The following is a 103,793-nucleotide window of genomic DNA, read 5'->3' as shown; positions in this document are numbered from 1 at the left end:
CCCCGTCGTTAACTGCCCATTCATTCTCGAGCAATGGGGGAATGAATACAGAGAGTCTCAAGTTTGTGTGAAAAAAGGTGCATTTTCCATAGAACTTCTGCCAAAAAGCAATGCGTAAGGGAAAGATTAGCCCCAAAACACGAATAGATGAGTTAATCAAATGGAATGAATCATGAAAATCAGTGAAATATACTTTCTCCTGTACTCATTACTGAATACCCTGACTTGATACGATTAATTTTTCCCCCTCTCCATCAACTTTTAAGAAAAAGGGTGCATATTTTCATAAAAATATCATGTGTTATATCGACGGACGCCCGTGCGTACGAGCAGGAGGAAGCCAAATGTCTCGTATTTTTCATAATGATGAAAGTTACATGTGGGACTACATGTTTTAATCCCATATGTGTTGTTGATATCATCTAACGACGTTTATAAAAATAAAAGTAATCATTCAAGCCTAAATAATTGACATCTGTATAAAAATCGCAATCATTATCCTTTCCCAAAAAAATATTGCTTGTTTTGTGATACTTGACTTGCATGACATACCCTAACAAACCTTAGTGTGACTCGCGTTGCAGCACATTAGGGTGTTTTTTTTTTCATAATGAAGGGGTCTGCAGCTGGCAATCTTCTTTGCTGGTTTGATTTAGGACTATATGCTCCCTACTTTTTATCAACTACAAAATATACTGCCTCTAAGTACTTTTTATACTTTTTAAGCAAACTAAACTACGGATGTATTTTGTGACTCGCGTGACATATTTTTTGAGGGTGTTTTTAACTTGATATTGTCAAGCTCGGTTTGAAAAAAGGGGCACAAAACAAAGGGATAAGCTAAAATGGCTATACGATGTGACAGAATACAAAAATCGTGAATTACAGACAACAAAACATGTTTTATAAGACTTGTTGTGTCATTTAAAAAGTTACAAAAAGATATACCTTTCCAAGCAAATTTGACATAATCTTATTAGGATCGTGTATCTCAGTCATTTGTAGGTGAAAAGCAGCGAGAAATCAGATTTACGCCTTTTGGACATGTACCTAGCAAAACAAATATATGTATTATTCATTGATTGGTTCAATTAACTTGAAATTTGAAGCATGGAATGGCTGTTTGTGTGATGACATTTAACAGCCTATCACAATTTTTCCCTCATGGCTATTGCAATTGATTTTTTTCTTCTCAATTATAGTAACTATTGTTTGCTTGCGTGTTTTATTTCCGTATATAAAATAACAAATACAAAGTACAAACAAATACATATAACATGAGATAATGAGGTCAATGTTAAGATACAATAATAAAAGGTAAGGAATAAAGTAAATTATACGGCTGGTAGTTCACATTCAGCTGCAATAATGCATTGCTGCTAGTCTGTCATGGATCCAGATTACTTGAAAAAAAGGCTATGATTACCACTATCTGCGAGCGAGCGAGCGAAGTGAACGAGCAAATTTTCAGTAGATGGACGACAGAAGACAGTGTGCAAAAACGATTTTCAAGGGGTTTGTAATGGGAGATTGCGGCGAGCGAGCCTTGAAAAAGTAGCTTCAGTCGTTTAGAATAGTGCTGTGTGTAGGGTAGCTTATATCAACGAACATTTTCAAAAGAAATTTGGAAAATTGAACTATAAAATTTTATCAAAATGGCAAACAAGGATTAAGCATTCGAGGTTATTGAAAACTCATAAACTCAGTGGTTAGAGGTGATATGAATGAAGAAAAATTATGGGGTAATAATTATCGGGAATAAGGACCCCTCATAAAAGCTAGATTATATGATATAACAGACCACAATATACTTCCAAAACGCGAAAATGAAGAGGAAAATATTGCAGAAAGGAAATATTTTGAATATTGTTTAAATTCATATTTAGAGCCAATGATTGCAACATTCAAAATTTCGAGCAAAATTGTAACTTTTTGTTATTGACGGCCTCGATTGTTTTACTCATCGTACACTAATTCGAAGTATATGGGTTCGGCCTATAGGCCTACTTTTGTACAAATTAAAGTTATCCCCTGCTTCAGATATGTCATGATATGATCCCCCCCCCTCAAATTCACGCCAGAGTATACAATAAAAATGGTTGTGATTGGTATGTTTTCAAAGTTATAAACCATTTTTAAAGTCATTGGGATCATACTATTTATATAAATGGAGTCATACATGATGCAGCGGGTTTAACGTTTGCAATAAAGCCAATCATAAGGATTTGTCATGGCCAAATTTAAGATTGCATGGGCGTGGGAGCGGAACAAAGAGCGACAGCGCGATTTATAATTTTTGCGTTTTAAGAATGTAAAATTTGGCAAAGCGAAACATTTTAGTGCAATTAAAACTTAAGATGAATCCACTAGTTGATTAATCAGAATTCCTTTCTTGAAAAGTTGGGGAGATGATTGTACATGCCATCCGCTAACTCTCCGAACGTGGGAGGTGTATGATTAGGCCTAGCCCCACCCCGGTGGATCGCCAAGAAACAAGGGTAGGGGGAGGCGGGGTAAGTTGAGCATAGGGGCAAGTTGTGCCACCACCTCCAGGCCAATAATGAATGAGTCGGACATTGTGGTGGTGTCATGTATTGATGACCCATTACATAACCCTTTACCCAACCATATTGTTTTCGACTTTGAAACAAAAAGTACTTTTTTTAGACGGAAAAATACAAATTTCAGCAAAAAAGTAAAAAGGGGTGTAAAATAGTGGAGTGCTGTTTCCCCACACACGTCTTTAAATATGATAAAGAAATAATAACAATATTGTTAGACCAGGTATGGATCTTCATTCTTTTCATAGTCTTTTAAATGATGGATGCATAAGAAATGAGTTCGGACTGGGGTACTTTGAGCCAGCCAACATGGGGCAAGTTGAGCCATGGTAATTCTTATGGTAATAAGAGTGAAAAATTAAAAAAAAACTTGAAAAGCCATTGATATGCAGGCAGAAAGGTGTAAATTCACATGACAGTTCTTTTACTTTTAGCGGATGTTAGTATTTATAGAGAATTAGCAAGCATGGCAAGTGAAAAGACTTGAAATAAAAATCGTCATGCTGCTTCTTCCCGCATACATTTTGTACATAGTTTTTGTGGCCCAATACCCCATGCAGAAGGTGACACAACTTACCCCACATATGGGGCAAGTTGAGCCATTTGACATCGTTTTTTTCAAAGGTCACAATGAATTTCAGTGTGGGGGTAGAAAGTTATATATAGGTGAAAAATGTTTCCCAAGAATCAAATTTAAAGGCAAGGTACTTATTTCTACAATAGTAGTCATATAACATGCAAAATGCAAAAAGTGTCACAACTTACCCCGCCTTCCCCTAATATTAACACTTGCTTAGAGGTAATCTATTTATCATCTACCTACCTACCTACCTATCTATCTATCTATCTATCTGTCTGTCTGTCTGTCTGTCTGTCTGTCTCTGTGTCTGTCTGGCTGTCTGTCTGTCTATCATAAATCTATGATCTATACGCAACAAAAAAAGTAAGTCCCCCTTAAACAAACATCAATAATTTCCAAACCAATGCGAGTTTTTAATATATTTTACATGAGCGTGTAGGTAATTTTATAAGCTACCCTCTGAGTAAATGTTATGGACGTATTTTACGTCATGCTTCAGTGAGCACCGTCAGAAGGCAAAAATGTCACTTTTCAAAAGTCACAAGCCAAATATCATGACTTTGATTCCATTTTATTGGAACTTATTCCACATTCTCATCATGAAAAATAGTCAGAAGGCTTATAAAAGGTACTTTCTAAAAGACGATACAACTTTTTTGGCTAAATTTCACGGTTGAATAAACACCAGTCCGAATTTGCTATAATTGGATATTTTACAGGTTTCTATCAATAAAAATGATAGAATATGATGACAGTTATTTTGGGAAGAGTTTCTTCAACAGTATTCATCGTTTCACGGTTCAATGAACATTTATTGAAAACAAAAAATACGATTTTCAAATATCATAGGCAAGTATTGTTTCATTTTGGTAACTGAAAATGATATTTTCTCAACTTTTTCGTTGTGTTCATGACCAATTAACATGCTTCAATGATTCAAAGGCGTTTAATTAAACATTCACGCTTGAATGAACATGTGGAATGTGATTAGCTCTTTTTTTACGTTATTGGAAAAAATGCAATTTGTAACTATGGATATCTGTCACAAACCTCCTTGCATAGTTCATTTGATTTGATTTTTGTGAAAATCCCAATGTTTAATGCATCAGTGAGCACACAGTACTCAAAATTTATGCAAATGAGAAGAAAGTTCAAGGCCTTGGCCCCACTTTGTGCCGCATCGAATGGTTATTTTGGTGTGTGCACCTTACCTTTTGGGTGTTACTCTGAAGCCATGTGCGAAGTTTCATGAAATAACTGTTGGCAGAAGTAACAAAAATCGTCCATGAAATAAACCCTCATTTCAAAATTTTGACTTCCTCTCTCATAGACTTGTGTACATTATGGGTGCATATGTTTACGAATAAGTAACCCCTTATTCAATATGGTGGAAATTTTTTTCAAGGCTGTCTTTAGCAATGTCGTTCAGCGGTAATGTCTATCAACCTATGGGCAAAATTCTGTGCAAAAATGAAATCGATTCGTTTATTTATGGTTAAGTGAGCACGCATCAAAGTGGAAAAATTGGTATTTTCAATGTCAAAGACGCATTTTAAAGGATAATAAAGTGATTATTGGGGGCAAATTCGGTTTCAAATGTGACTTTAATTGCTGTTGTTTTTATCATCCATTATTTCTATCACCACATACTTTCCGAATTTTAAACGTTTTCATGGTTGAGCGAGCACAATCGAAAACTTGGGAATTAATACTCTTTATACTGCATAACAATAGGATCAGTCGAATGTATGGACAAATCAGTGCATGGTAGATCCAGAATTTCAAAATAGGGGAAGGGGCCTATAATCGGGGGAGTCACCAACATTTTCAAATTTTAACATGATCTAACAAGTTGAAGAGGACACTACCATAAACCCCCATGATGATAAAGTCACAATTCAGGGGCCTCTGAACGGTATTCAGTGGGGGGGGAGACTGGGCCAAAAGTGAGGGGGGGGGCTGATCGATCATGCAAAAAATCAAAATCATATGGCCATTTTCACATTTTTGTACATGCTTTTGGAAAAAAGTTGGGGCTGAAGCCCACCCCCCCCCCCCCGCTTCCACAGCCCCTGCAATACATTGTGCTCACTCAACCATGAACATACGATATCAAAATCTGGTCTGAAGTGGTTGAATGATGGATAGTTGAACAGCATAACACCATAAATTTCACCTGAAAACAACTTTTGCCCACCAACTTTGTCTTTGTATTTGAACAAACTGAAAAACGACTCTTGTGACTTTTAAAAATGGTCATTTTTAATTCAATCTTTAATTACTCATGCATGACTCAACCGATCGATCTCATTTTCCCCCAGGAGTTGCTTAATGAGTGCAGAAAACCACCTATGAAATATCATATCTCAAACTAATTCGGTTCAAAAGTTAAAGCAATTTGATTTAGGGGGACTTACTTTTTTTGTTGTGTATAGAATAATCTGAACATGAAAACAAACGTTAAGGGCGCAGTACAGGCACTGCAATTATTTTTGAACTCGCTGTTTTCGCCTCTCAACTGATTTTCGGATTTACTTTTGCATTTTGGCGAGGAAAAAGAAACAATGGACACTACAGGCACAGCGTCATCAGGTCAGAATTTTCAGGAATTTATTTTATTCAACGGATGATCAAATTCACTGGAAGCTTAAAAAAAAATGGTGTCCATTCACAACGCAGGTACCTCTGGCCATTGCCTTCGGCGGCGCGTGCAATTCTGATGCACACAATTCTAATGCAGATATCACACTTTTGTGATATTGTCATTGGAATTGCATTGGAGCGAAATCTCCGGTTAGGATATTGGTTGTAGCTCAGTCATATTTGGCTTGCTTCTTCTTCTTCCTTTGAGTACAATCCTCATTTTAGAGTAACAATAGTCATACTTGAGTCGTGCTTGGGTGATGCCAGATGGGCAATCCTGTATTTTAGGGGTCTAAATTATTTTAGGTTGCTAACTTCAGTTCACGGTTCAGGCAACAGCTCCATACTCCACGACCATGTCCATGACGACCGCTGTTAACGGTAGTTCAGTAGTGCGTACGTACGTGCCGGGTATGGCAGGTTGTTATTATTTCTTCATTCTATACCCCCCCCCCCCCGCCATGACAAGTAACGCTGATTACCGTTGGTTTGATATACCATTATACTCTTCATCCTTCACCCATATAAGTGCTCACATATATAGTGAGTGATTGTATTACCGACCGGCCTTGTATTACCGAACGCGCGCATCATATGCGTCAGAAAATAATCAAATACGCTCAAACCTTTGCAACTTCCTTCCAAAGGGAACTTAAATAGAAAAATGATGAAAAATTATCAAAAACACAATTTAGAAGTCTTTATATCCTCAAAACAATAAAATATGGTCAAAATAGCTCATCAGTGACTTTGTTGTTTTCCCAACTTTTCCCATAGAAAACACACGTTCGGTAATACGATACCTTTTCAAGTGACCAAAATATTTCACTTGCGAAGAGGGGTCCGATTGGAAGCTGATGTCGTAAAAATGAAAAACAATTTCGGCAAAATTTCTGCATATTTATATTTTGTAGGTATTTGTGTATTTATGGTGAAAGTTTGGTGAATTTTATTGGAATAATGTGTTTGATATGATCAAATTCATGAAAAGTGTTCGGTAATACGATCCACTACCATACCCTCTATTACATGTATTATGCCCCAAATAATAATTAAAACACCCTAAAACCAAGGTGTGCTGCATGGCATTATATCTTCATTGCATACCCCCCCTCCCCGGCCCGGCCATGACTAGTCCTGGATCACGTGACACCCCGACGGCTTTAGGTATACTGTTATTTCTATACTAACTGAAGTTAGCAACCTAAAATAATTTAGACCCCTAAAATACAGGATTGCCGCCAGATGTGTGTGGTGGCGTGACCTTATTTTGCGCTGTTTTTAACCTAATTTTGTGCACAACGCAATGATATGATCGAAAATCTCATTCTCAATCAAATTCAAAATTTTGAAAAACTAATATCACCAACAGAAAAAGCGACTCGAAATTACTCAGAATATATCTAGACCCTACAGGGTACTATTTTCTTAAGGACTAAAATTAAGGTCTCAATTTGTGAAAATATTGGCTAAACATCGGCAAATTTTGTAACCTTTTGCGTCCACTCCAAGAAAATCTGAACTTCTTGACAAGCATCAAGAAATTGCCTTTCGACATCTGAACTAGCAGAGGTCTCCAAATAAATGTGATATCAACCGAATTAATGGCATTTAACCTCCATCTGATAGTGATAGGCCTACAATGATCTTACCTTTGCCTGATTTCTTCTCTAAAGTTTTCCAGACTGTTGTTGGGTAAAAGGTTTCGTCTCAAGTAAATATAGTCTAGAAAAATATAAAAGTGCCAGCTGAATCAAGTTAATGTGCTCATTGTGAAATCTCTTGTGAAGAGTTGGGTATCCAAATCAGCTCAGTTTGGGAGACCAATTTCCTCATGAAACACTACCCCTTTTCACCGTCTCCTTTAGTTTTGATATAAAGATAAGAATTTTGGTTGTTGTCCACACACAAAACAAATGGGCTACTGACCTCAACGGGACAAAATTTTGCGTGGAAAAATTTATGTTCTCGTTGGTGTTGTTTCTTTTGTCCTTTTGCAAAGTAAGTCTCCGATAAGGGAGGTTGTTTCCCATATTGGAGAGAGACTCCCATATTGGCCGTGTTCCTCAACTGGTAATGTAAATTTGAAAAAGAAAATCATTGGATGGATTAAGAGAATGATTGAATGATTGTGGGTTTGATTGTAACAAAGATAATTACAAATTGGATGAAATTCCTGCATTTCAAAAGTGACAAATGTTTTAGATTGATTTTTCAGGAAATTTCAACAAATCAGGAGTATGGAAGAGCACGTTGACATCAATACTAATAGAATTATTAGAAAGCATGCTATATGTTTTTAGTTTATCCTTATAGCTACATGTATGTAGAAAATTTTTGTTTTCAGTTTTCATTCTTATTCTGAGCATGAAATCTTTGTCAGTGAATTTAAACTGCAAAATATAAGTGAGGAACTATGCTGGAGGATATATGTTAGGTTTGTCCAATGGGGATATTCAAGACATGTGAAAATGAGACTTCACTGTGAATGCGAAATATAGTTTCTTAAATCATAATTTTCTACTACTCTGTCTCACTTTGCCTATGATAAAGGTGACATGAAGAGAAACATGGCTGCCGTAAACCAGATGGCGGTAGACATGATTGTCAATCAGCGTGCCCTTCCATACTCCCGAGGAAACCGCTCCATCAGGCCCAACGGCCGCAAGTACAACTCCTACACCCCCGAAATGCGCACCCGCATCGCCAAGTACGCGATGGTGGCGGGAGACCTGGAGACGGCGCAGCACTTTAGCCGTGAATTGGGGCATAAGGTGGCGGTCACCAGCGTGTGGCGATTCCGAAAGGCCTACACCAGGGAGTTGAAACGGATCCACCAGGAAGGGGCCATGTACCAACCTAATTTGTACATTTCGGGGGAGAGGCGGCAGGGAGGGCATCGGAGGTTTGTCGGAAGGAGTCGAGATGTGGAAATCGATGTTGCCCCTGTTGAACAAGGTGCATCATTCAGAATTGATTGAGGATTAGGATGCCTTATTGCAGCAGAAGGGGGTAGGGGAGGCTAGGGCTGTTGGCAATTCTCCCTTTAGAACTTTGAATAATTGTGCTCTGAAATCAGGTTAGATTGGACATCAAATTCTCAACTTGCATGTCCTGTCTCTCAACTTAAATTTGAATTGATCACAGTTATTTTTTTTATGTTCTCTGTAAATACTGGAGTGGAATACATGCTGTTCCCTTTCAGGCATCTCATTTTCATGAAGAAACTCTTACATAGTGTACTTTGATGTCCCTACAACTCTAAAATACAAATACTTTTTTGTACTCGTACCTGGTTCTGTGTACCTTATTTGGTACAAGTGAATCTTTATGGATTGCAAGATGATATGATGTCACGAAATTTGACATGTTAAAGTTTGAAAGGATGTTGAAGTTTAAAAAGCTACATTTGTAAAATAATTTGATGAGGATTGAAAACTCTTAAAAGTAAATCTTTGAAATGTGCAGATCTTCCCAGAGAAGAATTTCTTGGTCATTCAGATATCTTCTATTTTCAATGGATATTTGATTTTCATGTTCAAGTTAACTTCTTTCAACTCTTTTTTCTGTTATTCAATTTCACACTTTTTTTCTATTGTTGTCACTACTTTTTATTTCTTGCATTGAAATTCTTACCTGTTTTCTTTGCTTGCCTATTTTCTCCTATTTATTTGCATTCTTGTAAAATGCTCTTCTGCCTTCCCATTTCCTTATCATTATTTTGTATCTTCCTTGGTCTATATTGATCAATGCTTATCTAACTGTCTCTGTTATGTTTTCTGTTTGTCTGTCTGTGTGAACAGGCCTAGGCGATCAGATGGATCTTGGGGCAGACTGCGACTGGACCCCTCCCACGGAGGCCGAGATGAAAGTAATCCAAGCCAAGAAAGAGAGATCAGATAAGATCAGTAAGCTGATGGGAGATTACCTCCTGAAGGGATACCGCATGCTAGCCACCACCTGCTCCCTTTGCGGGGTGAGTGCACTTTTTATACCAAATGAATAGAATGAAATGATCGCTATGTAATACATATATGTTTATTGCATGTAGTTGTTACAGTGTGATATTGACATCTATTAGCTTTATGTTACCCTGTATCTTGTTCATAAAAACATCATCCTGGTTTTATATTTTTATTGAATATTACATTTGTTTTATATGATATATCAATAAAGAGACTTGAGTTGTGATTTATAAATATTTAAATGGCAGCCAATGGGTTGAATTTTTTTCATTGTATGAAAGAGCGTGCAATATAAAACATGAAGAAATTGAACAAACAAAGGCCCTTTTAGAAAAAATGATTCTAAGATAAAGCTGAATGAGAGAAAATAAGATATTTGCTGAAAATCTAGGAGTTATTTCATGTTAAGTACTTTATTTAGTATTCCTGATTTCAGTGGATGCACAAGTTTAGAATAAATAAATTATTAAATGTAATGAATAAGTTGGCCAATTAATTGTAAATTTGCACTCGGTCCCTGGTCTGATTCTGCAGAAAGAAGTAAAAATATATTTGCCACAGTTGCAATTGATATATATATAAACTGACTTTGCAACTTAATTATAAATCAATTGCAAATATTTTCAGATAGTCGGATAGCTAGAACGCATCTACTATTGAGTACTGTAATATTCATCCTTTAATTTGTATCCATTCTGTCACCACATACAGACAATCCTACTAAGAGACAAGCAACAGAAGGATTATTGCGTGGCTTGCAATGAACTGGCTACAGAACATGCCAAGGATGACCCAGGTCAGTTTGTCACTTTCTCATTTTTAATGACCAGGGAGCCGTTTCATAAAGCGGTTCGTAAGTTAAGAGCGACTTTAAGAACGACTGGTGAACTTTTCTTACGCACATAACCATAGCCAATGAATATACCATTTTCCACAAGAAAGGATCACCAGTCATTCTTGAAGTCGCTCTTAACTTACGAACAGCTTTATGAAACACCCACCTGGGCCCCATTTCATAAACATTACCGTTATGGTAACTCTGCCATTTAATAGTAATTCCCATAGAATCCTTGATTTTGATTGGTTATAAAGCAATGTTTCCTTGGTAGCTACCATTGGATGGCAAAGCTACCATGATGGTAACTTTTGGTTAAGGATGGTTCTGGGTGAGTGGTGTGTGTGGGGGGGTTCACTGAAAAAAAAATTACAAGGAAGAAATACTTATGTACTGCACTGTCATAAAGAAAAGTTTTGTTTATGTTGAGGGCGTCTGTAACAAAACAATGCTGTAATGCATACATTTGCTTTTACATTACCAATCACTTTGAAAAACTGAATGATCTTTATATTAGCACTTTGACAAGGCTGGAAGATATGGAAGTCCCTTGATACACATTGCACTGGGAAGAGAAAATGCAAAGCTCATATGACAATATGTGCTGGGACTATGGAGCATATTAAACAATGCAGTATCTCATTCACTACCTAAAGATTGAAGTTCAGTGTGGCCATGATGATTTGATTACTGCAAATGAAAAAGCTCTGGGTTTGTATCTGATCGATCTGAAAAAAATAAGTGTTTTACAGATTCTGAAAAGCTAAGAACTGCAGATACTGTCTTTGAATACCACATACAGTTGGTTGAACCCTGACAAATTGTCATTGGAAATAATAAATTAGGTCTGTCTGGAGTATGTTTTGTCAGTGTGACTGGCATCATCATAAAATGTATGTTTTGGCATTCTCTTGACAGCTCTGAGTGCAGAAGCAGCAAGATCTCAGGTCAGGGAGCATGAACTGGTAAGGGCCTCCCCGTCATCCTCATGCTCGTCATCAGGTACCGGCGGTGCTGCTTTGTCTAACACCGATGACCGGTCCATCACCATCACCAATGTTTGTTCAGTTCCTGAGACCCTCCGCACCCTCCAGCTCCAAGGAACCACTTCCACAACTGCTCAGAGAGTCCAGCAGCAGCAGGCGTCCCACACCCCGTCACCACCACCACCGCCTCCTCCGAATCCCCAAGCCACCGTCCTCCCCCAGACGGCCGGCTCGTTGTTGAACAATGCTGTCGCCAGTACCAGCACGATAGGTGCACCAGGGGTCCGGCCTTGTGGGAATCGGAACACAAGGGTAAGCCTTGTGATTGGGCAGTCAGTGGACACGGTCTTGGACAAGCTCACATGGGCAAGTGCGGAGCTCAGGAAGAGCACGAATGTTGAGTCCTGCACTCAGTTGTGCAGACTCATCCAGGCCTGTGCTGATGCTTTGGACAGTTTGAAGGAGACAAATTAAAAACTGAAGAAAAATATACATTGAAAGACTTTGTATCTTCCTGGTAACCATTGTATGGGGGGGATCAAACGATTTTGCTGTCAGTGTAAAGTATCTTTGTGTCTAGATGTTTTATTAATCGGACAATATAAGACGTAAATTCAACCTTTTCATCTTGTTGACTTTAGATGTCACTATTTCTGCTGTACCGTTGGTGTCACAACTGCTATGCTAAAAGAATTTTAACTTTCTATGTGCATGTATTTCAGGCAGAATCAGCAGATTCATATTATAGGTACTGTAACTGTATGTTGCACTCTTGCACGATTATATATACATGTAAAGCTACACGTCAAGGTCCAAAACCGACCTAGTTCAGATGTCGAAGGGTCGATTAATCTTTCTTTATTAATAACTGTTGTGCAATAACTTTCTTCAAATTTGAGGCAAAAATCACAAAACATTCAACAGGTGCATCCTCTGGAGGCATATATCATCAATTTTGAAAATTGAATTGAAAATGGGCACCGTCGTTGAAAGGTGGGCACCATCCTCATACACAAAAGCTAGTAAAAATGGTTTTCCTTCACAGATGGGTCATGTACATGCAAGTACATATCATAGATCACACACTTTAAACTTTGATCATGTGTATGCAATATAATGTCCCAAGTCTGGACAGTGCCCCCATGATTGTCTGTGCATACATGTATATGTGCAATTTTAATTAAAGACGACATACAACTACAAACTCTACATTTGCAATACAGAGCCAATTATGCATGAAACTATCCACTACAAATTTCGAGAATTTCCTGCCAATGCCTCAAAATGCAGTTCTCCTCACCAAACCACAGTGTACATAGAAAAGAATGGGCACGCAGCCATGGAGCACCATTTTTTTTAAAATCTTAATATGAGACTTGTTTTTCATAAATAGGAAAAAGAAATATATAATTTTGATATTTTTGGCACACTTTTCTGAACATAATTACATAATATTGACTTGCCTTGTGGGGAACATCAAATATGTCGCCCGCAACAGAATCATATTGGCACTGAGTCTTTAGACGAGGGTAATATGGTTCTTTTAAGGGAATCATATTTAATGTTTCCCGGAAGAAAAGCCAATCAATATTATTATTATTACCTAAGGCTTTACAATGTGTAATTCAAGCTATTATTTGGAATGATTTAAGCCTGTTTGCTTATCATGACTTCTGATTTCAGGTTATTTATGAACTTAGCGAAGTAACCCTTAATAAGCAATTGTAGTAATTTTTTTTTCAAATACTGAAATTAGTGATCAAAATCAACTCCTACTGCATGCGCAAGTGCATTAGCAGAAATATGGCCAATATGCCCTCTGTTTTGTACAGGATTCCTGTAGACAAAGCCTGGGGAGGGCAACATGGCAAATGTTTACCTTGTTGGTCTCGGATTGGAAGTAGCGATTTATTCACTAAAATGCCTTCCATAATTTATTGAATATGTTTTGAATTCACCTGAATATGAAGAGGCAACTTTTTATCGATACTCAACTTGCACCTCTAATACCACCCATGACTCAACATTACAGTTGAAAAGAAGTTTTCTTTGATGCCTCGGCTGAGTGATTTTTTCTTTGTCAATGGACATGATCATTTTGAATTACCCTTTTGTTTTTTATGTAACTGAATGCATGGCTAATAAGCTTGCTATTTCTAACAGTAAAGATATTGAGGGATTCTTGTCAAAGATACCAGTCTTTTCTTTTAAATGAGAAAGAACCATGTTGTTGCATGTTTGTTTGTATTAACCCTAAATAGACAAATTTCAACAACACATTTATTTTTTTAATTATTTGTTTTTTACTTTTTGTTTTTGTTTTGTTTAATTGAAATTTTCTGGTACTTTATTTTGACCACAAACAAGACAAAATTAATTTATTTTAATCAGTAAAAGAAAAAAAAATGATACATTTATAAATTTTGGCTGAAAACACCATTTGCATTGGATTTTTACACAAATTTTATGTTTTTGAGCAATTTTGGGTCTGCATACACTTACGAAATGTTGCGTATTTTCGGAACTGCGTACCCGGGGATCGCAAGTTTGGTGTAAAAGGTTGTGGGAGACTTGTTGGAAGTTAAAAATTCTGCAAGTGACGCGGTCAAAAAATTTTGCGCAGTGGATTAATTGCGAAAAATATTGAGTCACCCCATTCTTATTAGGGTTCATGAGAAAGTAAACTTATTTATTTCAAGATCATCATACTGAATCAGCCCCCGCCCCCATCTTTTTAGGATTAATGAGAAAGTAAACTTATTTATTTCAAGATCATCATCCTGAATCAGCCCCCCCCCCGCCCCTGTCTTTTTAGGATTAATGAGAAAGTAAACTTATCTATTTCAAGATCATCATACTGAGTCAGCCCCCCCCCCCCCCCCCGTCTTTTTAGGATTAATGAAAAAGTGAACTTATTTCAAGATCATCATCCTGAATCAGCCCCCTGCCCCCATCTTTTTAGGATTATTGAGAAAGTAAACTTATTTATTTCAAGATCATCATGGATTGCTTTTGTCAAATAAAGTGTCTGTTCTTGTATAAGTGAGACTCTTAGTATTCTGTAATGTAATGTTCAAATTTTGGGGTAATATTGATGATTGGGTAGTACGTACTTCCATTGTGTCACCCAATTTGAAATGGTAAATGCTGATTGGTCTTCTCCCGCTCCTCTACCTCTCATTTGGTTTCACCCAATATGGTCCAATGCTACAAGATACAATCAGTGAATTAATGCATTTTAAAGTGTTTACCTACTAGTATAAGGTAAATTACCAATTTGTCTTTTGCCAACTCACCCACTCATCACATGGTTTATGTTTATTTAGAATAGTGCCATTCTGTCTATTAACATTTCATCTAATCACCAGTTCGTCTGTGACTACTTCGTCACATAACCAGTTGGTCTTATACCTGTTTTCTTTTGATTCATTTTGCAAAATCAACAGTCCAATTAGACAAAATTGTATATGGACTAAATGGCTATTGGACCAACCGATTATTAGACGGAATGGTAAGTGGGCGTAATGGCGTTGAGATCAAGTGGATAGTGGACGAACTGATGGTAGACCAAATGATAGAAGATGAGTTAGTAATTGGATGAACTGGTATTAGACCAATTGAAAATAAACCCTCTATAATACAGACAAATAAATAAACTCACCAGTCTTCAGTGTTTGATGCAGAAATAGTTGACAAGTCCTCCAAATGAGAAAGAGATTCAAGCGATTCAACCAATTTACATGTTTGAATTATCCAGAGCCTGATGGCACGATGTCAGAAGTGCAAAGTACAAATGAAGGGTATGGAGGTCATGATGCAATGACCACCACTCTTGCGCAGCCCCGACAGAAAGCATGGGGATAGCAATACGAGTGAGTGAAGTGTTCTCCATGGAAATATTGCACAACTCAAACTTGGATAACACAAGCGATAGATATTTAATAATGAAAACCAAAAGGACGTTAGTAAAAACTGGTTCTCCTCATCATGGAAAAAAATAACTAGATAATCCAATATGTAATAATCCACAGAGGAAAGCCTCTTGCTGAATTGAGAGAAAATGAGGTTGACCAGTGGAAACTGTATAAGTCCTCTCTGGGTGAAAACTTCCTACTGAATGCAGTGAAGCAGTGTTCTTGATATTGAGGTCTCTATCTCTAATGCTTAATTTTAACTGGCTGGTTGTGACCGAGTGAGTAAAACATCTAGTAACGATAGTAGAAGAAACAGAAGTTGAGCATTCCTTGGCTTTATGAAAGTACATGATAAATTCTTTGCTCCTACTTGACAATGAAATCTAGACCAATGGTTGGGACAAAAGAGTCAAGTTGAATAGGACAAAAGCATTGAAAAATGTGGATCACCTTTCTTAGCATGATCAAAATAAATAAAGTAGTGATCAAGCTCTGATTGAAGGTGTTTGATCATTAACCTCATAAATCTTTCCTATTCATCTACACTTTGTCCATCTTTTCCGTGAAACAAAGGGTCCAAAGAATACACAGGTAATAAATCCTTCCCAATGTCCAGTACGCTTGTTCATAGAGTAGAATCTGCATTAGTCTAATCTCATGGGACCAAATGAATCTGTTAGACATGGGTGAAATTTGACTTAGAATATGAAAATAACGTGTTTGCACATTTTGGCCTGAAAAATGGTTTGACTTGAGCATTATCCAAATTATGGATGGCCGACCATTACAGGTGAAGGCCTACTGTAGATGTCATTTACGCAAAAGCAGATAAAGGCATCCCTACCAAAAGTTGTAAAATCAAATGATTTTGATTCTCATCAGTATATGCCTTGCAATTTAGTCTTGGTACTCTTGTTGGAGTGCTCCCCAGGGAGTGGAGAAGGTGCATACATTGTATGCGGGCATGCAAGTAATGGAAAACCGGGGTAATAATATATCTATAAAGCGCTTAGAGACGTTCTAATGTGTGAAGCGCTGTATAAATTCGGATTATTATTATATACATTCTCAGGATTGTGCACAGGAGTCACACTCCCGATTACAGACGGTCAAGCTGCTCAAAACGATGAGACACTTATTTACACTCTGCTCCTGTACATTTCTCCTGCTTCAAGCCATAATATTACATCTTCTCTGGTTTACAGTCCTCAGGACTTCACCATATCTTACAAAAGATTACTTTTTTTCTCTCTCATCTTGTATCTTCTTGCCTTTCCATTCTCCTATTTCTTTTCTCGTCAATCTCTCTGAGCTCGACCTTTCCAACAATCTGTTTCAGAACTTCACTTTGTGAACCGTCAACCTCCACCAAGACCTTGATGTAATACCAGTGCAGTCTTTCAAGGAATCATTCTCAATAATCAAATTTTCTTCTTGAATCTCTCTTGGCTATAAGATTGTCTTTGAGTTTATACACATGTAATATACTCCAGTTTACATCATCAATTCAGATCACCACTTTGGTAGTGACAAAATACAAATAAACACAGATTTTTTTTAAGAAAGCAAGGCATTGGGTAGCAGTGCCTGTTTATTACCTCAAATTTGAATGAGTTGGTGAATTGCACAAAGATATCCTACAGATATACCATGGAGCTATCATGGTTATACATTTTTGACATAAATGTACACTGCTCACAAGAATGACAACATTAAATGAAGGGTCGGGACTGTTTCTTCTATCAAAAAATGTTTAGAAAGTATGCAGTATAGAGCCAAAGATGACTACACATAGTCTGAAGCCTTCTGACTAGTTTCTGCTTGTGCTACGTCAGACGCAGTCGACAGTTGTTCTTGTCAATTTAGGGTATCTGGGTGCCCGCCTGAAATTTACAAGGGTACCTGGGTGCAGAAATACCTGAAATTAATAGCCCTACTTATAAGATAATGTGATTAAAAACACGTTTGCTTTAGAAACTGGTTTGCTACATTTTATTAATTTGTCAAGTTCTTTGTGTTTTTATGAACAGGTTTATGAGATACCCCCCTATTAACATTAATGTCACAATAAGATCTTTAGCACCAAAAATAAATTAATCTTTCTATAATACAAAAGGTACAAAAAGAATGGCTTTACATTTGCTTTAAGCTTGAAATTAGGATAAAATCTATACATATTTTGTCTCTTTGACAAATGAAATGAACAAATTTAAGAGCTGTAAACCATAAAGAAGAATACAACACTTGATCACCCACCTAAATCTCAATATAAAATAACATACATGCCGTGGCTGGAAGACTGAATTGTACATTTACTGATATAACAAAGTGACTAAGTACTTGATACATAAGACATTATTAGCCTTGATTTAAAAAAAAGGGGAAAGGTGTGAACAATAAAATGAAATCTCATGATTGTCAGTAATAATGATCTTTCCTTAGTGCATAGGAACACCCCTACTTGATGGACATTTGTGTCAGTTTTTATGATTCTATAATATACAGTGAAATCTATCTATAGTGACCAAGGTAAAAACAAATTGTGATCACTATAGACAGGTGACTGCTATAGACAGGTTCTTATACAAATAACATGCCTCCATGGGAAGCAGTTTTAGTGGTCACTATAGACAGGTGGCTGCTATATACAGGTTCTTATACACATAACATGCCTCCATGGGAATCAGTTTTAGTGGTCACTATAGACAGGTGGCTGCTATATACAGGTTCTTATACACATAACATGCCTCCATGGGAATCAGTTTTAGTGGTCACTATAGGCAAGTGGCTGCTACAGAGAGGTGACCACTATCACAGGGTTTGACTTTATACTCTCCTTTGGGACACAATGTTGCTCATGAACATCAAGTGGATAATTAACCCCCAAATAAGGGGATGCATGAAAAGATTTTCCTTAAGTTTGTGTGTTTTTATAAACTCCTAGGCCCGTATTCTGAAGTCAGGTTTAACTTACACCATGGTCTAACTCTGTGCTAAAATTATGGCAAGCTAAAAGTGTCAAATTTTTTATTAAGTTGCAAGTTGTATGTTTCTTATGTTTACTGTGCTCTTTCCTGATTCATCGACGGTGAAGACAATCATCTATTTACACTTCCAAGACAATTATGAATGATTTGAGAGCCAAATTAGCTGATATATGATATCTCTACTGTTAGTAATTTATGTAACGATTGGCTATCCATACTTAAACCACAACTTTAAACCTGAGTTTAAGTTAAACCCGACTTCAGAATACGGGCCCTAGTGACAAAGTTTGATACATACGGGATGAAGGTGATCTGAAATTGCATCTGATCTTGCAAGCTTTTTTGAGAATGACATGGGCAAACTCATGAACATTAAGAGGTCAATCTTAATCGTCTAGTGGTTTGAACAACTTGGGGTAGTTGCCTGTACTATAAACCAAACATACACATACACTTTTATCTATCTCTCCTGCTAGTATATGGAATGTAAAATGAGCCAAGATGAGCCAAGATGTAAACTGAGACCTTGAGTTTTATTACTCAGCATTGTGTACAACAGACCTGGAGGGTGTTTCATAAAGCTGTTCGTAAGTTATGAGCGACTTTAAGAACAAATGGTGAAACTTTCTTACACAATAAATAACCACCAATGAGCATTTAATGGTGAATATCATTTACTCCAAGAAAGGATCACCAGTCACTTTTAACTTATGAACAGCTTTATGAAACAGCTCCCTGAATACATTAACTTAAACGATTACATTTTCAATCTTTAGTTGCAAATAAAGAGCTTGTTCAAGGGTATGTATGAAGTCAGGTAGATACAGATTTCTGTGAACCATGTCCCTTGGTAAGAAAGGAATTTACCAAATGAATTGAACATCGCTGACAGGTTGCCTTTATAAACAGGTTTTTAAACATTCCTAGATTCAGACGAAGTAGAACATCATAGCTGACCCCTACTGACAGATGGAATTCTGTAAAGGTCACACACCTCATATTTCTTCCTTAAGAAGTATAGTACAGATGGTTCACTAAACACAGGTTGTATTTATAAACAGACGGCCATTCAGACAAGGTGAGGAGGTAAAATGTATCCTTTTCTCTTGGTCACAGATCAGGGGAGCATGTCATAAAAGAATTGATTTTTACTGACTATTGTTATAAGCTACTCAAATCCTTGCATCTGATTGGCTCAGAGCAACATTGTCAGTGAAAAATCAGCAACGCTCCCATGTACATGAGGTACTGAAAGATGAGAAGCAATAGGAGAATGATGACTTTATTTCAGTTAAGATACATGATTGTGAAGAGATACCGGTCATAGTACCACTTTGAAACCATCTTCTCTGTATGTGTATAACACCAACGGAACGTTGCCACTGCAGGGTGGGAAGAAGAACAACAAAAGAAATGCAGAAATATGTGAATAAACAAACAACATATTTATGCAAAAGCTATTTCATGGTATACAACAGAGTACACTATGTCTACAGCATTCAGGTTAAGATGAAAACAGTTTGATTGTAACTTATATGTACCCAAGCAAAATGGCATTGATCATCCCTTTCATTCATAATTTAATAAGATATAAAATAAAAAATACCATAATGATAGAAAGACATTATTTATAGAAAGAGAAATGACAAAGAAAATGAATTTATCAATTATGGATTTTACTCTTGTATTTATATTTACATTACCGTAAGTAGTGGACTATAAACCGCACCCTGGACATTGCCCTTGGTGGATACGTCTGGCCACTCGATGTGTTGTGAACTGGCAGATGTCTACGGTACATGTTCGGAAGGGGTTACGACGGGCTGCTAAAATTATTTTCTTGAGTCTTTCTCTAGCCTTGTCTTCATAACAGACATCAAATATCATATAAAATAAACCAAAACCGATTTCCCTGTGAAGTACCTCTGTTCAGGGGGAAATGGACTTGTTTTGTTTTTTCAGGCCGAGTCTGGCTCAGACCTATCACCGTGGATAAATCGCACCCCTGACTTTTGCTTCTATCCCGCCGAGAAAAAGGTGTGGTTAGTAGACCATTACTTATGATATGTTTTAAAGATTTGGTAAATAAAATTCTTTTGAACTGAATTGAAATAAAATAAATTAAACAGAAAAAAAAAAGAAAGAAATAAATTGTCTACAGAAACAGAGAGTGGCTTAACCCTTTGAACCCTGAATTATTTGGGGCGGTCGTGACATACACCCTGAATTATTTGCACATAAACATGATAAATGACTTCTCGACCACATTCATACAATCCCCCATGATTCGAGACCCAACGGCACCTTCCCCCCACTAGTACCCGGCCCGAGCGGCTGAAGTTGTTGTTTGGCTTCTCGTAGACCTAGTCTACAATCAGAAATATCAAATTTAGTGTATGTTTTGGGCTCAAAATCACTGTTTTCACCAAAGTGAGATATACCAATTGCTTCTCCATAGTAAGCACGTGACTCGCCACGTATTACCGCACCTACGACACGAACAATCACAAAAAAGTGGCATATTTTGGCCATTTTTGAAGCTAAATCCTTCCGAAATCATTGCCGACATTGACTGAAATTATCGACTAAATATTCCTACACGTACGAGAAAGATGACGTCATTTTAGAAGATCACCTGACATTTAGAATCCATGCTTTTGAAATCACATGGCTGGAGGCCGGTATTCCGGCCTATCGGGTATTTGCATGTTTTCTGGCAGGCCGGTATTCCGGCCTATCGGGTTCAAAAATGAAATAAAACCAATAACAGAACGAACAAAAAAAAAGTTTTGATAAAAATTCTCTTACTCTTCTTCTTGTTTGAGTTCGAACATCTCATCAGCAATCTTGTTGATATATTTCCTGTATTTGTTGTATTTCTCTGTTACTGATGAAACACTAGCCTGGAATGAGTTTCCATCACTATCAAACTAAATGACAAAGGGGGGATAACATGATGATGATAATAATTATAATAATAATAACTATGATGTTCATAATAATAATTATTAATGATAGTACTAATGATAATAATAATAAGAATAATTAGGAAGAAGAAGAAGAAGAAAAAGAAGAAGAATGAGGAGGAGAAGAAGAAAAAGAAGAAGAGGAGGAGGAAGAAGGATGATGATAATTCTTCAATAATTTAGAAGTTTAAGGTGCAGATTATCTGATTGTCTATTTGATAATGCACTATGTATTACCTATATATAATATTTTTGCTAGGTGTCTATGTCTCTTTCTCTTTTCAAATTGAATACAATTTGAACATATAAAATATTCTTATTTTACATCCAATTTAGATGAAATTTTCAGTGTTAGGCTCTTTTAATTTATTTTTTTTTTATTCAAATCAATCCTTTATTGTTGTGGGCTTCTCTTAGCCCATCTTAAGTAGCTGTCAGTTGTTGTGAGATTGTCAGATATTTGCTTTTCTTTGCATTTATTGATCCATATCTTATTACATCATCTTCTCTATTCACATCTACTCTAGATTGTGCAATGTAGAAAACATATTATCATCACATTTCTAACAAATTGGATTGAATACCATATTCTACATGTAGCTGTCGGCACAGAGTACACATGGGAAAATTCACGTATAAACAGATATATTTATATGTATTTAATATTGATCATGAAAATGAATCCTATAAGTTACTAAACCATGTAACTATGTTTCACCCTCCTCATATTAAATTAAATGAAAGATATACAGCTAATAGCTTACATCTAACATGACAGCCATGTTCTTCAACACACACAGAGGAAGATCAACCTGTACAAAAAAGAAAACAGGACAGTTAAAGATGTAACGTTTTATAGCTTGTACTGAGACAGCTACATTTCAGCATTAAAATAATGAGGGAATTTAGAGTGAGATAAAGATTCTGATAAGTTTTACATCACATAAAATGAATTTCAGTGAGAATGATTGCATAACCAATATAAGATCAAGGAATGATCCAAGAATGTTAATTAATACATATATAAATTTGAGACACAAAGTCATGAAAATTTGTCTCTTGTACTCAAATTTTCCCCTCTCTTCACCACTACCACTTTTCCATAACCAGAATTCTTCCACAGACTTAATACACTAACTCCATTATATACTTTTAATAATTATTCACTTCTCTTTATGTCTTGATTTGTAATTTTTTTATATTCATTCATTCATTCATTTAACTGATCATTCACTCATTCACTCACTCACTCAATCAATCAATCAATCACTCACTCATTCACTTACTGATTCATTAATTTATTTATTTATTTATATTGCATTCAACTATAAAAATATGTCAATATTTATTACAAACATCATCATCAACATCATCATCATTATCATCATCATCATCATCATATAAAAATATGTCATCATCATCATATAAAAATATGTCAAGATTTATTACAAACATCATCATCAACATCATCATCATTTTCATCATCATCATCATCATCACCATCATCATTATAATTTCTTAAATAATACTTACAGCAATGACCACCACTATACAGCGTGAAGAAAACATCTCCAGTACAGACTCTATCCTCACTTGGATCTATAAAACAAAAATAGCAATGGTAAGAATAAACTATGAAAAAAATATAATGTAATTTGTGTGATTATTAGTATCTCCTATGACATTATAATTGATGTAGTAACCCAGAATTCAATGTCAGTAAATTGGAAAGTTATTACTTTAAAAACAAGTGGAATGCCTCTGGCCGTCTCACCTGCATCACACAGTTCAATATAGCAGCAGTGCTGACTTTGAATACTACTCTAACTCGCACAAGATGTTCAGTGATACATGGTTACTCTTATGTCCACTTTTTATGAACTAGACCAATAAACTAACAGAGATATGATGGTTATTCAACAGATACACCCAATTCGGCCAAAGTTCATTGACCTTTGACCTTGGTCATGTGACCTGAAACGCGCACAGGATGTTCAGTGATACTTGATTACTCTAATGTCCAAGTTTAACGAACTAGACCAATAAACTTTCAAAGTTATGATGGTAATTCAACAGATACCCCCGATTCGGCCAAAGTTCATTGACCCTAAATGACCTTTGACCTTGATCATGTGACCTGAAACTCGAACAGGATGTTCAGTGATACTTGATTACTCTTATGTACAAGTTTCATGAATCAGATCCATAAACTTTCAAAGTTATGATGGTAATTCAACAGATACACCCAATTCGGCCAAAGTTCATTGACCTTGGTCATGTGACCTGAAACGCGCACAGGATGTTCAGTGATACTTGATTACTCTAATGTCCAAGTTTAACGAACTAGACCAATAAACTTTCAAAGTTATGATGGTAATTCAACAGATACCCCCGATTCGGCCAAAGTTCATTGACCCTAAATGACCTTTGACCTTGATCATGTGACCTGAAACTCGAACAGGATGTTCAGTGATACTTGATTACTCTTATGTACAAGTTTCATGAATCAGATCCATAAACTTTCAAAGTTATGATGGTAATTCAACAGATACACCCAATTCGGCCAAAGTTCATTGACCTTGGTCATGTGACCTGAAACGCGCACAGGATGTTCAGTGATACTTGATTACTCTAATGTCCAAGTTTAACGAACTAGACCAATAAACTTTCAAAGTTATGATGGTAATTCAACAGATACCCCCGATTCGGCCAAAGTTCATTGACCCTAAATGACCTTTGACCTTAATCATGAGACCTGAAACTTGCACAAAATTTTCAGTGATGCTTGATTACTATTATGTCTAAGTTTCATGAATCAGATCCATAAACTTTCAAAGTTATGATGGGAATTCAACAGATATCCCCAATTCGGCCAAAGTTCATTGACCCTAAATGACCTTTGACCTTGGTCATGTGACGTGAATCTCATGCAGGATGTTCAGTGATACTTGATTAACCTTACGTCCAAGTTTCATGAACTAGGACCACATATTTTCTAAGTTATGATGACGTTTCAAAAACTTAACCTCAGGTTAAGATTTCGATGTTGAATCCTCCAACATGGTCTAAGTTCATTGACCCTAAATGACCTTTGACCTTGGTCATGTGACATGAAACTCTAATAGGATGTTCAGTAATACTTGATTAACCTTATGGCCAAGTTTTATTAACTAGGTCCATATACTTTTTAAGTTATGACGTCATTTCAAAAACTTAACCTCAGGTTAAGATTTGATGTTGACGCCGCCGCCGTCGCCGTCGGAAAAGCGGCGCCTTTAGTCTCACTTTGCTTCGCAGGTGAGACAAAAATGAATAACGATTTAGAGTCATTTCATCCATTTTCAATCAATGACAAAACCCAACTTTGGATACATTCATCAATTGGTATAATATTTTGTTTTCTTTCAATCTTTATTGATCAAATTATATATTACAATACAAATCAACAAGCTTTTTATATGATTAAACAGAGCAGCACTTCAATATGTATAAAAGTTTGTAGAGACAGATAAGACAAATCAAATATCAAATCTCCATTCTTTAAAATGTACATGTAATTTACCATTTCTCTTCGCCCCAAAATATTCAATATCCTTAAAGGACAAATCCACCCCAACAAAAACTTGCTTTGAATACAAAGAGAAAAATTCAACAATCATAACACTAAAAATTTCATCAAAATCGGATATAAAATAAGAAAGTTATGACAATTTAAAGTTTCGCTTATTTTTAACAAAACAGTTATATGAACGAGCCAGTTACATCCAACTGAGAGAGTCAATGATGTCACTCACACACTATTTCTTTTGTTTTTATTGTTTGAAATATGATATATTTTGATTTCCTCGTCATTGTCATGTGAAATGAAGATTCATTCCTCCCTGAACACATGGAATTCCATTATTCTAACATTTTGTGCTTCAGACAAGGAGGTCCTAATCATCAAATTCGTAAAAATTGAAATATTGTATAATTCAAACAATAAAAAACAAAAGAAATAGTGAGTGAGTGACATCATCGACTCTCTCATTTGGATGTAACTGGCTCGTTCATATAACTATTTTGTTAAAAATAAGCGAAACTTTGAAATGTCATAACTTTCTTATTTTACATCGATTTTGATGAAAACTTCAGCATTGTGCTTGTCTGATTTTTCTCTATTGATTCAATCAACATTTTTCTGAGGTGGATTTGACCTTTAATGCCTTTGAAGCTTTGAATTCCACAATATTGGGGGTTTTGGTACTAGATTTACAAAAGTGAACATAGTGTTTGAAAGCAAGGATAATGAATGTAGAAAAAATTATCACCTTGAATACCAAATATCTTTACATAACTTGGTATAATATCAACTGACGCTAACTATTACCATCTCTAATGACTAAACGTTCTACTTGCCACTTAAACAAGATTCCCTTTTTTTCATATAAAGGTCATTTAGTCTATAACAATTCTTGTTTGTACATCAAGTGGTGTTAAACCAAGAAGAAAATGACAATCAGAAACTGGAAGATATGGTCAATAGGCTATGTTGCAAATAAACTGATTATTATTTAAGCTGTTCATGCACAATTGGTTCAAAATCACAATGTATACAGAGACAGATTTATGCATATAACTAGATTTTGAAATTCAAGAAAAATACAACCACATACAGAGCATCAATATGAAATATGACCTCTGACATGTAACCTTTGACCTTAATACCTGTCGTTCATATCTCTTCCTTGCGTTGTTATCCAGCTTGTCCATGGTGATGAAGTCGACCCTATACTGAGGAAGACCACTGCCTTGGTTGACATCGTATATACTCTTACTCTTAGAGGTCACCTGAGGACTCTGCTCTGTCAACTCACTATGTAAAAATATAAAATTTAATTAAGCCAAATCTTACTTCATTACTTAAATCATATATTAACCCTATCTAGGCCGGGGTATTTTGGGAGTTCCTATGGCCGGGGGGGGGGGGCCCTCTAAGATCTCGGCCGTCGACCGTGCGATCGCGCCGAAAATTGGCACGCGGGTTGTCTGGGACAGAATCTACAAGATTGTAGAGTAATTTATTTCATGCGAATCGCTATTAAGTGATTATGCTAATTTATGCGTAATTAGTATGCGAAATCATACTTTTCCTCTAACTCCCTAAATAAAGCTCCAAATGTACTAATTTTTGGTATAGAAACTCTTTGTGGTGTCCTTAGCAAGAGTACATGAAAAAAATTGTGATATCAAATCATTTTCTTATGTATTATATTGATTTTTGCAATTTCTTATGTATTTCTCTGTTTTTTGACCTTTTGTTTTTCATTGTTTTTTCAATGAAATTTGTTGGGGACTCTTCTGTGATCATAAAAATCATAAAATGAATACATTTAGACTGGCAAAACTAAAAATAATCATACATTTATGAATTTTGGTTGAAAACACAATTTGCATTGACTTTGTACACGAAATCACGTTTTTGAGCAATTTTCGGTCTGACATGCACTTACATAATGTTGCGTAATTTCGGAACCACATACCCGGGTGACGCAAAATTGGTCTCAAAAGTTGCGCAAGACTTGAAAGTAAAAACTCAGCGAGCGGCGTGGTCAAAAAATTTTGCACGGTGAAAATATCACGCGATTCGTTGGGGGGGGCCTCCGAGGCCAACCCCCGGCCTAGATAGGATTAACATATCATTTTGTGATCTCCCCCTTTTTAATATGGTGGTATTTATTTGTGTTTGTGAATATGGAGATTGCTCTTTTCAATATCATGGAGCAATCATGAAGTGATTATCACTGAATAATTTGTTCTGAGCCAATGAGATGCAAAGATTTTAGTAGCTTATAACAGCTGTCAGTGAGAATCACGAACAATTGCTCGTATTTTGAAGTCAGGTTTAACTCTGTGCTAAAATTATGGGAAGCCAAAAGTGTCAAGATTTTTATTAAGTTGTATGTTTCTAATGTTTACTGTGCTCTTTCCTGATTCATCGATGGTGAAGACAATCATCTTTTTATACTTCCTAGACAATTATGAATGATTTGAGAGCCGAATGAGCTGAAATATGATATCTCTACTCTTAGTGATTTATGCAACAATTGGCTATCCATACTTAAACCACAACTTTAAACCCTAGTTAAGAAGCATCCCTGTATAAGAGTCTTGTGGGCCCTGACAATAATTAATGCAAAAATTACTAGTTTTGTAAGAATTATAAAGGAAAGAGTAAAGTCTCCTATCCGAGAAGGAAGGACATATTCTGCGAACTTACACTTTACTGAATTTCATTTGAAGATGCTCAACAAGGTTATAGAAATTGACCGATGACTCGACAATGACCTTCTCTTTGTCAAAGGAACGAACCTAAAATAGTAATCAAAGGAAGAATTTCTTGTTGAAAGATTTAGGCAAAGAATTAACAACATATCAAAAGTAACATTGTATCTTACTCCCAATATGGTAAAATACCACAAAACCAATCACGCTGCCCTGCCATGATACATGAAGCAAATTATTACTTTTTTCTGTATGTTCTACATGATGCTAAAGGAATTGGAGTCACATAGCCCCTAATTTCTGAAATATAGACATTTCAAAAGCAAGTGTCTTGATGTATTCTACATAAAACAATGACACATTTTTCTCATTAACTATGGAACTCATTCCAGAGAGTTGCTTCCTTTTGTCCTTGGATGGCAGAAATGGCAGAACTCATACACATATTATACATGTATTTAATAACACAAAATCAAAGGAGTGTGCTATAGATTTTGAACTTGCTCTGTATTTTCATTGCGATTAAAAAACAAACGACCTAAAAATACTCTAAAAATACCACCATCAAAACCAGATTTATTACCATAGCATACAACAAAATACAAATAATGAATAGGTATAAGGGATATGGTACAAGATTTCAAATCAGGTGAAAGAAAGATGCTCTATTAAACGAGGCACAGCCAAGTTGAAAAGAGTGATTCTTTCATCAAATGCCAAATGTCATACCACTACAAGAATAAGCATATTTGCTATTTTTGTTGTACAACGCCTAAAGGCCACCGCACACCTTACGATTGTTCGCAATTCGATTTTGGAATAAATCGCACTTTGCTCATTTTCTGAAAATCTGAATGGAAGATATCATTTTATTTGAGGTTAAAATTAATTGAAAGAATACTAATATAACCATTTCGAAAGATTGCAACCCTTTATTTTGGAGTAAAAGCAAAATTAGTTTACATTCGTAGCCAATTGCACGACTGCAATGACGTCACTATGACTAGATATCGAATTCGCTTTTATTCTAAGAAAGATGATAGCATAGTCACTGATTTGAACATAGGTATTCGTACGATGATTTCCAACATTACACAGTAAGATATTCCAAGTCTCAATATTAGCATCAAATTCTACATTTTATTCTGAAATCGGGTCGCAGACCAATCGTAAGGTGTGCGGTCGCATTAAGAGGCAAGAAGCAAAAATATGAACTATATTTGATTTTTTGTCTGAGGAAAGGACTACTGAAAGCTAAAAGCAAAATCCCTCAAGCGCATATAGCAAGTAGGCCCTGAGCAGATTGGCCTTGTGTTTATTTACTAAGCGCAGTGAATTGTATCGTATTGTGAGGTCACCTCCCTAAGCTGTGCAACGGTACATTTTGGATGGTAAGAGTGCAACGGTATGAATGTTGCACAATCAGACTCCCATTTGCATGCATGCAACAAGCTACATTAAGTAGGCATTGCTGCATGTTATCATATTCCTCATTTACTTAGATTAGGCATCTATGCTTTCTAATAATCAGGCAAAATAAACCAATGCATCAACATTTGTCACAGCAAAACAATTAAATTACTTTTTCACGGCTTTTGCTGGTATATAGGATAACTAACCTTTATCAATGTTTCTGAATCCTTTAGGATTACCAGATGAGAGATTCCCATTGCTCTACAATAGTCCTGGGCTTCTTCTAGACTCTAAATAAAGAAGTTAATATTTATAATTCATAAACTCATAATTTCATCTCACAGAGAACATCCAGCAAATAACATACAGTGACATAATCAAGGAACTAAAAGTACAGATACATGTATCTATTTCAGATTTATATACACATAACACTAACATTGTTACCACACTTTATAAAAACAAATTATTCTATTTCCTTAATACTTTAAAAATTTCAGTTGGACTCAATACTAGCCCATGTCATAACCAAGTCCTACTGCTCTTCAAGGTATGGCTCTTACAGGTATACTGGCTTGGTTCTAAAAGTTACATTGACTTCAAGGGGCTAATTACATATTCATGAGGTTATATCACAGGCCCCCATGGACCGATTCTCACCAAAGTTAGGTTATGGGAGTTTTTCATCATGCTCTACCAGAATATGGTATAAAAAATGCTGAAATGAAAAAAGTTTCTTGTGACGTCATCACTTCGGTACTCTATTAGGACAAGTTATATGACTCAGAAAATTTTAATGGTCAGGATATTACGACTTCTATTATCATCTCACCAGTGAGTCATCATAGAGTATATCAGCATGAAATCCTGCTGCCCATAGGTTACAAACCAATTTTATTCGGTCTCTTATCAGGGTACTACTGCCTAGTACTACTACTACAACTATGACTACACTACTACGACTAATATCACAGCTACTATTACTACTACTACTGCTATAATTAGCTTTATACCAGCGAGTCATCGTAGAGTATATCAGCATGAAATCCTGCCGCCCATAGGTTACGGACCACCTTTATTCGGTCTCTTATCAGGGTACTACTGCCTACCGAGACAACCAGGATGTCACACACACTCATCGTCTACAAACACAAAAGAATAAAAGAAAAATATTTAAAGCTAAGATAATGCACATGTAGCTGCAGCATGAGAGAGTCTTAAAATCAGGATTAATATCACTATCATCTTAGATCTATATATGGTACATTACATCGGTAAATTGCCAACTCGTCTACTTGCCACATGGTCTACTTTTGCTTCGTCTAATTCCATTCCGTCCATCAACATTTCGTCTAACAACCATTTAGTCCAATCATCACTTTGTCTAATAACCAGTTCGTTTATGACCATTTCGACTCATAACCAGTTGGTGTAATATCCATTACATTTTCATTCATTCTGCACAATTAACACTTAGTCCGATTAGACCAAATAGTATATGGACTTAATGGCAATTGGACCAACTGGTTATTAGATGAAATGTGGAGTGGACGAATCAGCAATTCGACCATGTGGATAGTGGACGAACTGATAGTAGATAAAATGATAGGAGGCGAGTTGGCAGTTGGACGAATTGGAAATAAATCTGACTTTCTGAAATCAGATAAACAATCACACTAAGAATCACCAACACAGATAAGGACATGTGGGACAGTCTATTACTATTGGAAAAAGACCCAACACATGGTAGGGATGCCATGCATTTTGTAACAGAATCATTGGGCACATATTTTTTTTTATCTATACACATTGACACATGGGTGGTTTATTGAATTGTGTTCACACACATTTTTCAATCGCGACCATAACTGGAATTTTGGTTTGATAAGAATATAAATCTAGAAGTATAAATTGGATTGGATTGTGGTTTATTGGATTGTGTTCAAATGAATTTTGGCACTGTTACGACAACAGAAATTTTGGTTTCACAGGTACAGTATATACATCCATATGTATAATACTACATTATCACAGCAACACGAGCCATTTTTTTAGCAGAAAATATTAGACTTTATTAAATAGGATAAATCCAGGAATTTGGCTAAAAATGAATTTATCTCAAGATTGAGATTTTGTGAATGGCAATTAAGGCTGATGTTGTATGGTTTTGGTTGTGAAGTTTAATAATGAAGGAAACTGTCTTAATGTGATTGTGAAAGGATATATATATCTAGAACTGGCAAAATTTATTAACCTAATGAATATAACTGATAACGAAGTGACTTAATTCATCTGAGCGTCACAAGCACTGCAGACAAGCATGTGTACACTCAATGATTTGAAGAGCAATCATTTGTAATGATTTTTTTTCATATTCTTCCTTAATATCATGAATAGAATATGATAGGTGACGATGATAAGATTTATCTTTCCAACAACTTTGGCTCAACTTTCATTCCCTACTTTTTCCAAAAATTTTAGCCACAAGGCACCATAATGCATTGTGTTAGAGAAGGCATTACGCCAAGCAAACACATGTTAATCTCACAAATCATAGCTCCAAGGAAAACACAGTCTGATCTGCATGAGATAGTAACATTAGATCATGCACACTGTAATTCACATCCCTGAACTGTGTTTTACATTTGAAAGATGGGAGATGGGAGACTCAGATTTTAAGGCATAATTTATGAAAATGAGATAGAATGGGATTGCAGCCTTTAATATCAAATATGCATGGTCACTTCTTTGTTGTAAATTGTGATTAAAATAAATCTTGTTCATTTTGTGTTGTAGTATGCTTGATGCTTTTTTTGTCTGTAATCCTCCAATTATCTTGTTATGAATGTTGTGGGAACTACATTTGTACAAGGCCTTTCAGCATTATTTATGCAGTTCCCTATTTCATTTTTACTTTTACCTTGGCTTATAAGAAAATTCTCATGTGTTTTATTATGTACTGTTGAGATAAAGAATGAAATAAATGCACATTGATGGATGATGGATAGACCAATGAAACCAGAATGCAATGTCAATGCTTGTAAGTAACGTATGCAGTGCTTCATGGTGAATCTAAAGACCCTCTAAGAACCCCAGAATATAGTCATGTGTTAGTATGGCACACTTGGGCACCTTGCCATCAAAGGGCTGTACTACATGTCTATGGTCGATGCCAACAACATCACTAAAGGTTCGCCTGACGAAGGAGCTCACTATGTCACTCTGCGATTCCTGAAGGACCGCGCTGATGATCTTCTCGAAGGACACGCTGATTCCGACCGCCAGGGGACCTGGGACATTCTGCTGCGTGGAGTGGGGCTTCTTGAACTCTGGGACCTGTAGGTTGGGAATAGGTGGAGTAGATAAAACAGTTGTATTCGATTTGTTAATGAGAATGAGTCAACATCGGTTATTTCCATTTTCATATACACTTTTGTCTTTCCTTTCATGTCCAAAATCTGGGGCCCATTGCAGAAAGAGTTGTAGTAAAACGCAACTCAAAAAATCTTGCGCAACTTGATTTTCAGCCAATGAAGCACCCGTATTCGGGGCTTGCGCTTGTTTAAACGCAACTCTTTCTGCAACAGGCCCCAGATCACATTGTTGATAATTAGAGCAATTAAAGATTGACTCGACCTTCTGAAGATTTTTGCCAGGAGTGGCGGGTGTAATATACCGGGTGAACATGGTACTTTTTTGACGAATAGTATTTTACTTTTACATGAGACGAATATGTCCTATAAAGATAAACAGAGTACTTTCAAGCTGCTTTCACACCTGTACTGAATACAGAAGTGTGGCATACTTTCACATAATGCAATAGCATCATTCTTAGGTGACTTTTTGCACGCGCGAGGTCGAGGTAGTACGTTTATGTAATACTAATACTGACAAATTTTCCAGCTATGCAGTGCAGCACAATACAAGCCTAGAAATGCTAAAGAAATTACCATCATGATATAAAAAGAGTTATTACAGCTGGTATTTTAAAAATTTGTGCACAACTTTCCTAGGATATGCTATTATGATACATCTCACCTAAACAACTGTGCAAATGATTACAGGAATATTTCCTCTACAATTTCCCACAATGCCTGCACGGCTCCACATAAAAGAATTACTAGAAGGTGCTTGGAATTTTTCCCTATTATACTCAATGATACAATTTTAATTCAGTTCTATTACAAAGTATGAGTAATTGAAAATACTTAGTATATTCATTCTAAATGGAATATTTTTCATATTTCTGATCATTCCAATCAATATTTTGTATGCATGATGTCCAAAAACAATTTACAAGAGTACCTTTGATATTTTTAGTGGCTACCTTTGTTATTACCTTTATCTGCATAATATATTCTTTTTATACTGGCAGAAACAAACTTTCTTAACCATTTTACCATTTATGTTTGCTTTTACTACACCAATCACTGGTAAGGAATATTTTCTTACCAGTTTGTCATATCTACCACCCGCTGCTAATACATCCAGGGTGGGCCTCTTCTTTGGACGACCGATGCTGGCAACAAACTGGAAGATTACTCCTGAAAAGATCTGGATGTTGTACACTAAACCCACGTTAATCAGCATCTGAAAATACATAAATCGAGAATGACTTAATGACCAGTAACACCAATATCATAGAGTATCTTTAAATGACTTTAAACCTGCAGGCCCACATTCTTGAAGTAAGGTTTAACTTAAACTCAGGTTTAAAGTTGTGGTTTAAGTATGGGAAGCCAAAAGTATCAAAATTTTTATGAAGTTGTAAGTTTCCTATGTTTACTGTGCTCTTTCCTGATTCATCGATGGTGAAGACAATAATATATTTATACTTCCTTGACAATTATGAATGATTTGAGAGCCAAATGAGCTGAAGTATATCTCTACTGTTAGTGATTTATGTAACAATTGGCTATCCATACTTAAACCACAACTTTAAACCTGAGTTAAAGTTAAACCTGCTATCAGAATACAGGCCATGGAGTGTAGCAAAGTGCAGCAAAATCCATCATAGGGAATCTACTACCCTTTCATTAATTCACCCTCAAATAGTCTAGATTGAATGCGGAACAGAATAATGTGACTCAGCAGTAAAAAACTGCATGAATTCAGAAATGTTCCACATTATATTTTATGAGTGCAGCATGAAAATGTTGTAGCTTCTTGTCATTGGAAGTCAGTGCTGTGTCCGCCAATGGAAAACAAGACCTCCATCATTCACAGAATAAATTACATCGGGCCCGTTACATTCAATTGCAACTCTAACAAGGCAAAAGCGATTTTGTGTCTCGCCCACTTATGAAAATAACCAGAAATATCGTGATTTGCTAGGGCACGTGACAAAATTGTATCAAAACTTCATTGTGAAATGACTGGGAAAGAATAACGCTGGTCATAAAAGCCTTGCACGTAAACTTTAATGTTGACCTGAAGATGACCTTTGACCTTACCATGTGACCTCCGACAGAAGCACATGATGCACGTCCCCAAGTCCATCTACCATCCAAGTTTTGTTGAAAAGTAACTTCCGGTTGCGGAGTCAGGTGTCATACGAAAGCTTTGCATGTAAACTTCAACGTTGACCTGAAAATGACCTTTGATCTTAGCATGTGACCTTCGACTGCAGCCTAACATGAAGGTCCCCCAAGTCCATCTACCATCCAAGTTTGGTTGAAAAGTGACTTACGGTTGCGGAGTTAGGTGTCAGAAAAGAGTCTCGCATTTAAACTTTAACGTTGACCTGAAAATGACCTTTGACCTAACATGTGACCTCCAACTGCAGCATAAGATGCATGTCCCCAAAGTCCATCTACCATCCAAGTTTGGTTGAAAAGTGACTTATGGTTGCAGAGTTAGGTGTCATAAGAGAGTCTTGCATGTAAACTTTAACATTGACCTGAAATTGACCTTTGACCTTACCATGTGACCTCCGACTGCAGCATAACATGCAGGTCCCCCAAGTCCATCTACCATCTAAGTTTGGTTGAAAAGTGACTTACGGTTGCGGAGTTAGGTGCCATAAGAGAGTCTTGCATGTAAACTTTAACATTGACCTGAAAATGACCTTTGACCTTACCATGTGACCTCCGACTGCAGCATAACATGCAGGTTCTCCAAGTCCATCTACCATCCAAGTTTGGTTGAAGAGTGACTTACGGTTGTGGAGTTATTTGTCATTAGATTTGTGACGGACGGACGACAGACGACATTTGGATCCCTCAGTCTCGCCTTCACCTCTGGTGGGCGAGACAAAAATCATGCGCAACTTGATTTTCAACAGCGCACATTTGAAAAGCTGCACTCAAATAATACAGCTTATTCTAGTGCTCAACCTTTCATAAATTGAAATAAGCCACATCCGATCCGCACTCAATCCCGGAATCTATGTTACTTGATTACAAGCTACCATACTATCAAATCTGAAAAAGACTGTCCATGACACAAAAAACACTTACCTCCAGCTTGACACCATAAACCTGAGTCTGGGAGATGATGACCTCTAGCTCATGCAGTGCTTGCTTGACCATCGAGGCATTCTGACCTTGACCTTTGGTCAGAGGTTTGAGGGTAGTGATCAGTTTGCTGAGCGGGCATTCAAGGTCAATATACTGGTATAAACTGGCAACCTGATAAAAATGGAAAGAAAGTTAAAACTATGAATTAATCAACAAATTAATATTCATGTATGAATTACCTTTTTATATAACTACAGTTTAGTCAATATCAAAGTACAGAGACAAAACAGGAATGCATTACTCTCATTCTTTATCATAAATGACAAAATAAAGGATTTGTAAATGCCAACTATTTAATATTACTATTATTACTTATTATCACATTCAGCATAAAGAAACACAGCATACAAAAGAATTACAATGAGGAAGAAAACCAATAAAGAAAATGAATCATTAGCAATGATTCCCTTGAGCACTTCACATTGCCAGGAAAAAGGCAGGTATAATATTAGATCATCAATAATCATTCATAAAAAAAATACCAATCATTAATTCATATCAATTTTCATACATCCAGAGCATCCAATTCCGCTATCGATAATTATTCTCTCCGTGGACCCTGCATACTATGTGTTATTGTTACCCTTCCAAATTTTTACATGATTAACTCCTAACAAGGAGACGGAAGGATCCAGTTTCAATCAATTCTTTGGTATGACTCAGCCAGGGATCCAATCCACGACCTCCTGTTCACGAGGCTGACACACATTACCACTAAGCCAGCATATGTCCAGGGGCCCGTTGCAGAAAGAGATGCAATCAAACGCAACTCTAAAAATCATGCGCAACTTGATTTTCAACCAATCAACAGCGCGCATTTTGGACTTGCATTTTATTTTTTGACTTGCGTTTAAACGCAGAAAGAGATGCAATCAAACTCAACTCTAAAAATCATGCGCAACTTGATTTTCAACCAATCAACAGCGCACATTTTGGACTTGCAATTTATTTTTTGACTTGCATTTAATCGCGACTCTTTCTGCAACGAACCCCAGTAATGACAACATAAAATTACACATCACATACCTGTTGCTCAGTGAATGACATCCCGCAGAGCCTTGTCTGTGTCTGAACCTTAGTCAGTCTCTCAGTCCTGGCCTCATTCAGAGTCCGATACAGACTCCCATGAAGCTCCTCCGGGACTCCACAGTAATTCAAGATGGCCGTAAGAAGACCTGTATGGTTCAGCCGGATGGAGTAGTTCCTTGCCTGTTGGGTGGTGGGGGGGGGGGGGAGAGAGACCAGCATGCAATGAATTATCCCTCATGCAAATCTGTTTGAACTCCCTAATTAGCTTCGAAGTATAAGACAATATGAGGACATTTTTTCAAAGATTTTAGGTCAACTTCAAAATATCTCTTAAATTCCCTAAAGCCTGTGGTATATTACACATTACCGCATTGGTCAAATCACACCCATAGGATATGTACAATAGCATGTTATCTTTTCAACTACCCGTCTCGTTCTTCAAGTGAGCTTGTTCAGGGTCTCTTTTCATTGTTGCTGCTGCTGCTACAATTACAAGCTACCAATCTCTCTAAGGACTGCTACATTTCCATACCACTTAAAGAAGCTCTCGAAGACCAATTTATTTTGTGAATTAACATTTGACTTCTTTATTGCTCAACTGATCTCTTTTGAAATGTTATCACTCCTATGTGTATATAAAGCTAGTGGATCAAAAAGTGCTGAGGAATCCTAAATATAAGATGCTATACCAAATACTCAATGGATTGGGGACCAGTATTTATAATTGCAATTGCATGTCTTTTAGACACACCTGAATCTTTGTAAAAGACACCAAAGTTATAATCTGGCACATAATCTCAATATAAAACAGTGCTTCATTTACATAACAAAAACATTTATCAATCCATTACTACACAAATGACAAGAGATTTGAAGTCCTATTCGATGAGGGTCAACTTGAGAAACAGACCTGTAGTTCTGGTATTTCATTGATGATCTCGGTGACAAGGTGAAGGACCTCCGCATCTGGTTGAAGGCTCCCTCTAGAGTTGGTGACGATATCAAAAGCACACTCCGTCAGTTCTCTGGGGTGACTGCCAAAGAGTTTCCTTTCTCTGAACACTCGCTCTATAGAATACCTACAGTGCATAAAATAATGTTTTAAATAATTTGCCATTCTTGAATATAATCATATAACATATCGAAACATGTAACAACAATTCTAAAAGGACCTTGGATATCATTTTCACGTGTTGTGGCTCAGTAGATCAGGGGCGGTATTCTGAAAACGTTCTTATCTTAATTTTGTTCTTATCTACGTCACTTTCTTAAATTGGTATTCTGAAAACGTTCTTATCTTTTTCTTATCTTTTGTTCTTATCTTTGTTCTTATCTTGCTCTCCACCCAATGCTGAGTGCGTAAATTTACAACTCGCGCATGTAATACCAAAGCGCGCTAAAAGATAAGAACAGAATGTAGATAAGTGGTATTCTGAAAACGTTCTTATCTTTTATCTTTCTTATCTTTCACGATATTTAAGATAATATTTAAGATAGCTAGAGGGTTATCACATCTCACGATGTCCGCGTTTTTTCTTGCTCAAAATCGATGGCCTCTAGTAGTAACAAGTACCCACAAGTATTCCTCCCACCATTTATTTCATTCACCCTTTATTTTGCCCGTCTCTTTTTTCTATCCCTTCTTTCTTTTCCATTTTTTATTCCTTTCTATCTGTCTGTCTTTCTTCCTTTCTATCTGTCTGTCTTTTGTCCTTTCTATCCGTCTGTCTTTCTTCCTTTCTATCTGTCTGTCTTTCTTTCTATCTGTCTGTCTTTCTTCCTTTCTATCTGTCTGTCTTTCTCCCTTTCTATCTGTCTGTCTTTCTGTCTTTCTTCCTTTCTATCTGTTTGTCTTTCTTCCTTTCTATCTGTCTGTCTTTCTTCCTATCTGTCTGTCTTTCTTCTTTTCTTTCATTCTTCATTTATATCTTTACTTTTGTTCTGTTTGAATCTTTTAATTTCTTTTTTTTCTTTTGCTTTGTTTCATTTATACTTCATCTTTCTTCCTTTTTTATTTTCCCTTTTCGTTTTATCCCTTTCTTTTTTTTTCTTTACTGAGTCTTTTTTCTGCTTTCCCCCCGTTTCTCTTCCTTTTCTTTCTTTCTTCCTTCACTTGTTTGTAATCTTTATTTTTCTTCCTTATTTTTCTTCCATTCTTTCGTTTTTATACATGCTTTCCTTTTTTAATCATTCATTTCATTTTCCCCCTTTTTCTTCCTTCCCTTAATTTTTCTTATTTTTTTATTTCTGCTTTCTGACACTTTTGTGTCTTTTTTTACTTTCTTTCTTTTTTTCTTTATTTTGCTCATTCTTTTTTCGTTCGTTCTTTATTTACTCTTTTCTTTACTTTCTTTCTTCTCTCTGTCTTTCTTCTATTAACTTTTTCTTTATTCTTTCCATTGATTTTTTTTCGGTTTTTTTTTCTCAACTTTTTATTTTCCCTTTCGTTTTCTTTTTCTTTCTTTCTTTTTTTTTCTTTCCTTATTTCTTTTTTCTATGAATTTACCTTTCTTTCTTTATCTTTTTGTAGTCTTCATATTTGCGTCAAATTTCCTTTCATTTTTTTCTCTCATCTTTATTTCTTTGTTTAATTTTCTTTTTTTTTCTCTCTTCCTTCACTTTTTACATTTTTATTCCCCTTTTTCTCTTTCTTTTTATTTCTTTCTAACTTTCTTTCATTCGTTTTTTTTTAGACTTTTTTTCTTTTTCGGTTCCTTGTTAATTTATTTTATCTTATATTAGTTTGACCTTTTTCTATTTTTGTGTGTATTCCTTTTAGTTAATTTCTTTTTTTTTCTTCATTTTTGTTCCTTCACTTTATCATGGATAATTGTTCTATTTTTTTCTTCCTTTTCCTTCTTTTATTCATTCTATTTTCTTTCTTTTTTATTTTTGAATTCTTTTTGCTTGCTTTCTTTCGTTTACTCTTTATTTTTTCATTATTTTCTGCTTTGTCCCTTTCATCTTTTTTTTCTGCTTCATTCTGACCCTTTTCTGTCTTCTTTCTTTCATACCTACTTACTTTCTTTCTTCATATTTTGTTCTTTATTCGTACCTGCTTTATTTACTTTTCTTACTTTTTTTGCACGTGGACGTCTCGAAATAATAAAATCAGTCATTGCGTATAAAATGCCTATTTCGCGCAATGCGCCAGAAACGGTGAACGCGCAGCGCCCATGATATTCTCTTCACATAAGGAACGCTTCTATTGGTTAAACTGCCAATATAAAGCGCATTTTGATTGGTAAAATCTTAAAAATGGGCGTGTTGGAGATAAGAAGGGGGCAGTCCTTACAGAGATAAGAACGCGTTAAGAAGATTTTCAGAATACCGATTTGCAATGATTTTAGCGTCTTCTTATCTCAGTGAGATAAGATAAAAGATAAGAACAAAGATAAGAACGTTTTCAGAATACCACCCCAGATCCCTGACTTTGAATCACAAGGTCAAGGGTTCATATCCCATGGCAGCAACCGATACCAATGGCAAAGGCGTTTATCTACATTTGCCACTATCTATCCAGGTGTAACAAATGGCTACCCAGTAGCTGAGGGGGGTGTGCCTCACGAAACTCTGAAATGGGGGTCTAAGGAATTGACTGAAAGCGTTAAGTACTGGGTCTTGGGAACTAAATATATACAGGATGGTGTGAAAAACAAGGTCTGAGGAACGGGATTGCGGCACTGTACGTACGTTGCACCATAGCGCTAAGGGCCCAGTAGGAAGGAACTTCTTGAATGATTGATCATGGTAGCTATGCTCAAGCTATAAAGGTAAGAGTACATAGCACTTAGAGACTTTATATCAAACACTACATAAATATTGCATATCATAATTATTATCATTATAATTATTATAATCATTATTATCCTGGCTCAAGTTCCTGTATCCATACCAGAAATCACTTCACCTTGGTCAACGGCAATGCAATACAAATAGATTGATTGATAAAGAAAATTAAATATTATGATTTGATATTTGAATCTATATCCCTTAGATTGAAAGATGCGAGCATCAGGAACATTACAACACCATGTAGTGTATGTTTTATGCCTAAATTACCAAAGCAAAAATTAAACCATAACTGGACGGTTCTCAGATTTATTTTTCTACCATGTTTCAATAATGAATATACAGTTTAACTGTCCCTTTATTTTTGCTCGACATAAATACTGAAATAAAATCTCCTCATTCGATACCTTACACTATCACAATAAACAAATCCACATTTGAACTCATAAAAAATTATGATAAGCTTACCTTTTGAGATTTGTCACATTGTTTCGAGCTATATACCTAGCAAAAGGTACCTAACGAAAGAGAGAAAGATAAAATACACATCTCAAAGTTTGTTTCATGAAATATTCCAGGAGGAATTATTAGTTTCTCTCTCAGATTTTCGGGACAATGTTTATTTTATCTGTTCATTTATGGTATGGACCTTATTTTTCAATAAAATTCAACAGTTCATGAACATGTGAAGCATATTTGGTAAATCAAATGCAGGCTTTCCCTTGACAAAATAATCAGGGATAAGGAATTATTATGTTCACCCTATGTGTTATTTTAAGACAAACAGCTTTGATATTTACCCCCTTCTTCATTCTCAGCCTCTACATTGAATCCATTCATCTCATGCAATGTTCCTTTGTCCCTCTCTTCATGCTCATTTAATGACCAGAAGATTTGCTATGAATGGTGCAGCCTCATGAATATTTAGTGAAAGTAATGTTTATTCACGGAAACTCACTTATATCCATTGGAAATTTTAAATATTCATGCACTTCCTTTTCTATACAAAATATAAATTTGAATATATTTATTATTTACAAATGTCATACAAATTGCATATGCAAATAAACCCAAAGGTTGAGGTCAGTACCACCACCTCCAGGCAGGTCACCACAGGGAAGCAAGGAGTGAAGATGTGTATGATGTTTAGGGATACCATGCCTATATGCTAGCTCCAGGCCACACTTTATCATCATTGGGAGAATGTGAAATATGAAAGTGTATTGCAATGTGTGCTATAGTTAGAAAAAATCGTGTTGCACTGTAATAGTTTGATGGTGAGACTAAAAGCACAAAAGAAAGGGAGTGTGAAGCATCACCCTCTAATCTCAAATGAGGAAATGAGGACTCGAATTGTATGCAGGCCTCTTTCAATCTCACACTGAGCTTAGCCCCTTGTACAATGATTTGTATCATTTTGAGTTTCTTAATTTTGTATAAACATGTAATTAGATTTTCATGTATGCACAGATATTCTACAGCCGTGAGCTGAAGTACGTATACCATGTTGAAATAAAATAAAATAAATGACATGCAAATGCAATGCCAGACATTTCCTGCTGTCCTGTATCAAACCAGGAAAAATACATTACCAAACTGAATTCACAATGTAAGTGGATGTGGCAGAGGCCAAAGAATCTTGGAAGTGACCAAGATGACATATATGGCATGTTAACGGTCCTCCTGGAAAATCTACTCTTGAAGTCATGACAAAGAGATTAAAGGAATTTTCTGGATGCTCTCATTCACTTTGAGCGACAAGCATCATGCTTTTGTTTCATGCTGGATATAACTCAAGGGGCATCATGAGTGTCTCCAGTCATCGATCACACACTAGTATAAAAAAAACTGTTTGAATGAGAAGAATACAAGAAGTAAAATAGATCTTATGCTAGATCACGGAAATGACAATCCGTCATAATTGTGCGGATGATGAGAACATTGTGAACAAATTTACAGACAGCCAGCTGAAGCTGACTCCTATTAAGGAAGCAAGCTTTCAATTGCTTTTATACATGTACTCAGTAGATGTGGCTCTACAACAAATTAATACTAACATTCGCAATAACACCTCTATCATCAGAGTCAGAGATGGTGGATCTACTAGCGTCAGATTGAACACCATGAAATAGTCCCCAAACCAGGCCAGGCTACTCCATGAACATGTTGAGCACCTAAAATGTTCATCTGCAATATCATATTCATGAATGTGTTGTGAACATTTACCACAAGGAGCTCTTGTCAGAGTCCAAGAATGAATAGTGTTTTCCATTCCTTGACTATATAACCCAACGCATAATTCCATTGATTTGATATCCAATTTATGGAATAGTTTGAACCCAGACCACTATAAGGGAACTCCAGTGGCCTAGGAGATATAACACTGGAACAATTCCTTTGAAGTGCTATCAGTAATGCACAAAACGAAAATAAAATTATACTCATTCAGTTGTTTGTCTTCGCGTGACTTTGAAGTTGCTAAGTCTAACCATTTTTTAGGCTAGGCGTATCATACTAGTAGTTTTTTTGTGTGTGAATGCAATGCCGGTATGACTACACATATATTTGCCTTTATATTGTGTTGCATGATGGCATCCTTTATGAGCGATGTATATCATTAATCTAGACTAATTTAATCTATCAAGTCCTCTATCAAGTCCTATACTTGAGATAACTTTGGCCAAGGTCTGTGGGAAATGTGTATAATAAAGAAAATAGAAAGTGTTCAATGAGTTAAGTTAAAGAAATCTAGACGAAAAGTAAATTTCGTCCAAGAAAGAGGGATCAGATGTATTGTTTAGCAATTTCTGATAATTCAGGTATAGGTTTAGGTTCATGGAGTGGATAGTGCAGTCCCATATACTGAAGTGCACGTAGCATCAATGGAGCTATGCGCTTTAACAATGGCCGGGCCAACGCCTAGGGCTAAGCACGTCATCTGCGTAGCTTTGAGTAGATAAGCACTTGATATGGATGCACAACTGAGAAAAAAATAAAGGGCAAATAGCGTGACCAAAAGGAGAATCACACGTGGATTCCGAGATATTGTTCGGGGTAAACATGGCCTTCCGGCAGAGGCGAGGAGATAGTTTCACCCCGGAGGAAGTAGAGGTGATGGTTTCTGCAATAGTAGCATGGGAAGATGTCATCCAGAAATCACTCTTTGGTACACTGACCACTCAGATGAAAAACCAAGCTTGGGAAAGTGTATCGGAGGAGGTTAGTTCCATCTGCGGAAAAAGGAGAACTGTGGATGAAATAAAGAGGAAGTTTACTGCAGAAAAATGCAAGTTGAAGAAGAAAGCAATCGCGAGAAATCGGCAGAGAGAAGGGCACCGGAGGAGGGCCAGCCTTCCACCTCTTACAAACTGGGAAGAAAAGCTGTTCGGCTAATTTGGTGAGGAGGCTACCTTTGGCATTTCCAAGGGTCTGGACACTCACCTGACATCGTCAGACTCAAACATAGGCCTACAGGCCTTCCACCTCCTTTAAACAGGAAGAAAAGCTGTTCCGACTACATTGACGAGGAGGTAATCTTCAGCGTTTCCACGGATCTGGAAGCTCCTCTGACATCATCAGAGAAAAAAATAAGGCCTATGGCCTCTTACAAACTGAGAAGAAAAGTTGTTTGACTACATTGTTGAGGAGGCAATCTTCAGCAATTCCAGGGGTCTGGAAACTCCTCTGACATCATTATCAGAGTCAAAAATAAGCCTATAACCCTTTGCTTGTTACAAACTGGGAAGAAAAGCAGTTTGACTACATTGTTGAGAAGGCTATCTTCAGCATTGCTGGGTGTCTGGAAACTCCTCTGACATCATTATCAGAGTAAAAAAAAAAAAAAAAAACATAGGCGTACATTCCAAAGAAGTTGCATTAGACACTCTTGCAAGCCTTGGATCAGGGGTTGATCAGGGGTTGTTATTTGTTGAAGTAAGAATACCAATTTCATTTTAAGAGTTACAATAAACTATCTTAAAAGACAAAATGACCTCAGAATACTACCCCTGGATATTGTAATTGCAATTGTAGATTTGATTGTGTGGTTGTCATAGTGATGTCTATCTAATTTTGGGAAGAGATCAGAGAGGGGTAATGTTTGAGATTTGATCAGTGCATAATAAGACAAATCATATGCGTATTCTTTTGATATTTTACAGTGATCTGTGTTGGCAGTAAAAGTGATATGTGTAACATGATAATTATTTCTTATTAGTTATAATTTAGTGGGTTATTACTAAGTCATACATAATCTATGGCCCTCAATGATCAGGGATCTGTATATTGTATAACACCATTGCTTTGCCAAATGTGGATAGTTATAGAGAAGGATAACTAATTATATTGTTTTGTAAATGATTGTGGTAACTTTTCTTTCTTTAAAAATGAAGTAATATTTAAGAGGAGAATAGACACAAATGATTGATGTTCATTAACTGTGAGTCTACTGAATCTATAATCCTCAATGACTAGTTCTATGGACCAGTCATGCTTTGGAGATGAGGACGCTTCATTAGATAACAAGGATCCACATCACCATCTTTAATATAAAACAAATAATGCACATCATTTTGCTTGGACATTGAAATAATTACACACACACTTTGTTACTTTTGAAGCGGTCCAAACACCCTCGGCTTTGTCTTGGGCATGTTAAAACTGTTCCACAGGTATATTGTGCATTTGTAATTTGTACTAATGCCCTCAATGATGTTTTATCTGTATAATATATAAATATACCAGGCTTTGAGTAAGTATAGCAGGAATTATTTTCCGAGGTTGGGCTGGCATTACTATTTATAAATAGTGATTTGGCCAGTACAACCGAGGATAAATAATTCCCTTTATACTTTCAAAATAAAGGCCAGGTATATTTGTTTTATATCCTACATTTAATAAGGTGGAACAATAGTCTATCTACTCTCATACACATAGTTAATCTTTTCGTTATCTGAACTTAAATATAGATAACGTGCTGCACAGACTGAGCTACTTATCCCTAAATCATGAGTTCAGCGGAACTCACGGGACTTGCCCGGTAGAGTCAACTCACTGACCACTGCGCCTAAGAGATTGCACGATCTGTGTCAATGACCTGTGACGTCAATGATGGAACAGTCGACTATTCCATCATTGGGGTCATGGAATAGCACATTTTCTTTGGTGGGCCTTCATTTTCGACATCATCGCAAAATAGTGAGAATATGTTTGGTCACATGATGCTAATTAAACCAATCAGCATACAGGATTTAATTTATGTAGGATACAATGGTAGACATACCCTGAGGTCATAGGGCAAGGTCATTATCCCTCCACTGTGGTCCATGAAGTGAGCACACATATCACTGTGTTCATACAGCTTGGTCTTGGGTAGTAACATGATAGTGTTGATACGGACGGCTCCATGCTTCTGGAAGATACGCTGTACGGTGTCGTAGACCATCTGTTGAGTCAGAGAGTTCTTCAATGAGAAGCCCTTATTCATAAAGAAAGAAGATGGAGGATTCCAGTGATTAATGCCTAATATTCAAAACTTCAATGTCATTACTTTGATTAACATTCACCTCCTAGACACACTTAAATCCTTGAAGCTTAAAATTCATCGACTTTGAGTCTGAATATCTGCAGGATGACAAAAAAAAACTACCAAGTATATTCAACAAAATAATCTTATGCTTTCATTTAAGAACATAAACTGCAACCAAACAAGCACTAGGACTAAAATCTACTTTGCCTAATTTTCATTTAGTCTAGTGCCAAGATGGTCTAATTTCCATTTCTTCTACAAGTCCCTTTTTAACAAGACAAATGATAAAGTGGTTAAAAAACAGTCCATCCAACCATATAGACTAAATAGCATTAGACCAAGTTCAGTTGACGAAACGAGTGTAGCCTAACTGGAAATTAGACAAAATAGTAAATAGGCTAAATGGCAAATTTCAAAAAATAACTAGAGGAACTGGTTGGAGACTAAGTAGGGTTAGACCATGTGGGATAAGACCAACAAGAAATAAGACAAAGCGGGCATAGACCAATTATCAATTTACCATTACCTTATGCATGTCGATATCATAGGTGAAGTCCGCCACGGGCCTGCTCTCGACAGCGAAGAGCTCCGTCATGAGATAGTGGTATCCCTTGGATTGCCGATTGGCCACCGTCTGATGGAGCATGTCCTGGAGCCGGGCATCCTCCATCTGGGGCGGAGGCAGGAGCTTGCTCTCCAGGAGCTCGTGGGAGGTCGGTCTCTGCTTGGGGTCGTGGTTCAGGAGCCAGTGGATGATGGCCGTCTCGTTGGTGTTCCGCAACTCGTCGAAGTCCTCGGGAAGCTGGATCGACTCCTGTAGGATGTGGAGAAAAAGACAAAATGTAAAGAAATGTGGAGACTGATCTTTTAACGATGAAGGCCACTATTAGTGACAATTTCAAAAGGAGTACATACAGAATCAAATAAAATGACCACCAAAGTGACTGTTTGCATACATGAAATATATGTACTAAAGGATTTTGGAAGCAATTGTTATAATTGGCTGAGAAATTAGCAAGATAAGCATGGGATTCGAGCCAAATGTCTGGTCTTTTTTTCAGGAAACAATAATAAAACACAGTCCAACAAGTACTTATCTGTGTTGGCATCATGATTGTTTTCAGCCTTAGGTTTCATGATTTCACAAAGTTCGGTATCAGTAACTATCCATGATGATATAGTCATAATTAATCTTGGTTCTACAGACTTGCTCATGAAATCAATGTTTACGACAACTACTTTCAGGTTTCATCTTTACATACTTGTCTGATCTGGCCCAATATCTTGACTCTCTCCATGCCAGTTGATAATGATCTATAACACATCTCAAAGAAGATTATACCAAGACTGTACAGGTCCACTTTCTAAAAAACATTGAAAGACAAAAAAAAGATGTTAGGTGTCATAAGAGAGTCTTCCATGTAAACTATAACGTTGACCTGAAAATGACCTTTGTCCTTACCATGTGACCTCCGACTGCAGCATAACATGCAGGTCCCCCAAGTCCATCTACCATCCAAGTTTGGTTAAAAAGCGACTTACGGTTGTGGAGTTAGGTGTCATCACAGGTTTGTGACGGACGGACAACGGATGGACGACGGACGGACGACGGACGACATTTGGATCCCTAAGTCTCGCCTTCACCTCTGGTGGGCGAGACAAAAACTGGATCATCGTCACCCCCATATGTGCCAAGTTGAAATATCATTCCTCCACTTCAATAGTTCTTCATTTATCAATAGAACAAGCCATGGTCATGTTCACGAGTATTTCATTAGCAAAACAGAACTTAATACCAGAACTTCTTTTCCAGTATGGTAAACTCCCACACAACATACAATCTCTAGATTTATAATAACAATTGAATATTGTTTAAAGTTCATTCAATGCAATTCAAATGCAATGTTTAATTTCGTTTTGCTAGTATTTGATGACCCTATGACTGACAAGAACAAATATAGAATAGCATGATCTTAATCTTTTAACTCTTACTTGGTTATAATGGCTACTTCGTGCCTTGCATAGTTCTGGTGCTACATACAGTGCTGTTCCAACCTTCCCCGTCATATGGTTGCCTGTATAAGATATTTACAGAGTAAAGATGTATTTGATATCTATCATTTTATGTATGAAAAAGTGAAAAGTGGAATGCCTCTGGCAGTCTCGCCTGCATTACGCGATTTAATATAGCAGCAGTGATAACTACTACAATATAATCATTCAAAAAACACCATTCATATAAGGACGTAATACAACATTCATTGACCATAAATGACATTTGAATGGTGACTCAAGACTTTTCAACTACACCAATGTCCACATTTCATTCACTCTATCCATAAACTATCAAAGTCATGATGGCAATTCAACAATTACCCCAACATGGCCTAAGTTTATTGACCTTAACTGACCTTTGACCATGGTTTTGTGACCTGAAACTCACAGGGGATGTTCAGTGATACTTGATTACCGGTACTCTTATATCCCAAGTTTTATGAACTAGATCCATAAACTTTCAGAATTAGGATGGTAATTCAACAAACACCGCCAACAGGCCAAAGTTCATTGGCCTTTAATCACATTTGACCATGGTCATGTGACCTGAAACTCGTACAGGATGTTCAGTGATACCTGATTACTCTTACATGTATGTCCAAGTTTTATGAACTATATCCATAAACTTTCAGAGTTAAGACGGTAATTAAACAAATACCCCCAACTTGGCCAAAGTTCATTGACCCTAAATGACCTTTGACCTTGGTCATGTGACCTGAAACTCAGGCAGGATATTCACTAATACTTGATTAACCTTATGTCCAAGTTTCATGAACTAGGTCCATATATTTTCTAAGTTATGATGTCATTTCAAAAACTTAACCTCAGGTTAAGATTTGATATTGACGCCGCCGTCGTTGGAAAAGCGGCGCCTATAGTCTCGCTCTGCTATGCAGGTGAGACAAAAATCAACCACTCAGTGGCTGATGGCTTGAAACACCAAATCATCAATTAATCAATTCATTAAACAATCTGTCATTTAATTAATCATTAATGAATCAAACAGTGTCTTGATTAACCAATCGATCAATCAAACAATCAATTTAAATTATCTATCAATCCATCCATTCACCCATCCACCCACCCACCCACCTACCTACCTACCTACCTATCTATCTATCATCTATCTATCATTTAATCATCATATACTGACTGACTAATCCATCATCAATACATATTGTACACAATCAATCAACCAATCAATTAAGAAGTAGTACTGACCAGGTGTTGCTTCTCCTGACTGCGATGACTCCGTCAATCTGTTATGACAGGAGACCTCGCTGGTCAGCGCTCCAGCCATCTGCTCCGAGGTAGCCAGACCAAAATCACCGATCTTGACAAAGTCATTGGAATCTAAGAAGATATTCACTGGCTTCAGGTCTCTGTGTATCATACCCTGTCATAAGTGTCAAAAAGAGTCAAACCTGTGTATAAATGTATGGTTGTAGCTAAACAGATGGTAAGGTTCCTGCAAGAAGGGATTTATGGGTAATTTTTACGATTATTTTTTATTTCAAATATTGAACGATTACATTGCAGTCTATAAAATGATGCAAAACTTATTTTAAAATTGCGAGTAAAAATTGACATACCAGCAAATTAAAATGGCATAATAAAAAATAATAATTGTAAAAATACCCTAAAAGTCTTTTCTTGCAGGAAGCCGATGGCATGTGCATGTATATATCTGAATATTCCGTCATCTTTTGAACTGTTCTAGTGGGTGTTTTTTATAAAGCTGTTCGTCAGTTAAGAGCGACTTTAAGAACGAGTGGTGATCCTTTCTTAAGCGCTAAACCATCGCCGATTCCATATACCACTTACCGCAAGAAGGGATCACCAGTCGTTCTTAAAGTCGTTCTTAACTTACAAACAGCTTTATGAAACGGCCCCTGGGTAAAGTTAAAACACCACATATCTCATCAAGAATGAAATTGCTGTTGAGAACAGAGAGCTATTTAAATTTAGAATGAAGTGAAAAACTGTACATGCCTCACTGATACAATATACTGGGCAGCTCCAAATTCAAAATTTACTGACTGATTTTTCGAGAAGGTACATGAGCATTTCTTATTCAAAACAATTTGGACATAAATGAGATCATTAAACTGGAGATCATGTACTGACCAACCATTTCTTATTCAAAGCAAATTAAAGAATAGATTCAAAAGTCAATCCTTTGAGAAATAACTGGTTAAAGGTAACTGTGACATAATATCTACATGTGCGTCTGTAGAGTTGGATTATAATCCAGGCAAATTAAAGGAATAGATTTTAGAAAAATCAAAACATTATCCCTAGAATAACAACTATGACAAAAAAGGTTAGTCGAACATAATATCCAAGTCCATCGAAAGCACATAGGTTTGTTCTTATCATAATGTCATATGCGCTTCAAACAAACAGCATTGTTATAATCTCCACACATTTGTAAGTAGAATGGGATTATAGACCAGAGGGCCGTTTCATAAAGCTGTAAGTTAAGAGCGACTTTAAAAATGACTGGTGAGCCTTTCTTCTGTGCTTAACCATCAACAAGGATTATACCATTTACCACAAGAAAGAATTACCAGTCGTTCTTAAAGTTGCTCTTAACTTACGAACAGCTTTATGAAACACCCACCTGGAGATGGATATGAGCAAGTCCTTCAATGATCTCCCTGAAATGGGTCCATAATCGTCTCTTATCATCATACATGCCAGCATCTATAGCAGTCCTCAAAGTGCTCTTCTCACAGAATTCCATTTGGATATAAAGATACTGAACAGGTGAGAATACTGGATTGTCTTCAGAGTTGTCTTCCTCATTTGACTTGGATTTGTTCCTTTTGGATTCCTGGAAATGATGAAAATATCATTCACGACATGAAAAAGGGAATATATGGAATGGTTCACAAAGCATTTAAGTATGACTTACTCTTGTTGCAAGAAAATATTCTCAATCAAATGCAAATGTCTGTTGCATTTTTTTTTAAATTGATAGATAAATTTTATCATCTGTAGTCCCCAAGGCTTGTATTCCATAAACAAGATAAGCATGCTTATGTAAAAAAAAATGAAGCATTTTGTCTTATTTTCTGTCTAAGACAAAATTCTTTGTCAAACGTGTATTCCATAAAGAATTGGCTAAGAATTTTGTCTTAGAATTTGGCTAAGAGTTTTCGCGTGACTAAGACGGATATAGCATGAATGGCTAAATTACTTTTCTTAAACATGCAGAGTCTGTATTCCATAAATACAACATGGCTATGAATTTTGCCCTAACTTTAAGACAGTTATGAGATGTCTTAATTGTTCTCGGTTCAACGCAATTTCGTCCCACTCCTTTTCTTTATCCTGAAACATGATACGTGAATTAAGCTTCGGTCTCAAGATCTCTTCCCTCTCTCTAATTTCTACTATTAGCGTAATTTTCTCTTCTTCAGTGAAATTGGCCTTCCTTTTTTCTCAGCCTCCATCTTGATATTTGTTATGATGCGATTTTTACTTTAACACATAAAATGCACAGACTTTTTACTGCGGAGCAGATGTTACGTTCGATGATGATGATGGTGGTGGTGGTGGTGGTGGTGATGATGATGATGATGATGATGATGAAGATGATGATGATTAAGATGATGATGATTTTGATGATGATGATGAACATGAAAATGATGATGATGAAGATGATGATGATGATAATAACAATAATACTAATAATAACAATATGAGCATTCTCTTACATGTTTTGATATTGACTGACCAGTTTCTGATTCTTCTTCTCCATCACTCCTTTCAAAGTCTATCCCATCAGAAGATGAATCATCAGACGGCGGTCTTGGAAGAAAAAAATAGAAAATTGATAATTTGCATCTTCTTACTTCTTCAGTGTTGTCTTTTTTTAATATAATTGTGAAGTACTCCACAATAAAAAAAAATACATTTATATTACCAGATTGCTGCAGGCATTGTTTACTCCCTTTAATTTTGTATTACATAGAAATACTGAGCATTAAAATTGTTTATTATTTTAATAATTTTGTGAAAAATAACTAGTGTGATGAGGTACAATTATCATTGATTTTTTTTAAATAATGAATTTGATTCATTTCTACATTCAGTTTCAATAATATACTTAATTTGGGAAACAAATATCACCCCCAAAAAAGAAAAGAAGTTTGCTCATTTTGTAATTAATTGACAGAACCTAGCAACATGGCTAACAAATGAAAGAACTAATATCGATCATGCTACAATAATACAATTATACAGTCTGGTACGAAAGGATCAGAGTCCGTAATAAAAAGACATTACAAAAGAGGTCGAAATGAATAGCCTGATATGAAGTGGTCAAAAGAAGGACAGAAATGTGTTTTTTTATCATAAAACAATTCATAAAAGCAATTCAAGGTTTCAATGTAGAGGCTTTACAGTTCACCATGTACTTTTTTAGGGCATGTTTGGTCCTGAAAAGGAACACATTTCACCAAATCCCACATTTCGGTAAGTAGACTCATATCATGAAGCCTCTACATAGATTCATTCTTTGCCATCGAAACATTAATAGGGAATTTATTTGACTTACAAGAAAGATCTCCCAAAGACACCTTCATCGTCACTAGAAGAATCATCGCTATCACCAATCAGACCTATGTTCCCTGAAGAACTCCATTCTACAGAGTTACGCAAACCTGTAGACATGGATACAGAGATGGTGAAACACACATATCCAATTGAGGCAAAAAGTTCACATACACCCATGGAATGCAGTGAAATTTGTTTGCTTGCCAAACATTGTAAAATTTACTTCAGAAATATAAATACTACCATGACGAATTTGGTATCAAATGAAAAAAGCATATTAAGCCCTTTTGCATGATTGGGATGCCGTTGGGATTAAAGTATATTTCAGATGGAATTTTCTTTGAAGAAAAAAAAGAAATATTCCCGCCAACTGTATTCTATTGTTTGTCATAATATTTTCAAACATCGCTTCATAGAAATATATCAATGTCAAATCTATGATTTACATTACATTTTCTATCATATGTCACCACTGATCAAAAATAGTGTAATCTGAAATATTTGTGTTGAGAAGTAACTACATATGTAGCACAAATATAAAATGCTTTTGTTTTTAATTTGTATAAAATATGAAGATTTTGGGGAAAAAATGACACCTAAATATTTCTGGCACCTGATGAAATAGCAATGTGATGAAGGGGAATGACATACTCATTTGTTTGATATCAAATTCATCATGATAGCACAAATATTTTGTAAGATACAGTAGATTATGTGATGTTTGACAAGTGTCAACTTTTCTTTGAATTTCCTGGGTGTTTGTAAACTTCTGACCTCAAGTGTGTATATATATATATTGGCCCAAAAAAAATGATAACAAATCACACATAAGAACAGTCATCATAGGGTGATCTTACATTTGAAATTCCTTTTTAAAAAATCTGTGAGTGCCAATATGCCAGCCAAGATTAGCTGGGGTAATGTAAGAGCACCTTGAGCACCAAACAAGGTGGATGCATATGCTATAATTACCAAATATTATTTGTATCATTTGCAACTGCTACAATTGCTTTTTAAAAGACCTAGAGGGAGGGTGAGGGTTGAGTTTCTGTTCACTACAGTAAGCACTCGATTTTAAATGATTTTTTACGTTTGACTCTAAAATAAACATATTTTGCAGATCACTCGATACCAGAGCAAATGCCAAAGAATCCATGAATAGGGAACATCATTTTTCAATATTATTTATGATGTTTTCATGAGGAAAGGAAAAAATTCAGAGATGGATAATAATTCTACTCTATACAAGGTGAGTGATGATAGAAGAATGAACAAGTTAATGAACATAACATATACATGATTTCATTGCTATATAAATCTAAAAAAATGTATGCATTTTAAAAAAGTTAATCATAAAAAATATCATCTTTACTAGAAATATACACTGCTTTGTGAAAAAAGTTTGAAATGTCATAATTTTCATATTTTACACCCGATTTTGATGAAATTTTCAGTGATATGTTTGTTGGATTTTTCTCTTTTTATTCAAATCAAGGTTTTGTTGGGGTGGACTTGTCCTTTAAGTATTTAGAATGTATTTCAGTTTTAGTTGAATCAATCAAATATCATTTGGTAAGCCATATTCCAATATTCCATTTATTCTTCATTTCTTTATTTTTTTTCAACTCAAAATACCTATAAGGAGTAATATTGCAAGTAAGATCTTGTCCGGTCAGTTGCTTTGTCCTATCACATCACACATTCAAAACTACAAATCCATCAGCTTACTGAGTTTCAGTGCCTGTTCTTCAATGTTGTCTGACAAACTGAGACTATTAACAGCAAGGGGCACCTTCCTGGTGCCCCTGTCGACCCCGTTGGCTTCAGGTGAGGTCTCCACTGTCCCTGTGGTTTTAGAATCTTCGGTGTCAGTGGAAGGCGGTTCCTCTGCAACCTCAATCCATGAGTTATAGTATCTGAAAATGATTGATGAACATGGTGGTCAGTCACACCCTTATTACGGACCTGCCAACCTCTGGGAATGAAAAATTGTATTCTGTGATTTAAAAAAAAACTGTATTTCATAATAAAATGTGCGGTGCGCGCGCTCATCGCGGCGCTCAAGCTGCATGCATGCTAAAATGCGCACTGCTCTTGCAGATGAAAAAAAAGCCAAAAAAAAATTGAAACACATGTATATCACACCCTGGTTTTAGCAAAATGATTGAAAAAAAAAACAAGTTACCTGAAATTACATTGATCCAATAACCATATTCGTGTAAGTTTTATGAAATAAATAATTTTTTTAATTAATTAACGTCATGTCGAGCCCTACCCGCTCGTGTTATTAATTAAAAAAAAAAAAAATCTTCTTAACTTTGTTCTCTTAACTCATGTTTAAGAAGGTGATCCTGTTATTTACCTGACTTATTAATTTTATTAATAATTTCTCAATAAATAACAATTTTGTACAAAAAAAAACACTGTTGTATTTTGGTTGCAAAAACGTACTAAATATGCCAAAAATGTACTGGTTGGTAGCTCTATTAATTTAGTAATATTCCAAATTTGAAATCTGGTTTAGTCCCAGATTTCCGGGAAGTTGGATTTATACTCAGATAACTGTTCTTACCCCCTTTCTCTGTTTCACCCTATTATGGTGTATAACTATTCTTGTGATCCAACCCTTTCATGAAGCAAATACTCGGTCATTTTCACTGGCTTTTTTTTTTTAGCCCATCAGATGCAAGAATTTCAGTAGCTTATCATAGTTCCTCAGTAAAAATCACTGATGACTTGTCTCATGAAATGCTGCACATGTGTTCTATGGTTGCATCCTTCTCCTTCTGACTATTCACCTTAATCTCTAATACCCCTCTCAGATTGTGATCAACATCCCTTCAAAATAATTTTATATAGCGCTTTTTCCAGAGGATACACAGCGCTGTTGATGGCATTAGACAAGTTAAGGTTTATGGTTATGTTTTGAGATGTTTTTTGACGAGGTCAAGAGAAGAGAGGTTTTGAAGAGATGGAGGGAGTTTGTTCCAAAGATGCGGGGCAAGAGATTGAAAGGAGTTGAAATTGGCCTGTTTTCTGGATTTTGGAATGACATAGGAAGAAGCAGCTGCAGAATGAAGAGAGTACATGTATGTAGATCTTTGTTGCTGATATAATGAAGAAACAGAAGGTAAGAAGGTAGTGTGGTTGACAGAGACTTATAGGTTTGAACAAGTATTCGATAATGTATTCTATCAGAAACAGGTAGCCAATGTAGTTCATTTAAAAGAGGGGTCGCATGACACCATTTTGATTTTTGACAGATTAATCGTGCACATTTGTTCTGAAGGCGTTGAAGTCTTCCAAGATCTTGTTTACTAATACCCCCAAGATGATAAATTGTCTTTCAATGAACACCGCCTTCTTGTTAGTAATAAGATGTCAAAAAATATAGGTATATTAGCTAAATTACGTAATAATCTTACAGAAAAACATTTGCTTATGCTCTACAATTCTTTATTGCTTCCTTATATCTATTATGGTAATATCACTTGGGCAAGCTGTGGCACTACAAAACTTAACCCCATACACATACTCCAAAAGAAGGCTTTACGTATTTGTTCTAACTCCCACTACCTAGCTCCGTCACGCCTTTTATTTTTTAGATTAAAAACCTTGACAGTTTTTGATATTCATAAAATTCAAATTGCAATTCTAATGTACTACGTAAATCACAACTTAGCACCCCTTAATATAATTAATCTATTTAAATATAATAAAGACTACCATCAATACAATACCCGTTCCCACTCTAAATTCCATTATCCTATAGCGTTCAATCAATCAACCCTTCATTCATTTAAATCCACTGGTCCTCGAATATGGAATTCCCTCCCTTCCAATGTAATTTCTAGCACAAACGTTACTGCATTTAAAACAAAACTCAAAAGTTCACTTGTAATTATGTATGCCAATTAATCATATAATTCATTTCCACAACCTTTTTCCTGACCCCCCCTCTTTCCCCTGTAGGTTTACCGTCTTATACTCTTATGTATTGTTTGTGTTTATTATTGTTACCTTTTAACTCTTATGTACGTATTATGTATATATGTATTGGGTGTCCCCCTCATCAAGCTTCTGCTTTTAAGGGCACCCTAATCATTTTAAACTACACTACATTTAATATATGATTTGGTATATTTTAGTTTGTATATTGACTTTTTAAAATCATTGAATAAATGAACTGAATTGAATTGAAAGCAAGCAACCACCATAGTCGAGCCTGGCGAGCACAAGTGTCCTAACAACATTATGACACGTCCCTATCAACATACTCCATTCACCTTAAAATGAACAGCTTCTTCGGAACCCAACATCAGCATTAAATCCTTGGACTCCTACCTATCCAACCATTTTAACGCTAATTGATAATAAACTTGTTCTAAACAAAATCTGAAAAAAGCAGAAAAATCAAACTGTAGACTATTTGAATAAAATGATCAAAGTATAATGAAACTTTGTTTTTTCAAACACCATTCTTCCTATCCATACGACAATTTTGAGTTGGTTGATAATGTGATTTTATTTTCGATACTGCACTGCTAAAACCAAGTTTCCTTATTCAATAAACCAATCGATGGTAAAGACTCAAGGGATTTCACAAATACGGTAGTTACATGTGACTTAAGAGTCATATTTAACTGCCGATGCTGACATAATATGCAACGCAAAATCTGACTGATTAATACAAAGAAGCACACATCCTTTACAAATGATCTGACCAATGCAGTGATGCCTTTTACTGCACGCAACTGGGAATTTGATTGCGATGTCACATTTAAATCTTTGTGAAACCAGGGCCTATACTTATAATCCTGAATAATATAACTTCTGAAGGTTTCCATGGCGAAGAACAATAGTGTAGTAGATTTCACGGTACACCATGTATCTTTCTTGGGCAAATGTTGGTCCTGAAAAGGAACTACCCAATCTCGACGTTTCGACAAGTGTGTTCTTGTCATTCTCCTGAGGACGACAAGAACACACTTGTCGAAACGTCGAGATTGGGTGGTCCTTTTCAGGACCACCATTTGCCCAAGAAAGATACATGGTGTACCGTGAAATCTACTACACTAAACCTGAATAAGTTTAGTTATCACCTAACAACATCGTCTGTCGAACAAAATAAGGTGATTACTAGATTTGTTTTTAAAGGTTTTTACAAATATCAACCCAGTTCTATTCTATGATGAAAACCTACCGTACAACATTTTCATGATTGAGCCTTGAGAGTAGCTTGACCTCTCGGGTGATCTTCTTGTTAAGTTCTCTGCTCTTTGGATTGAGTAAGATCTTCTTGATAGCATACAGGTTACCATCAAGCTTGTTACGAACCTACAAGGAATGATCACGTGTGAGACTTTATCCCTAGCTTTTCACTGGTGTATTGTCTTTCAAGAAATGAAGTACTAGTAAATACATGTGATTTAATGAGATGACAATTACATGTCAGTAAAAATAATCAACTTAATACCAACACAATGCTAATGTCTTGTGACAATAAATTATAACTAATGAATTTAGAATGTGGGCATTATTTTCAAGATTCAATGATGAATGATGTTTTGTACCAACTTAGTACCAACACAATGCTAATGTCTTGTGACAATAAATTATAACTAATGAATTTAGAATGTGGGCATTATTTTCAAGATTCAATGATGAATGACGTTTTGCTTGCATAAGAAATAAATTTTATAATCGAGGCAAAACAATAGAATTATTTTAGAAATATCATATTAGGGGTAATATTAGGTCTCCGTTCTTGGGTATTAGCAATAGCATTGAAAAGGTGGATAGAATATGGGGTAAACACACTGTGTCTCTTTCTCACTCAAGCGGACCTACGTTACACTTACATGTAATACGAAAGTTAGACCAAATGTTTATGTATTTAAGATGATTCATTTTACTTTGACTACTTCTCTCTTCTTACTTCATAAACCATGTGAGTAAAAAAAAATTGACACCTCACATATCCCCAATTTAAGGAAAAATTATATGATGAATGAATAATGATTATATATGGCTGAAAAGAGTAACTTCTCCCAAATAATTTGATACCATATTAATGTGGTATGTCTTCACGCTTGGATAATCAGTAGGTATTCTTTGCAGTGATGTAAATTTTGATTTGCGCCAAAGTAAGACATGACTGCATTGACTGAATCGAGATGTCAATGATGTCATAATCCTCTATGAGTTAGCAAGCATATTTGCAAATCCCTTTTGAATGAAATTTACTTGAGAATTGATACTAAAAAGGTGTTTAATAACCATAACATAATTCATTGAATGAAAAGGTGTGTTGAAACGGATTTTAATGCAACCCTTGTAGGATTATGACACCATTGACATCTGGATTCATTCATTGCAGTCATGCCTTTAATACTTTGGAAGAAATCAAAATTTAAATCACTGCAAAGAATAACTGCTGATCAACCAAAAGTTAACATATATCACATGAATATGGTATCAAATTATTTGGGAGAACACTCTCTTTCAGGCCATATATAATTATCATGCGTTTATGACATATTTTCTCTATATATTAAGGATTTGTGAGGTGTCAAGTTTTTTTTTACTCACACGGTAGAGTACAATCATCCAATTACTGTCAAATCTGTCTTTGTGGCTCCCAAAACTGTCTCCCACTAAAAAGGAAGTTGTGCTAATAAAATGACCTGTCTATATGACCATCAAATGGGTGACTTTAAGTCCGGTGTTGGCCTTGGTGTTGGTGTTGAAATTTGGATTGCTTCCCCTAGCTCCAAAACTTATTCAGAGTTTGCAAAACTGATCCAGATCACATTATTGACATCTCAACAACTAGTGAGTGACTTTTCGGGACCATCTTCAATTTTATGTTTGGCGTTATAAACGTGTAAAAATTGACCCAACACCAACACAAAAAGGTTGACACTGAACTTGAAATCACCCATTTTGGCCACTTTTCTGTTCCACTTTGGTGGCCTTGATAAGACAGGTCTGACTGTATGTCATATTCATACCTTGATAACACTTCCGAATCCACCTTTACCCAGGTGGGTTAAGAACTCGAATTCACTCTGAAGCCTAGACACACCCAGATTGATGTCAGCCGTTGGAACACCAGGAAAGTCCAGGGCAGGATCCTCCTCTGTGAGAGAAAAGTTTACCTTGTTTCACTGGGAGCTACAACTCACAAGTTTGTAGAAGTTGTACAATTTAGCTTTTCCCATACCCAGGCAGCTAAGCTACATGTACCCATCTACGGCTCTGCTTTTATTCATATTTTGTTGAAATTTTATTGTATATTGTAATTGTCGAATTGATAATAAATAAATGAATAGATAGATAGATAAATAACTACATGATAAATAAATAAATAAGTAAATAAACAAACAAATAAACAAACAAACAAACAAATAAATGAATGAATGAATAAATAAACAAATGAATCAATAAACAAATAAATAAATAAACAAACTTTCCACTAGTTTCTGTTTTTCTCTTATAAATGTTATTTTCATTCTTGTACATATTGTATATTGTTTTTATGTTGGTGAGAATATACATAAAATAAACTGATAAATATATGTATATATATATATAAAATAAAATGAAACAAAAGCAATCCTTTCCCTTCACTGTACTACAGTATGTCACACCTTTAAAGAGCATTCATTATCATCCTTACACTATCTGTTCAATCTGAAATGCCTTCAAAATCTAAATAGAGTTTTATGAGAAATTAAACATTTTATTCACATTGTACACATCTAAATCTAGTTTTGTCATCACTATATTATACTATACCGGGCACGATGGCTCAGTGCTAGAATGCACAGCTCATAAACAGGTCGTGGGTTCAATTCCTGGCCAAGTCATACCGAAGACTTTTAAAACTAGTACAGGACCTACTGGCATCTAGCCAGGCACTCGGCATATTACAATAGGGAGGGGTAATAATAAATTATGTTATGCAAGGCCCATTGGAAGACAAAGGGGTGTTTCACAAAGATTTAGGTATGACTTTTAAGTCATACTTAAATTTTTATACTTAAAAGCCTAGTTGCATGCATTATTAAAGATCATGTCAAGAGGACACGCACTACTGCGTATTTATCGTTAAGATTGCACATTCCATATCATGTACGGGTCTGCATTTAAGTGCGACTATAAGTCGTACTTAAATCTTTGTGAAACACAACCTGGGTAAATATGAGATATTATTATCACTCAAAGGTCTGATAGGCAGCCAGTCAGGGGCTGGTGTCCTTATTTGATATAGCTACTGTGAGTGGTGAGCTGACCGAATGTATAGCAAATACACAAAATCTAAAATCTGACCTTGCATTCTATTTTCACTGTATGATACACTGGGAGGATCAGGATTGTCCGTTAGTGTTGGTTTGATAAATGGATGATCAAGCAAAGATTGGACGTTAGCACGACTCCTTTCATCTATGTCTATACACCTACATGAAGAAAGTGTATCAAGAAAAAGTAAAATCAATTAAAGACACAAGGATTTTTTTTTCGAAGTCAAAATATAAATTCTGTGAAAATGGCAAACAATTTATAATTATCAAGACACAAGAATTTAATAATTTAAGACATTTATCTGATTAATCATTTTTGGTACAGAGACCAAGGTCAAAACATAAATTATGTGAAAATGGTGACGTCACTTCTCCCCACTTATAGCTGACAACTCATTTATTTAATAATAAATATTCAAAATGAAACAAATGATAAAAGCAATCATTGCGTCTAAATAAACCTTCAATTCATTTGAATTCACATAACAAGGTGATCCTTTGAAGTGTAATATTATTACTTACAGTTTCTTTACATCGCTACATTAAAATAAAAACAAAAAATATATTTTTAACGATTAATGATAGCAAGTATAGTAGTATATTTTTAAAGAATAACAGGAACAACATTTGTTTACCTTTTCAGAAAATCTTGTAGATCTAACGGAAGATCCTGCGGCACTTCACATGGGTATTGCACATCTGATGTGCCAAGCAATAAACCTAGCAATAACAGTCCCTGGAAAATATGATTTACATGTTTACAAAATATAAGTCATCAATATGATCATAGTACATATGAAATAAAACAATTGCATAATAATTTACAAACACAAGGAAACGAGGCAGTCAAAGTAGTCTAATATTGAACAGTAGAATTTAAAGCAACTTTGTAGTTATTATTTTGAAGGTTTACTGACCACTGATCCTGAAGGCTACTACTGTAGGTACTAAGATGTGACTGATCAAAGCTGAATATTTAAATGGAAGCTTATCATGTTCTCTCATAATGTGTTGATTAACTGATTTTTTATGCAAAGCCAAAAGATTCATTCAAATTGGCAATAACTGGTTTCACCCAAAGAGCTTCTCATCTGTCTTACCAGATCAAGCACGTCTCCTTTCTTTCCTCCTCTTCCACCGTACGTTCTATCGTCACTGAATCTCACAGTCTGTTTTCCTTCGTTCACTGATTGAGCAAGCTCATTCAACCTTGAAAGAATGGAAATAAAATCAAAGAGGATCAGTTGCAGGAATGGAACATTCCACAAAGATGGAAATCATGCCTCAAAGTTTGTCACTCTTGAATATCATAATACACATGCATTTGGATGTGTTATTTTATGTACAGGATGCCACATTTTTTAGCAGTGGCAGTCATAGCTGTTTTGTGGCCCACTCTAACTAATGACATCATTTGCTTCTTTATATATTGATGTGTATAAATTTGGTATTGAAGTTCATCTTCAATTTCTGTCGTTAATATTGAATTCATACCATATTTATTCAATTTGCAGAATTCTTTTGAAAACATCAATTTCCATTAAAAAATGAAATTCAACTTACACGTCAAAGCAAAGTAAGCTTATAACTTTTATAAAACCAAAATGTCATACTGTGACCTAACGACTGTTTCATGAAAGTTTTCTGCATCAGCAAGATATCATTATCCGACGGTTCCCATAGTAATAGTCAAACATCAGTGCATCTCACCCAATCAAAATCAAGGAATGTTACCAGAGCTTACAACTTGTCAGACAACAAACATTGATAAAATACTATCTTATTCCATGATTTTTTAAAGAAACCCCAGCTAAGTTTTGTTTTATATATTGGTACGAAAGTTTGTACAAAAATCTTATAACAAATATCTTGTAATCAGGAGGATAATAGATAATCAAATACACGTTCATCCATAAATCAAATTGCAATTAATGTGATGAAAATTGTTGACATTTCTTTCACAGCTTGACAAAAATTGGTCTTAAGTTCCCTTTGCATAATTTTAAGAAAAATTCCCTTTACATGCAACCTCTACATTCAGAAGAGGTTTCATACTATTTTCCCTCATTACTTTAATAATGTCTTGATGATTTTAAAATGAGCAACGTAACCAGTAATACCTCTTGCACATACTGTAGTTAGCAACCCGTAACCGCCCATCGCAATCTACATAAACCTGCGAGGCTCGTAGCTGTTTGTGAACCACGGCATGGCTGTGTAGGTACTGTAATGCATTGAGAAGGTCGATGGCGTACTCCCTCAAGAGATCAAAGGACGTAAGGCACACGTTTTCCAACTTCTGAGAAAGGTTCCCTCCACCAACAAACTCCATTAGAAGCTTTTCAGGAAAAAGAGAATATTACTGTCACATATATGCCTTTTTTCTGGTCTTTGGAATTCTCTACCGATCCTATTCCGTGATCGTAACAACAGTCGCACCCTCAAATCTGAACTAATAAAATATCTTTTCCAGCGACTTTGTAAATAATATGTGACATATTGGGGAGCCAGTGCCTGTTAATGTTTTCACAGATAAGTGGTGAAAAACAAATGCTGTTCATCATCATCAAGATGATCATGGGTGAATGATAAAGGAAACTCAAAGATATGTTAGAAATAAATTATCACTTGATTTTGACTTGTCATTTATTTGAGATAATGCATAGACTTAATAATGACCAGTGATGAGCGGTCATTAGTAAAGTATAATGGCCGGTCATGGTTTTGAGACAAGATGGTTTATCAAATAACAAGGATGTTTTGGCTAAGTTGGTAGCGCGTCTTGTCTCACAGCCAGGATGTCAGGTGTTCAAACCCTGGCCACGTCAGACCACAAACCTGGGAGTTGCTTCTACCCTGTTTGCCGTTAAAGGGATAGAGCTATATCAATCTGGGGCTGCACAGTGGCTGCCAGGCACATGATCAACTGGGCAAGATGAATTTTCAAAATATTTCTATTCTCAGATTTATAAAACAAATAATGCACATTTTGCTTGGCCATTAGAATAATTACACACACCAGTTACTTTTGAAACAGTCCACATGCCCTCAGTTATGCCTCGGGCATATAAGAGCTGTTCTAAAGGTACCTCTTGGATATAACTATATATACATGTATCTATACCTCTACGAGATGTATTATTTTATTATATACACTTACCTGAACATTTATATCTTCTTTTCCTTTATTGTAGTTAATGGCAAGATAATGGACAATGTTTGCATGTTCCAGACGAAGTAATGACAGAAGCTCCTGTTCTACACTAGCACACTAAAGATCAAATATAAAAAGCTTGGATTAAATCTGCTCATGAAATAATAAAAAACATGAAATCAACATGAAAGGGATACCATCTTCATCTTCATGATTCTGCAAAATAATATATTTACGTAGTATTAAAACTTCTGTGAAGCCGCAACATCTCTCACACACATTATGTACCAGAGTCAAAATCATCTAGAATGCATGAAGAATTTGGGGATTGGTGAGCAAATCTGAGTAACTTGCAACTTGTTGTTGGGATGGACTTGACTTTTAAACTAGTATTGGTAATATTAATGCGCCTGCATAGAGAGAAACCATAACGGTATTATTGCAGAAGTTGCTACTACTACTACTACTTCTACTTCTACTACTACTACTACTACAGCTACTACTACTAGTACTACTACTGCTACTACTTCTACTATCAATATTACTACTACTAAAAATAGTAATAACAGTACATATGATTTAAATAGCATCTTTAACAATAACATGTAATGTAAAGAAAGTGCTTAATGAAATGTTTCCAAAAGCAATGTATGCTATTACCCAAGCTTTAGCATGGTTACCTGATCGAGTGATCAAATATTCAAGAAATTCCTTATTACTGGGAACAAATATACTATACCCGGGTGTAGAGTGGCAAATATAGATGAATGCCTTGCCAAAGGACACGAGTGCTGTGGTTCGTAGTGAATCCGACAGCTTGTTATTTAAAGTCAGGAGACTTATCTACTGACCCACAACACCTTAATGTATCACTGGCATATTACCTGTTTAAGGCAAGCTTCTGCTGCTTGTTCTTCGTCTGGTAGAGGTTTTCTTCCTTTCCCATGCTTCCATTTTATCACCCATTCACGGATAGTTAAAAGGTCGCCTGAATGAGCGTCCATGCCTGCATAGACGCTGCTCCCTTCTTGATTAGAACCTGATATAACAATACCAACACTACATATTTCTTATTTCAGTATTTACAAATGTAACCACTTTTAATGCTTAAAACATGTAATGAATTTATAAATTGTATACATTGCCAATTTGCTGCAACTCGGTTTTAAATAAACTATGAAATAAATTGAATTGAAATACATGCATGAACTAATTAGAAGTAAGATATCTATGGCAGTTACTATTGGTGGCAAAATCAGTATCAAACCTATGTTTTATGCTGCGAGGTCACAGATTTATCTCTCTATCATGCAAGTATATTTTGTATAATGTGTACTATCAAGTCACAAAACTTACCAAGTAATCTTCCTTTGTGGACATTCCTATCTCCTTTGGTGTGGAACTTGATAATAGTGACGTGGTCCTTCTTTCCGCCGCTCAGCTGTCTAACAAGCCTCGCCTTTCTGTGGCTGTTTTGATGTGAAGCTTCAATGAGTTGTCTGGACGCGTTCGTCCCACTAAATGTCCTATGTAACACAGAGGAATAAAGAAATGTAATGAGCACATTCACATAAAGGAAATATAATGATATTGTGGGACATTTTTTAATGAAGGTTGTAGAGCTGTATGTCCACGCCCACAAGCATAGGTTGCTTTTTTATGTCCTGGGGGCCGTTTCATAAGCTATTCGTAAGTTAACAGCGACTTTAAGAACTGATGATCCTTTCTTACACGCAAAACCATCACTAATGAATATACTATTTGCCACAAGAAAGGATCACCAGTCGTTCTTAAAGTTGCTCTTAACTTACGAAGAGCTTTATGAAACACCCACCAGGGTCATTATTTGTACTTCTTTGTGATTTTAAATGATTTTGATGTTGATTTTTTGTAAGTGGGGAGTTGTGGTCTAGTGGTTATGAATCTCGTATTTCAATGAGAGGGGTGTGGGTTCAAATCTCAGCCACAGCGTATTTCCTTCAGCAAGAAAATTACCCACATTGTGCTGCACTCAACCCAGGTGAGGTGAATGGGTACCTTGAATGCACCAAGCACCTTTAGCAGCTAGAGCTACAGCCTTGGTAATATATAGTGCACCATTGAATAGGAAACTAGATAAATCGGCGCCTCATAAATGCTATATATTATCATCATTATTAAAGTTATAAAGTTATAAGTGCTAAACCTTCTCAATCACATTCAATTTCTATTAAATGTTCAGTGTTATGCTGTTCTATTTTCTCTACTCAAATCCACTAGGGTGTTGAGATTGACTCAAACAATCTACTACTGAATTCTGGTATCCTACAGGCTTTGAACAGGGGCCACTTGCTTCCCCTCACATATGTGAAGAAATTAATGATATTTTTGTGAACGTTTTTTTTTTTTTGTGAACATTCTTGAAGTAATTATTTACCCAGGTGATCAGACAATGAACTAATGTTCATACTTCTCTCTTCCATAATTTGGTTGAGACACCTTTGTCTACCAACCTTGCTCGTATCCTTGTATCCCCTCCTTTGTCCACCACATCAAATTGCCATTTTCCTTTTGATTTGGGTGAGCTGGAGTCGGAGCCATCTAGTGACCCACTATCGACTCGTTTCCTTGTCGGGGACTGACTACCCGGAGGATCTGAGTTGTGTCTTTCTCTTGATTCTTTGCTGTCATCAGAATCCTGGATTTGTAAGCAGAAGTAAAAAAAAAAAAAAATAGCATACTTAAAATTATCAGGCAGCTCTATAAGCTCATGAAAATGCACAAATCTGTTGGATGATTTCTGATTCAGCTGTTACATTCGTTTCATCAATTTCTTGAAAGTATTTGTATTCTCAAAATCCAACCTATGATCAATTACTAATCTTTGACAGCTACCTTATCATAAACACAGTTTAAAAAGTATAAATTATTCATGCACATGCTTTAAGAGAAAACAAATACTGTTTTTTTTATCAGGATCTCTGTGGGTTTTTTTTAGAGAGAAATATCCTTTCTGTATTGACGTATACATCATCATTAAAAGCTATTTTATAATTTGTATTATAATTTATATAACTTGACTTGAGCAGACATCAGCCCTGAAACATGGTTTCAGGACTGATAAAACTTTCTTCATAATTTAGACCTTAAGGCTCGATGAAAGCAATTTACATGGATAGCACTTAATAAAGAAAAAAACATATTTTTTCAAAGGGCCACTCGAATGGAAAATCATGTGGAAAAACAGGATTTTTATTCAAGTTTGGAATTTCGACAACTCAAAGTTAATGACTTTCCAGAGTTCGGTCATATTTCTGCTGTCCAATCTTACATCACATTGGCCTAATACATGCATGACAGACAGATTATACTGTGCAGGTAAATAAGCCTTATATAAAATCCTTGATTCAATTTTTCCATGATTTGTCAATTGAGGGCCCTAAAACTCCCTCTAAAAGCACAGTGCAATCTTATGCCGCAAATGATTATGTGATGATTCAATTTTAGAGGGAATCCTATTTGTTGTTGATAATTTTACCTGTTTTGTAAGGTCTTTCCTCTTCTTCAGCTCTTTCATTGCATCTTGTCTTCTCTGGATCTCTATGTCTATTTCCAATCTCTACATTTCAAAGGAAAGAATGTTTCAAGAAAAGAGTTTTTGCACTTCATGTAAAATTTCATGAACACTACATACGATACTTGAACTTCTCATATCTTTGTAATATTTTACAAGCAACTAAAATAATGATTAAAAAATGATAGAAAATTAACAAAGTGAAATGAAAAACTCGTATTTTCTAAATCATATACAATGACAAATACAACTGAGCAGACATCTGCACCTACAGTTCTACAACCATACTAATTAAATATTCACTGTCGATGATTGTATGGTATTCAGGAGTGGCATTCAAACCACTGGTTAGAAAAACACAATTATACTCATTATGGACGTCAATAACCCATCTTACATTCATCATCAGCGTTGTCATCATCATTGTCAACATCACTGTCATCAATACCATCCTCTGTCTCCTCTTCATCATCGTCATCATCATCATAATCATCATCACCACTACCACCACCATCATTATTATCATCACCATCATCAGCATCATCATCACCATAATCATCATCATCACCATCATCATCAACAATCATTATCAATTTATCATCGTCATCGTCATCATCCTATTAAATCATCATCATCATTCATAATGTGATGATTATATTAATTATGATCATCATCATTATGCTGATTATATCATCAAAGATGATGCATAAAATATTTTCTAAGGAGATGCCTCCGATAGATGAAATGGTAAAAGACATGGAGGTGATAAGAGAAGTGAATTGCAGTAGTTCTAGAATTCATAGAACAGGGGGGCGTTTCATGAAAGGACTTGTCGGACGTTTTATCCGACAAGTCCCATTTTATCCGACAGTTACCATAGGAACAGTGCCTTTCAGCCAATCAAAATCATGGAAAGATGTCAGATCTGACAACTTGTCAGATGAAAATGTTGATGAAACGCTCCCCAGAATAACCCACCTCTCGCTCTTCTCTTTTCTTTCTGAGCTCCTGTTGTTTCCGTTTGTCTCTTTCCACCTTCTCCTCTGCTCTCTTCTGATTACTCATCATCTCTTCATAGAAAGACTTGGGGCCAGGCACGTTATGGCTGTGCAAGAACTGCTGGACGTGCTGTGCTAGCTCTAATATCATTACCTTTTTAAGGGAGGTGAGACATGTAAAAGGAAGAAGTTAATGGTGTAAAGTAAAAACAAGTATGACTTGACTCCCATCTACGTCTATAAGAACCTCTCTCTCTCTTTCCTTTGTCTACCCCTCTCCCATCCATTCCCTTTCTTTTTCAGTTTCTACCCCACCCTATCTTCTCTTCCTCTCCCCTCCATTCCCTTTCTCTCGTTCCATCCCCCATTTTTGTCAAATTAAATGGAAAGCAACTTGCTCTTAATGCATATTGCAAGGGACCAACTGAAAAAAGACATTTTACAATTGATCAAAAATTACATTTTTTATTTAGCCTCATTAAAATAGTAACTAAACTCCCCCAAAGAAAAGTATATCTGATTAGAGGCAGCTCCAACTGGGTTATGAAATGCAATTTGTTTGTGAAAAAATAACATTCCTGTCCAAATTATTGTGTATACTCCCACTTCACCCAACCGTCTCTTCTGTCCACAAAAATAGATTACTTTGGTGACATAAAGGTGAAGAGCTTCCTTTAATGTTCTTTGAAATGCTTTTTTTTTAATTCTTTCATTTATTCTTTTTTTTAGTCAATTACCAGCAGAATTTTATATTACATTCCTAAAAGAAACAAAATTTTACTTACTTCACCACGCAGTTTCTTTGCCATGTTATCCACCTCCTTTTTTACTTGCTTCAATTTTTCTTTTGATATTCCCCTGCCATTTTCTATTGTAACTGTTGGTAATCTATCAAACAAAACAAAGGAAATCAAAAACAATTACTCTTGAAGAGTATATGGGACCCAAAATTTAAATTTGAATATTAAACCAAGAGTAAATCCCATTGCTGGATATCTGTGACAATTTCTATGATATCAATTATTGATTCTTATACAGACCAATTTTAATTTCTCTAATTTTCTTCAATTGCCAGTTAGGCTATATCCATCTCATTTCATATACACTTGGTCTAACACCCCTGGTCTATAGATAAACTGTTTCAAAATAAAATTTTCATATGATAAAGTTTAAATGATGAGTAGATGAAATGAAAATAAGTTCATCTGGACATCAGACTAAATGAAAATTAGACTAAGAAGGTATCAGACCAAGTATAAAATATACAAAATTTACATCAAGGAAAATTTTTGTAGCAAATAATTAGACTATCTAAGAAATAGACCAACTGCTTGTAGACAGGGTTCTGGGAACAATTTTTTGACTGGAGGTGCTGATGTCAATTTGACAAGTAAAAAAAATGAATAAAATATTCCACTCTGAAATGAAGGTCATTTTTGTACCAAGAAATTTGACAAGCAAAAAAAAAGGGTTTCTTTAAAATGTAGGTCATTTTGGTTACAATTATCCATTTTGTTACAACAGCCAGAATTCCTGGGGGGGGTGCCTCAGGAAAATAATACACGCAGCACCCCACTTCCCAAGGCCATGCTTGAAGACCAAGTGTAAAATAAAGTAACATATACGTAACGTAAGTAATGTATACGTAACATATTCATGTAAGTAATTTTGTTTCTTTCTTTCTTCGTACCTGAAGATTAAGAATTTAACTTTATTGAATTACTATAACCATATATTCATAACAATTTGAAACTGAATTTTTATATCTCGGCGGTCTATCACTTTAATTCTTCTCTTTCTTTCCTCTCTTCCTTATTCTTACATTGTTATTTTGTTTTCTTGGATGCAAAACCAGTTTAAAGGTGCTTCAACCAATCAAGCTTTTAGCTTATGTTGCAACACCTTTGTATGTTCATTATTTACTTGTGTTTCATATATATATATTTATATATTATCTGTGTATTCTTTTACATTGTACATTGTGAACATGCATGAATAAATAAAATAAATAAATAAAGTGTAATCACTTACTGGTCTGGGTATTTAGGAGGGCAGATAATAGTCATATCAGCCATGACATGGACATCCCCACTACCACTCATACCTTGCTGTGGCATCAAATGAAGGTGAACCTCAAGACCTTGCTGTAAGATTATAAAAAAAAATGTTCACAAAAATATATTTCATCACATACCGTATGCCAAAGGATATAGCCTGTTCAGTGTTCACTCCAATAACAAGGGGAAAAATGTTGAGATTTGTAACTGACTATTTCTTAACTATTTGAAATGCATAGCCATTATTGGAATACAAATTAAAAGAAGTAATAAGAAATACTAGTAAAGGTATATCTACATATTCTTGGTACAGATCATTGAATATACATAATGAAACCCCTGACCTAGCTTGATAATGAACCACTCGACCATAAATGTAGTGGGTACGTGCCGCAGGCGAGACAAAAAACGGGGTCCTTGGAGCGGGCTTATTTTAAAAGAAGGGTCCTCGGAACAACAAATATTTGTGAAAACCGGGGTCCTTGGAATGGCCTGCTTGCGTGTGATTGCGTATTCATCCCTATGGAACGGGCATACGCGCATGCAGCTAGCCTGGCGGGGGGGGGACGGGTGCCGGGTGCGCTAGCGCAGATGCGATGGTCAGACACCGCTCTGCGGCTCATTTTAGCAGATGAATATGGCTGGAACGTCCTGACGGAAAATATGTGAAACTTTGGAGCGGATTTCTTTGTTCTTTTTCTCAATAAGAAGAAAATGCTATGCTTTGGAGCAGCTTTCTTTGTTCTTTTTCTCAATAAGACAAAAATGCTATGCCTTGGAATGGAAATTTGAGTGTAAAAATGGGGGTCCCTTCCGTGGCACATACCCACTATGCATTATATACTTAGTGCCCTCCCCCGGAAAGTGATATTCTATTCATAAGAGAGATTTAAACATTACCAATGTTGCTGTAATAAACCACTGAATAATATTTCAATGAAAATTCTTCAATTTTATAATCACATTTGCATTCTGAAGGTGCAAAAACTTCACATCACGTAACCTACAGAAATGAATGACTACTCCTGTGTGTTCACTAGTAGTAATAGGAGTAGGAAAATGTCTCACACTTTCACTTCTTTGCTGATTGCTCTCTAGTATCACTCATATTCATTGCAATTTTAAGAAGAAAACAAAAATACATAGGTCTACCACTACCAGTCACAAAGACAAAGTCTCAGTCAACCTTCAAAGATAAACTAAATAAAAATAAATAAAAGTTAATTTTCAATCAAATGAAAATTGATTTTAAAATTTTTAATGAAATAAATGACACAGCACAGTCAGTGGAAGAATTAATGTGTGTTGTTCATAACATATAAGCAGACCTACTACTAGCTATTCAGCCCAGTGAAAATGATATGTTAAGAAAGAAAACAACAAGAAACAATAATAATATTTTACTTTTTTAAGCCACCCTCCGCCGCATTATTAATGGAATACTGACAAGAACTATGCGGGCGGGAGTTCCCTGGGTCAGGAGCTTACCGTGTAATTGACCATACTCACGGGACAAGGGTAGATTATGGTCAAAATATCTAGCAAGATAAATTATGAAAACAGAAATTATGCACTTACCACAATTATATGGATGATGGTCTAACGAGTGGCAGTTTTTCTGACATCTGGGCACAGACTGGAACCTCAAAAAACGGAAAGTTCTCTCCTTCTACCCCCGTCTCGATCGGCCATTTTTGTTATGAATTTGTAACAAAATGGCCGATCGAAACCGCGGTAGGCCTAGAAGGAGCTAGGAGAACTTTTGTTTTTTGAGGTTCCAGTCTGTGCCCACTCCTAGTACCAATGAGGTCCAAACATTACATGTATGGACCTCATAGGCGACATCAGTGCTAAAATTGGGTTAGAGATTTATGTGGATCTAAATTTATTGTAATTTCAACAAAAGTACTAGCTAAATTTGAGGCTTTTGTTGAAATTTTGCTTTAATGATACATTTATGCTTCAATAAGTAACAAAAAATTGAAAGAAATGAAGGGGAACTTACATTTTGACGACTTTTTCCTGATTTTCTTGCAGTTGTCCTTCACTTCTGACTCTCGATCGGACCTGATATGCAGATCACGTATACGCGTTCTCGTCAGGTGATCGGTCGGTTATTCTTTTCGCCAGATGTTGATAATTATATATTTTATAACGCAGCGTTCATCGCAAATTTAGCTGAAAGAGAGTGAAGTTGCATGAACAGCGCAAGCTTTAATTTATTCAGAAATAACGTTTGATTGCACAAGTTTCGCCTCGGACATTTAGGATCATTTGGTCCCATATTGGCGTAACTACGGGGGGGGGGGGGTGTCCCTACCACCGTCCACACCGGGCGTCCACAAGCCAGCAATTATCTTTTTTCTCTCTTTTTTTAACCAAAATGCTTCCCCCCAGAAAAAAAAGAACCAGGGTTAAAGAGAAAGACAATTATGATAGAGGAACACAAAATACTTTATTTTTTCAGCTTTTAATGCATCGACTTATAATCAAATATTAAATGGGGCTTAGAACATTTTTTTAAAAAGTCAATTAATAAAAATATTCCGCTCTTCGGGATTTGAGCTTTCATGAAATATCAATCTTTTTCATGATTACCGAAAATACTTCAAATGTCCAAAAAAAAAATTATCGGTGTATTAGCTGATACCTTGCGCCCGCCTTAATTATTTTAATGTTGAGATACTTTGCTTTAATTTAATGAATTCCTAAAAGCATTAATTCTCAGATCATTTGTCGCAATCGAATGATTCGATTGGTAAGCTAGTTGTATAATTATTATGATTCATGAATTGTTTAAAATGTGTCTCTCTATCAGTTTTGAATATTTAAAAAAATGTCAGCTCGTGCTTTTTGCTCGCAATATTTTGATTAGTAAGAAATTCTTGTGTATGCGAGTTTGATACATAAATAACTAGAGAGAGAGAGGGGGGGGGGGGTGTCCCTCAGCTACTTGTCCTTGCTTATTCCATATTTTTTTATTATGCTCGTGTTGTGAGTATTTCAAAGTCTTTTCTTTTTCTCACCCTTTTTATTGTCTCGGAGCTTCCCTCTATTTCTTTGCTACGATGTATAGCCCATCTTGTTTCATTTTTTTATGTTCTCATTTCATTGAAAACATAATTATTAAACTGACGTAGAAGACTTTACAACAAAATTTTGATATTGTTTTTTCTTGTTTGTTTGGCTTTCTTTTTTCTTCTTCTCAGTCCTTTTTCTAATTAGTTTCCCTTTCCTTATTTTATATTATTTCATTTCATGAGGCATCCGCCAACTTATATACAACAACAAACGTTAGAGGCGGATATCCAGTAAGGGGGTGTGGTGGTGTGCCCTCTAAAAAGAGGAAAATAGGAAGGAAAAAAAGCAGGAAGGAGAAAAAATAAGAAAAAAAAGACGATGATGGCAATGATGATAATGATGATGAAAATTATCTTGGTGAAGATGATAGTGGTGGTGATGGTGGCGGTGATGATGATGATGATGATGATAATAATGATGGTGGTAGTGGTGATAAAGATGAGAATGAAGTTGGTGACGATGATATGATGATGATGTAATTTTGTCTTTAAAAAAATAATAGTGCAAAGGCGAAATCATTTAAAGTTTATTATGAAAATAGCAGAAAAAAATAATTTGAAAAATTGTACGTATGCGTATGGAAAATCTATCCCCCACCAAAAAAGAAAAAAAGTGAGATTTTGTTTTGTTATCTGTGACGGCGTAGGCCTATGCGAGCAGCGCTGTGTGATATAATTATGGTAAAAAAAGTAAATGAAATGCCAAGAAATACATGATAATGACTTTTATTGTACATTCAGTATATCAGTAGATAAATTCATACTCGTTCCAAAAAAGAAGAAAGTGGGTATATTATGGACCATTAAAAATGGGCAGTTGCTCTATATATTATATTACATAGAATATATAGAGCAACTGCTCGTGTGTAGCGGTAAGTTATTCACCTGATCTACATAATTCATGCGGCGCACGGCGCGTGCGCAATGTTTAATAATTATTGTTGTGAATACAATGAATGTCATCAAAAACATAACACAGATCAAATAGTGCCAGCTCGACGCGCAAAATGAGAAAAAAATATATATTTTCTGCCCTGATAATTTGATAACCCTAACCTAACCCAATTTCTAAGTATTTTTATCATAAACAGGATAACTATATACAATGATTGAAATTAACTTTATATTCTTTTGCGAACAAAATGAATATGAAAGACAGCTTTTTGATAAAGAACACAGTTTTAGAGCGTTAGAGCGCGATTTATACCTACAACCGCTAACATAGGCGGATCCAGGGGGGCCGAGGGGCCCGGGCCCCCCTATTGGCGGAGCAAAAAAAGAAAAAAAAGAAAGGAAAAAAGAAAAGGAAGGGAAAAGAGAGGAAAAAAGAAGAAAGGCAAACATAAGAGGAACATGATTAAATGAAATAACATTAGGGGAAGACTCTGAAAATAATTTTTTTTTAAATCTATTTGTTAGGATACAAAATTTTCGCTCGCGCTTCGCGCCTTATTGTCTTTTAGGGTATTTGCATATCTTGCTCAATATGGAGCTTGAAAAATCAAACTTTGAAGTCATTATACAAAACATATTTCAGCTGGGAAATTGAACTTTCATTATTTTGTTTCATTTACAAATTGATTTTTAAAAAGTGCTCTGTAAAAAGGCCGGGGTTATCATCTGAACATTATCATTTTCTGCTTGCGCTGCGCGCTCGCAAAATTTGAATTTTCAGGTACGTATTATTTTCCTGTATTCCATAAAGTTCTCAAAAAGTTCCCTATTCAGGTCAGATTGTTAAAACGTATCAGCTAGCGCCGCACGCTATAGCATTTGGATTAGTCGGTTATGTATATCCCAATATTAATTCTAAATCAAACTAATTTGAAGACAGTTTATCAAAAAATTCGACTCGCGATTTCTGCTCGCATTGATAGATATATAATGCCTCTTATGCATAATTACAAAGTGCTTTAAATGTCCAGTTTTCAGGCCATAAAATTAACACATTTCGCGCTCCCATGCGAGAGAAATAGGAAGATGGTCATCAATTTCATATGATGACATAATGCCCTCATAGCATGTTCCGGTCCTATGTAAAAACTCTAAGTAATAAAAATAAAATACATCAGCTCTTTTTTAACTGTGATCCATCACAATTCACAATTTTCCCACAAAGTGTTTGCATTACAGAGCTTAAATTCACCCTTTGTTATATCATATATTTTTAGCTCGCGCTTTGCGCTCTCTTTATTGATTTTCATGATAAGAAAGTTACTTAGAATACCCAAATTCTAGGTCGAAATCTAAAACACACGTTAATTCAGATACGCAGATTGTTCTCTATTTAAATCATTATCCAGTTTCAGATCACAATATCAAAAAGTGTCTGCTCGCGGATAAATAACTTATCCTTTTCATGATAAAACATGAATAGTGCGTCCAGAATCTTTCCCCATAATTTTGTTTACCCATCACATTTCTCCTATTTTCCTCCTCCCTTTTATTTTCCATTAATTTTTCTTTCGTTCACTTTTTTTCTGTCCTCTTTTCCCATAATTTATTTTACCCATCACATTTCTCCCTATTTACTCTTCCCTTTTATTTTCCATTAATTTTTCTTTCGTTCACTTTTTTTCTGTCGCCTTTTCCCTTCTAAGTTCTATTTTTTTCTCGTCTCACCGCTTTTCCTCATCCCCAGCCCTCGATCGACGCCCGTGCAGATTCGCAAACAATATCAAGAGTATGTCTACTTGCAAGGGCGGAAATCTCTCCCCAAAGGTAGGGGGACCAGGGGCTGGAAAATTTGACAAGCAAAAAACAAACAAAAAAAGAAGGTTTATCACCCTCTAAAGAAGGTCATCTTGACCAAAAGAAATTTGACAAGCAAACAAGCAAAAAAAAGGGGGCATGCCAAAAGTAAGATCGTCTCTTCCAAAATACCTTTCGAATTTGAACGAAATGACCAAAAATAGTAGGGGGACATTTCATAATGTGCCCCCTACTATTTTGGGTGAGGGGACATGTCCCCCGGCCCTGGGGTTTGCGCCCATGTGGGTGGGGGTGTTGCGCCTCCCTATCGGGATCATATCACAGCGAGTATACACTCTTCCATATTGGAAGAGTGTTTACTCGCTGAGATTTCGATCTCACACATAATTTTATAAAAAAAATAGAACAGCTACGCCTTGAACACAGGCCAAAATGCCTAACGATTTCTCCGCGGCATTAACAACTCTCGTAAAGGGCGCTCCATTTATAAATAAAGTTGCATGAACAGCTCTCTATGGCGACAAAATTTAACGCGGAATTGCAGCCAGCAGCGTGGGAAATTGGCAGAAAATTCAAGAAGAGAACCGGTGAGTACCGATTTAACAGTATTCATGTATTAGTTAATATTTATTTAATCATAAGAATAATTTTTTTTTACGGAAAGAAAGCTTAGTTCTAAGCTAGGGCGGCCCAAATGCGCGTGAGTGGAGTCCCAGTTTCTTAACACGGGTAAGTATTGCGGTGTCGCCTAGAGTGTCTGTGCCCAGATGTCAGGAAAACTGCCACTCGTTAGACCTTCATCATGTTCATCCATATAATCGTGGTAAGTGCATAATTTCTGTTTTCATAATTTATCTTGCTAGATATTTTGACCATAATCTACCCTTGTCCCGTGAGTATGGGTAAATACACGGTGAACTCCTGAGCGCCGGCCAGCTACGCGGGCCGGCACTCCCTGGGACTGGATTAGACAAGAACGTGATTGATAATAAAACGCGAAAAGGCTGGAGTGGGACTGACAACAGTCAAGCAACATACATACCGAGGGGTCTCGAGTTTTATCCTGAAAGTCATCCATAAATATAGCTTTCAAAACTTCTACTTCATTTTCTTGCCTTTCTCTAAATTCAATTAGATCACTCTTATCAGCCATTGTAACTCTAAATTAAAGATATTGTTAAACATGAAAAAGTAAAAATCCGAATTGCATCAGCGGCAATCATCGAGAATTGGACAAAACAAAAAAGAAAAAACTGTTACCCGGCCGCGCGTTTCCGTTTTACACCCTGGCGAAGGCATTTTCCGGAAAAGTAGCCAAAAAGTGACTAGTGAAGAGTCTACGTCTACGTTCGTTTGGGTACATTATCAGCTGGGCGCGCGATCCAAAGTCCGCACCGAAGTTATCCGCAGAACATACCGTACAATTTTGCAAATGCAGCTGAGCTTATACTTTCAAGGTACAATACGAATGTTTGCCTTGATCATTTGCCTTGCCGATTTGCTGATGTCTGTCTTTCTCTCTATCTGTCTATATATCTATCTCTATCTATCTATGTAACTGCAGTATCTATCTATCTAATAATCTTCTCTGTCTCTCTCATTCTTTATCTAACATCTATCTATCTCAAATTCTCTATCTCTCTATCCATCTATCTATCCATCTGTCTGTCTTTCTCTATTTCTCTCTATCTATTTTTTAACTAGAGTATCTATCTGTTAATTTGTTAATAATCTCCTCTGTCTCTCTCATTCTTTAATCATCTATTTAATATCTCTATCTATCTATCCATCTGTCTGTCTTTCTCTTATTCTCTCTATCTATTTATCTATCTATTTTTTTAACTTATCTATCTGTTAATATTCTTTGTCTCTCTCCCTCTTTATCTATCTAACATCTATCTATCTCTCATCTACCTATCTATCTATCCATCTGTCTGTCTTTCTCTATTTCTCTTTATCTATATATATATCTATCTATGTATCTATCTATCTGTTAATTTGTCTATCTTCTCTGTCTCTCTCATTCTTTATCTTTCTATCTATCTAACATCTATCTATCTGTCTCTCAAATTCTCTATCTCTCTCCTTCTCTAGCATCTGTCTGTCTTTTTTCTCTCTTTCTCTTTGTCCGTCCATATTTCTATCTACCGAACATCTCTCTCCCTCTATCTATCTATCTATCCTTCTCTCCCTCTCCCTCTATATATCGACTTCTCTGTCTCTCCCCCTCTATCTCTATTTATATATCTATCCATCCATCTCTCCCTCTTTCTCTCCCTCTATCTATCTATCCACCTCTCTCTCTCTCTCTCTCTCTCTATTTCTATCTATCTATCTATCTGTCTATCTTGTCTCTATCTATTTATCAGTCTTCTATATCTATCTTTCGGCAGCTTCTAAGTGTATCAATCCATCAAACTTCAATTTGTCTTTCCATTATAAGTATCTGTTTATTTTGATTTTGTCTGTCATTCTATTCATTTAGTTAATAATTTATTTTTAGAAAAAAAAACTATCATAAACAACGCGACTGAAAAGCATGTTCGGATTTCACTCCTGACTGCCGCTCTCTCTGTACATGAAGTGCCAGTATACTCTGTGCTCTGATCAGTAACCTGCCTGTGTCGCACACTGCATGCAACCAGCGACGTGTGTAGACTCTTCACTAGTCGCTTTTTGGCTACTTTTCCGGAAAATGCCTTCGCCAGGGTGTAAAACGGAAACGCGCTACCCGGCCTGGTCCACGTTCCATGCATGCCCGGCAAAAAAGGTGGATGGGGTACAGCTGCGTTCATCCTTTGAAAACTAGTAATATTACATGTTTAAATTTTCGTGAAATATTAAAGAATATTCAAGTATTGTTTATGTATTTATATTTAGGACCTGGCATGTACTATCTCTAACATGTCTATAAGGGACCTGAATTTTGAATTTATCATAATAATGATTTCCATTCATTCTTATTGTTTCTGATGAGAAAATTTAAACTAAATATTTTTTTTTCATTATAAATGACTCCCGCCCCCCCCCCCCCTCTTTGTACTATATATTATATACACCCCAACAAAAAATGGATCTGTCGTAAACAAGGTTGGTTAAAGTTGACGGACATAACGACCGTTCAAGAGGCTTTATCATTATATCAACAGAATCACCATTTCCAAAAGAGATAAATTGATATACAATTTGCATTCTCACGAAACAAAATTAAGTTAGGCCCAATGTTGAACATATTTATTTACATTCTCTTATCATCCGCCCAAATCCTGTCTATCTGTCGGTTAAAGGGATTATCCGGGCTGAAAATATTTATATCTAAATAAACAGAGTAAAATTCACAAAGCAAAATGCTGACATTTTTTAATCGGATAACAAATAACGAAGTTATTGAATTGTAAAGTTTATCAACATTTTGTGAAAACAGTTATATGCACATCGTCATGGACATTTCATAGGTAGGCTGATGATGTCACATCCCCACTTTCCCTTTTCTTAGGTAATTTACATGAAATCATAAATGTTTCCTTTTTGCAATACATGACGTGTGAATGATGTGACTCCATTATGATGAAATAAGTTGCGGCAGTAAATAACTTATGCACTTAATTATTTGTCAATCCAATTGTTTTAGTTCTTGGTAGAAAATTTTTGAATAAACCTAATTTCTTAAAATGAAATACAAAGAACAAGTAGGAATATATGACATCATCAACCCACCTAATGAATATTCATAAAGACATGCCTGGGACAATTCACCGGAATAATGCAAATCTCTAAAATTCAATAACTTCGTTATTTGTTATCCGATCGATGTTGATCAAATTTTCAGCATTTTGCTTAATGAATTTTATTCTATTTATTGAGATACAAATGTCTCCAGCCTGGACCATCCTTTTGAAAAAAAAGATCAGATTCCGCCATCATTGTTGTGGCATGCATCACTGCAGATCGTCATTATTGGCGAGTATATATACAAAAAGCGGCCGGGGGAATTCGCTCTAATCATGAAGATATAACCAATTTGCTCACATGCACTGTTAAAAATAGAGACACGAGTCCCAGTAAAAATCACTGTTTTTGCAGATGGGATTCACAAACAGTATGAACTGTTAAATTACGATGGGCTGCATGTACAAATGCAAAAATACTGGAAAATTGTTTTAAAAAACAAAACCACCATTTTAGCATTCATTTAACATGGAAATTGCCGTTAATTTACAAATACTAACCTTGATACTAACACTATCTATACGATAGATGCACTGTAATCAACATAAAAACAAAATGATTCGTCTGTATTTTTTTTACAAAGATTATTGCATTTTACTTTGTTTTACATTTAGCTTGTAATTCTACGTTACATTTATCACTGCATAAATGCGTTTGGTTTGTTAAATCATTGTGTCATCTGTTTTAAAAAAATGACATCCTGTAAATTTACGATTTAATTATCTTAAAATTACTAGTATTTTTAACAGTGCATTAATAATTAATGGAAATGAATAGAGAGAAAGTACTACAATATTGATGGAGTGAAAAAGTTTAATCAAACAAGCTTGGGTTTTCATATATTTCTCTGATATCCTGCGTAATGATGAATTATTAAACAACCAACATTCGTACTACTTTATATCAGACATGCTTTATGTGGTGTTTCGCATGTGTGTACACATCAGATATCAGCAGATCGAATTATCCAATCAACGTAAAGAATAAACTAAGCCGACGTCCTTGACGTCTGATGTTAATCGATATCTTTCAGCAAGAATTCTCACAATATGAATATGATAGTGCCACATCGTGACAAACGCTTGTGCTCCTATTGTAAAATACAAAATAAAGTAGATTGTGGTATTGTGAATGCTTTAATATACCCCTGTCCCCTCGCTCACTCACTCTATATTCTTTCCTTTGTATCTCTGCCCTTCCTTCATCTTCATTTTTTCACATTTTTTTCTTCTATCTATCTATCTATCTATCCATATATCCATCTATCTATCTATCTATCTATCCATCCATCCATCCATCTATCTGTCTATCTACCTATCTATCTATCTTCTATCTATCTCCCATTTATCTATCTATCTATCCATCCATCCATCCATCCATCCATCTATCTATCTATCTATATATCTATCTATCCATCCATCTATATATCTATCTATCTTCAATCTCTCTCTCTATCCATCCATCTTTCTTTCTTTCTATCTATCTATCTATCTATCTATCTATCTATCCATCCATCCATCCATCTATCTTCTATCTATCTCCCATTTATCTATCTATCTATCCATCCATCTATATATCCATCCATCCATCCATCCATCCATCTATCTATCTATCTATATATCTATCTATCTACCCATCCATCTATATATCTATCTATCTTCAATCTCTCTCTCTCCCTCTCTTTCTCTATCCATCTATCTATCTATCCATCCATCCATATATATATATATATATATATCCATCCATCCATCTATCTATCTATCCATCCATCCATCCATCCATCCATCCATCTATCTATCTATCTATCTATCTTTCTTTCTTTCTTACTGTCTATATATTTATTTTAAAAATATATTTCTGCAGTTTCCTATTTATCTCTCTCCATCAAGATCAATTTACCTTTGTCTATATTTATCTCTCTTTAGCTTTTATAATCTCTCCTTTTCCACTTTCAATAACCCTTTTTAATCTTTATTTATTTATGACAGCATAACAAACAATAACTTTTCCCCCATTTATGATGAGATTATTCTTCGAAAAAATTCTCCGTAGGCAATCTCTTCCAATCAAATATATAATGATGCAAAATTAGGTGTCTTTTGAATTCTATAATCATATTTTTTGTTAACATTCTTTATTAATGATTATAATTTTATTGATTTTGTTGAACAATATTTAATTTAGCAGTAACTTATTTGCTTAGCTATTCTTTCATGAAATAAATATAACCACTGCTACTAATTTGTACATCAACCCATGCAGAATACAATAAATCAACGTACTTCAAGGTGTCTATCATTATAATTGCCTCTTTAAACGGAAGTAAGCATCAAAACAATGTCCACAAGAAAAATATACCAAGCAGAATCTTAAAGCTACACATCTGGGTATTTCTGAAAATAGATTTCGAGATGGGCTTAAAATCAATAACTATTAGAGGACTATTAATGAACAGCATTCAGAAGGGATAGTCTATTAATAATGACAAAGGGCAAACTACGCAAGAGGGATAATCTGAAGTACCTAACAACGCATCTTTTTATCACACCTTGCACAGTAAAAGAAATCGAATCCAGGATGGGTCTACCAGGGAGTAAGGAGTAGCTCCCTGTTCCACTCCCAACTCCAGCATGTTCCCATTTGTGTCGGGGATTCCGTTTGTGAGCTTGTCTTATGAATATAACTGTCTATTCTCCTCTCTTGATATTTTCTCAAATCGATACCGTCTTGTCGTTAAAGTGTCGACTGGAATTTCGTCCCCTCTTTTTTCTAGGGTCTAGGCGCTGAGGTATATGAAATAATGGATAACTCTGTGTGCAGACGATACAAATATACTTTTATCACATAAAAACTACGATTCCCTTGCCACATTATTAAATTCTGAATTAAAAAAGGTTATTTCATGGTTACAATCAAACAAATTATCTTTGAATATTGATAAAACAAAATTTATTATATTTCGAGCTAGAGGCAAAAGAATACCTGATAATCCTCCCAGAATCCTTATGGATAATATATATTTAATGATAATACATCCTTTTTAGGAATAAAAATAAATGGTTTCTTTCTTGGAAACCACACATTGAGGATATATGTTCACGTATAAGTAAACAGCTGGAATATTACATAAACTTAAATTTATTTTACCAAAATATACTATGATAACTTTATATAATAGTCTTGTTTTGCCACATCTTACGTATTGTAATGTCATATGGGGTAATACATTTCAGTCACATTTAAAGAAGTTAGTTATTGCTCAGAAAAAAGTGTTAAGAATTATTTATAATGCTCCATTCAATTATCATACTAATGAACTGTTTTTAAATTAAAAAAATTTAAAGATAAATGATTTGATAGATATGAGTGTTGCTAGATTTATGTTCAACTATAAAATGAATACACTTCCTGACGTTTTCAATAACATCTTTAAAACAAATGACTCTCACCATACATATCTAACCCGCAAAAATAAAGATTATCGTTCATTTCTAGCACGTAAATCCACATCTCAACAATCCTTACGATTTAATGGTCCAAAAATATGGAATAACTTATCACAAGATTTTAAAGAATGCTCAACAGCCACTACTTTTACAAGAAAACTAAAGGATTTACTTTTTCATAAATATAAACAATTTACTTTATTATAGGTGCACCCTTGAAATTTCAAAATAAATTAATTTTTAATGTTTTGTTTAACTTTTTGTTGTTTGTTTAAATGTCCTGTCTCACACTGTAGATGTAACATTTATTGTTTAAGTTGTACATATCATTTCTTTCCTGTTTTATGTCATTATTTTCCATATCTTATGCTTGTTATGGGCCTCTGGTGATAAGCTATATTTGCTTCTTAAGAGGTCCACACCTTATGTATCAATTCCTAATTTAATTGTACATTTTGATTTGTAAATATATGTTTTATTGTTTTTACACATGAAGGTGAAATAAATGAAATGAATGAAATGTGTCTCAATGAACAGAATATAATGGAGATAATGATGATGATGATGACGATTATGATGAGTGTGACGGTGATGATGAAGATGGTGATGGTAATGATGATAGTGATGATGATAATAGTGATGATGATGATGGTGATGATAAAGATGATGATGATGATGATAATGATGATGATGGTGATGATGATGATAATGATGATGATGATAGAGATGATGATGATGATAGAGATGATGATGATGACGAAGATGATGATGATGGCGAAGGCGATGATGATGATAATGATGAAGTCACACCTCCAACATCACGACCATTACCTGCAATAACGCCTGCCAATATTACCACCACCACTATCATTATCACCACCATCATCATCATTACCATCATCATCATCATAATCATCATCATCACCTCCAGTCCTCCACACTCATCATCATCACCACCACCAAAAATTCATTATCATTCGTTTATGCGATTAATGCATTTGCAGATCTCGGTTGGATTCAAAATCCTTTAGCGATAAGAGTATTTTGAAACACATAAAGTAAAAATTCCTAGTTTAAATGATTCACAGAAAAACGCTGAGAAACAAATATATCAACGATTAACCTGAACCTTTATGGCTGTGTATTTTACTTTTCACAAAGAATTTAACTCCACAGATTCGTCTATTATTCATTATTCTTCCCGAATGAATTATTAATTCAGAGAGCTTATGCATACTACTCTATTTAGGCACACGGACATCTTTTCCGGTCGACAGTAAACACCTTTAGATACCATCTTGAGACCGAGGCGAAATATCGATCGAAGGACCCAGATCGACATTACGACGAGCGAGAAGTGTTTGCCGATCGGGCTGCCAGCGGGCGATCCTCAGCACTTGGTATATGGTTGCCCCTAGCAACCACACGCCGGACCGTTATATGGTAAACAAGAACGTGATGTAAGAAAATGGTAAAGGGTGGCCGCAACACCTTCAAATTGTTAAATCAATTTAGGGAAAAATCACCTGAATGCGTCAGAGATATACAGGGGCCGCGGAGGCGGGGGGAGGGCTTCAGCCCCCCACTTTTTTCCAAAACCATGTACAAAAACGCAAAAATGACCATACGATCGTGATTTATTGCATGGTCAGCCCCCATCTTTGGCCCAGCCTCCCCCACTTTGAAAACTGTTCCGCGGCCCCTGATATACAAGCAAAATTTTAAGGAGATTTTTTTTTTTTTTACGTAATTATAATAATGATGATGACAAGTGATTACATAAAACAAAATGTGGTCGCTTCTACGAATGAGCGCCTGCATGACACGAATGGCTGAAGGTCTCATTCTTTTTCAGTAAAAAGAAGTCTTTGGTGTGACCAATCTGAGGATCGAACCCGCGACCCGTGTTCATGAGGCAGGTGCCCTTCAAATGAACGACCATGCCTTCTATTTTCTTATTGTGGCCTCAATTCCTGAATGAGAAATCTCCATAGCATGCTAAACCTGGACAAGGTTGGATGGTTAACTAGTAGTAATTGGACATAGATAAAATATGACAGAATTTTGTAGGAAAATACAACCACTTGAAGATGTTATTTTCTTCCCAGTGTACCCCACCCCTTGCCCCCTTCCCTTGAGCTTTTTTCCCCCTATTTTGAGGATTTTACCTTTCTCGTCTTTTCATCATTTTAGTGTCAGTAAGAGCGAAGTGGGCTCCGGGAGTGGGCTCCCCTCATATTTTTGGAATTGATTTGAATATTTGGAACATCAGATTTATTGATGGCGATGTGGGTGGAATAGTGGTGCCGGTGGCGCGTTTCCGTTTTACACCCTGGCGAAGGCATTTTCCGGAAAAGTAGCCAAAAAGCGACTAGTGAAGAGTCTACACACGTCGCTGGTTGCATGCAGTGTGCGACACAGGCAGGTTACTGATCAGAGCACAGAGTATACTGGCACTTCATGTACAGAGAGAGCGGCAGTCAGGAGTGAAATCCGAACATGCTTTTCAGTCGCGTTGTTTATGATAGTTTTTTTTTCTAAAAATAAATTATTAACTAAATGAATAGAATGACAGACAAAATCAAAATAAACAGATACTTATAATGGAAAGACAAATTGAAGTTTGATGGATTGATACACTTAGAAGCTGCCGAAAGATAGATATAGAAGACTGATAAATAGATAGAGACAAGATAGACAGATAGATGATAGATAGAAATAGAGAGAGAGAGAGAGAGAGAGAGGTGGATAGATAGATAGAGGGAGAGAGAAAGAGGGAGAGATGGATGGATAGATATATAAATAGAGATAGAGGGGGAGAGACAGAGAAGTCGATATATAGAGGGAGAGGGAGAGAAGGATAGATAGATAGATAGAGGGAGAGAGATGTTCGGTAGATAGAAATATGGACGGACAAAGAGAAAGAGAGAAAAAAGACAGACAGATGCTAGAGAAGGAGAGAGATAGAGAATTTGAGAGACAGATAGATAGATGTTAGATAGATAGAAAGATAAAGAATGAGAGAGACAGAGAAGATAGACAAATTAACAGATAGATAGATACATAGATAGATATATATATAGATAAAGAGAAATAGAGAAAGACAGACAGATGGATAGATAGATAGGTAGATGAGAGATAGATAGATGTTAGATAGATAAAGAGAGAGAGACAAAGAATATTAACAGATAGATAAGTTAAAAAAATAGATAGATAAATAGATAGAGAGAATAAGAGAAAGACAGACAGATGGATAGATAGATAGAGATATTAAATAGATAATTAAAGAATGAGAGAGACAGAGGAGATTATTAACAAATTAACAGATAGATACTCTAGTTAAAAAATAGATAGAGAGAAATAGAGAAAGACAGACAGATGGATAGATAGATGGATAGAGAGATAGAGAATTTGAGATAGATAGATGTTAGATAAAGAATGAGAGAGACAGAGAAGATTATTAGATAGATAGATACTGCAGTTACATAGATAGATAGAGATAGATATATAGACAGATAGAGAGAAAGACAGACATCAGCAAATCGGCAAGGCAAATGATCAAGGCAAACATTCGTATTGTACCTTGAAAGTATAAGCTCAGCTGCATTTGCAAAATTGTACGGTATGTTCTGCGGATAACTTCGGTGCGGACTTTGGATCGCGCGCCCAGCTGATAATGTACCCAAACGAACGTAGACGTAGACTCTTCACTAGTCACTTTTTGGCTACTTTTCCGGAAAATGCCTTCGCCAGGGTGTAAAACGGAAACGCGCGTGCCGGTGTAGGAGGTTTAAATTACAGTGGATTTCATGATAACGGTGATGGTGAAGGTGGGAATAATGGTTGTTCTGATAGTGGTGGTGGTGGTCGTGATGATGATGATGATGATGATGGTGGTGGTGGTCGTGATGATGGTGGTGGTGGTGATGATGATGATGGTGGTGGTGATGATGATGATAATGATGATGATGATAATGATGATGGTGGTGGTGATGATGATGGTGGTGGTGATGATGATGATAATGCCGTGATGGAAGAGTAATGGAAGAGCCGTGGTGTAGTGGTTCTGACTCTCGCCTTGTAAACAGAGGGTCGTGTGTTCGAATCCCATCGCGGTCTAGCGTCCTTTGGCAAGGCGTTAATCCACACTTTGCCACTCTCGACCCAGGTGCTAAATGGGTACCCGGTAGAATGCGAAAGATATTGTATGTTTGATTTTGCCAGCGCCATAATGAGGCTGCGATGAATGCAAGGAATGCTTCCCAGGGAGTGGAAATTGTGCACTTTTCGTGCGGGATTGAAATGAATCCAATGACCGGGATAATAATATGTTGTAACGCGCTTTGGGCCATTCTGCGAAAAAAATTTATAAAAATTGGTTATTATCATTATAATGATGATGGTGGTGGTGGTGGTGATGATGATGATGATGATGATGATGATGAAATGATAATGATGATAATGATGAAATTGATGATGATGATGATGATGATGATGGCGGCGCCGGTATTATAGTGCCGGTTGACATTGTGTTATTGACATTATATCGGAGGTGACAGCGATGATTTCATTACCATCACCTTCATGTTAAGCCTATGGGTTCTTTCAAACTTCTTATCAATGGACAAAACCAAGTGGGGTCAACTGAAATCAATAACCTAACATCTTGTTTGTCATTCAGATTGTCGTGGGGTCGAACTTTACCTTGATATCAAAAGCTGTGGTTTGTTGTCAGTTCGGAGTAAAGGAGCATAAAATCTTTGTTATGAATGCCTGACGTAATTATATATCGATTTGGCCCGGTAAGATCATGATCTAAAGGATACATCCATGTTTATTGTTTCAAGTCACTTGGTGCCTCCGAATAATGTTATGTTGTATACCTTGACTACATCTATATAATGTATCCATAAAATATAACTCCTGAATAGTAGATCTGTATCCCCATCATGATATAGATAAACTATTAGTGAGAGATCTCTCTAATTATTATTCTAAACAAGAGAGATTATCTCCTAAGATGGCTTCTTTCCATCGATGTTTTGAGATCGTGACCCCGACTTGACTTGTTAAATCTGATTAATATTATCGATATTGACAGAGTGATATACGGTCGTATTGTTATAGATATACATGTATTGTCTTTATATATTTGCTGGGTCGATATACATAGACGTGATAATAGGATCGCAAATTTAAAGAGGAATGGTGTTTTTATTTTCATTCACTGATTTGTGATCTTAAAACATTGGAAATTACAATTATCTTGTTAACATGTTACGAAATCTCATTTTATTAAAAAAAAAAATAAGATTCGCTTAATGGATTAACTTTTCAATGTTTCATGATTTCGAAATATTTGAAATCATTTTTTTTTGTTTTAAATCAAACCCGTAACAAATTTATAACCTAAACTTTCATATGATGATTAAATTAAAGAGGGGAGTAAACTAATTAAAAGGAAGGAAAACATCTACACAAGTGTGATGTTTGATGCTGGAAGATAAGGTTGATATAAGCTTAATTCTTCTCCGATATTACGATTGCAAAGTCTTTGATATATATCATGAAATTGAAAATTGAAAGCAAAAGTACAAGGAGAATTATTTCCATGTACATGTATATCACAATCGTCGTTGTTGTTGTAAAAACTTGTTGTAACGTTAATGCTGGCAGAAGTAGTATTAGTGGCAGTAAATATATCATCGTTATATTCAACACAAAACAAGACAAGTTTGAAGAACAGATGTAAGTATAGTACTAGCTCTATATGGCTATTTATTACTCGTATCTTACATATCAACATTATATTTGTACATTCATTACTTTTGATTGTCACAAACAGGTATTTCAGAGTCTCAGACCCGAAACTACATTTAAAAATATCAAACAATTAGCGCAAAGGAAATATCGAGGGGAAAAAATATTCACTTTACTTTTTAAAAACGAAAAAGTGAAGAAATTGATATAGTATGAGAAATCAACGTCCAAGTCCAGCCCAACAACAAACTGATTTGAACAAAGAGAAAATCTAACAAACACAGCTTGTAAGTTTCATCAAAATTGGACGTAACACAAGAGAATTGTGGCGTTTTGAAGTTCCGCGGTGTGCATTATCACTGATTTTGTAAGTAAGCGAAACCTAAAAATGCCGGTTATACGTTCTTATTTTTGCATCTGATTTCGATTAATATTCCAGTGTCATGCTTTTACGATTTTTTTTATTTATTCAAATCAGGTTTTTGTCGGGTTAACTTGACATTTAAGTAAATTCAAGATTGTTTGAATGGGGAAAAGGGGGAATGGGGCAACCACTAACATAATCGTAACTGCACTTTCAACTAGAAGGGTAATTTTATTAGGGGAGGGGATAGTATCCAACCCTATGTGCCTCCTTTCATTTTCAATTGAGTAACAGGGGTCCGTCTTGTAAAGAGTTGCGATTAATCCAATCAATCGCAAATATGGAAAGTCAGCAAATGCCAAAATATAAAATGCATGTTCGTTCCAAAAAAAAAAATCTAGAATGAATGTATATCCATAAATTCATTGATTTCTTGACAATTTGGTGTGTTATCATTTGTTTACAATTCGGTTTGCAATTTTCCTGTAGACAAAAAATATGACACTGATGGAACTCCATTAAGTTACGATTGATTGGATCAATCGTAACTCTTTGTAAGACGAGGCCCTGAAGTAAAAATAGGGCAAAATGAGCCACTTCTATCGTTTTATATTCTTCTTTCTTCCATCTCCCATTTTCTACCAATCTTTCCCACTTTTTCTCCTCGCATGCTCCCCCCTCTTTATTTTGAAACAAAAGAGTCATAGGTAGAGGTTGCCCCTTCAACCGTAGCATCTGTTTTCGAGTGAATGTCGAGAAAATAGCTACATCCCTGCCTTGATATGCGTATACACAGTACTTGTATATCACTGTTCTAGAAAAAAAGATTCGGCCCCTTGGCATCCGTATAACCCCCGGTATAACCCGAACGTTTGAAAAGGTGAAGGAAACTTCCAAGAATATATTGGCAACAAATTGTTTTAACGAGAAAATTTATGCAATAGGCACATAATAATAGGCGCAACGCCTTTCTAATTACCCGTGTAAATTAGCTTTTTATTAATAAAAGGTGTAAAATGCATACGACTTGTAAAGTCAATCAATAGGTGTTTTTTTAATGAAAAGACACCCGAGAAAATCATTGTACACGTAGACGATCATTTTAGTGATGTTCAATAATAAAAATGGAAATTGTATGTCATTATTGAATATTTTGTTCTTCATTGGTAAAAGGAACCTTATTAATCATTTTATTCTGAAAACATACCTTATAACACTGATCACATTATGTGAAACTTAATTTCGATAATTCGTGTAGCTTTTTTATCAAGGGCAAAATTACTCCAAATTAATCAAATTTGTACTTTCGTTTTGATATCTTGTTGGACACCAAGTACTAAAAGCATATTTTGCGGTTCAATGTCTTATTTACCACAATGATTTGCAGGTTTCATTCTGTTCTTCTTTTTCTTTAACGTCTCTCCTACTTTTAAGTTAAGTTTTGGCAAATTAATTCAATTCAGGTCATATAACATTTTATGACAACATTATTTACGGATATGAATGGACAAAACATAATAAAATCACATTAAAGACTTTTACTGTACGATAACAGTTTCATTTCACAATAAAAACAAATAACACTTCTAATACGATTGAGGATATCAAAAATATATGTTGAAGATTTAAAAAAAAACAATCCTTTAGATTTTAATCTACAATAGCAAACCATGCCTAAACATACTATTTTCGAATCCTACAAAATATGAAATCATAGTTAAGTATGTACCTTTCATTTCCATGATACATACTTGTTTTGTAATTTCTTTTTATTTCAGAGAGCTGAAGAATAGGGGTTTCGCTAAAGATTTATAATTGAATTATTGACCTTGTAAATTGCTCCCTATCCGTTTATGCCAAAATAGAACGAATGTATAAATGTATAATGCCATCAAAATGATTCCAACAAAAACAATTTGATCTCAATTGGTTTGCTAAATAGCTTTAAAAGATAACACTTTTCTCATTTTGTCTATATCTGACTTAAGTAAGATTATATAAGTTAATGTATGTGGAGGTCAGACTTAAGATAAAAGAACACAATTTAGGTCAATTGGACTATTGCCAAATGCTGTATTACTTGTATATACATACGAATTAATCTTGAACACTGTTTGGGTGTGTGTATAATTATAGATCTTGTTATTTTTATATGAAAAGGGTTAGAATGATCTATCGGGCAAAGTATCTTTTATAAAGTGTGAACAAATACTTTAAAACGCTTTGCACTTTATGGGCAACAGGACTTTCTAAAAATATAATTATTACTCCGGACCACAGGCATATATCATGTAGTTTTTGATAAATTTACTGCTTGCTCGCAAGGAATATATATATGCATGATAATTTGATGCACTCCATCATATCATGTTATACATCTTGACAAACCTTAAATTTAGCATCATAATCCAAGTTTGAACGGTAATTTTGGAGCAAATTATATCGGAGGCTTTCAGGATTTAACAATATTTCACAATTCAAATATAAATTTTCTTTGGAATAAAATTATTTGCTGCGCTGTAAACTTGTTTCATATTTTGTATTCAATTCTGATACAACTGAAATGAATTTTTTTTTAAATGTGAGGACTCTGTCACCTAATTAAACGCCTATATGAATTGAAATGTAAATTTGTTCACACACGTAGATGTTATTTAGTAGCAAATTGATTATGATATTCCCATAAAATACAAAACATAATCAATAGACAGAACGACGATATAAATTTTTCATAAATAATAAACTCATACATTATTAATCTGGCAAGGTACAAACGACACAAAGTTTGTTCCATATAAAGTTTACATCTATTATTTTACAGACAGACGTACGTATAAAACATAAATTCAGCCAACAAATTAAAGAAAACGTTCATCATTTTATACAGGAGTGAAAAAGTTAAGAGTGTAAATTGTGATTCGGTATATCCTGTGTTACTTTTCCGGTAAAATTGCTATGATTTTATTTGGATTCTTGTTATGATAATCCAATCAACATCAGATTATTTAGGCACCCCGATACAGTGCGTGGGTGAACGGATGAACTCAATACCGAATAAGACGAAAGTAATATTTTGAGAAGGGAGAATATCCTCATCAGTGTAAAAGATTCGGTTCTTGAAAAACCGTTTTGTGCTGGGGCACTTGCTGGGCCAAATATTCCGCCGGTGCAAGGGTCCGCCCACCAGCATGAGCCGATGACGTCGGCGAAGTCTCTTTCGACAAGGGAGGTAAGTGATAGATTCCGATAGGTTTGGCACGTACTGCAACAGGGGAGTTGCCTTCCGATCTGGACGTCGTCGTCAACTCGTCCGTCCTCATGGCGGGGGCGGAACGGTGTCGAAGCTTGCGATAGAAGGAAGCATCGCATTCGATCCTCGCCACCGTCCTTAGCGAAACACCCTGTCTGTCGATGGGGATCTCCTCGAAGGATATCCGAGGCGACATAGGGGTGGTGGTCAACGGGGATCGGTCGCTTGGTGAACGAAAGTGGTGCGACGACGCCCCGTTGTCGTTGGCGCCGGGGTCTCCCCAAACGACGCCTTTCGAGAACGAATGGACCCTTCCCCGATCCTTGAGTTCCGTCGACGCCAACCGAGTTCGCATGTGTCTGAGGACGCTGCTTGTCGAGCTCGCGTCTGAAGCCGTATTCGTCTGATAGTCCACACGATTTGGGGGATGAGGTTCGGTGTAATAAGTCTTGATAACTGTGTTATTGTTCGTCGGCATCGTCGCGATATTTGGCATCGATTTCCTGTTTTTTGAAGACTTCACACGAGTAGGCGACGACATGGGCGTCGATGGGCTCATATCATTCGATGTATGTCTCCTTACTAGAGTTCGTCTTGGGGATACGGATGATATAGGAGGAGGTGTATTCTCCTCAACATGGTCCTGGGCTTCGACCTCAATATGACGTCGATCACTCTCAGGAACGTCGAACTCGTAAGTGACACCATCCACATCGTCATCGTCGATGTCATCACATGGACTCGTGCTCGTAATGCTCTCTATCGAAAGTACATCGAGGTCGCTCTCGACATCGTAAATATCCTCACTGTCGTCGCTCTCCTCCTCAACGTCGGTAAGATCGTAAAATCCAGTTACTGTTTCAGGTCTCTGAGTTGGGGATGACGACGTCGTCGACGCGGTGGATGAAGACTCGGCGGCCTTACGTCTGGCCGCATTTGCTCGGCGTCCCCTGACTGACAAATTATCAAAGTCTATTTTCCTGTCTGGTTCGGGTTCTTGGTACTGCCTTCCAGAAGCGGTGGAGGGTCTAGCACTGAGAGGCCTCAGTCTGTGAGTTCTTGTCGCCGCCTCTGGGGCAGTGGAAACCCGGGAGTCGGGGGTGTGCAACACTCCATTATTGTTTGAATTTTCCTTGAAACGGCAGCTTTTCAGTCGGTTTGATATTTCGGCTTGGTCGTTGAGAAATAGCATAAGTTGCATGTTCTTGGATTCCTGAAATCCCCGATCCAGACTCTCCAGAGCGTCATCCTTCTCGGCATGCATAATGACGCACCAATATGGCAAAATTAGGACTGGCAAATGTAATCAGGTATCAACATTCATAACTGTCAAATTTGTAGCGGTCCTCATCAGCACCTCCTCTCCTTCCATTATCATTGTTTACAGATCAACATCGAAAATGTATCCATCAAACAAACATTTGCACAAACCATCCGATAAGGAATTGCCAACGAATGGAAAACGGTCGTCTATGCGGAGTTGATTACAATATATGATATACAATCTTAAGCCGATGTGAGCTTATCCTATGGCCGTGGCTGTGTTAACGGCGGCGGCCCAAATGCAAGGAAAAAAGTTCATACGGAATGTGTTTGTGTGGTTGCGAAGCATCCAGTGCGTTTAATCTATAGGCCAACAATAGAGCTTTTGGAGGAGCATCCAAGAGCCCTTTAGTTTGACGCAGCTATGCATGTACACAATGCTCTTGGTCTTCCCACCGATCGATATTTCGATTGGGATTTTTTTCCCCTCTTCTCTCTCTTCACTCCCTTCCCTCCTCATCTGCCCATTGTCATGCAAATCAATTAAAAAGCAAATTAATGGACCCCGAGCACAACCAAGGACGATTGGGAGATTAAAGAGGGGATGAGCCCATAGTAGGGATGGTTGGAGTCCCTATCATGTTATTGTTGTTGTTTGAAATAGTCAAACTAGTCAGTTTTTTTACTATTGCTGCCTTGCTAAATTGCTTCATTAATCGCCTTAAATGGCATCGATTCCATGGTTTCGGTGTTCATTTCATTTGCAATTGCGATTACGGTATTTCGGTCAACAAAACTGGTAACGGTAAAACCTAATAAGTGTCCATGAGTTGTAGAGAATCCTAAAAGCATTCCTGCTCTATCAAGGTCAAACCAAGAGAGCTTACTTCAGAGAGGTATCTATCCGAACTGCATTTTGTTAGTTAGCAGCTGTAATGATCATGAAGAATTCATAACAGCGACCTTCTTGTTCGTGTTTATAGAAATATAAGGAATTTCCAAGCCACTATATTTAACCAAAAAAAAATAAAGAAGAAATCCATCATTCAACCGCAGATGATCTTTTCAGGAGCTGTCGGGGTTTTTTTTCAGCGAGAGTGATAATAAATCTAACAACGTTGATAGATAAAGTATAACCAAGCAAAATATTAAATGAAGAAACAAGTTAAATGATGACATTAACATAATCTAAATAATAAAAAAATCAACATCATGGATAATGAAACATATATTTACATGAAACGGAGAAAATCAAAGTAACCTAAAATGAGGTAAAGTAATGTTTACAGTTTTTGCTGATAATGTGTTTTGAAAGATTTATTAATAATTCTAATATAGCCAATACTCCTAGATATCCTCTGGTATATGGGTATGTTGTTTATTCGCATCATCATGAGCTTGGTGAGTCTCTCAACGTCATGTTTTAATAGACTAATGAAATTCAAATAAGAAAATAATAACCCACACTTAGGAAAGCAAATGACAAGACCAAATGTAGCAGCGTGGTAGGAAAAAACAGACTTAAGTATCATAATACCACAACTCCACAGCTATAAACACATTTTTTCCGGAGGATACGTCAAGAAAAATATCAAGATTACGAAGCGGAGCGTTCAGACTGTTGTTGATGGAGTGTTGTTTTTTTTTAATTGAAAACAAATTGTTGACATTTAGGGGGAAAAATTTAAAGCCACTCTCCCCCCTTCTTGCCGCGTAAGACGGTGATACCCCTCTTTGTTTTCTTGATAAACGACATCAGTTCTTAATCAAACATGATCTATATATTTTAATCCAATTCAACAAATCAAATTCTACTCAAATTGAGATCATCTAACTCGACTCGACGCCACGTCCATCAAACATCACTTCCAAACTCCACTCTCTTCATTGTGCCACTGTTTATTTTCGATCTGCTCAAATCCTATTTGACATCGGGGACATTATTTGCCAATAATAATAATTGCATTTGACAATGCTTGTTTACATATATTTTATTAGCAAGCAATTAAATTCTGTTAAATCGTCATCAAGACTGTCAATATACACTGGAGTCTCAGTAGCGTCGGGCGATTATGATGGTACTTCACGGGGCTTCGACCCTTTACAGTAGCGTAATAAATCAAACATTCAGTTTTTAGGGGGCGGGACACAGCGTAGGGGATTTCTTTTTAAAGAAATCGCAATGGAGCAGACTAGATGCTTTATTCAATGTGGAAATCTAACTCTGTGACAAATTTTAGTATGACATTAAGAAAATAATTTCATATTTCACCCTTTCCCTATCCATTTCATAAAAGCTTTTTTTACTCGGTTTAGGAACTTTTTTTTTGGGGGGGGGGGCCTCAGACTACCATTATTCACCAGTTCCCCTCAAGGCCTCACGAAAAACTTTATGTTGTTGATTTGTGTTCACCCGTTCCACAGTCCCCATTTCTCAGACCGAGAACATATATCTCGGATTTCAAAATGATGTTGTACATATTGCTAGGAATGAAAAAAAAAAACCTGCATCATAACTTTTGCCTGTAATTCCCCATTTTTAATACGAGAACACACACATGCATCTCACACCCCCACTCACACCACACTCTCTCTCATTCTCTTTGTAATCAATTATTATCAGCAAATGCGAAATAGGCCTACCGAGTACGCTTAAATGGGTCAGAAAATTAATGTTTTAATTAAGCAACCTAGTTAATTAAATTACATCAATCGAACGCAAGCCCTTGTGCTATTGGAAATTGTTTCCGTTGTCATTTTGAAAATTAGATTCGTTGGTTTGTTTCAGGAATATACGGTAACGTTTTTTATTAATTTATAATCCGTGGCAATACACATCTAATACATGGAATACTAACTTCATAGGATTAATACAGAAACTATAACGCAATTGATTGACGATTTGTGTTTTTGATATTGTTGATAATTGGTTATGTACTATCGTTTTTTTAGAGATGTTTAAAGGCCACCACACACGTTACGATCGGTCTGCGACCCGATTTTGGAATGAAACGTAGTAGAAATTGATGCTAATATTGAGACGTGGAATATTTTAATGTGTATTGTCCAAAAATCATCGTCCGAATATATGTTCAACTATGTGACTATGCTATCATCCCTATTAGAATAAACGGGAATTTAATACCAAGTCATAATGGATGAAGGGGTCATAATTATTTTGACGAATTACGTTAAATCATTCATGCGTTATACAAACCGATGCGATGAGGACTATAGCATTCTCTATATACTCCCATAATTTTCTCTTGGAGGCCCTTTAATTGATTATATAATTTGCGTCAAGGTTTCACTCCACTAGTCGTACATACACTTGCTCGCTTGTTGGTTTGTCAATAATGGGATGCGAAACATGAAATTCAACCTCCAAGCTCCGATGTGTTTTTGTTTTTTAATTCGTTCTTGTCGGGGATTCTTGCATGACGTTCAGTTTATTTTATTTATTCTCTTTTCTCATTGACATCCTCGATCTTCTCTTAGTACCACCCCCATGGGGAACCCTATCTCTCTATCTTCCCCTTCTCTATCAAGTTTTTTATATTTTTCTCGTCTTTTCCCCTCATAAGATATGATGACAAACATCTTTCTTTTTTTTTTTACATTAATTTACATTTTTACGTTTCAACAGCACCCAAAACACGGCCGCACCCTTTCTCCCCCCGCCTCCGCCCCCTCTTGATTGATTGATTGATAACGAATTTATTCATTCCAAAATTTTAACAAAGTTACAAACAGTGGCGTACCGTGGGTCACGGCATTGGGGGGGCACCAGCAACAATTTCGGGTCAGTTGTCAGGTATACTGACCTAATAGAGATATTTTAAGGACATGCAGTGCCATCAAACGGATATGTATCTCACTGATTACATAATGCGAGCGCGAAGCGCGAGCTGAAAATTTTTGATATTGAGGGCTAAAAATTGACATTATAAGCGCATTGTTTTGTAATCATGATACTTAACTGTCTCGCTAAACAAACAATGCGAGCGCGAAGCGCAAGCTAAAATTTTTGTATATACTGATCCTAAACAAGGAAATTTTAGGATTATATTTTAGAATCTATTAAGAGTATAAATATCTCACCATAGTCATCTAATGCTATTGCCATCCTTTGCTGATTTTGTTAGAATTACATCTAAACACAGTCATGAAGCACCTTTTGTAGTCATGTAATCATGATTATCATACGCATCTTACTAATCAAATACTGCAAGCGCAAAAGCGCGAGCTGAAAATTTAGGAAATATAGACCTGAAGAGGGGCATCCTAAGGGTTGTTTGTAGGAATTCTCTAAGACCCTTCGTATTTGACTAACCAAATGATGCGAGCGCGAAGCGCGAGCTGAAATTTTTGTATATATTGACCCCAAACATGGATATTTTAAGGACTATAGTTACGAATCCATTAAGTCAGAGTATACATATCTCACCATAGTCATCTAATGCGAGTGCCAAGCGCTTGCTGATTTTGTTAGAATTACATCTAAACACATGGAGCACTTTTTGAAGTCATTGTAATCATGATTATTATACGCATCTCACCAATGAATTACTGCGAGCGCGAGCTGAAAATCTAGGAAATTCAGACATGAAGAGGGGCATTCCAAGGCTTATTTGTAGGAATTCACTAAGACCCCACGTATTTCACTAACCAAATGATGCAAGCGCGAGCTAAATTTTTTTATATTCAGATCAGAAAAATTGACATTTTAAGGACTGATTTTAGGAGTTCATGAAGAGCAGAAATCTCACCAATCCACTAATGCGAACGTTAGCACGGACAGGAAGTGTTTTATATTAAGACCTTAAAATAGGGCAATAACTTTCAGTAGTCATGAAAAAGAAGAATATATCACTACTCAAAACAATAATAACTCTAATTGCGAGGAAATATATTATTTTGTTGTATATTGATTTGAAAACGGGAGGCTTTATTACAGCAGGTTTATATATCTCGTTAAAAAGTCTATGCGAGCACCAGGAACAATGAAGACACAATTAAGCAAATAATGTTTCATAAAGTTGTGAAAAAATGCTTCTTATGTTATATAACATAATATAACACTATGATAAACAACAATTTCTTCTTTCCCCACTACGTTTCTCTTCCTTTTTCCCTCTTTTTCTCTTTTTCCCCGTTTTTTTTTCGGCCAGCCGATTGGGGGGGCACGTGCCCCCCCATGCCCCCCCGTAGTTACGCCACTGGTTACAAAGTAAAGCAAAATATAATATAACATTTTGAAATGAAATAGGAACCTTCTGGAAAGCAAAGCTTGTGATCGAAGGTTTCCTTCAATAAATAAGTCATATTAATGCAAAAAACAATATATATCTATATATAATATACAAATCATATCGTTCTTGTTGAAGTTCAAAATATATATAATATACAAGTCATCATATCTTTCTTGTAAAAATTATATGTAAATCCTTGTTAAATATGTATATTTTTTACATATTCTTTCAAGTAGAAGATAAACAACACTGTTAGAAAAAATAAAAGAAGTTCCTGCAGCAGAGTCTCGAGAACACCTGTAATCTTACCGAATTGCGTAATAATCATTCTGTAAATTCATAAAACAAGATTTTTTCTGCAATTTAACAGAACAGGTCTGTTTAAAAAGGGGAAAAGGGTGTTTTATTCAAGGAAATTTGTAAGATTCCATACATCAAATACCAATTTCCTGTAAGATTACGCAATTCGGTAAGATTACAGGTGTTCTCGAGACTCTGCTGCAGGAACTTCTTTTATTTTTTCTAACAGTGAAGGCTGGATTATATTACAAGATATGAAGAAAAGTGAAAAGGACACACAAGACAAAAAACGTTGCGAAAACAGGACGTGACAGAACGGTACAAGAACAAGACATGACAAAAAGCTATACCAAAACAAGACAGACGAAATATTACAAGAAAAGACAAATAAAAAAAAGACAACAACAAAAGACAAAAACGAGTAAAAGAAAAACAAAAACCAAATCTGCACAGGTAGATCGAATGAAACCCCCCTCCCCTCCCTCTTCCCCTCTCTCTCTCTCTTTCTCTTATTCTCACTACTCAGGTGTGTGTGTGTATGGGGAGCCTGGGGGGCTTCCTATTGTTCCATGCTACATGAGGAGAAAGAACGAATCGACCTAGAATACTTGTCTTGCTTTGTTATTTATTGTTCACCTGGAGAAAGACAAATCTTTTATGGGCCTTTCACACAATGCAGGCGTGTTTATCAAAGCTGTTCCTCAAAGTTACGCACAAAATTTTACAAGTAGATTGACAATAGAAGCAGGGGCCGCGGAACCAGGGGGAGGGGGGGGGGCAGGGGGCCATGCGTATCAGGGCCCCGTTGCATGAAAAGCTACTATTATAGTAACTTTGCCATCCAATGGTAATTACCATGGTTACAAGGCTCAACAACCAATCAGAATCAAAAATTCCATGAAAGTTACCATTGGATAGCAAGGTTACCATCACTTTTATGCAATGGCCGGGTCCCAGAAGGTGAGAATACCCATCAATTTTTAATTTTATGCATGTTCAGACCCCCCTCCCAACTTTTGAATTCGTTCCTCGTGGCCCCTAGAGCGCAAATGACCCATTTAAAATCCAGTCACATCCACGATATATCGACTCCAAAACATATTATAGCCTATCGCTGTAATCGGGCTCGAGTCATTTTCTTTGATGTTACTGTAAAGCATAACCGGTGAGTCAACATATTTTAATGGGGAATATGGGGGGGAGACATGACTTACACGTGACGAAGTTTTATTTGATTGGATAAAAGGTACATTATACGCTGTTAGAAAAACATAATATAACATAACATCTTTTACAGAAGTAATATTAAAAACAGATTTTATAGAAAGAACTTAACCAAATCATTATGTAAATTGCTATAACAGGAAAGATTTTATTTTTTTTTAAATTTTTCTACAATTTTAGAGAACAGGTCTGTTTTAAAAAAGTGGAAAACAGTTACATTGCAATGAATTTATAAGGTTGCATACACCAAATACCAATTTTCTGTAATTTTACACAAATGCATGTAAGACTACACAATGTAGTAATATTAAGGATGTTCTCGAGTCTCTGTTGCAGGAATTTTTTTTAAAGTAGAAAGTATTGCCCATGACACTCTATAGTACTTTTATTTCTTCATTCTCTCCGTGCACAATGTAATTTTCTGCACATGCATTTACCCCCCCCCCCCATCACGAGAGGGGACAATGATAAGGAGTAAGAGTGGGGCGCGCGAAATTTGGAATTTTCAATGACATTAAACAATGCAAAAATCAAACTAAAGAAACTTATATAAACAAGCACATATAAGCAATAGTTTTCTCAAACTGGAATTAGTATTTATTGACATTCCTTGAATTAAAGAGGAAGTCACTTCATGAAGAAAAGTTTGTTTCGAAATATTAGAAAATATAAATAAAACAAAGTATTGGTGAGGTTTATAGAGCAAAAAGGGAGCAAATTCCATCGATTAAGAAAATAAGTTTTAAAATTTTAACATTTTGATCTGTGAAGTCATATACGAGCAGCTGGTCCATTATTCTATTATGTAATATAAAATCATACTACATTAAACCCAAATTTTGCAATGATTCATGATGACTTAATTGTGTTTCTTTCAGGAGAGGGCTTGAAATGATTTGTTTGACAGTATACTGCAGGTAAAATAAAAATAATTTCCTTTTTTTTTAGAAATGACATTTCAATCCCTTTTTTTAAGTGGGGAAGCTGCTCCCAAATGAATTTTGATAACTGTTATTCTTGACGAATTTTCTTCAAACCTCCGTTATCATGGTTATTTTCATGATTTTTTCCTGCTATTTTCACAATAAACTTTTCGTCTTGCTAAACCACCATTTTAATAAGACCATCCAGTATTGAAACATGAGTGGCGCTATATCGGCACCAGCTCCAATGCCTTGTTCACGTAGTGAGAAACAAATATAGGAAGGAAGAAAGAAGACTCAAAAGGAGAAACCTGGATCGTGCCATTATTGTTACATTACATTACTGAAAGAAGGAAACGTCACCTTTTGGTTGTCTAGACAAGCACTTCACTCACTGCAAGGGGCGCTAGACTATTTAAATATGAATAATGCTTGGAGCTTTGAAAACAGACAAAGAAAAGAAAAGAAAAGGAGTGAAGTGGGCGAGAGAAACACATAAAAAATGAAGAGGAGGGAGGGTGAAAAAATTAAAAAGGTAAGAAAAGAAAAACACGAAAGGTCACAACAGAAATAAGTTGAAAAATCAAGATTTGTTTTTTTTTTGTATTTTCATTTATGTGTTATTTCATCCCCTATTTAATTCACCTTCTTTTTTGGTCCGTCTGTTTCCCCCTCCCCTTTTCACATAAAATATTTGATTTAAGAAATAAGACTGTATACCATGTATATCAAGATAATCAAAATAAGGGAATCACGGTAATAGCCATTTAGCTAAAAGAAATTGAGATTGAAATAAAACAAACACCATGCAGGAAAGGCCTGTTTACCAGCGCTCACTCGCTTCGGTCTCTTGACAAAATAAATGAATTAATTAGAACCGATTAAATCAAACAAAACAAACGCCACTGTAGTTATACTGATTATAACTTATCATTTTATAGAATCTTGTTAAGTCTATCGAATAACCATTAAAATTGCCTCTTTGGCAAGACATTTGCTACCTGACACCTGGGTCAGGCGGGGGTCCGTTTCATAAAACACATACTTGTTATTGTAACAAATTTACAATAACAGTTGGAGTTAAGCTACTGAAATACTTCAATGTGATTGGCTGATAGTAAAATCGTAATAAAATTGTGCATGTATTAGTCTACAATTAAAGTTTTATCAAACGGGACCCAGATGAGGTAATTGGCGATAACCCACATGAATGCTGAAACGCCTTTTCGGTAGCTATATGTCAAAACATGAGCAATAATCGTGGAGCGCTCACTCGTATATGTTTTAAAAGGTGTCGCAACAAAATGACTATGAAGCGAGGTGGTGTATTATATAGGATAGGCAGGCCCATTTTGTATTTTCCTGACGATGGTGTTACACTTTGTTAATTGTGCATGACATGCATCGCTCGCTCGCACTCTGTAAAAGGACATGTAAAAGGATATTTCGAGATATGAACAGAAGATTGACTCGCATTATGTGTATATTGACTACGAAAGTACGTTTTTATTGCGACAGAGAGTATACTGGTTTTATCTTGCTAATATCCGCTGTATGCATAGGCGGATCCAGCTTTTGGCGAAAGGGGGGGGGGCGCACTGCCGAGCGGCGCACATATTTTTGCACTTCACCGGCGCCATAAAAGAAAATGTTGAAAAAGAAAAAGGGGTAATGCCTGACCCTGTCAAAACACGCACACGCACACACACACATGCACACACATATATATATATGAATCATATCATATAGATATGACTCTTGAGAGAGAGACACATATTTCACCGACAAATTAATGCGAGCGCGAAGCGCGAGCTGAAATTTTTA

The 103,793-nt window shown here is 35.9% G+C and overlaps 2 protein-coding genes across 4 annotated transcripts; one reads left to right on the top strand and one right to left on the bottom strand.

Moving 5' to 3' along the window:
• The first annotated feature begins 5,595 nt into the window (after positions 1 to 5,595).
• LOC121418213 lies at positions 5,596 to 13,529 on the top strand. 2 transcript variants are annotated; one of them, XM_041611948.1, is made up of 5 exons: positions 5,596 to 5,733; positions 8,338 to 8,742; positions 9,588 to 9,760; positions 10,461 to 10,545; positions 11,503 to 13,529. In XM_041611948.1, the coding sequence occupies exons 1-5, from the start codon at positions 5,706 to 5,708 to the stop codon at positions 12,042 to 12,044; spliced, it is 1,233 nt and encodes a 410-aa protein (XP_041467882.1). In that variant the 5' UTR covers positions 5,596 to 5,705; the 3' UTR covers positions 12,045 to 13,529. The 2 variants fall into 2 exon arrangements, with proteins under 2 accessions (XP_041467882.1, XP_041467883.1); XM_041611949.1 differs by lacking the exon at positions 5,596 to 5,733 and adding an exon at positions 5,858 to 5,934.
• Positions 13,530 to 18,975: 5,446 nt separating this feature from the next.
• LOC121418211 (eIF-2-alpha kinase GCN2-like) lies at positions 18,976 to 77,698 on the bottom strand. Of its 2 annotated transcripts, none has more exons than XM_041611946.1 (38): positions 77,501 to 77,698; positions 70,641 to 70,753; positions 69,395 to 69,497; positions 68,590 to 68,763; positions 67,576 to 67,656; positions 66,551 to 66,735; positions 65,415 to 65,584; positions 64,943 to 65,097; positions 64,065 to 64,175; positions 63,025 to 63,242; positions 62,005 to 62,113; positions 61,540 to 61,640; positions 60,933 to 61,060; positions 59,612 to 59,739; positions 57,802 to 57,935; positions 54,327 to 54,514; positions 52,600 to 52,705; positions 51,758 to 51,851; positions 50,659 to 50,871; positions 49,257 to 49,431; positions 47,973 to 48,055; positions 47,243 to 47,344; positions 46,507 to 46,794; positions 45,735 to 45,929; positions 40,922 to 40,971; positions 37,572 to 37,740; positions 36,659 to 36,841; positions 35,573 to 35,743; positions 33,567 to 33,704; positions 32,247 to 32,450; positions 30,128 to 30,256; positions 29,321 to 29,404; positions 27,697 to 27,788; positions 26,145 to 26,292; positions 22,971 to 23,036; positions 22,202 to 22,249; positions 21,280 to 21,401; positions 18,976 to 19,853 (listed from the first exon to the last, which is right to left on the bottom strand). In XM_041611946.1, the coding sequence occupies exons 1-38, from the start codon at positions 77,609 to 77,611 to the stop codon at positions 19,793 to 19,795; spliced, it is 5,130 nt and encodes a 1,709-aa protein (XP_041467880.1). In that variant the 5' UTR covers positions 77,612 to 77,698; the 3' UTR covers positions 18,976 to 19,792. The 2 variants fall into 2 exon arrangements, with proteins under 2 accessions (XP_041467880.1, XP_041467881.1); XM_041611947.1 differs by having other exon boundaries at positions 32,328 to 32,450.
• Positions 77,699 to 103,793: the final 26,095 nt, after the last annotated feature.

The sequence above is a fragment of the Lytechinus variegatus genome, chromosome 7 (genome assembly GCF_018143015.1).
Source record: "Lytechinus variegatus isolate NC3 chromosome 7, Lvar_3.0, whole genome shotgun sequence".
Taxonomy (NCBI): Eukaryota; Metazoa; Echinodermata; class Echinoidea; order Temnopleuroida; family Toxopneustidae; genus Lytechinus; species Lytechinus variegatus.
This window is presented reverse-complemented; position numbering and strand designations above follow the sequence as displayed.

Bases quoted from the DNA above. Each gene is read 5' to 3' on its own strand.
- LOC121418213 (XM_041611948.1), top strand. From the start codon at position 5,706: ATGGACACTACAGGCACAGCGTCATCAG. The intron at 8,743-9,587 runs GTGCATCATTCA...CTGTGTGAACAG, and splicing joins TGTTGCCCCTGTTGAACAAG to GCCTAGGCGATCAGATGGAT. The intron at 9,761-10,460 runs GTGAGTGCACTT...CACCACATACAG, and splicing joins CCACCTGCTCCCTTTGCGGG to ACAATCCTACTAAGAGACAA.
- LOC121418211 (XM_041611946.1), bottom strand. From the start codon at position 77,611: ATGGCTGATAAGAGTGATCTAATTGAATTTAGAGAAAGGCAAGAAAAT. The intron at 59,740-60,932 runs GTCAGATTTTAG...TTTCTCTCACAG, and splicing joins CAGTGAAAATAGAATGCAAG to AGGAGGATCCTGCCCTGGAC. The intron at 49,432-50,658 runs GTGGGTGTTTCA...CACTTATGACAG, and splicing joins TTGCTCATATCCATCTCCAG to GGTATGATACACAGAGACCT.